General features: G+C 34.6%; 18 protein-coding genes and 1 non-coding gene across 24 annotated transcripts in view; 14 read left to right on the top strand and 5 right to left on the bottom strand.

Moving 5' to 3' along the window:
* The first annotated feature begins 3,067 nt into the window (after positions 1 to 3,067).
* On the top strand, positions 3,068 to 4,126 carry LOC108991127 (pathogenesis-related protein PR-1). Its single transcript, XM_018965272.2, has one exon. It carries the CDS (start codon positions 3,270 to 3,272, stop codon positions 3,855 to 3,857), a length of 588 nt encoding a protein of 195 aa, XP_018820817.2. The 5' UTR covers positions 3,068 to 3,269; the 3' UTR covers positions 3,858 to 4,126.
* Positions 4,127 to 5,613: 1,487 nt separating this feature from the next.
* LOC108991133 (pathogenesis-related protein PR-1-like) lies at positions 5,614 to 6,720 on the bottom strand. The gene has a single exon (XM_018965280.2). It carries the CDS (start codon positions 6,654 to 6,656, stop codon positions 6,081 to 6,083), a length of 576 nt encoding a protein of 191 aa, XP_018820825.1. The 5' UTR covers positions 6,657 to 6,720; the 3' UTR covers positions 5,614 to 6,080.
* Positions 6,721 to 9,761: 3,041 nt separating this feature from the next.
* Positions 9,762 to 9,894, top strand: LOC118349324. The gene has a single exon (XR_004802298.1). It is a non-coding gene; the product is annotated as a small nucleolar RNA snoR80 (small nucleolar RNA).
* Positions 9,895 to 12,218: 2,324 nt separating this feature from the next.
* Positions 12,219 to 14,957, top strand: LOC108991134 (flavonol 3-O-glucosyltransferase F3GT2-like). Its single transcript, XM_018965282.2, has 2 exons — positions 12,219 to 12,945; positions 13,899 to 14,957. The coding sequence occupies exons 1-2, from the start codon at positions 12,321 to 12,323 to the stop codon at positions 14,771 to 14,773; spliced, it is 1,500 nt and encodes a 499-aa protein (XP_018820827.1). The 5' UTR covers positions 12,219 to 12,320; the 3' UTR covers positions 14,774 to 14,957.
* Positions 14,958 to 17,155: 2,198 nt separating this feature from the next.
* LOC108991143 (transcription factor MYB36-like) lies at positions 17,156 to 18,778 on the bottom strand. Its single transcript, XM_018965291.2, has 3 exons — positions 18,609 to 18,778; positions 18,381 to 18,510; positions 17,156 to 18,149 (listed from the first exon to the last, which is right to left on the bottom strand). The coding sequence occupies exons 1-3, from the start codon at positions 18,742 to 18,744 to the stop codon at positions 17,291 to 17,293; spliced, it is 1,125 nt and encodes a 374-aa protein (XP_018820836.1). The 5' UTR covers positions 18,745 to 18,778; the 3' UTR covers positions 17,156 to 17,290.
* An 8,396-nt stretch (positions 18,779 to 27,174) lies between these two features.
* LOC108991145 (calmodulin-binding protein 60 B-like) lies at positions 27,175 to 34,504 on the top strand. Of its 4 annotated transcripts, XM_035693092.1 has the most exons (10): positions 27,175 to 27,276; positions 27,578 to 27,723; positions 28,643 to 28,718; positions 29,898 to 29,956; positions 30,863 to 31,356; positions 31,443 to 31,603; positions 31,682 to 31,885; positions 32,540 to 32,771; positions 33,529 to 34,131; positions 34,215 to 34,504. In XM_035693092.1, exons 2-9 carry the CDS (start codon positions 27,611 to 27,613, stop codon positions 34,110 to 34,112), a joined length of 1,923 nt encoding a protein of 640 aa, XP_035548985.1. In that variant the 5' UTR covers positions 27,175 to 27,276; positions 27,578 to 27,610; the 3' UTR covers positions 34,113 to 34,131; positions 34,215 to 34,504. The 4 variants fall into 4 exon arrangements, with proteins under 4 accessions (XP_035548985.1, XP_018820839.2, XP_018820840.2 ...); XM_018965294.2 differs by having other exon boundaries at positions 27,176 to 27,276; positions 33,529 to 34,504; XM_018965295.2 differs by having other exon boundaries at positions 27,184 to 27,276; positions 27,558 to 27,723; positions 33,529 to 34,504.
* A 2,594-nt stretch (positions 34,505 to 37,098) lies between these two features.
* Positions 37,099 to 39,874, top strand: LOC108991135 (CASP-like protein XL3). The gene is made up of 3 exons (XM_018965284.2): positions 37,099 to 37,362; positions 37,485 to 37,620; positions 39,467 to 39,874. Exons 1-3 carry the CDS (start codon positions 37,196 to 37,198, stop codon positions 39,716 to 39,718), a joined length of 555 nt encoding a protein of 184 aa, XP_018820829.2. The 5' UTR covers positions 37,099 to 37,195; the 3' UTR covers positions 39,719 to 39,874.
* Positions 39,875 to 52,908: 13,034 nt separating this feature from the next.
* LOC108991138 lies at positions 52,909 to 53,538 on the top strand. The gene has a single exon (XM_018965287.2). The coding sequence runs from the start codon at positions 53,016 to 53,018 to the stop codon at positions 53,355 to 53,357; it is 342 nt and encodes a 113-aa protein (XP_018820832.1). The 5' UTR covers positions 52,909 to 53,015; the 3' UTR covers positions 53,358 to 53,538.
* Positions 53,539 to 61,132: 7,594 nt separating this feature from the next.
* Positions 61,133 to 62,110, top strand: LOC108991137 (hydroxyproline O-galactosyltransferase GALT3-like). The gene has a single exon (XM_018965286.2). It carries the CDS (start codon positions 61,133 to 61,135, stop codon positions 62,108 to 62,110), a length of 978 nt encoding a protein of 325 aa, XP_018820831.1.
* Positions 62,111 to 65,536: 3,426 nt separating this feature from the next.
* LOC108991154 (mitochondrial outer membrane protein porin 4) lies at positions 65,537 to 70,905 on the top strand. The gene is made up of 7 exons (XM_018965308.2): positions 65,537 to 65,654; positions 66,082 to 66,160; positions 67,946 to 68,013; positions 68,492 to 68,602; positions 68,767 to 68,853; positions 69,252 to 69,460; positions 70,388 to 70,905. The coding sequence occupies exons 2-7, from the start codon at positions 66,112 to 66,114 to the stop codon at positions 70,692 to 70,694; spliced, it is 831 nt and encodes a 276-aa protein (XP_018820853.1). The 5' UTR covers positions 65,537 to 65,654; positions 66,082 to 66,111; the 3' UTR covers positions 70,695 to 70,905.
* A 535-nt stretch (positions 70,906 to 71,440) lies between these two features.
* On the top strand, positions 71,441 to 75,418 carry LOC108991153 (protein YIPF6 homolog). Its single transcript, XM_018965307.2, has 3 exons — positions 71,441 to 72,067; positions 74,636 to 74,710; positions 74,952 to 75,418. Exons 1-3 carry the CDS (start codon positions 71,582 to 71,584, stop codon positions 75,210 to 75,212), a joined length of 822 nt encoding a protein of 273 aa, XP_018820852.2. The 5' UTR covers positions 71,441 to 71,581; the 3' UTR covers positions 75,213 to 75,418.
* A 9,189-nt stretch (positions 75,419 to 84,607) lies between these two features.
* Positions 84,608 to 87,194, top strand: LOC108991156 (AAA-ATPase At5g57480-like). Its single transcript, XM_018965309.2, has one exon. The coding sequence runs from the start codon at positions 85,397 to 85,399 to the stop codon at positions 86,954 to 86,956; it is 1,560 nt and encodes a 519-aa protein (XP_018820854.2). The 5' UTR covers positions 84,608 to 85,396; the 3' UTR covers positions 86,957 to 87,194.
* Positions 87,195 to 92,025: 4,831 nt separating this feature from the next.
* LOC108991128 lies at positions 92,026 to 96,921 on the top strand. Of its 3 annotated transcripts, none has more exons than XM_035692919.1 (6): positions 92,026 to 92,369; positions 93,623 to 93,737; positions 94,121 to 94,469; positions 94,593 to 94,801; positions 95,151 to 95,262; positions 96,458 to 96,921. In XM_035692919.1, the coding sequence occupies exons 1-6, from the start codon at positions 92,287 to 92,289 to the stop codon at positions 96,490 to 96,492; spliced, it is 903 nt and encodes a 300-aa protein (XP_035548812.1). In that variant the 5' UTR covers positions 92,026 to 92,286; the 3' UTR covers positions 96,493 to 96,921. The 3 variants fall into 3 exon arrangements, with proteins under 3 accessions (XP_035548812.1, XP_018820821.2, XP_018820818.2); XM_018965276.2 differs by adding an exon at positions 95,790 to 95,853 and having other exon boundaries at positions 94,121 to 94,801; positions 96,458 to 96,920; XM_018965273.2 differs by having other exon boundaries at positions 94,121 to 94,801.
* A 684-nt stretch (positions 96,922 to 97,605) lies between these two features.
* Positions 97,606 to 99,401, top strand: LOC108991136 (DNA repair protein XRCC3 homolog). Its single transcript, XM_018965285.2, has one exon. It carries the CDS (start codon positions 97,788 to 97,790, stop codon positions 98,694 to 98,696), a length of 909 nt encoding a protein of 302 aa, XP_018820830.1. The 5' UTR covers positions 97,606 to 97,787; the 3' UTR covers positions 98,697 to 99,401.
* A 2,353-nt stretch (positions 99,402 to 101,754) lies between these two features.
* On the bottom strand, positions 101,755 to 102,630 carry LOC108991142. The gene has a single exon (XM_018965290.2). The coding sequence runs from the start codon at positions 102,628 to 102,630 to the stop codon at positions 101,755 to 101,757; it is 876 nt and encodes a 291-aa protein (XP_018820835.2).
* A 904-nt stretch (positions 102,631 to 103,534) lies between these two features.
* Positions 103,535 to 108,080, top strand: LOC108991129 ((DL)-glycerol-3-phosphatase 2). Its single transcript, XM_018965277.2, has 6 exons — positions 103,535 to 103,805; positions 104,692 to 104,916; positions 106,713 to 106,773; positions 106,941 to 107,088; positions 107,241 to 107,320; positions 107,719 to 108,080. Exons 1-6 carry the CDS (start codon positions 103,727 to 103,729, stop codon positions 107,849 to 107,851), a joined length of 726 nt encoding a protein of 241 aa, XP_018820822.1. The 5' UTR covers positions 103,535 to 103,726; the 3' UTR covers positions 107,852 to 108,080.
* An 8,758-nt stretch (positions 108,081 to 116,838) lies between these two features.
* On the bottom strand, positions 116,839 to 118,344 carry LOC108991144 (auxin-responsive protein IAA33). Its single transcript, XM_018965293.2, has 2 exons — positions 117,450 to 118,344; positions 116,839 to 117,099 (listed from the first exon to the last, which is right to left on the bottom strand). Exons 1-2 carry the CDS (start codon positions 117,848 to 117,850, stop codon positions 117,030 to 117,032), a joined length of 471 nt encoding a protein of 156 aa, XP_018820838.1. The 5' UTR covers positions 117,851 to 118,344; the 3' UTR covers positions 116,839 to 117,029.
* Positions 118,345 to 120,985: 2,641 nt separating this feature from the next.
* On the bottom strand, positions 120,986 to 127,784 carry LOC108991146 (NADPH--cytochrome P450 reductase-like). Its single transcript, XM_018965297.2, has 18 exons — positions 127,241 to 127,784; positions 127,082 to 127,141; positions 126,903 to 126,979; positions 126,753 to 126,810; positions 126,557 to 126,640; positions 126,385 to 126,421; positions 125,614 to 125,683; positions 124,783 to 124,977; positions 124,597 to 124,689; positions 124,108 to 124,333; positions 123,936 to 124,019; positions 123,661 to 123,812; positions 123,120 to 123,216; positions 122,672 to 122,821; positions 122,490 to 122,567; positions 122,194 to 122,316; positions 121,976 to 122,089; positions 120,986 to 121,456 (listed from the first exon to the last, which is right to left on the bottom strand). The coding sequence occupies exons 1-18, from the start codon at positions 127,586 to 127,588 to the stop codon at positions 121,376 to 121,378; spliced, it is 2,127 nt and encodes a 708-aa protein (XP_018820842.2). The 5' UTR covers positions 127,589 to 127,784; the 3' UTR covers positions 120,986 to 121,375.
* Positions 127,785 to 137,953: 10,169 nt separating this feature from the next.
* Positions 137,954 to 141,890, top strand: part of LOC108991131 (afadin- and alpha-actinin-binding protein-like) — a 4,411-nt gene continuing 474 nt past the window's right edge. The window contains exons 1-14 of the mRNA XM_018965278.2: positions 137,954 to 138,107; positions 138,198 to 138,226; positions 138,355 to 138,466; positions 138,560 to 138,657; positions 139,061 to 139,157; positions 139,245 to 139,334; positions 139,434 to 139,496; positions 139,623 to 139,697; positions 139,781 to 139,846; positions 139,918 to 139,995; positions 140,359 to 140,469; positions 140,552 to 140,629; positions 140,727 to 140,846; positions 141,267 to 141,310. Coding sequence (XP_018820823.1) covers positions 138,075 to 138,107; positions 138,198 to 138,226; positions 138,355 to 138,466; positions 138,560 to 138,657; positions 139,061 to 139,157; positions 139,245 to 139,334; positions 139,434 to 139,496; positions 139,623 to 139,697; positions 139,781 to 139,846; positions 139,918 to 139,995; positions 140,359 to 140,469; positions 140,552 to 140,629; positions 140,727 to 140,846; positions 141,267 to 141,310 — 1,094 coding nt within the window. The 5' untranslated portion in view covers positions 137,954 to 138,074. The remainder of the gene's footprint in view (positions 138,108 to 138,197; positions 138,227 to 138,354; positions 138,467 to 138,559; positions 138,658 to 139,060; positions 139,158 to 139,244; positions 139,335 to 139,433; positions 139,497 to 139,622; positions 139,698 to 139,780; positions 139,847 to 139,917; positions 139,996 to 140,358; positions 140,470 to 140,551; positions 140,630 to 140,726; positions 140,847 to 141,266; positions 141,311 to 141,890) is intronic.

Here is a 141,890-nt window from a genome sequence, read left to right as displayed (position 1 = left end):
TTTCATTGGGGAGCTACAATCTTCAGGGACAGCCTTCCATAGCAGATACCAGCCATGTTGAAGATCAGGTTTCATGTCTATCAGACTGTGTCATAAATCCTAATTGAGTTTGGAAGACAAAAAACTTAAACAACACAAGTGAGAGAAAAACCAAATATAAAATTACATCTTTCAACCCCAAAGTTACCACCATTTTTTCAATTTGTCCAAATTGGCAGTTGGCGCCCTAGACTTCTAAATTTTGGTAATTTGTACTCCCAGTTAATATATTATCATTAAGATTGTACAACGTGCCTTATTTTTCCTTGGTCATAACAGCGAGGTCTTAACTCCTAACTGAGGGTGCAAATTTCCAAAATTTGTTAGTTTAAGGTGTCAACTGCTATTTTGGCTGTTTTTGGTATAAATATAAAAAAAAAATAGGTAATTCGCTGAGTACAACAATAGCAACAAAAGACAGGAAAGTTCAAGTAAGTGAAGCAAAATACATAAATTATGCCTAGAACATGTCATGATGTTATTACCAAATACCTCTTCAGCTAGCCTTCTCGCTCATCAATTCAACACCGTCAAATATCAGTCTTGAAGAATTGCATTTACGTCCTGTTTAAAAGATATCATTCTAAAAGCAATTATGTTTTTAGTCACCACAAGCACAGAGAGCCATTGGAAGGCAAAAGGGGAGGTGAGAATTTGTAGACTTCAGAAGGCTTAGTAATGAACTTATTTTACACCAATTCCAAAGCGAAACCAAAAGTAACAGAAGAGCATAAGTATTAGAATTCATATTAACGTTCATGAGAAAAAAAAAAAAAAGGATGAGCAAGTTTTCATTCACGAAGCAGCTAGCCACAAAAATTCCATCCTAGATCCAACTCACTCAGCCTATTCAAGATTTTGGACAGCCTAGATTATTCATTTCTTTTAATATTATTTACCTATTTAAAGTTTTTTCCTACAAAGTTTTCCCCATTTTTTTTCAAACAAACAAGTTTCTGAACCCATCACCAAATGCGAAACCTTTCTTATAAATATTATCGCAATATAAGTATTTCTCTACTGAACTTCCCCCAAAAATTTAGGTACTCCAAGTAACCTCTCCATGTCGCACACACGCACAGGTTCACAAGCACATTCATATTTCATATGCTTCGTTATTCGTTAGCCCAATCAAGCACAAACTTCCATCCAGAAAACCCATTAATGGTTCACACTCAAATCTTCAATACTTTAAATTTAACTGTACAACAAATCAACAACGATTCATATACACATATACCTTCCCATGTGAGGCCATCAATCATGATGACGAGGTGGTCCAGGACCGCCCTCTGCGCTGCATCAAAAATATCCACGCCGCCACTCTCGGCCTCAACCTTAGTTGTTACCAGCTAATATACAAGCTGCCAGGTTGCTCAACACTCAGCCAAATGAATCAGGAAAGTAACAAATAAGCAAGCAGGAGTATATACGGTTATGTAAGGGAATTTATGTATTATCATTCTTGTATAGAATATTCCGTTCCTTCTATAAGTAGACACTGTACAGCATAGCATTTTACACACTTTTACAGAATTAATCAATTGAAGGAATTCTTTCCAACCTCTGTGATGCTCTGTTTTCTTCTTCTTTTCCGTTTAGCGCTAACTCTCTTGCCCCATTTGAACCAACTCTGACATTAGTCACGCCATTGAGCTGGTTGCTCCTGAAGCAGCTGCCGGCCATCTTCCTCAAACACTCCATCCTGCTCGAGCTCAAGGACAGCGCTCCGCAAGGGGCCCCAGTTTCGAAAATCGGAACCCTAACAACAAGAAGGCGGTGAATTCACTCGGATCGGATTATAAATGAGGATGGCGGCGAGAATAAAAATAAGAATGTGGTTCGGATGGTAGGAGCGGCGGAGATCTTGGAACGGAGAAGGAAAGGTGTTGTGAGGAAGAAGGATGAGTAGAAAGGAAAGGAAGACATGTCGGCGATCCCCTCATCCCCAGAAGTAAAGTTTCTTTAGGAATCGCAACAGCTACAGCGATGGAAGAAAAGGAAGCGCCGAGAAGAGAACGTTCTTCTTCTTTCTTTCGGGTTCGACATTGACGGTTAATTTATCGACTGACCGGGTCCTTTTTGGAAATTTGGTGGTCTGCCAACATTGCGTGGCGGAACTCATCACGTTACACGTGTCCCTCGACATAGTAAAGTCACGTGATGCTTCTATCATCAACTCAACTGACATCATCAGATCTCTTGATCGGAAGATTTAGATCCAGTGTGTCCGTGTATACATTAGAAGAAGTATTAAATATTTATTCTTGCTTTCATAAAAATGAAAACACTAGAATATAGACGGAAGCTGCTTCAAATTTGAGTTAATTGGATGAATAATTTCACTTATTATTTTCATACATCACATATTATATTTTTTTTAAAATAAATATATATTATATAAATAATAAATAGAATAATTCAATTAATTTAATAAAGATAATATAAAAAATAATATAAATAAAAAATAATATTAAAAAACGTAAAATATATAGTACAAGATGATGAGTATGATCTCTCTAATTCGATTCCCATAATTCATTTAAAATCAGAGTGAACTAATATTTTTTTTTCTTTTGGGTTTCTTAAATACCCTTTTAACATGTCAAAACTCATTGATTTTCCTTTTTCACATTTTAATTTTGAAACAAAATTCTGAATCTACTCTATCCATCTATGATGTAAAAATTTTAAAAATTTATATAGTTTTAAGATTGTATACATATATATTTTTTAAAAAAGTAAATAAATTTAAAATACACAAGAAAAATTTATTTTTCAATAGTACGTTATATTTTTTCTGAAATGACGTATGTGAGACTTCCCTTCACTGATACCGTATCATACATGATGCACAGAATAAATTGTAACCTTTAACGGCCAATGGCCATGCTAGCTTAACTTCCACGGCTTTGATTTTTTTTTTTAAGCAAATAAAAAAAAAAAAAAAATTGTATCATGTGTATCCGAACAGTTTGTGCAGTGTATAGTACTTATCCCAGAAAATGTCCTTCTGCTGAAATGTGTATGGAATTCTTAGGCCACATATTGAGTTCTAGAATGCACCATGGTGGGCTCTAATGTCCCATAATACAAACAACAAAGAGCTCACGGGCGCAACATAGCTACTTCACGAGAACACCATCGCCAACAGAGTATATATTCCAGGCACTAATGCCATCGTCTTTCACATTCTTCGCCAGAATATCTTCTCGAAAATCGTATAAGAAATGAGACCCTCTTTGATTCTCTCTGTCTTCCTCTTGGTTACAGTCACAAGCCACAACCAGCAGGTCACTTGCCAATCTTCGCCAGCATCCACAACTCCCGTAAAAAGACCAGAAAACGAGACCATATACAAAGTTTCTAAGCAACTATGCTGGGGTTGCGTTGCTGAGTCTCTGCAATTCCTGTTTGCACACAACTTGGTCAGGGCATACAAGTGGGAGGCACCGCTGATGTGGGATTTCCAGCTTGAGAAGTATGCAAGATGGTGGGGTGGACAAAGAAAAGCCGACTGCAAGTTACAACATTCTTTCCCGGAGGGTGAGTTTAAGCTTGGAGAGAATATATATTGGGGTCAAGGCTCGACCTGGACTCCATATGACGCAGTGAATACATGGGCTGGTGAAGAGAAGTACTATACCTATGTGACGAATACTTGCGTGGCTGGTCAAATGTGTGGGCACTACACCCAAATTGTGTGGAGGGATACAAGAAGAATTGGTTGTGCTCGTGTTGTTTGCGACAGTGGAGATGTGTTTATGACATGTAATTATGATCCACCCGGTAATTATATTGGCGAGAGACCATATTGAAGTTAGATTAATACTAGAATAGGATCATCCTATCCATTTCCCAGTTATAATGATATCATCAATATATATTAGAAAAGCTTTGTTATGTCTATACATGTGTCATTATTTGCGTGTGCTCACCTAGCTAGAGGCTAGAGGAGCTAATTAATTAGTTGATGAATAAGTTAGGGGGGAAAAATGGTTTCATCATCATGTAACAACATGCTAGCTTGTCTATATTATATGTGTGTTAAAAATCAAATATGTAAAGTTCGTTCTTGGATTTTCTACCCGTGCGAGCACTATTTAATTACAAGAACAAAGCTTACAATACAATTGGAAACTAAGCCAGCAGCTGGCAACACTTGGAGAAGCTTCTTTGTCTAAGATCAGCAAGCACTTAAAAGAGAAAAAAGCAGAAGTAAAAACAAAAAACCGATGATGCACAGAGCGAAGCAAATGTCAGTTACCTTGATCTCCAATCGATCTAAACACCACAAAACATGATGAACAACGTATTATATATAATGGAAACAGTTTGTACTTTCTGAAAAAATAAAAAAAAAACCATCGATTGGTGTAAGGGGATTTTACCCGGCACATGGTATATCCTAAGCCAGTCATTGGGGAAGAGCCTAAATAAAAGACAAGAGATGAGAGGTCAAGAGGGGATTAAGAAGTAAGAAGTGAGGGTGGGACAAGAGGGGATTTGACATAAAGTAAGGTGTAAGGTGTCCGAAAAGAAAAAGTAGGAAAGTGACTTAAAGAAAGTGGGGGGCAGGCGATAAAAGGTAATGGAAACCTATGGATTCGGGACTCTTAATCTGATCTCTTCGACTCTTGGATTTTAGATCAGCTTGGACACACTCTTTTGGGGGGACGATTTTGACTTCGACTTCGACTTCTTTGGACATGGAGACTTCTTCTTCAGCCCAAAAGCTTCAAAGAGAACTTATTCTCCAGTAAATAGCTATACAACTTTAATTGTACAGTGAGAGATGAGAGATTATGAGAGACTGTAAACAAGTTTATTATAGTGAACTCTCCTATTCCCAAACCCTCGTAAATGTAGGTCTAGTGCAGAACTATGTAAAATCTATGTGTTCATCTTTTTATTTTCTGCATCTAAATACTGTTCATCGTCAAAAATGAACAAATCGACATTATACAGTCCTCTGGACCACTGCCGAGGGTTTACACGCAATATCGATCGAGGCCTAGCTCTGAAGACCCGAGTTGCCGGGACCTAGTCCAAGGGTATGCAAAACACAATATAAATAATTGTTGTTCTCATTTTGAAGCAGAGTATGCATTTCATTTATCTCTTCCAAAAATATAACAACAATAAGCCAATCATCAAAAGAGGCCTAGCTACCTTTCACTTGTCGCCATCAGAATATTTTACCTTTGAATGCCTTGAATCCCAATCCACGGCCGTCATGCATGTGCGTCTATTAATTAAATTGTCTGGCTGATTATCTTCATTAGGCATGCATAAACCACTACTTTTGACTTATTATACCTAACTGACTTGTGATTTCACACCAATGATGAGAAATGTGAGGATTGGGAATGTGAGGTGCTAGCTGGCCGTCGAGCGATCACTCACTCAATGTTGTGTGTGTACCACATTGATATGATCATGGGAAGCTTTAATATTAGTGACCAGTCTTTTTCAGACTGCACTCATGCATGGATGTGGTAAAACATATCTCCCTCTTATTTGTCATTATATTACAAAGGATAACATACCAATGGGCCTTTCTATTCTACTCGCAACCGCTCCAAAATAAATGGGCATTCAATAAATAAACTGATCCAGTAAATATGTTTGAGATATCGGTCTGAAAATTCAAAGCGTTGATCATCAAAGATCAGATTTGCTGATAATTAAAGAAGACCTTTTATTTAGAGCCACATATTAATGGGCCGTCAAGACAGATGTTCGTGGATCATGAGATGCTACAAGTTTTCAAGAACGAACCAAAAAGGTACTAGATAACTCATGAAGGAACTGAAACTTCCAATGACATATATGTTGGATAGCACACATGCAGGAAATTCACAAGCAGGCCAGCGTTGTCAGGACCCAACGCTCACTGTCCATGAAAATCGGCTGCATCTGGCAGCTGCCATGCACAAACGGTATTATTAAAAATTTAAAACAAAGCCTTATGAGCACCCACTCACAGTAGCCGGCCCGCAATATTTTATGCATGCTCGCACAACTGAAAACATCGATGATCAATATGGCCTTTCGCCAATATAATTTCCAGGAGGGTCGTAGTTGCAAGTCATGAACACACCTCTACCACCAGAACAAATCACCCTGGAGCACCCAACTCTCCTTGTTGTCCTCCACACTATCTGAGTAAAATGCCCACACTGCTGTCCACCGGCGCACGAGTTTGACCGGTAATTGTACCACTTTCGCTCCGAAACCCATGCCGTCACTGCCTGAGATGGTGTCCAGCCGTTGCCACTTCCCCAGAAGATGTTCTCGCCATAGGGCCCGTTAGAGTGCCTCAAGGCACAGTCAAAGCGCCTTTGATTGGCGTACCATTGTGCGTAGCGTGCCAGTTTTGGATCCCACATCAATGGCCGCAGTCTAAGGGTAGAGCGAGCAGCATTGTGTGGTGCCAAGAATTGGTTTGCGAGGCTTAGGTACTGGCCTTGCTTTGTGACGGCGTGGGTGCTTGAGATTAGCAGGAGAAAAATAGTGACGGTACTGCACAAATACATGCGCATTTGGAGAAATTCCGAAGGTTTCATTACGATCTTCATGAGGGGTGACTTTAATTTGCATGTACAGATGCACATAGCATTTGCAAATTAAGAACTTGGGAGCAGTTGTGGATTGGGACCGGAGTAATATAAAGTGTGAACTCATGTTGGGGTGTCACCCACGTTCGATATATAAAGGAAGATTGCATCAAGCACAAGTAAACTGAGAAGCTGATTTTTAGCCTAGAATCATGGCTGTCATAATCCTATAAGAGAAATGATACTTGCAGTTGTGAGTGTATAAACGTTGCACAATTACTTTAAAAAAAATGCATAAATACAAAATTCATTCTTTTTTCAAAATGATTACATGATGTTTGCACACTAAACGCTTGCACACTTCTCAACTTTATTATTCTAAGATGGCCCTTCTTTGCATCTTTTTATGCATTTTTTGAGATTTTGTGCTTGGAAATTATTATACCCCACATTTTATTGTGTGTTTTTACATTTGAACATTTCCCATATATTATATTAAAACTACTTTGAAAGCATATATATGGAGCGAATAATCAATGCTTTTCGGTGGGGGCCGGCATGATCGCTAATCCTGAATTGGGAGCATATTGAATGGATGGTCATCATCTAATTGATAGGCCAAAGATTTACTTTGGTATATAAATTTTGAGAAATGCTACTCTTTATTTTATATATTATCATTTTTAATTATACAACTTAATTTTTATGTGATATTATTTAAAGATGAATACTTTAATTACTACAAAGTGATTATATAAAAGTAAGTCTATAAAATAATGTGTCTTTATGTGATACGTTAGGTTATAAAATTACATTTATTATAAGATAGATGTAACAGATCGCATGAAGTCACATAAATTTCTGAGTTTACTTATATATATATATATCTATAATTTACACTTTCTTTTATTTAAATGGTTGTTATTGAAGTGGTTAACACATTAAATATTCTATTAAAATATTTTACAATATTATAAGTGGAAATGAGAATTGCATACTCCATTATTAATGGCGCAATTCGTGGGAGATTAAATATTGCTACCTAAATCAACGGAGAGACGCCTCTACTTTATCAGTGGAGGCTAGAGCGGTGGGATCAACAACGTACGCACTATCACTCTTTTTAGTCTATGGTACTTTATTGAAAAATGATATTTATAATTATAAAATGTGTAATTATTGTTTTTTTTTAAAAAATAAATAAATATAAAATTAATATAAAAAAATTAATTTGTTAATAATAGACTTCATTCATTTAAAAAAAATGTATATCACTTATATAATTTATAACTGTATATAACATTATTCTAATTTATTTCCTATATTAATGGTAAAAACTAGCAGCTTATATATATATATATATATATATATATATATATATATATATATATATACTAAAATTAGTCATGTACATGGTACTAGATCAGCTAGCCTTCACATTAATTAATAACATATACAGTCTATACGTACTTCACATTATTAATATATAACTTATATACTTAGAGTGGGCTACATGGTGATCATGCATGTGTGATGTATCACCATAACTTGTACCAACTTTAACAACGGAATAAATTTTACTTCCACTCGGTAATTAATATTTCAATTTATAAGATTCTATGGTAAATAGAATAGACAGCTTACGTGTCTACTATCTATTAGAGGGTGTATATACAGGCTTTTCACACGTCCGGTTTGTGGGGTCTGCTCGAGCGGATCGCACATTGGCATTGGGTATTGAGCACTGGGCTGTGTTTGTGAATAGTAATAAAGAATAGTAACAAATAATGAATAATAATAAAATATAAATAAATAATAATAAATAATAATAAAATATTTAGAGATATTTTTTAGTACTTAAATGTAATTTGTTGGGTTGCTGCTTTTGGAGTCGGAATGGTTATGGGTGGCTGCTGCTGACATTGAAATGGTTGTGAAATGGGCGGTTGGCTTGAACACACAAGGAGGGTGGCGATAGTTGCAACGAGTATAACAATAAACAAGTAAAAGATGTAAGGTAGGTACTGAGGTTTTGATGTAATGATTCTCGTTACGTTATAGTGTATAAAACTGACGTGTCAAGATTTTATTAGTTGCTAAACTAAAGACTAAAACGATCGTACCGCTCTAGCAGCACTGGCAATGGACTAACTATTGCCAAGTTCAAGTCTAATTTGCATGTGATTTTGAGATAAAATCTCTGGCATTGAACTCGGCAAAGTTATATTTTTCTAACTTTAGTTACAGTAAAATCTCCACGCTCGTTATACTTGGCGAGTAATTGTAGAAGATGTAAACATGTATTTTATTATTTCCGCTCTCTCTTTCCCTCGTGATTTCAATTTCCCTCGTATTTGCCCTCGTCTCTTTCCCTCGTCTCGTCCCCTCGTCTCTTTACCCTCGTCTCTTTGCCCTCGTCTCGCCTTCGCATCTCATCTTTTCCTCTTTCCCTCGCCCTTTTTTTTCTTTTTGCAGCTCCATCGCGGCTTCTCTCTCTCGCTCTTCTCTCCGTTTGCCATTTTCTTTTTCTGAAACTCTTCTCCCTCTTCTCTCTTCCTCAATCGATTTTCTCTCCTTTCGTGGGTCAATCTTTAACGGTTGTGCGATTTCCCCTCTCTCTCTCTCTCTGTCGGCTTGGCTCAAGAACTCGACACTCTCTCTCAGTTTGGGTTGGTAAGACTACCGAAACTTTATTTGTGTAAGCTTTTCATTGTCAATTTTGAGTATGAATTTGTGAATTTATGAAATGGGTATGAATTTGTGGGACATAATATTATTATCGTTGCTGATTTTTCTTTGCTTTTGGTATTACTAATTTGTATTGATGAATTTGTATTGAGTAATTTGTGAATTTGTGAAATGGGTATGAATTTGTGGGACAGAAGGTTATTATCATTGCTGATTTTTCTTTGCTTTTGGTATTGCTGATTTGTATTGATGAATACATATTGAGTAATTTATGAATTTGTGAAATGGGTATGAATTTGTGTATTGAGTATTTTGAGTATGAATTCATGTCCAGCCAAACCTCCTCTCAGATTCTTAGAGCTGAGAGGCCATATTTTTTTTTGAATTTGTGTTTTCGATAACTACAATCTGTTATAGTTATTAGAGTTGGTGTTGTTGTTTTCTGAAGTTGGTTGCTTGGTTTGGTAACTACAATCCGTTGTTTTATGTGTGTATATAGTAGTATATTTATGTGGGTAATGGCTTGGACGCTACATTAACGTTTGTGGCTATCTTGATCGATGGTTGCTTTCAATACCATTTGATCCTGAAAACACCACATATATTATTTGTTACAATTGTTAAGATACTTATAAAAAAAAGCAAGTATATGTATGTGGGTATGTATGCATTTCTTTATGTGCAGAAGTTAAATCCTAATATTTTCTGTATGTATAACATGATTTGTTACTGATCAAAAAGAGATGAGTAGATAATATTGATTTGTGAGCATGCCTATTATTGTTTAGATAATATTGATTTAGATTGAGTAGAACATTAACATCAACACATCCAACCAAAAACAAAGATGAGTTTGTTGTTCTTTGCATAACAGTGAGGAATAAAAGTTGTTTGTTGTTCTTTTTTGCAAACAAGAACACATAGTTTAATGTTGTTGTTTTTCTTTACAAAACAGAACCAGAATTTTATTTCTTTGTTATTTTTCTCATATATCTTTGCTACTTGAATTTGTAAGGAGATGAGAATGAGCCATTGATGCACTTGGGAAGGTGGGTCTCTTGAATTTGTACGGATAGACATTGTTGGAATGCGGTAATGGGACAACATGATTAGTGTGGAGCCTCGAGGATATTCAACTCCTTTTAGGATTTGGACCACATGATATCCACTAATGTCCACTGCTTTTGTTTTATGAATCATACAGCATATACATACATATATATATATATATCTTTATATATATTGACAAAAGACATGAGAATATTAACTAGAAATTATTATTGGTATTTATTCACATTCTTCTCTCCCTCTTTTATGTGCATTCTCTAAAAATAGATACCCCACTAAATAGATGTTTGCTGCTTATGGACAATATATAATATCATATATATTATGGAATTGATGTATTATGTTTTAAAATTTTCAGATTACAAAATAACCCTTGTACCTCTTATTCCTTTGGTTTTCATTATTCAATTTCCTTTGTTTATGCAATATGATGCTGAGATATTTGATGATGCTAAGATACTGCAACATTCCATGAGGAAGTTTGAGGCAAAGATGATGCTACTAGATCTAAGTGGCATGAATGCCATGCAGCAGCAGTAGTATTTCTGATCTGATATGGAATAATTAGTGGACTGTATTGGCTACTTGTGATCTGATATGGAGTAATTAGTGGACTATATATGTACTTGTGATCTGATATGGAGTAATTAGTTGACTGTATTGACTATTTGTGAACTATTTTTGGGATAATTTGTGGACTGTATTGGATATTTGTGATCTGTTTTGGATAATTTATGGACTGTTTTAGCAATTTGTGAACTGTTTTGAGGTAATTAGTGGATCGCTTTGGCAATTTGTGGATTGTTTTGGGTATTTGTGATCTGTTTTGGATAATTTATAGATTGTTCTAGCAATTTGTGAAGTATTTTGAGGTAATTAGTGGACTACTTTGGCAATTTGTGGATTGTTTTGGAATTTTCTAGACTGTTTTGGATAATTTATCAACTGTTTTGGCATGTTTGTTAGATTCAACCATAATTCTAAATGTAAATGTTGGGTAGAAGAAATGTTGGTATGTTTGTATATGTGCTTGTTGGGTAAATGGTTGACAATATATTTATTGAATAATAAAGTTGAGAGAAAAAATAATTGAAAAATAATAATTTTATTTATTAATAAAGTTATTAATTAATATATCAAATGTATTTATAAAATATAAAAAAAAAATTATTATTAAAATATATAATATTTTATTATTATTTAAACTTTAAAATAGTTAGTTTAATGTGAACTAATCTAAGATTGTGTTTGGATGTTGAAGTGAGTTGAGTTGAGTTGAGTTGAGATGATAAAATATTGTTAGAATATTATTTTAAGATTTGAAAAAGTTGAATTGTTTATTATATTTTGTATTGAGATTTGAAAAAGTTGTAATGATGAGTTGAGGTGAGTTTGGTAACCAAACTCACCCTAACTACAAGTCCATATTATAACTAAAATCTAACATTCTACCTGAATTTTAGACTTGCTAATGCTTTAAAGCGGAACTCAAGAACAAAACCACAATAATTGAGGGTAGAAAAGGAAAGGGTAGTGATAGGCTTACTACCTATCTACTACTTGTAGTATTTTTATTTTTTTATCATTTTATTTTAAGTATTTTTTTAACATCCTTAATCATTAAGAAAAAATTAAAAATATATATAAATTTACTAATTATCACTTCCTTAACTATTAAGTAAAATAAAAAATTATAAAAAAAATTAAATATAAAAAAATAATAAATGAGTAGTAAGAGGATACTAACCTATCATTTTCTAAAAGGAAATCACTTAGAAAAAAGTGGTGATGTGGCAGTGCCTTGGCCTTAAAAAGCTGCTAGTGACTCTTGCCAATCTTGTGGTCAGAAACTAAAAAGTCATACGTGAATGACGAACTTGCACTCTTTCATCCTCCCCACTCCAGCCCGTCCATTTCTCTCTCAACAACCTCACACGCCAACAAAAACCTTTCTTCTGTCTATTAATGCATGACTGTCACCGCACATTAATCTGTGCAGAAACTCAAACGAAATCATCGACCCAAATAGCCCTTTGCACCTCTCCATTAAACAAATTACTACCTACAGAAGACAACCACTGCAACAATCCACAATCTATGGAAGACAACAACAACGAAGTGCAAAAACACGTAGCCGTGTTAGCGTTCCCATTCGGCAGCCATGCTGCCCCACTCCTCAGCCTCGTCAATGCAATCGCGGCCACAGCCCCGTTTGTGAAGTTCTCGTTCTTCAGCACGGCTGTATCCAACCACTCCACCTTCTCCTGTTCTGCTAATCAGGTGAATAACATAAAGCCCTACGACGTGCCCGACGGCTTGCCGGAGGGCTACGTGGTTACCGAGAATCCGATTGAGCCAATGGAGCTGTTTCTGAAGGCAACGCCGGGGAACTTTAGGAGCGTTACGGAAGCCGCGGCGGCGGAGGCGGGGAGTAAGATCAGCTGCGTTATGAGCGATGCGTTTTTTGCGTTTGCTGGAAAAATGGCTAAGGAAATGGATGTGCCTTGGGTCCCGTTTTGGACCGCCGGACCTCACTCCCTTCTCTTACACGTTGACACTGAAGTTATCCGGCATACACTAGGATATACAGGTAAGCTGTTCTTGAACGAATGAATCGTGACATAGATATATAGAACTTTGTATTTTTTGTAACGAGGATTCGAGACTCGAGAGTATGCATGCTTTAATATCTGATGAGTATTGCTATGGGTCCCGAATTCGGGACCCAAAGCATTTCTCATATCTGATCTATCATGTTTTTAAGACTTCATATTCCTTAGTGGATTATGAGGCCTGCAATAATATTGTATTGACATCAATATCCAACAGTTTTTTGAAAAATGATTAATCCGCTTTTCTCTTATAATTATTTTACAACTGATCTATACTAAATTAATGATAATTTTATCAAATTGATACATGATGGAAATGGATTTCTTGTTGACGCATTTGATTGAATGGTTTAATTTTGAAGAGTTAGAGATCATGAAGATATTATAGCATGATCAGTAATTAATAAGATCACCTAAATTCTAACATTATGGATTCTTAATTGTATCTAAGGATATCATGGCACCATTAATTAATATTGCAAGCATGGCCTCGAGTACTAGTGACAACGACCATAACGTTTTGCAATTAATTAAAGAGGTAACGAGATTAGAGACATTAAATGAGAAGAAATAAGCACTCGTTGAACAAACAAATTAATGAAAAGCTAGGTAGCTGGCCTGCATTTGTTTTCACAACTCATCTTATCTCATATTATCTAATTATTATAATTTTTTTAAATTTTTACATAAAATAAAATAAATAATTCAATTTTTTAAAATTTTAAAATAATAATAATATTAAAAAAAAATATTCTAATAATATTTTATTTAATTTTTAATTTTAATCTCAATTCAATTCATTTCATTTCATCTAAAATTTAATTCACCAAAAAAGTCATGCATCCTATTTTTTGGTAATTATGATGCGCGCTATCTTTTTCCTGTAGTACATGATCCGAGTATAAAAACAAAATTGTTTTTCCTTTTGCAGTACGGGATTCACATGAAGACAAAATCCTTGATTTCATTCCTGGATTTTCCGCAGTAGGTGTAGCCGATTTGCCTGAAGGAATAGTGTTTGGAAACTTAGAGTCACCCTTTTCGAAAATGTTATACGACATGGGATTAGCACTGCCGCAGGCAACTGCTGTTGCCATAAACTCGTTCGAAGAGTTAGACCCAGTAATAGGGAATGAGCTCAAGTCAAGATTCCAAAAGTTTCTCAATATTGGTCCCTTTCCCCTAACATTGTCTCCACCATTCACTTCTGATGAGCATGGCTGCCTGCATTGGTTGGACATGCACAAAACTGCATCTGTTGCATATATTAGCTTTGGAAGGGTGATAACACTGCCGCCGCATGAGCTCACGGCAATGGCAGAAGCACTGGAGGCAACTGGGATTCCATTCCTTTGGTCATTTAGGGGCAATATAGAGGGAAAACTTCCGGAGGGATTCATGGAAAGGACGAGTAGTTCAAGAGGAAAATTTGTTCCTTGGGCTCCTCAGATGCAAGTCTTAGAACATCGTTCGGTAGGAGTGTTTGTGACACATTGTGGGTGGAACTCGGTTTTGGAGAGTATTGCGGCTAGGGTGCCCATGATATGCAGGCCAGTTTTTGGAGACCAGAAGCTGAACAGGCGGATTGTGGAGTCCGTTTGGGGCATTGGCGTGGGGATTGAGGGTGGGGTTTTCACCAAAGATGGAGCTGTAAAAGCCCTGGAATTAACTTTGTTGAGTGAACAAGGGAAGAAAATGAGAGAAAAAGCTGAAGCCTGCTTCAAACGGCCAGCCTTGAAAGCTGCTGGACCGGATGGTAGCTCTAGAGAAAATTTCAAGACTCTGGTTGAGTTAATCACCAAGTAAAATGGAAATTAGTGATACGAGTCTCGTGCTATATATTAGATCATCGCACTACCATCTTGCCGAGAGAGAGAGAAGAAGCTGCGATACATCATGCATATGGCATCAATATCTCGTTTTAGTAGGTGTTGATCAACATTGGATTGGACTTCAACGGGAAATTTAGTAAAATATATCTTTTTATGCACTTTCAATCCATTAATTATAAGCTTTTAAAATAAATAAATATATTTTTGGCTTTTATAAAATTTCTAGGCTTCTAAAAAATTCGATTGCTTAAATAATATTTGGGGCTAAAATTTGAACTTTAGAAGAAATCTAAATATACGGATTTTTTTAATTTAGAAATGTTTAATATAGAATATTTGGGAGTTAAAATGATTATTTATAAAATTTTGGAGACTAGAAAGCATGTATTATAATATGATCAACTCTCATTCGCTTCTTCAGTCGCGTGCTAACAAAAATCATAATAGTAACTTCACCCCAAGTACTAACGACTTTGCGGTCTATAAATTGCTTGATTTATCTGATACCCCTCGGCCTCAATGGTGCGAAAGCCCATATGTTTGGGCCCTCTGTTGCAGCAACGAAGAGATATCTGCAAGATATGGACTAGAACTGATTATATTGATTCGCAGTGTCCATAAATTTATAAATTGATATAATTTGATATTGACGTTGAATAGAATTTAGATTAATTTTGATAGCTAATTTCAACAAATAATCGAGACAGAGAAGACAAGAGAGTCATCCAAAACACAAAGAAAACAACTCTATTTTCAATTAAAAAATTATCAAAACTTAGAATCCTCCAACCAAACCAATAAGTTGGATTAAAATAACTGTAAATCTGAAAATATCAAAATTTTATCAAAAATAAAAAAAATTCAATAAACACACCAAAAATAAATACGTAAGTAAAGTAATAATTTGTCAAAAATTTAGCCAAAATCAGATTCAAAATCACTTCCTAACCTATAAATGAAATATTACCCATAAAAAGCAAAAAATATCTAAAATTAGAGATTTGAAAGGAAAAATAGCTGATTTTGAACTCGAAAACAATGCACACCAAACATAGTTAGGTGGCCACGTCGTGCACGTCGAAAAGAGTTTTTCGAATTGGAGCCATGTGCGAATCTGATATTCGTAGCTAAAGTTATAACCAAAATACCGACATGTGCTCAAGATTGCCCCAAATAAAGGAAAAATCATTGTTTCTTTCTCTACTTGCATTGATCTGTTGTCTCAAGGTAGTTCAGCGCTATCAACGTACAATCTGACTTGGATCACCTGCATCAGATATGATACGTTAGATTGTAAAGTTATTTTTATTGTAAAATAGATATAATATATTATATGAAATTATATCAATTTGTGAGTCTACTTTTGTAAGATATCTTTATTGTTGTAGCACTTTTCATTCGTATTTTCATGTCTGTGGCAACCTTTTTGTTCCTCTTTTTTTTTTTTTTAATGGTTATCAGGAAACATAATCTGAACTAATTTTAGGAGTACTGTACAATCTTTCGGTTAACCTTTTACAAATCCAGATGATCAAGAGTTTTAAATCTAGAACTTATCAACTCCACCCAATGATCTAGTTTCCTCTCTTCCCATTCAACATTTACAATATTTTTTCCGAATTTTCTGTACACTTCATTCCATGAAGCTAGGCCATCGATTTTTAATGATAATTTATACATTGCATAATGCATATCAATTCTCATGGTAAAATAAAGAAGACTCCTCGTGAATCGGCGAATGCAGAGAAACTAGTGCCACATTTCTTTCTTTTTTTCCTTCTCCTCCGATCCTCTCAACATCGTCCCACCCCTACCCCCACCTAAATGACAACAACACTACATAAAACAAATAAAAAAACCCGAATGTCATGAGAGTTGCTGTGGGTTAGGAATTGCCAGTTTTATAAAACCACATGATTCTCACTGACACGTCTCATGAGAGAATTAAGCATCATCATCATGATCCTTGTTATCTCAGTCATGTTCTGACTTGATAATCCGAGCTGGACACTACTGAGTCCTGAGATCCATCAGGGTCATCATATTCTCTCTCTTTCTCTCTCTCTTGTTTTCAAAAGACATGTCAGCATCAATATTCTTCAGATCATATTCGTGGATTTAGTTCGACCAAATCAACCGATCAATGTTTCAATTTTTAGTCTACTGCAGGCACTTCAATCGAAGTTTCCAAAATCATATTGATATTTACACGATAATCTTAATTATAATTATCAATGCTATCTGATCATTGGGATCGATGATCTGCAGAGCTAATGGAGCTATTATAAGTTGAAGCCTCAGAAGAATATATATATATATATATAGCAAGAGATCATTAATTATCACGCAAACTGTAGAAATAGCAAGCACTTAGGTCATTCACATAATTATTCACAAAAATTTACAGAACGTGTCATCAGATTCTCTCCTTCTTCCCCGTTTGATGCTAATCACAAAATGCCATAACGCCACTCCGGCCCTATGTTTTAAACTAGAGATTGTAACATAGTTCGTAATCTTGAAACATAGGCTGATCAGTCTGAAGAACAGAAGTGGAGTCCCAAGAGTTTGAGGTTGAAGATTTTCTGTCGAAGTCGTTAGACCACCAAATCACGCCGTCCTTTGAACTATTGATTTCTCTGAGACAATCAAATCCAGCCACCTGATCTTCCTGTGGTACGAAAACCATAGTTTTGTTATTAAGAAAGTCATCGAGTTCAGATTGGAAGGCTGAAACTTCTACTCCCAGTACATTAGGTTGTTCCATAACATCTGCTTTAGGATCATAAGTACTACTGGAGTCCATTAGATTATTCCCTGTGACAAAGGCCATTGAATTATCCGAGGATGGAGTAAAATGCAAAGAATTGTCCAATTCATTTGCCTTTGTATTGCTGATTTTTGCAAAACCCTCTGGAATTATAGCACCAGTGGCGCCTGGTTCACAGAAGTTGACCTTTTGTCCTTGCCCAGGCTGAGGACTAGGAAAGTCGTGTTGCCACAGAGGGCTAGGATTTTCATTTAAAGAATATTGCAGGCTTCGGATCATCTTTTCTTGCAGGGGATGCAACTTTGGCCACAGCGCAGGATTGTTGTAGAAATTAGATAAAGGTTTTTGGAGGGTTTGAAGTTGCATATGGAGTTGAAGTCTTTCAAGGGCCGAGCTGCTTAAGGATTGTGAATACGAGTTATCTTCTATGCCATTTGCATCTTTTGCACCCATTGTTGAAAATCGATTCATGTTAGACTCTTTGCGCCTTCCGAGCAACTTCTTCTTCAATCTTGTGTTCCAGTAATTCTTGATGTCATTATCTGTTCTTCCAGGCAGTTGGGCCGCAATAACGGACCACCTAAAGGTAGATGGAAGACAAATTAAAGAGTTAAATCATACCAAAAAACGAGGAAAAAACTGGAAAAGAAATGATTTAAAAGGGAACCTATCGAAGGAGATCTGAATCCAAAACATGGAGTTATTCCATGGCCAAAGCATCATGGACAAAGAAAAGGGACAAGCACTTCGTGTTAAAACTTATGCAGCTGAGAGAGAGGGGAGAGAGAGAGAGAGAGAGAGAGAGAGAGACCTGCTGCCAATACTTATATAGAGGCTGCAGATGATGTTGTCTTCTTCTTCAGAGAACCCACCATGCTTGATGTTGGGCCTTAAGTAATTTAACCATCGGAGTCTGCAACTCTTTCCACATCTCTTAAGCCCTGCATGAATTTAAACCAACCAAAAGGCCAAACTGATGATTCTTTAGAACTTGCTTCTTTCCAAAGACAAACGAAATTCAGACTATGCGAGAATGTACCACTTTTCTGAGGAAGAGCAATCCAGTTGCTTCCAGTTCCATACTGTTCAATATAGCCTTTGAGCTTGGCATCCTCTTCAGGAGACCATGGTCCCTTCTTCACGTTTGCCTTGTCACAGCATGGAGCTCGACCCATCTCTCTCTTAAAGCGAATATCTGAGAACGCTGTTTGAGATTGTTGAGAAAAAAATGGAGAAGGAAGACCAAGATTTATAGGTCGGAAGAGTGGGTCATGTGATGGTTAGGGGGACAAAAAGTCTTGCACCTCACCTTCTCTCCTTCCTCACTATTCAACCCTCTCTCTCTCTCTCAGGGTTCTTGCAATTAAGGTCTCTCTCTCTCTTCCTTTTTGGATTAGTTCTCTCATCCATATATACTATATTAAGCAGCTTGCAACAAGACAAAGTTTAACAAAGTTCTTATTTTCATATATATTCAATTATACCGCTTTTTCTGGTCCACTTTGTTTATAATTTATTGAACCCAATTATGCAGGTAATTGATCAGAAGAAGCGTCCATCCTTTAGTTTGTCATTATTATCCTTTAAATGTTCCAATCCAAGCTAGCCACCCTTCCCCCTCTCTCTCTCTCTCTCTCTCTCTCTCTCTTATGTATATGAAAAATTTAATTGGTAGAAAAATGTATGCTTCCTTCTTTTAATGCCCGCGTCATTGGCTGCTCTTTTCCTATTTGTTTGTTTTCACAACTCATTTTAAGTCATCTTATTTTATCTAATTTAATTATTATAATTTTTTTAAATTTTTACATAAAATAAAATATAAGATTCAATTTTTTTTAATTTCAAATTAAATAAAAATAATATTAAAAAAATATATTTTAATAATATTTGATTTAATTTTTATTTTAACTCATCTTATCTCGTCTGTAAAAACAAACGAGACTAATCAAACAATATTTAGCTTCCTCCTTTTAACAAGGTACGTGAAATTTGAAGAAAAAGAAAAAAAAAATATTGTAGAAGAAGCAAGGCGCATATCTTTGAGATCATATAGCCCAATAATATGCATTTGGGACGTGATCAATTTCAAACCAATGGTTAATTACCATAAGTTTAGTAAAATGATCACATGCATGTTACTCAGAATTAGTAGTTGCTCCCAGTCGGTTGGGTGAAAACCCAGTTTTAACACCGGTGAATAAAATTTTGCCACATTCATAGGTAAGACATGCAACAAATTTTCATCTACATTCACTTGCACTAAATTTCTTCCTTATTTTCTATTTCTTCCTCACTTCTCTCTCTTTCTCCCCCACCTACTGCAACTCTCCCCCCTCTCCCTCTCTCTAAAATACTCTCTCTCTCAAATATATACTCTCCTTGCTCTCGTCTGTAGGCTGCCCAGCTCTCTGTGAAAGCAGTAAAAGTTTGCTACTTTGATTTTTTTTTTTATATATAATTAGCAACAGTTTTTTTTTTAAGATCTAGATTTTCATTGTCATTTTGTTGTTGTGGGTATCTTTTGGGCTGGTTTGACATGTGCAAAGATGATCAATTTAATACGATTATTAATTCATAGGCAATGACTTACAGAGGAGAGTGTATTTTAGAGAGAGAGAGATTTGAGAGAGAGTATTTTAGAGAGAGGGAACGTGGTGGGAGAGATATGGAAAATAAAGAAAAGGAATCTAGTACATCTGAGTGTACGCAGATGGAGATATTTTGCATGTCCTACGTGGCGAAATGCTATTGACCGGTGTTAAAACTAAGTTTGCACCCAACCGATTGTGAGGTTTTTCCTTAATCAAATCAAGTTATGAAAATCTCTGCATGATACATATTAACGTTAATAAATAATCCCTATGTTTAGCAGGTTTCTTTTTCTTCCTTTTTATTAACTGTTAACATATATATATATATATATATATATATAACATGATGTGATAGCTTAGGAAATGATCATGTAGAATTGTAATCAGAAAAACGAGCAAATACTCATGTAGTATATATATTGGTCCATGCTTTTGAGGCATGCAATTGCGTCGACGATGTCAAAATACTTATAAATTAGCCCACAGGGAATATATATATGCATTAATTTTTATGCAAGTGATGATATTAATGGTAATTAAATATAAGTACGCACATTGACTTGTTCCACACCTTTAGAGGAAACTTTTTAATTTGGGGGGTGGCGCCGCTTGCAAGAAATCGATGTCGTTTTGCAGGAATTATAGGCCTCATTATATATATTAGACTATATATAATTAAGCATTTCAGTACTACTCCTCCATTTGAACAAGCAAGCTGCGAAGAGAAATATTTTCTCCACTGGTGCAGAGAAGTCCACTCGCGTCACAAAGAATTTCCAAGTTTCCTAGCTAACAGATCTAGATCCGAAGTATCATTTCAAATCATGCCCTCATGCATGTCATCCAGTACACGTCAGAGATATATAAATTAGACATAATTTCTTGTTTACACATATTAATTAAGCACAATCAATTCAACTCAACTGGGACTAAAAAAAAAAATTCAACCGATCGAGATCACTTGAATATTAGAACAAAAAAAAAAAAATCGATTGATATTCCTAATTTACTCCCGTACTGGTAGTACAATAGTACTGCCACATTGTATCTTTGATTATGTCGAGATAAAATTTGCTGCAATTTCGTGGACGTAGATATGTTGCTGAACCACGTAAAACTTGTGTCGTATCTAATTTGGTTCACTTTTTCTTTTATTCTTTTTCTTATCATTCCTAACAGATCAGCTAGGCTAAATATTATTTAAACAGTAGGGGGAGGCAATATTTAAACAAAAGCTAGATCAGGAAGAAAGAATCGAAACGGAAAAGGCAGTCATGCATGCAAGTTCAAACTGGCCAGGCATTTCGTAGAAGAAGCACACCACCGGCCGTATTGACCTGATCGGCTCCCTAGCTAGCTAATTTAATATTTTCCTAGATGTTTTTCTTGATCCAATTTGAGGGCCAATGAGGTTTGCATGGAACCGCAGATACAGAGAAATAACAAGAGGAAAACCATCAAAATTCAAAAGCACTCACAATACGCTTATTAATTAATTAATGTCCTAATCACCAAGTGGACTCATATCTTTGGGAGGAAGAAACATGCTTCTGCTTGTCTTATTTGAACCCTAGAATCAATGCATTGACAATGCCTTTCATATCCAAGAAAAGGAGGAAAAAGAAATCAAATAAATAAAGTAAAAGGTATCTGCATTATATCATCCTGGAAGACCAACATTAATATTTATAAATTAGATCAGTACTATTGTAATAGAGCTGGTATAAAGGTGATGATCTTGATAAGGGTGGATAAGCATGCATGGATGATCATCACTGTACTTTACTAGAATTATTATGGAATGATTGGTCATAACTCCCAGCTTGCTGGCATATAGATTAATTTCTCGTCCATAAGACCTGCAGGTTGATGATCTATCACGCACTTAAATTTGGACAATGCTAGAAAATTATAACTTAATTAAGAGATCAGAGTCCTATATATATATCTTTCGTATATATACATCTTGATGGTTCTTATTGAGAAAGAGTACGTACTATGTCCCGCTCAATAGACTACTGATCTTAAAATATATATGTCGTATCAACATATCATGTGATCATTGAGAATAAAAAAATTTAATGATGAAGAATAATATTTCTTATCGACAAATTTCAATAATCAATTACCCTATTCTTATAAGAATTAATATCTATAGAGCTCGCGATTTTTATGCCATCGATCTCAGCCCCGGTCGCCGGCATCAATCTCGATTCAGACTTTAACAAAATTAGTTAAGATTATATATATATATTTACTAAGAAATGAACCAGAAAATTTGCAGGAAGGCCAATTAATTAATTGTACGTACATGATGAATCGTCAATATATATGGTTGTTGACAAAGATGCATGCATGCATGCTAACAGCACCGGCGGGACTAGTTAGCCCTGAATTTCTTTGAATGAGACTGTGTGACTAAAAATAGACAAAGACGCTACAAATGGACGCATGCAGTAGCTGAGCGCCCAAAGTGGGTCCCTAGCTACCCCCTTCCACAAGTCATCGACAATTCATGTATGTATGTCAAACCTTTAATATTATTATCATAATTTCCATATATTATATCTTAAAAATGATTATAATTAAATTAATTTTTCAAAACGAATATTCTCATAGTAATTAATTTGATCTATTTGGTAACAAACCCAACTTCGAGAACCGAAGGAGTAGAGCTGTCCAACATTCATACGATCGATTATCTTATCTCCTCGAACTATACGTGAGTTTTTGTTTTCCCAAATTTACCTAATAATTGACCAGATCACAACAAGAGGAAGATGTAGCAGAAGTTGTTGCAAAAGATAATGCACCAGTAGTAGTACTTAGTCCATCTAGTTTAGAACCCACATACAGTTGTTTTCCCCTTATAAGATTCCAAACTAGATGTCCAAAAGAGCCAAGTATAAGCTAAACTGGTTGATTAAGGAACAGTTCAGCATTCATATTAATATATATATATATAGAATGTTATAATTCTTTACAAAAATAAAGGTTGCCTGCCCTAGCTAGCTAGCTCCTCCAGCAACTGCATGCAAAAGGTCAATGGGTACGTACCAACTTAGACTTCTGAAACAAAAAAGTCTTTCCGGTACTGTGTGTTAGGTATGATCACAAATTAAGAAACAGACTAGATCAGGACCTGGAGGCCGGTGAAGATCATGCATTATATATATATATATATATGGTGTCACAGAATTTGACCCAGATATATAATGGATTATAATTTTCCATACCTGCAGAGAGATCAGAGATAGAGGAGACGTTATTGAGTTGGTGATGAGCGCATGCATGCCAAGCTAGCCATGGCACTAGCTCTATGATTCAGAAATGAAAGTTTAATCATTACCAAACCATGCATGCAGTACCTTTTTCTTTTTGTAATCAATCGCAGTACTTAATATATACATATATAGAGGAAAATGTTTTTGATTAGGAATCAAACGAATAAAGTCAACCATGGATGCATTCGATATTCGAATATCTGATGTACTAACTAAATCGTTTAATCAATTAATTAATTAATGAGACATGAGTAGTTAGTGGGTCCTAAAATGAAAGATTTTTAATATTGTTCTTAAATCTCAAAATTTTTTATTTTAGCATTATAAACCCATGTAAGGGTACTAGGCATAATGTGTGAAGTCCGTACGTATTGACTTAATTAATGCATGCCTATATTCTGATAAAGAATGCCATTGCCAAACTGATTCCACGCACACCCAATAAAAAAAACAAAAGAAAATTAAAGGAAGAGGCAGCAAACCCATATATATATATATATATATATATATATATATATATTACAATTGAAGTATAATCATATATGGATACTCCGATAAAATAAAATGGAGGTGAAGAAGTGAATTTTGACGATTTAGTCTTAATGTGAATATATAAGATGAAGTTTGTTAACAATGCAGGACAAGTTTGTGATCTGCTTTGGGAATTTAAGGAAAACCAAGACTGGGCATGAAATGCTTGATCATTAATGCCTTGATCTGATCTTCTCCTTAATGATAATAAAAATGAGTCTTTGTGACAAGTAGTTATTTACGATGAGAATATAATATTCATTTAAAAAAAATTGTCATTTTTATAAGAAATAACTAATCACAAATATTTGATTTTTAAAGGTTAGAAATGTAGAAGTAATATTTGATTTCGAATCCTTTAATATAATTTTTATTTAAAATATCTGAAAATTCAGTTGCTTCACTTCACACCATGCATGTTGGAATTTGTGGACATAAATGTATTGTATACGATTCCATGCACTTGCAAATCAAAATGAAGAAGTTAAGAGTTCGGTAGTTTAATTCATAGCCATTAATACTCGTACTACCAAAAACCATAGTATTAACCCAGTCAATTAAAATTGATATACAGATCATACTTCTCACGTGACCTAATTATATAACTACAAGGTCTCGTTTAGATGTTAAGTTTAGTTGAGATGAATTGAATTCTTTATGAATAACAATGAGTTGAGATGGTGAAGTGAGTTTTGTCGAGCCTACCTAAAATGAGTTTAGATATATTTGGATATTATGATGGATTTAGATATATTTATAAAAAATTGAAAAAGATTATAAAACCCGCATGTAAATAGGTGTTGAATTAAAAATGTTGTGAATAGTTGAGTGATATTTAGTGATTTAAGAATTGAATTTTTAAATATTAGAATAAGTTTAAAATTAGTCGAAATTCAGATGAAGTTTCAAATTGAGTCTAAATTAACATTTTGATGACCACGATTGGTCAAAGTTTTTTATTACCCAAAAGTGGAAAAGAAGCATTTCACCGAAGCCCACTCATAAAAAACAAGCCCAGTCCACAAAGCCCCTCTCTCAAGCGACCCAATCCTCTCTATTATCTAAATAAAATGGATAAGCCGTCAGGCCCCCTCTGACGGGCTGATCAACCGTCCTGAGTGGCGACAGCAAACACAACGACAATTACACAAGTTCAAAGAAATCCGAGGCTACTAAGGATCATACAGAGCCCATGTGCGCCATATTTGGGCACAGTAAGGTTTGGTTTTTTTATTTTATTTTATAGGAAAGTATGGTTTGGTTTTGGTTAATGCTTTTATCTATTTTTGTCACTGACAACAAAAGAGAGAACAAAGAATATAGAAAAAAGTGTATAACATTTGCTTTTTTCTTCTTTTGCGTATACGTGGCAGTGGACAGGTTATAAGATCTCGTGGCTGTTTGACTTCACCATATATCATCATGAAAATGTATTCAACATAAAAGACCATTTATTATTATTAATAATAAAATAAAATCATTTTTATGGTGCATTCGTGACCCAATTTCATTTTTCTTCCATGAATGCCTTTCCTTGAGCCCTAAAACCTTGAACGAGAATTGGATGTGTTGAATGTAATTTATAATATTTTTAATATGTGTATGAATTTTATGAAAAATATTTAATTTGTAGTAAAAACTAAAACATTTATTTTAATGTCAACCTAAAGAAAATTTATTAGCCGAAAAAGCATTTTAGAATTTGGATAATACTATTTAGTAGCGCTATGATTTTGTTCCCTCATTTTAACCACTCGTATATTTTATGTTATTTAATTTTTTTTCCTTAATAGTTAAGAAAATGACTACTAGTAAATTTGTGTATTTAAAATAAAAACATTTAAAAATTATTTGAAAGAAAAAAGAAAAAAATGTGCAATCACACTAATAGTAATTTTGAGGAGGCAAAATCTTGAGACTGAATAGCAGTACTCTTAGAATTTAAAATTTAGATGATGATTTTTTTTTCTAAAAAAATATTTGTTTTCCAAAGATCCTATGATATTAAAAAAAAATGTTAAGTGTACTTAAGAAAAACTTACAAAAAAATTTAATTGTCCAAGTGTTGATACGTTAAAAGGATAATGATAGACTTACTACTTCTTACTACTCATTTACTACTTTATAATGTATTTGAAATTTTTATTTATTTTTTATTATTTTCTTTAAGTATTTTTTTAATATTCTTAATCATTATGAAAAAATTTTAAAAAATATATAATTTTACTAATAATCACTTCTTTAATTATTAAGTAAAAGAAAATAATAATAAATTAAAAAAATAAAGAGAATAGTAAAAGAGTAGTACAAAGAAGTAAACATATCATTATTCATATTAAAAGTTATAAAATTTAAAATTCAAAATTTAAATTTAAAAAAAAAAATCTTATAAGTAAAATTAGAAGTAAAGTTATAAGTACATCTTATTTTAAAAAAAAAACTATATCCACCTAATCTCATAGACTCATTACCATTATAATAAAAGTACTGCTACAGTTCAGAATTTGGAATTCAAAAAATATCTCGAATAGTATAATTTTTTTTATTTTTTTTTAAATTTTTTTCATGTATTTTTTTAATCATTATAAATATTTTTAAAAATAATAAAAAATTTAAAACATCATTAAAAAATATTTTCTTAATTATACAATAAAAAAAAATTCATTCAGAATATTTTTTAGATCCCAAATTTAGAATCCAAATCATTTCTCTTATAATAAATATCCCATGATTGATAGGAATTATGATGCAACAATAAAAAGGGGCGAGAAATTCGGTTTGTTAAACGAGACAATAAAGTGGCGTAGGCAAAAGCAAGCAGGGCGACGTCAGTGAAAACAATACATAAATATCTGAGTGACGTGGCAAGTGCAAACCAGGCTAACAACCAATACTGGGGAATTTAGTAATCGTACGGCTAGAATTTCATGCTATCGTGTCTTTCGGACGGTCCTAAGGGACCGAGCGATGCGGGCAATAGATTTAACACTCAATTACGAGAAATCATCCAATGCTACTCACTGCATGGTACCCCTTTCCTTTTGTTTTTTTAATAAAACGCCAGAAAAACAAAACGATCTAAAAGTCAACAAAAGTTAGCTCGTATTAGTGGAAGTAGTTGAGTCAGAATGTTGAACACTGTGGTCCTGCGTCTTCCTGCGTCGCAGATAATTAAATCACAGTGCATCTAAGAGTCGCCGCCAGCAATGGGTAGACTGGGATATAAAAACTGAGACTTCAGATAACATTTACTTTTGCTTTCGATTTTCTCGCACTCCAAGCAGTCCAAATTTTCTAACAGGTTTCCCCTCTCTATCTCGCTATCTAAGAAAGTTACACAAAAAAAAGGAAGGAATCTATCGGTTAGCTTTTGGTTTTATTTTTCTTTCTTTGGGGAATTAATATCTCTTGATGTGATTTTTCAACTTTATTTTCTGGAAATGAATGAAATTTTGGGGGGGCTTGCGAAATCTGAACCCCATTTGAAGGGATTTTTAGATCTGTGGTGGAAGTTGCGTTTGCGTTTGTGTGTGGAGTGATTTTAGGGTTGTGATCTTGGGATTTCTTTGTTTTTTTTTACAGCGAGTTTGGTGTGGTTCTAGTGTGTTGCAGATCTGGAAAGCGTGTGGGTGTAAATGCAGACTAGGTATATGGAGAGGACCAAATCTATGAGCAGAGGCAAGAGGAGTTTGGAGGGGGGAGGAGGAGAAGACGAGCAGCAGGAGCGTAAGCGGCCTGCTCTCGCTAGGTAAAATTCTCGTGCTTATTTTATTTTGTGATTTTAATTGCTTTCTTTGATTGAGGATTTCGTTTATTATTAACTTTTTTTCAATTTATTATTTAAATTCGCGACTTGTTAAAAATCTAAAATGCGACTTCAGTTAAAGAGTTAAATGTGAGCTCAATTTTGAATAGTCTGTTATGCACAAAGTCATTAGTTATTACATAGGAGCAGCAGAACTTGGTGAAGGGCTACCTTTTCGAAACCATACTATTATCAATCAAGGTTGCGTTGCCTTAGAAGGGAGACTAACATCTGACCTGTAGAAGTGCCGTGTGTCATCACCACATGCGTTGTCTAAGGTGTTATGAGTTGCTTTTAGATACCCATAAAAAAATGAGTTGCTTTTAGATGTTCAAAATAAAATTCTCGAGAATTATACTTGTGTCCAAGCATGTCCAAAATTTGCAGTTTCTAAATATTTTTAATACCATATAAAGAATCTTGAAATTTTATTTGTGTTGTCTAAGCAACTTTATTTGGGACTATAGTCCGGTGGGTCATTTTTTTTCTTGGTCTTATCCCTTGTATTCATCTTGTGTACTTGGGCTATGCCTATTCCTTATTAATAATATCGTTTACTTATTAAAAAAAAACAAATCCTGGATAAGTAATATGAAAATTTTATAGGTGAAAGGAAAGACCCAAGTATATCTTTTGTATACATACTATGGAGTCCCCTAGAATTAGTCACAATCGGATTGAGCTGATAAAATCTACAAAAGAAGGAGAAGAAGCGTTGCCAAAGGCTTCATCATACAATTCAACTTCATTAAAAGTGCAGTTATTGCCAGTTGGTTCTTGGATTTTTACAGTGCTATTCTCTTTATAGAATGTTATTTGGTATGCGTATTCCTTTTTGTTTAAAATCATATCTGCCATGCAGTGTAATTGTTGAAGCTCTGAAAGTGGACAGTCTACAAAAGCTATGCTCGTCTTTGGAACCTATTCTTCGCAGAGTTGTAAGTTTTACGGCTTTTACCACTGCTTTTATATAACTAATTGTCTTCCAATGTGTATGGTTTGGCCATTATTTATGCTTCATCTCTTTGATTTGCCTAGTACAAAATATATGCTTTACATACCCATCAGTGGCCAGTGCGCATATGTAATTTTTTTTATGTTTCCTGTCTAAATTACTATTCTTCTTACTAATGCAGTTTCATGTCTGTAAATATAGTCTTCTATGCTTTGCACGCATGCTTCGATTTAGTTGTACTGGTCTGTTTATTTATTCATATTCATTTTCTTAATTTTTAATTTTGAATGCTTTGATCCATTATTTCTCTTCAATTATGTACTACTTTTCGTTCATGTTCTTTCATTGGTTTTGTAGATTGTTCTGTTTGTTTGTTGATCAGTAAAATCTTAATTTGGTTAAGATCCTCAGTGTCCTCCGCACTGTCACAGTACAATCTCATCATGCAGATCTTCTCATAGACCATATGGAGGCATTTCTTGGTCTCTCGTTAGGTGTTTTCTGATATATATTCCCTTTGGAGTTACAGTGGATTGTCATACCAGGTTATCACTTTCTCACCTGCACTTTTCAAACGGTGACAGTGGTAATAAGATGACAAAAACTAGAGAAGAGCTACTCCATTATATAATGCAGAGCCTTTGGAAGGAGGAAAAAGCAGAGCAAGTGGAGGCTCTGGTCCATATTTATCTTAAATGTGTTTGTTTTGTTGCCTTTCAAATGCTTTTGCTCTTCTCCCTTCTCTTTTGGAGCAGTTTGGATGTGCTAACTTGATACTTTAGTGCTTAGGTTCTTCATTATATTTTGGCTTCATCCCTCTGTGGATTCCTTCAATGGATTTTTATTTGTCAAAGGATAAAAAAGTTGGTTGCCTTTGGTTAAGTTACATGTTTTGATTAATAAATCAGGTTATTTGGTGAAGTTGATAACTTATAATTCCCTTTCTATTGTTTATGTATTTTCTTAATTAGATCATTTGTGTAATGGGCATGGAAGGTAATGTTTTTCTTCCGAAGAAACAATTATATAACACGTTAAAGACAGAATTATAGTCTGTGATTCCTATATTGCTGTGCCATTATGTATGGTCTCTCCTTTTGTTTCTCACTGGTCCAGTATTTTGTTTTGTTTCTCACTGGTCCAGTATTTTTATGCTCAACAGGTCAGTGAAGAAGTGGAGCGTGCCTTGGCAAAGTTAGGCCCTGCTAGACTTACTGGAAGGTCTAAGACATTCTTGATCATCTTTTTGGCAGTTAAACTTCCTTCTTGTCAATATACTTAAAAAAAATTCCTTCATTTCACTATGTCTCCTCCCACATGTATATTGTGATTTTTGATGTGGTTATGTCATTTTTTTACATTTTTCCGAATTGTACAGGTTCCAAGGGTGTAAGAAATTAAGAATGAATGTTTAGCTACAGGGAAAATGATTTTTTGAATTGCTATATGATTTTGTTCTTATAAAAAATAGTATGCTTTTGTACTTGTAAAAAAAAAAATAGTATGCTTTTGTAGGAAAGGTATCAGCTTTTAATTGTTGACTTATGTTGAGAAACATTTTTATATTATGAGAAGAGCATAAACCAGTTCCAATGTGCATAAACAAGCTCATGATTATAACCGTCTTGGACAGTTATCAAGCAAGATATTTCTCTGAAAATCGGGGTGACATGGTTGTTTGTGAATTCATTCAATTTGAAAAATGGTGTGCTAATTTTCACTTGTGGAACAGCTTAAAATGAGGATCAGGGATAATGTCTTCTAGAAGGTCTTGAAAAGCTGAACTAAAATGCCAGGATAGTTTTAGGATGATTTTCTGTTGGCAAATATAAATGGTTACATTCTTGAGATAGTGCTTTATTTATCTGTTCATTTGATGCAAAAGCTCTATCCGCTTTTGTGGTTTAGTTTCACACTCGCTTCTATGTCCAACCGAAGGAATTCAGAGAATGAGGTCTACTTGGGATCGTCTTCAAAATATGGGTTATTTTGGTGAAAACAACCTTTGGTTCAGTCATTTTTTATGACTTACTTCATTGCTTCCTCATCTTGTCATCACTTGGCTTGCATAAACTTTTTGTTTCACATCTGTGTTAGTGTATATTATTCTCACACTCGAGGTTTCAGGTCTTCCCCAAAACGAATTGAAGGTCCAGATGGACGAAACTTGCAGCTGCTCTTTAAGTCCAGATTGTCTCTTCCTCTCTTCACTGGAGGGAAAGTAGAAGGCGAGCAGGGTGCTGCGATCCATGTTATTTTGATTGATGCAGACACTGGTTGTGTTGTTACATCTGGACCTGAAGCCTCAGTCAAACTAGACATTCATGTGCTGGAAGGTGATTTTAACAATGAAGATGATGAAGGCTGGTCCCAAGAAGAATTTGAAAGCCATGTAGTGAAAGAGCGTGAAGGCAAGAGACCCTTGTTAACTGGGGACCTGCAAGTGACACTTAAGGAAGGGGTAGGGACATTGGGGGAGCTTACATTTACGGATAACTCAAGTTGGATAAGGAGCAGGAAGTTCAGGCTTGGCTTGAAGGTTGCCTCTGGATTTTGTGAGGGCATGCGCATACGAGAAGCAAAGACAGAAGCTTTTACTGTTAAAGATCACAGAGGGGAATGTATGCTCATACTTTGTCATTTCAATTCCTCCTTTGCCTCTTTGTCTCGGAATACTGTTGTCGATTCCTCATTTTTCTCTTGTCAGTGTACAAGAAACACTATCCACCTGCATTAGATGATGAAGTATGGAGATTGGAGAAAATTGGCAAGGAAGGGTCATTCCACAAGAGGCTGAACAGCAAAGAAATATTCACAGTTCGAGATTTTCTTCGGCTTGTGGTCAGAGATCAGCAAAAACTTCGAACTGTATGTGTAGGGTTTGTTCTCAAATTAAAGTTGCATGCTTTCTTGCTGTATTCTGAATGTTTATATGTATTTCTGTAGATCCTCGGAAGTGGTATGTCAAATAAGATGTGGGACGCTCTCTTAGAGCATGCAAAGACTTGTGTCACGAGTGGGAAGTTCTACGTTTACTTTTCTGATGATGCAAGAAATATGGGTGCTGTTTTTAACAACATATATGAACTGCGTGGCCTTATTAATGGGGAGCAATACCTTTCTGCTAATTCTCTTTCTGATAGCCAAAAGGTGAGTATCATATATGCAATATGCTTTCATTGACCATTGCATCCTGCCACTACTTGTCACAAGTTTGATAGGATATGGTCTAAAAATATTCCTGTTCTGGCATCCTTATATCTACGCTAAGATATCAATAGCATTTAATTTGACGGGGCGAAAATAGGGGTTCCATTTGTGGAGTCAAAATTAGCAGAAATGCTAGCTGGGTGTCTCACTTGTTATTTTTGTTTGATAAGGTAAAGTGTCTATATTAATGTTAGAATCAAATATAAAAAGTACTTATAAAACAGTCTATGAATGTTAGAATTAAATATCAAAAGTACTTATAAAAGAGTTTATATTAATGTTAGAATCAAATATCAAAAGTAATAAAAAGAAAAGAATCCGAGATCAAAGGTAACTACAAGGATGCATTTTAAACATAACCCCTAGGGGTTGGCTCAAGTGGTAAGGGCCTTGGTCTTGGGATAAGCCATATAAAAACCATAAAAATTTTGTATTTTTTGAAATTTTGCTGGTTCTGCCCTTGTCCGTGTAATGTGGGCGTGTTACAAGGGTTGGTGTTTAACCAGGTAAAATACATGTTGAGTTTGCACAGTCTCGGGGTTCCTCATAAATAAAAAAGACTAATCATCAGAGCTCCTGGTTTTGCGTTTGCAGGTCTATGTGGATATGCTGGTGAAGAAAGCATATGACCATTGGGACCAAGTTGTAGAATATGATGGCAAGGCACCCTTGAGCTTCAAGCAGAATGACAGGCCAAGTGCATCCCGGAATGAACTTAATATGGGCCCAATTGATTACTCTACTGCTTTGGATCATCAGCTGCAAATACCACACCTGCCTGTTCCTTCAGAGCAGCCTCCTATGGATTCTGGCTTACGTGTTGGAGGTAAGCATGCTGGCTATGTTAAACCATGAAGTTTTATTTTTTGGAAATATATGTGTGGTTCTTCCTTTGTTTTTGCATAATTTTTTTTTCTATAGGTAATCAAGAAGTTTTATTCATAGAAGTAGGCAAAGCCGAAGTACACAGCTGCTTTTGCATAATTGAATTTGCTTTGCCTTGGTGAGTGGGTATTGGGAGGATGTGAGGTTCGGATTGTTAACCTGATTATAATGAATAAATGCTACTCAAAAGTCAATCAGCCTGGCAGAGTTTTAATTCCATCTCCATGAGGATTACCTCATGCAAGCGTTGCTTTGGAGGAGGATATATCTTAGTAATATAGATGTGCTGTATAGGTAGTAGCCTACTATTTATGGTTAGTTAATTTGTTTCTTATGCTGGGGAAGTTTTCCATGGAGGAGCTACACACCTCTCTTTTTAATTTCGTGAAACATTGTCTCCCTTTCTTTCTATTAGACACGTAATTCGAGAGATGTGTATGTGAATGATTGATACCCACCTTACAAATAAGCAGCTGCTTGTGCCATTTGTATGTAGGTCCTGGCAGGTGCTTAGATGATCCCTATCTCTCTCTCTCTCTCGCGCACGCACACACACACTCAGACCCTACCTTACAATCTACACCCTGGAATGTGTGCAGTGTTTAACATCCACCACAATTTACATGGTGTTTGACCATTGATCCTTGGTTTAGACGCTGGATTGCTAACTTATGATTTTCCTTTTTCTTGAACTTCAGGGTATAATGATAATCTGGCAACGAGGTATTCAGCCCAGTCACATATTGGAAATTCAATTTCTCGCGTCCAGTTTGACAGCACTTCTTTTGCACAACATGACCATTTGTTAAGCAACTCTCACCAAGACCAAAGTGGAAGAAATGATAACACTGCTGTTGGACTGGCCCTTGGTCTTCCACAATCATCCACGTCAGGATTTGAAACTAGTAACCCTACAGCTCAATCATCTAGTCTTCCTCCTTTCGATGACTGGTCCCAAAACCAAGAGAAGGGAGTTGATGAGTTCTTTTCAGAGGAAGAGATTCACATTAGAAGTCGTGAGATGCTTGAGAATGAAGATATGCAGCATTTGCTCCGACTCTTCAGTATGGGAGGTCATTCCTCAATTAACATGCCAGAGGATGGGTACTCATTCTCATCATACATGCCATCACCAATGCCAACCTTTGAGGAAGATCGTGGCCGATCTGGAAAAGCTGTTGTTGGGTGGCTGAAGATTAAGGCAGCAATGAGGTGGGGTTTCTTTATTAGGAAGAAAGCTGCTGAGAAGCGAGCACAGATTGTTGAGTTAGATGATGAGTAGATGTTGCTATGAGGATGCAGTTAGGTTTTCTCCTCTTAACCTTCATACTGCCTCACTATTCTGCAAATCATACTTCATTCTTGGAACTTTTGTTGTGTCTAGGTATGTTGGCAGCAGAAGCTCTCTTCTTGTACAGTTTGCCAGTATAGTCGTTTCTGTTAATCACCCTTGATTCCATAAATATGCATTCTCACCACAATACCGCTGCATTTGTGAACGGTATATCTATGCGTTTTTCGGGTTGTGTTTATAGGGGTAAATGTGCTTTTCACTTGATAGCCCCTTCTGCGTTGACTGATTAGATGATCGGTTCTTATATCTTCTTTGTGACTTAAATTTGTTGTTTCAATTAATGTAAGAGAGTTGTGGCTTCTAGTATATTTTTGCCTTACCGAATCCTATTCGTTCTTCTGTTTCTATCGGCAAGATATCAGTTATAAATAGAGGTCTGGAGGTCGAAACCCTTCACCCTTCTTCAAATGTATAAAAAAAAAAGTTAGGACGGGGTATAAACTTGACGGTTAGAGTATAATCAAAGGTGCAAATTGCCCAAAAATGTAAGGTTTTGGTAGTCTCAGATGTAAACTTTACATACCCTTCCTTGTATACAATCTCTAATGACAGAAAATAAAACCAAGTCAAATAAAATATCCTAAACGACTCACCCTGTAAACAATGAAGTAAAGGCGTTGGCAATTTTCACATGATTGAGAATATAATTATGAAAAAATGTAGCAGTTGATAAGGTAGTTGGAGTATAGGGACTAGGAACCAAACTTGGGGACAGTGCATTGAAGACTTTTTAATGGAGCATTAATCCAGATGGGTCTGGAGTAGTGGGGGGACACCAAGAAGTGAATATATTGATATTCTACCTGCATGCCTGAGGTTGAAACCTTTCATCACAATGTGGAGTCCCCATATATATTGTACGTACAGATTTTCAAATCTTTTTTACTATGAAGATCATATACTGTTTCACAAATTGATGTGATATTGATAGTGTAATTGCACTCACAGAAATTTCTAAATTGATTTGATATATTTAAAGCTTTAGAAGAAAATTTGGGAAATTTCCTGATCTTACTATTGCATGCAATGAAAATTTTCAAGCCGCGAATGTTGAATTGAGTTGAGATAATAAAATATTGTTAGAATATTATTTATTATTATTATTATTTTAAAATTTAAAAAAATTAAATTATTTATTATATTTTATATTAAAAAAATTATAATAATAAATTAAGATAAAATAAAATAAATTGAAGTTCCAAACGAAACGATCGACGATTATGGGAATCTTTTATAAAATTGCACCCATGAAAAGTTGTAGGCACGTCAGACTCATTTTTAAATTAGAGTGGACCTCCCAAAAGAGGTCGGCCCTATACCATTAAGGTTGTGGACCATGAGAAATTGTTTGTACCCCTCCCATATTTAAAAAATTAAAGGTTGGTAGGCCATGCTATCATTTAAAGATATAAATATTAATTCATTATCGGTTTTATACATAAAAGATATTTGTAATTGTAAATTTTATAATTATTGTATAATCGTTTAAAAATAAAATAAAATATGGGACTCATATAAAAAAAATTAATTTTTTAATAATAAATTTTATTTTTTTTCAAAATGATTACGTGACATTTACGCACTTCACGATTCTATATAGAATTACTTATAATCAAATGACATTGGGGGATGAGTATTTTTTATTCAAAATAATAATAAAACTAGTTTTTTTTTTTACACAATCATGTTAAAAAATACAATGGCGCTTAATATCATTAATGATTATGAAGTAATTATGCAATGGTTTAAGAATATAAAAACTTGTAAATGATTATTGGAATGAGTTTTTTTTCACTTAAGTAAGAAATTTTGTACGAAAAACAATATATTATAAAATTATTTTAGTTAATTAGACTTTTCACCCTCTAAAACAAAATACTGACCATGCACACTATATGTTTTAGTTAATTTAATATAGTTTGTGAATTCATTTATAATTATTTTTTGAAACCTCTTATATATTCCTCAAATTCTATAGAGGCGATAGATAACTCGTGAAAAAAGAAGAAAAGATTGAAAGATTCTGCATGTCAAAATAATCCACATATAAGAATCAACTTTAATGAACTGCCAAATAAGCTGATCATGATGAGGGGTAGCCAGCAAAGAGATTTTTTGCTCATGTTTATCAAATTAAAGGCACGTACGGTTGCACCCGAATACCTGCAGCCTGATTGACATAATCATCAGCTTTTAAAATAGAGATTTGGAATTTAAAACCTCCATCTCCCAACTAAAAATAAAAAGGCACGTATAACAGCAGATATATATATATATATATATATATATATGCACGTACAACATTATATATATGGTACTATTTTTTTTCTTAATTTGTGTGTGTATATATCTATATATATATATATATATCAATATTGATCATCAGTACTTGATTATATATCTTGGCTTTTGTAATTTTCATAATCTTTTGCTTTGATTATAGTGTTTTGGATTTTAATTTCAGATGATAAGTGATCAGGATTTTGGATCGTATGCCAATGATTTGTCTAATAATATTAATTAGATTAGTAATGTTATATATATTGCATATTCTCATCTTATTTTCATCATATTATGTAAGATATGACATATTAATTATTATCATTAGATAATAAAAAATAACCCAATAAAAGATCATCCAATGTATTATCTAATGGTGATAAATATGTCATATCTTATAAATATATATAGTAAGATGAGATTGAGATGGTAATGTGATATATATAATTTTTCTAATATTAAAGGCTCAAAACTGTACGTAATTAATGTTGATGGAGATCGAGTTAGCGATGGATGAGACAAGAATGTAAGCACTCGGCAAGTTGGCAACCCGTGGAAATTTCTTACATATATACCAGCAAATGCATATATATATATATATATATATATATATATATATATATATATATGCATCCCCTACAATAAACGCGCGTCCTGCTAGCGATCGAGGAAGGACGACAGATCACTATATAATGACCAGATTGGATTCGGTTTATTTTCAGTACTGATATATGCGCGCGGGCATGGAGTTGGGGTTATCGGAAATCAGTGTTTTTCTACGGCTTTCTGCAATCTTGTTCTTGGTTTTGACGGCTTGTTTAGTAGGTTTAGATGCTCAATCCAAGCGTATCTTCTACACTGAGAGAAAAGCTACTTTCAAAGATTTGGATGCTCTCATGTAATGATCTCTGATCTCCTTCTCTTAATTCTCCATCTCTGGGTTCTGCATGCCTGCCTGGTCAAAAATGGTAATTAATTCCGATCCTCACTTTTTATGTTCTTTAATTTGATCAAAATTAGGGTTTTAGTGTATGTGGAATCTGCGGCTGCTTGCTATAATCTGCTTCACCTATGCAAACGTTCAATCTCAACGTGGTTTGAAGGATACTCGAAATGGTCTCTATGCGTATCTTGGGTTATTTTGCTGGTGGATCAGGTATATTTATTTATCGAGAAATATTTTAGCTACAAAGAGATCTATTGTATAAAAATAAATTTACAAATTGACGTGACTTTGTGTGGTATATTAGATTGTAAATCTACTTTTATTGTAAAGTAGATGTAACGATTTGTATAAAATCATGTTAGCTTGTGGATTTATCTCTTTTTTTTGTATTGATTTAACGTATCAATTATGACATGCACTCTATTAAGACATATGTATATATATATACATATAAATTAATCTACCCATCAGCCACTATTCACTATCCCACACCCTATGTGGCAAACCGGGTTCACTAACAAGTGAACCGGTTCTTGCCCCAATCCCTCCATCTTAGTCCCGCCCAAAGAAAGCACGATGAGAGAGAGCTTGAGGAGATAGAGAGGCCGAAGAGAGAAAGAGCGCTTGATGAGAGAGGGGGTTCGATGAGAGAGAAAGCTTGAGGAGAGAGAGGTCAGAGAGAGAGAGAGCTTGAGGAGAGAAAAAGGTCGAAGGTGATGTGTCTGACATTTAAAAAAAAAATCTATCAAGTATGAGGTGTTAGAGTGAATAGTAATTGATGTATAACAAAACTATATATATATATATAGATAGACACGCTATCCACTAGCCTATTTTGTAATGAGAAATGATACTTGCAGTCGTAAGTATGCAAGTGTCGTGCAGTCATTTTGAAAAAAGTGAATAAATATGGGATCCACATGAAAATAAATTAATTTTTTTATGAGTGTACCTCACTCTTTTTTAAGACTGCATGGCGTTTGCGCATTCCACAACTGTATGTAACATTATTCTTTTGTAATATTGGCTAATGGACTAGGGAGTACTAGTCTTGACTCTTGACTAGACTGATCCGTAGTGTTTTCTTGGTTGAGCTATATATAATATAAACGAGTCATTTTCTTATGATTAAGTATTTAATTTGGTTAATTATTCATCATAATGATCTTAGGAAAGATTGCGTGCGCCCAAATTAATGGATCGATATATAACTTGAAAACTCAACTAAAAATTAAATCATGTGGTTATCATGCATGATTATTATTATAATTAACTAAAGAAGTGAAGTATAATCATGATTATTGATCATAAAACCATTTCTGGGTTTTCGGTGATCTACCTAGGAATTAAGTAATATAATTAATTTCACATGATCAACGTTCAGGGTTTATTTATTTATTTATTTATTATTATTTTTTTAAATATAGGTCTTATTATATCATCAATTCCCGATGAAATTGATTGTGGAGCCCCTTTCTGTCATAGTCCTAATTTCGATTAGGTGACATGGCCTTGCAAAGGGTTCAAAACATGAAAACCAAACAAAAATAAAAACTTGACATGAAGTGAATCTGGACGGATTATTAATCCAGAAAGCAGGCCAGCCATACTGTTACCATGCATGCACGTTTGTAAGCTAGGTCGGATCATGCTCGTGATGCATGATATCATGTAATTTGTCAATTCGCTGTCAAGGTACGTAGGCAGATCAATCATATCATGAAAAGTCAAACGAATTCACTAAGATTTTTTAGCCCTTTTACTGCATGCATGCAGTATTTGAACTAATTATATATATTTGAAGGTTAGAATTAATATTCATTAAACCGAATTTAATGATCTTGGTGATTAGAAAACCCCAGTACTTACAAATTATCTGAAGATAGATATACATATATATATATATATATATGCATGTATGTATGAGATCGATCGAAGCAGTTTAAATGATATTTAATCATTTATGGAACTTAAATATTTATTAATTAATTTGCGTTGCTAATTAATTATATTGCACGATCATGTGTTGATAAATATTAATTAATTATATATATAGGTGGCAGCTTACATTACGTTTGGGGCAAACTTGGCTGCACTTCAGAGCGCAGTTTTTGCAGTGACTGGTGAAAAAGATTTTCAATGGATGAAGCTTTGCAACAGATACAGCAGATTCTGTATCCAAATTGGTGGGGGTTTGCTCGGTGGCTTTGTGGCATCTCTGCTAATGGCACTCCTATCGTCCATCTCCGCCTTTGATCTGTTTAGGCACTATTCACCAAAACGATTCCTGTTCTTAAAGTCTGCATGATAATATATATATATATATATATATATATTTATATATATATATATATCATATATGCATGCCATCTTCTTGGGCATACTGAATTTCAATATTGATCTACCCCTATACATATATATATAATATGATTCAACTTTCTTTGTATTTTATTGTACAATATCGAATGTGAATGCACCCTTAATTATGATAGCTAGGTACTCATGATGGTAGTTATACTTAATTCATAACCATAACTGATTGATATATAGAGATCAGACTCAATGATCATCACAAGATTAATATATATATATATATATATATATATCTGGCCTATACTTAAAAGCGCCTATAACATCTACAGTAATGAACAGTGACTTCAGTGGATTCAACAACGTCGTCTTCTTCTATCGTTCATTTCCTTCCTATCTTATTTCATTTCAGTCACATTTTTACATCTTAGTTGAACATTAAACATCTGGTTAGCTCTTCTTCGGATAGTCCAAAATATCTAGCCTTGATAAAAGGGATGGAATGCAAGATATTTTCTAGAATCTGCAGACGTTTCATACTCGAGTTGAGGAAGAAATTTTTCTTATCGTGCTGTTTGAGAGTTTTCTTCTTGCCGTTTGGTATGCAAAAATTTCTAATTTCAATTCTGCATGTTGTTTTTCATCTTCTCTTTCTCGCATATTTATTTTCTTTCTACGGCTCAATCGTATTTTCTTTCTTCAGTTCTTTCTTCGGCTCAACAACGTAGGTATATTTCTTCTTCTTCTTCTTCTTCGTTTCCCTTCTTCCCCGTATGATTTATTTCTTCATTTCAGATGTATTTTGGCATCTCTGTTTTGTTTCTTTTGTGTTTGTTTTTGGTTTGATGAGAGGAAGAGAGAGTTGCCGTTTGCGTCTCAATGGTAGTGTGCGACGGAGAGGGAAAGGGAAGTTCGTGGTGGCCGGGTCTGGTAGAGATTGTCGCCGGTGTGAAGTGGTGGAGGTCTGGTGGCCTGGGTGGCCGCCTACGGCGGCGCTGGTTGAGAGAAATGGGAGAAACCCATTTCGGATGGGTTTCCGCAGGGGACATATAGGGCTGCGCGTGGGGGACATCGGTGGTGGCTGGGTTGGTTGCCGACGTGAGGGGGAGTCGCCTGTGGTGGTCGTGACGGTAGGTGGCCGCGTACGAAGGCGCCAGTTGAGAGAAATAGAAAAAACCCATTTCGCATGGGTTTCTGCGGGGGAGACCTAGGGCTGCGCGTGGGGGACATCCATGGTGCCTCGGGTGGTCGTCGACGTGAGAGGGACTCCCCGGTGGTGGCGGTGAGACTGGCCAGCGCACGGCGGCGCCGCGCTGGGCGGAAGCAAAACTGACCGTGAGGAAGAATCGGGCCACAGAGAGACAACGTGAGGAAAAATAAAAAAATAAAAAAAATCATTATAAATTCATTAAAAAAAATAATATATGTTGAAAAATATTTAATTATTTGTGGAGGCGCAGTGATGTGGAGGCGTAGTTATATGGGCTTTACAAGATTGCCACCCAAGGGCCTTGCCATGAACCCTAACCAATGGCATTGAAGCTCTCTGCTCGCACTAAGTGGTAATTATCTACTCTTACAGGTGCCTTATTTAATTATGGTTGCCAAGTTTTCGTTGAATGCCACTACTTTCTACTTTGTAGTATCTACCAAATTCAGAAATCCTTTCTTATAGATGATTGGCACTAGAAAGGGGTTTTTTCCCTTTCCTTTTTGATGCCATACCACCACATTAAGGCCTTCCCTTCCGGTGTATATAGCTTGATCTGTAGTCATCCCAATAGATTTTTGGCCCTTCAATTTGATTGATCTGATTGTGGGGCATATAATGCACTTGATGTCATTTAATTGATGTAGCACTAATTACATTATGCAAGGAATGTTTGGCAACGGCTTTGTAATATGAGTGCGGAGGTAGCAATGGAGAAATACATCGCCCTTCTTTCAAGAAGTTTTCCTAGGTGGATGCAATATGATTTTGTTGTAAGCCTCTCCTTTTGGACCATATGCTACTGATTCTCCTTTGGGTGATTTCATCTATGGACTATTTGGAGTTCATATTGCTCACGTAATTTTATTGGTTCAGAGAGAGATAATAAACAGGTTTTAGAGGAATTCGAAGCATTTAGGAAGCTAGCTTCTGATTTAGAGGAACTACCATCAATCCAATTAGGTGCTGCAACTGAAAGGTAATAAATACCAATATGTCCTTGTGGGTGGTCGGTGGATGGTGTTTAAAATGATCTTTCGTTTACTTAAATTACTACTTATCATTCAAGAGCCGACTTTAAGGCAGTCATTTTTTTCCCCACAGGACAATGGAGATGAAGCCTCATTTTGAGGGTTTTTATGTTACATGATTTGGTGTCCAAAATCCATGATTAGGTATGCACAGATTCTTTGGTTAAGATGTTCATGGCTTTAATTTGTTCAGAGACATGCAAGCTAGAGACATTGTCCATTGATATGGTTGTGTTGCATATAGTCGGTAAACTAAGTGTGTTGTCTATTAATTTAAAAAATGTGCATTGAAAAAAAAATCCTTATGTAATGCTCTGGAATGGTTAGAGTATAAGCATAAATATGACTAGATCTTTCCTTAGATTGTTACAATGGAATATTGGTGCTCTATATGAGAATAACTTGGGAGGTATCCTCGAAGCTATAATCAGTTGGAACAAATATTGAAGATGGCTGGAAATTATGGAATAGATGGATTCGGAATTGCACAAATGTGGCAAACGTGCTTTGCACGTTTACTACTGCTAGTATATATATATTAGCAGTGAATCTACGTGCAATGCACGTTTGCCCTGTATTAGATTATTTCAAAATATAAACATCTAGTGTAGAAGAAGAGAATTTAATGATAAGGTCTATAAAGATAATATAAATAATTGTTTAAGCAAACTATAATTGTTTAAGGTCTCTGATAATAGATTTAAACAAACTATACGTTTAAGCAAGTCTTGAAAGTAAATATTACATAATTGTTTTTTTCGTTACTGAAAGTAGAGTCTAAAACGACTAAATATTACATAATTGTTTCTTTCGTTACTGAAAGTAAAGTCTGAAACGACTAAATATTACATAAGTGTTTCTTTCGTTACTGAAAGTAAAGTTTGCGGGTTATGGATTCAAAGTGGTGTGTTCTCCTCATTCACAGTATTTATGGAAAGAACATTGAAGTTTTTGTGACGTTATTTTTGGAGTTAATCTAAATCTGCACCCAATTGTATGATCTATTTTTTGGTTGAACATAATTTTACAATATTTTGGATATACGGTAAATGTTCCTGTATGGTGAATAAATATAATATAAAAGATATTTTTAATAACTTCCTATTTGAATATCTAAGATTAAATGTTTTTAAAATACAAATTGGAATATGAATAAGTTGGTTACCTCTCCTGTATGTTCCATTAGTTCGATTGCTGTGCAACCTAGAGCTTCTTCTGCAATTTGACCGAACATGATAGCCCCTAGTCGTCCATTACCATCGTTAACGTCGATGTAAGCTCGACAGCTATATAAACAAACTATATTTTTTAGTCTGAATGATTAAGCAATAATCTGAATATAACATAAAATTGATTAAAGAAATATTTACGACGTAAAATATGAATATAACATATATACCGTGGTTGTGCATTACTCATGTATTTGCAATGATAACATTGAAATTTTTCATTTTGTTCATATGCAGTCCCCTTCTTACACCTAATGCAGGACATGTAGAAGAATATTTGATGAAGATCAACCACACAAATAGTTGCTTTAATCCAAAATCTTGCTTTCAGCATTAATTTTGGAACATATATATGTTTTTAATGGTTGTAAATAGTATGTAACCTTAAGATAAGGTTGTATTTATTTTGAAAATGCATGTGTAAAGTTTTTAAAAGGCAATATATATAAAGAAAAAAAGGTTTAAGAAGACCGTAGAAATGTACCGTCATTGGTTGTAATGATTTAAGAAAACCAGCAAGATCATCAAGCTTAATTATGTCTTTCATGTCAACATTTGATGCTGATGCTGATGCCGTTGTGTGATGTAAATTTTTTTCAACGATTTCTTCAAGTAGTGCATGATTTAGCATTGTAGTAAATATTTTTAGAATAATTTAAAATGAATGAGAGAAATCATAGTGGAGAAGATATAAAAGAAAAAACAATTTTAGAGCTAGTGGATGAATATACATTTTGTGTATATATTTTAGAAATTTGTAATATAATATAGAATGTTTAAGTTTTTATAGTTGGTACAGATTATATATATATATATATATATATATAATAAAGTAAGGAAGAATTACCATTGACATAATGGAGTTGCAGCAGGGATAACATGATTTAAGGTAAATACACTTGTTGGTTGAGATGAAAGAGAAATACCTGTATTATAAAGAAAAGAAATTTGTTAGTAGATAATAACATTTTATTTTTTATAAATGCTGATATTATAAGTTGTGTAATATACCATTGTATGAACCGACTTTTATACGTGTTGCGAGTAGAGTTGGCTTAGCTTCAATAATATCAGAGATTGTTCGGCATTCACCATCCACAAATCGACTCCACATAGTTAACCGTATGGGCATTAGGCTGTAGAATTTAGGAGAAAGTATTTAAAAGTGTAGTATGATGAAATAATATTGAAAACAAGTTAATTAAAGAATTTATTAATATCACATACATAGTTGATAAATCTTCTTTACCTCTGGTCGATAACATATATTTCTTGGATTTTTGTTGACCCATGTATTGAGGTAATTTCTCTAGGAGGTTTCATGTATATTGCGATCGCCAGAATAGCTGTCCAATTATGTTAAAAAAGAATTTTTGTGAAAACTGAATAAGAGTATCAAGAAGTACGTTAAATATATTGATGTGATATTTACCTATTTCAGTTCCAGTGTCTTTGTAGTCATGCATATTGGTGAATGGGATAATATCATATTCTGGTAGTTGTAATTCCACTTCGTCATCTGGAATGTATTCGATGATTGTTCTTGAATTTAAGATCCACTGGTATTCATGCACTTCAATTCTATACCTGGGATCTAAAGGCTTAACATAAGTATTACTGATGTAGTAAGACCGGAATATGTGTAACATGTCATTATGTATGTCTATATCTTTGCCGAAAATTATTGTTTGTAGTCGGTTGCCCTGCATAATATTGTATAAATGAATAATTATTTGCATTCAATTAATTATAAAATAGTATTTATTAAATATATATAAAATTTAATTTGGGAATATAGTTAGAATGAATCCATGTTGTAAGGGGAAAACATATTTATTTTGGATATATCATGTGAAAGAATACAATATAAATATTAAGTATGTTTTTGCAAGTATGATAATGATGTTGATGTGTTACCTCAGGGTCTATCAATGTCAGATTTTGATATTTTGTCGGTGAATGTTGTGCAGTACGTTTGAGAGATTTGTCTGACACAATCATTTTGATGCTCCAATTTCTTGTACTTGGAGTAATGTTTTTTATTGATGTATAGACAGTCCGCATGTTGAAGCCTACTTATGAATGAAGAGAAAGAAATATTAGTCTAAACTATTGAATTTAAATAAAATAATTTTAATAAAAGAAAAATTGGAAGTTGTGAAAATTACATAGTGGAAAAACAAATTGTATTTAATTGAGAGGTATATATTGAAATTCGATTACTCACAGAAGTTTATGATGGATATGTTAGTGTTAGTAATTCTTTATAAACAATATTATTTGTTTCAGCTTCTTCACAATCATGAGTTGATACTGGTCTTATAAGAACTTTTATTGAAGCAGAAGTCTTGATTCTTGATAATGCTACATAAAGTTGGCCATGACAAAATACAGGTTGAGGCAAGTATATACCAACAAAATCTAATGTTTGCCCTTGTGCTTTATTTATTATCATTGCAAAACTTAATCTGATAGGAAATTGTGTTCTTTTGAATGGAAAACCACTATTATCGTCTGTATTTGGCAAGAAAGGAATCCTTGGTATGAAAACTCTTTTTCCGGTGTGGTGACCGACTGCAATTTTAGCATCAATGATATTTCGTTCAAAGTTGCGACAAATAAGACGTGTTCCATTGCATAAACCTTCTGAAGGATTGACATTTCTGAGTAACATGATAGGACAATTTTTTTTTAGTAACAATTCATGGGGTGAGAGTCCATTTGGTGTCAATATGTTTAAAAAATCTTTCATAATTCCTTGTTCTGATGTATCAATCGTTTCATCGAAGTTATAGTAATAAAAATATGATTGTATTGATTGATTGAATTAATTTTATTCTATATTTTGCAATAAAAATAAATTCTGAGGTTTTTAATTCAAATATAAATAGCAAAAGGGAAAAAAATTGCTTAGTAACAAAACAATAGTAGAAGAGGTATGATTACAAAATTATAATTTAAAAATGTTTTAATTTTATAATAATTTTTATTCAACTGTTATGTTTCATTTCTTAAAATTTAATAATTACTTAATCGGAAACTACATCTCTATTATTTACAAACTTTATTATTAATATTCATAAAATCTTTATTTCATTTTATTCTTGAAGCATCTTTTAAAATACAAGTTTATGCATACTATTATTTTTATTGAATATGTACTTTATTTTATCAAATTCTTTAATTGAATTTTCAATTTTTAAAAATTTCAACATTTTAATAATTGATTATGTATAATTATATAGGTAAAATTGTAAGTATTGATGTAAGTATTTACATATAGAACTAAATTTGTTGGTAAAATTTTATGAGTAATTTTATAGCAATTTTGTAAAATTTTTTTTGATAAATATGCATATATAACCAATAAGATATAACATTTAACTATGTCGGAATGTTAGTTTATAGTTCATAACTTTAAGAAATCGATATTACTTGATGATAAAAATAAACTCAAAGAGCAAAAGAATGTCAAATTTTATAAAAATAAATTTATTTTTAATTAAATTATATGATTATATTGATTGATTCAATTAATTTTATTCTATATTATGCAATAAGAATAAATTCTGAGGTTTTTAATTGAAATATAAATAGCAAAACGAAAAAAAAATTGCTTAGTAGTAAGATAATAGTAAAAGAGGTATAATTAGAGAATTATAATTTAAAAATATTTTAATTTAATAATATTTTTTATTCAATTGTTATATCTCATTTCTTAAAATCCAATAAGTATTTAATCCAAAATTACATCTCTATTATTCACAAACTTTCTTATTAATATTCACAAAATTTTTATTTCATTTTATTTTTCAAGCATCTTTTAGAGTATAAGTTTATGCAGAATATTAGTTTTAATGAGTATGTACTCTATGTTATTAAATTCTTTAATTCAAATTTCAAATTTTAAAATTTTCAATATTTCAATAATTGATTTCATATAATTATATAAGTAAGATTGTAAATATTGATGTAATTTTTCAAATGGCAAATGCATTTTGTTTATTTTGGAATTATAAAAGAAGCAAATTTATAGTTTAAAGTCAATTAAGACAGGTGGAACTAATTAAATAAAATATTGTTAGTGAATGTTTTAAGCAATTTTATCTCATTAAATAAAATATAGTATTATTTTTATATGATTTATCTTAGCATATGTTTGCATGTAAATGTGAGATGAGATCTTTTTTTTTTTTGGGAAGATAAATGTAGTAGATTCTCTTTTATATAGAAGTTGCTACATTTGCAAAAGACTCTAGATAATCTACAGTGGAAGATTTCAGGAAAAATCTTCTTAAAACGTAGTATTATTTTTAAATTAATTTGAAATTATAATTTAAAATAGCTCAAAGTCTATGCAGAATAAATATTGAATAAATGACATTAAATAATTGACTTAAAAGATTTTAAAATCAGAGAAGCAAAATTGATTATTTCAGTTATTAATTCACAGTATGAAATTAAAAAGTTAAAGAATCCATACTTTTGACACTTTTATAAGTAGCTAGTTGTTGGGATATCTTGTTTCCACTTTCAACTTCACGGAGCTCAACCTATGTAAAAAATTTAACAATGTAATATTCTAGTAAGGACAAAAGCAAAGTTGTAAACAAAAAAAAAAAAAAATTTACTATTATTTAATATTTTTCAAATGGGAAATTCTAAAATATTGGAACATATAAATATTTTTTTAAGTGATTTTGTAGGAAAAAAAATTTTCTTCCTAAATTTTCTCTCTCCTAGGCGATTCTCCCGCACGGCTGGTTCTCCTCCAGCGCAGCCCTGCGCCGCCGAGCCCCGGCCATGATCACAACCACCACCGGCGTGTTCCCCTCACGCCGACGAGCATCCCTGCCACCACCAATGTTCCCCACGCGCAGCCATGGCTCTCCCCCGTGGAAAGAGAACCGAAATGGGTTTCTCCCATTTATGTGATCTTGCGCCGCCGTACGCGGCCACCGAAGCTCACGACCACCACCGAGGAGTCCCCCTCAAGGCGGCGACCAACCCAGCTACCGTCGAAGTCTCCCACGCGCAACCCTCCATCTCCCCCACGGACACCGAACCGAAATGGGTTTCACCCATTTGTGTCATGTTACGCCGCCGTACGAGGCCACCGAACCTCACGACCACCACCGAGGAGTCCCCCTCAAGGCAGCGACCATCCCAGCCACCGTCGAAGTCCCCCACGCGCAGCCTTCCCTCTCCCCCACGGAAACCGAATCGAAATGGGTTTCACCCATTTGTTTCACCGAATCTGCAGCCGTAGGCAGCCACCCAAGCCACCGCACCTCCACCAGTTGACACCGACGACAACCTCTAGCAGATCCAGCCACCACGAGGTTCCGTTTACCTCTTCGTAGCACACTGTGAATCTGAATTGAGCTTGAGATTCACAGAAACCAGAAACCCAGAAACCCATTTGAGGTGTAGAAAGAAAAAAAACATGCGAGAAACAGGAAAAAAAAAAAAAAAAAAAAGATGCAGAAGCTACAGGTGAAATCAGAAGAGAATTGTGTACCAACGGCGAGAAGAAATCTCAACAGCACGGGAATTTTTTTTTCTTCCTCGAGTTGAGTTTGAGAATTATTCTGTAAATCTGATAAGTGTGTAGATCAGATATTTTAAATCCATCTGTTGTATGTAAAGATAAGATATTTTTAAGTGTGTAGATCATGCTAACTGAACGAAGAAGAATAGTAAAATTGTAACTGAATTTTAGAAGGCAACGAGAAAAAAACAAGGTGCTGGATGGAAGAACTATTCATTATTGTAGATGTTATACATGCTTTTAAGTATAGGCAGGATATATATATATATATATAAGATAAATCATGAATCATTGCTTATAATTATTAATTACCAAACGACAGGTAGCTAGAGGTCGGCCAGCTAGCTAGCTAGGGAATTAAGCTGCCGACAAATTTTGCCATCCTGAAGAGTTGAACGCTTATTTTCGCCGATTAATTAACCTAGCTAGCGGCATGGTGAGTTTGGATTTCAAATCCATCTCAACTCTCATCTTATCTAATTATTATAATTTTTAAAATTTTAAAATAAAATAATATTATAACAATATTTTATTTAACTTTCAACTTTTATCTCAACTCAACTCAGTTCAATATCCAAACACAGCCTAAATTTATGTGTGAGACCCATTTCGGGAGAGGAGAGGGGGCTGCGCATGGGGGCTCGAAGGTGGCTGGAGGGTTCCCGGTGTGAGGGGGAGCTAGTGAGGTGGTCGGTAGCGCTGCTGGGTGGCCTTCAGTGGTGAACAGAGGCCGAACGAGATGTGGTTGCTTGGTGAGGGAGGAGTACACGATGTGGCTAATTCCACCGGTACTGACGGTGGGGCTGGAGGCTAACGAAGGCGGCGGGGTTGGGTGAGCTGAGAGAGGGAATTGGGTAGGGGGGAAGGGAACCCATTTTTGAAATACACGTCAGTTTTGCAAGTCTCTTCCTTCTGATCACATGATCACCCCCGTCCCCCGCCCCCAGGATGCGAGGGCAGGGTGTGGGGCAGATTCTCAATCCGTCCTACCTCTTTTCACTTAAAAAAAATACTACATTTATTTTATTTAAAATTATTTATAAGTACAAAAGTAACTAAAAATACATATTTAAATCCAAATTATAAATTTAAATTTCATAAATATGACTATAATTTAAAATTTATGTAATTTTTAAATTTGCTAGTACATATTTTGTATAAATTGTAGTACATTAATTTTTAAACTATGTAGTTTTTAAATTTGTGAACAAGTCTGACAATTGTAATATATATTTATATATACACAATTTGTAAAATATAAATATATATTTATGTTTATATATATGTATATAATATATATATATATATATATAAATGGGGGCAGGGGCGGGGGAAATGCGAGGCGGGGTTGGGCCCTCCCCGTCACCTGCCCTCGCAAGGAGCCCTAGATGCGGGGCGGGGGGCCTCACCCCAGCATGGGCGGAGCGGGGTTGCCAGCCCTGCCATGCGGGGGCAGAGCGGAAGCAGGGTGGGGTAGCGGGGGCGGGACCCCCCTGCCCACCCCTATGATAGACCGAGAACCAAAGCTTTGTTTTTTGATTTCGATTGCTAGAGTTTTTGTTCAAAGGACTGTGTTTTTGGACGAGTCTACAACTATGAGGAGGGGTTTTGGAATGAGGTTGGACATGAAATTTTGAGGTGCACTAGCTTGGTGAGGTTGGCGAACCCAGAAGGCAAAGCTCGAAAATTGTTGCAAGAACGAACCATTTCTCGTGGTGGGTTCAAATCCAATGCTCCCTCCAAACCCATTCTTGGACAAATTAACATATGCCAAGCTTGAAATGGACCAAAACCAACCAGGCACATACCCTTGCAGAGAGTTCCCAGAGATAGAGATATGGGGAAAAGATCTGGCAGGCTTTGCCTTCTAGTGTGAAATTGCAGCGATGCTCAACTACTAGTGTGAAAGCAGTTTGTTTAGATTGCAATGGGAGTGTACTATTGTGATGTTCTTAATGGCGAATCTCATTTGGGATGTTATTCCCTTGCAGTGATGCTCAACCCAGAGATAGTGATGCTCAACTACTACTGTGAAATTGCAGCGAAATGTTTGCAATGCAAAAGCTGGCGGGCTTCTTATCCTCTTCTGCTTCTATATCTCATTTTGTTTTTTTTTTAATCTCACGTGGCGTGAACTACTGCACACCAATTGTATATATCGACTATACGTAGAAGAATTTATAATATAAATATTAATTCTAAGGAGGGATCTGATCAAGATAAACTCTATCTTGTTTAATTGTTCGTGCCATACTGCACATGCATTTATTTCTTGTAATACTACATTTATGCTCCCAAAAATATCATTTTGTTTTCACGTCAAGTATGAGGGAACATGAATTCCTTAGGATAAAGAAGGTATGGACTCCCACATCTGCATGTTATGCATGGATATGGGAGAGACCAAATTTCCAACAAATTGCATAGGTTAAGAGCACTAGTAGACTAGTAGTGAATTCAATTTAGCCAGATTTTGGCCGAAGTTTAACTAGGTTGTACAAAAACTCATTATAATGGACTCAATAGATGAACATTAATTTTAGCCCAAGATTTATTGACTAGCCAAATCTGGCCATCCTCTTGGGTTGTACACGTATTGACACTCCTATAAATCTACAACACATGTACAACTCATCTCGAAGGTTTCTTTACAATCCACTTCTGTCAATGCAAGCATGCAAGTTTTCTTTGTTTTTTTGTTTTTTTGTTTTTTCATAATCCATAGTAGCATGCAAGCCTGCCTAAGAAGATCCATTTGATTTTTAGTCTAACCAGACCAGGATTATAAGCTAATTAACTTAAGCTCAAAAACTCTGAATACAAAGTATAGGTCGCATTGAATTATGGGAAATGTTTAATTACACAAAAATCTCAAAGAAGAAAGTGTACACACTGACATGTTTAATTGGATCCATTAAATTGTAAAATTCTTTTTAGTATAAAGTAGTAGATTTGACTTATTACATTAAGCCATGCACGTTAGTGTATAAACTTTCTTGTATAAGATCATTTATGTGTAGATCTAACACTTCTTGATTGAGTTGTGTAGCTAAAGAAGAAAATTGATACAGACAAAAAGAGATTTCATAAAAGTAAACTGATAAATTGAAGTGGCTTCATGTTAGATTTACTCTACAATAAAAGTAACTTTACAATATGATGAATCATATCAAGTTACATCAATTTATAAAATTATTTTTATAAAATTCTTTTATGACTAAAATATTTCATCTAAATAATAAGTTTACTTGGTTAAGGAATCGAACCAAACCTCATTACCTCACGCAACAATTCATCAATGAACCCAAGTCCACACAAAGGTAACAAGGTAAAGATGAGCCCGGCCACCCCCACTTAAGTTTCGTTTCATCAGTATTCTCAGACACATACGTGCTTAATTATTTGCACCGAATGGTCATAAAAGGCTGCGGCATCTTCCACTGTTTGTACTTATTTTCTAACCGCCACGGCCCACAGTATGACCATCTAAGCTTGCACGTCTTTTTTCTGCCGTAGCCGAAAACTTGGATGCCAAGTTTCAGCATCACCGAATTAGATCACGAGCTAATTTGAGCAGAAGGCTAGGCCCGTGTTTGCCTAGTCAAATCTACAATCATACATGCACGCACCTTGGCCACCAAGCTTTGTTACGCCCAAAGACATCCTCCAATGGCAATGACAGTTGGTTTTGATCATCAGGTAATTACCTACGTACGGAGGGCAGGCTGAATGGCTGTTGGCTAAGGTTGGAGATCACCCAGATATTCAAACTCTCTAAACGGTCAAATCTCAAATGGAACTTAGATCAAGCTTTGTACATCAAGCTTTGTAAAAGTCCATGTCATCTGCGGAGTAGTACTATAACCTTGACAAAACAGGCGGTAATATCAAGAGAACCTGTCAAATTACTTTTTTTTACCTTTCCCAAAATAAAATTCGAAACTTCCAGTTAATCAGCATTAATACGTGGAACATAATACACTTCCATACGCGTCATTCTCCTAGCTAATTGACCACTGACCACTTCCCCCGGCCAGCAACTTCCCTCTTCACGTAACTTTGTATTCGTATATATTAACCTCTTATATCATATATATATATATATATATATATATATATATGTAAACTCCTCTATAAACCCTACCTTATAAAAAAGTTCACCAATTTTAAACTTCGCTATGGTACACTATCATTTGAGAGAAATCTACCTGTATTATTATAGCTTTGTAAACTCTTACTTTTAGTCGCTCATACAATATTTCTGATCAGACATCATGGGCGTGAACAAGTGGTCGGTGCTGACTTGCCTTAGGAGGGCAGTGAGGAAGGTGAGGTTTTTGTTGGATTTTAGTAACCACCAACTAAGTTTCAATGATCGGCCAGGCTTGAGAGCGTACACCAACGATAGCTTTGATTTAGATTCTGAGGATTCAGGGTCTTCAAGTAGGCCGGGGCTAGCACTACAGAAGATGATGAGTTATCCTTCCGAAGATGATGTTGATAAGAGAGCTGAGATGTTTATTGCTAATTTCTATCACCAACTTCGGATAGAGAGGCAAATTTCGCTAGAACTTCAATATTGTCGAGGAAATAGCTTCAAGGCAATCTCTCCATGACAGCTTTTTTTTCACCCTTGGTTCTGATGTTATTTTCGTTTTTGTCCGAATTAAGGAGGCATTGATTTTTATTAAAAGGTCTCAAAACTCATGTTATGGGGATTTTGATTTTGAAGAATTAATCCTGCATGCGTTTGGTGGTCACATGATATAGGGAAAGCTAGGCACGAGATTAGAACTTCGCAACGTTAATCATCGACATGTTCGAGTTTGAATTCAGGCCGTGTGGCCTGCATGCATGGTTGGGGGATTAATCCCACTCTGTGTTCTTTCTTTCCTGATGTAAATTATGCCGTCGCACCGTTAAGGAGCCTAATTTCTTTGATATTTAATTATGTAAATTAATTCCAATTTAATCTGTGATTTGGTTAAATTGGTTTCCTTTTTCTTTTTGTTTTTTGCTCTTTCCTAATTAGGAAACCTTCAGTAAATTATGTTCGATGCATAAGTTTTTGCCAACAGCTTGGATTTGTTTTCTCCAATAAGGCATTTATAATTATTCTATTATAAGTCTTTGTTAACAGCATTATATATTTAAAATAAACATTATACCATCCACTTTGACTTTTAGAATATTCTCCTTTTTTTTTTAAGGAAAACTGTCATTACTCATTCATTAAAAAAATTTACATCCATGACCAGATACATTCTGGGATGTCTCCATATCAAACATGACATCATAAATTAAAATAATGTATTTGGAGCTCCACTAGTGCACTATTTCATTTTGTAACCGGTCTAGTCTTCACTATTACTGATATTTTCTACATATAAATGTCCAAGATAAAACACTCTCTGTTTAAACAGATACTCAACCTCACTCTTTATAGAAAGAAATGACTTAACCTCTACGGACAAACGTTCGAGAGATGAACTCTTTTTTGTTTAATTAACAAAAATGAAACCAAAAATGAAAGTAGTAAGATAAAAGTGAAAAATGACGGATTACAGTTTGGACCAATTCCGGAAGATTTCAGAATCTGTGACGACTCGTGAAGGCAACACACTTATCTCTTTTCAACCACAAAGGTTATATCTGAAAGGTCTGGTAGTGGCAAGTATGATGATCTGGCGCATGTGTTGAGAAGAGTTGCTAGAAGGAGTGGTGCGTGAGGACCATGCACGTGCAGATGTGGGCAACGCGTGAGAACCATATGCGGTGATTTTCACAAAACATCACTTTCCTTCGAGCAATTTTTGACCTATGAATTTGCTTGTGCCGCGTGTATCTCTTGAGAATTGCCGAAAAGTTATAGATATGTCTTTTTTGACTTTGAAGAAAGCAAAATAAAATTAAACAAAATAAACCTTGATAAATAAGGTGGATAATGTTAAGATATAAAATAAATAATAAAAATTTACCTCTTCCCATCGGCTTAAATTTTTGGGACAAATGATGATTTCACATGGTATTAGAGCAGAGGTCCTGAGTTCGAACCCTAACTCTATACTCTATCTCATTTAATTAAACATTTCATGTATTGGGCTCCCATTGAGGGAAAGTCTGGCCTACACGTGAGGGAGAATGTTAAAATATAAAATAAATAATAAAAATTTACATATTCCTATTAGCTTAAGTTTTTGGGACAAATAGTAATTTCACAAAGTGAATAGAGGAATGAGGGAATGAGAGGAAGGAGGAGGAAGCCTAGGTCTCCTCCCCTTTTAGCAAAAGTCAGATTTAAAGCCATTGATTTTTTACGAGAGAGAGAGAGGGAAGGAGGCGCCTAGGGTTTTTAATGTTGTTAATCTCTTTTAGAATATTCTCTTGCATGAAAGCCCTAAGTTATAAAATTATTGGCCATCAAATAAAAAAATCACGTTATCCTTTCAATTAGGCTTCAAACTCCATATCTGCCATAATTAGATCATCAACTTGTGATTATATACAATATATATTCAGCAACATGGCATGTGATGTGCATGATCAGCTCCAATGGGGAGGAGATTGATTTCAATTAGGGGTGCTACCCGCCTCCTACGGAGCGGGGTAGCCCCCACCCCGCCCCCGCATGGGCGGGGGGTCATACGAGTAATCCACCCCCCGCCCCCAGAGTGCGGGGGCGGGGGACCCCGTCCCGGATGACGGGGTGCGGGTGGAGGGGGTCCTCCGTCCGCACCTCACACTCTTACTGGGCCAAAGGCCCAGAAACCGCTGTAATGGGCCTAAAATGGCCCAGAAGCTGTCTAGGCTATTTTAGGCCCATAAAAATAGAATTTTGTGTTTTTTTTTTTTAAAAAAAAGTTTCATGAATGAAAATAATATATACATACACAATTTTATATAATTAAGACTAATGAAGTACTACTATAGAATATAGACTACAAGTCTACTACTTAATAAACTAATAAATAATAATAATAACTAAACTATTACAAAAATAAAATGGAAAGTCTAAACAATTACAAAATTACAAAAAAAAAATGTCAAAGGGACATTGTATCAACATTACAAAATTACAAATAAAATACATAATACATACATCTGATAGACTGATTCAAAATTCAAAAATCTAAGAAATTAATAATCTAAAAAAATATGCGAGCGGTTTGGGTCTTTGACTGTGACATTTGAGGCAGCCGGATGAATAGTCTTTGACTCTTTTGAGGCTTGAGCACATGTTCATATAGCAGTGGAGGTAGACATCGTCTGAGTAGTCTCATGTATTGCTACAACAATCAACACTAAAATTAATACTGATGAAATTGAAATGAATATAAATAAATCAAAATAATAAAATAAAATTAATAATTACCATATGGTCCAGATCCAGACTGATCACCACCCTCTTCGTCGGTCTCTTTAAAATCTAAAACATTCGGAACATAAATATCATTTCCCATCGTCCAACTCTGTGTGCATATCAATGCCTCCACAGTTGTAGGAGACAATGAATTACGGAAATGATCTAATATGCGCCATCCGGTACTAAAGGCAGACTCCGAGGCAACGGTGCTAATAAGGATGACCAATATACAACGGGCAATTTCAGAAAAGATGAGATATTTCTTTGATGCTACCTTCCACCATCCTAAAATGTCAAAATCATAATCTCCTTGAATAAGATCCATTGACAAATAATTGTCTAACTCTGAAACCACCTCCATAGATTGATGGACTAGTGTGAGATTATGTGCGAGGGTCTTCGTCCATGCCAATCTACGCTTCTTTGTTGCCCCGGTGTCTGGAGGAGGTGTTGGGATATGTGTAGGTGTAGTAGATGCAGTACCACCCTTAATTGCATTAAACTCATCATAAAATCTATAAAAGGGTATCGCGGGTCATCTCACCAATAAGATCAGTACATGCCTGATCATACGCAAGTTTCAAACCATATAACATGCTTGAAATTTTTAGACGGGGATCAAGAATAGTAGCCACATATAACAAAATATTGAGTCTAGTCAAATCTCCCCAATACTTGTCAAATTTGACCCTCATGGTCAATGTCATCCCCTTCATCCTTAGATTGGAACCCTTACACATGTCGTCTAATTCTTCTTTCACCCTACATATTTGTTGACAAAATTCATAGCATGTAGGGTTAGGGCTGATATCGGTCCGGTCTTGGGCCATAATGTGGACCGGACCGGACCTATTCGGTCTACATTTTCTCCACCCTGGACCGGACCGACTCACATATAGGTCCGGTCCGGTCCGGTCCATTTCGGTCCGGTCCGGTCCAGGGTCGGTCCAGTCGGTCTGGACATGCCTAAAATGGGCCATTCAGCCCATCTAAATGTGATTTTTTTTTTTGTCCAATTTCAATTATTTTCGGCCCATTTCAAATTTGGTATATTTTTTTAACTAAAACTATTTAAAAAACTTGATTTTGAAAAATACAATGATAAAAAAAAAGTTAAAAGTTAAAACTAATCTATATAAAATAAAAAAAACCCAAAAAAAAAATAATAATAATACAGATTTTGCCAAGGATTGCTACCCACTGATTTTGTATGTTAATATATATGGAGTATCAACAAAAAATAATAATAATACAGATTTTGCCAAGGATTACTATACTAATACTATATATTATATAATAATACATTAGTAATTTAGTACTAGACTATTAGAAGTAGACTATTAGTATATTTTTTTCTAATACCATATTAGAGTCTATTACTATACTAATAGTATATATTATATAATAATACATTAGTAATTTAGTACTAGAAGTAGACTATTAGTATATTTTTTTCTAATACCATATTAGAGTCTATTACTATACTAATAATATATATTATATAATAATACATTAGTAATTTAGTACTAGAAGTAGACTATTAGTATATTTTTTTCTAATACCATATTAGAGTCTATTACTATACTAATACTATATATTATATTATATAATAATACATTAATACTATAAACTTATAGTGATTAGTTATTATCAATCATGATCAATATAAGTTATAACTTATAACTATATAATAGATTAATAGTATTAGTATTGGACTATTAGTAATATAGTATAGGCTATAGCTATATGTTAGTAATATACTAATATTAGTTATAGTGATTTAGTATAAGTTATAACTATATTACTATAACTATAAGTCTATAAGTCTATAACTATTAACTATTGTCTTAGACTCTTACTCTATGTTAGACTATTACTAATTTACTAATATACTATTAGTATATATTTTTATTAATACCATATTAGATTTTAGAGTCTAGAAGTAGACTCTAGACTATTAATATAATACTTGTATTAGTATAAATATTAATAATTTAGTATTACTATAAAATTATAAATATTACTATTAGTATAAACTTATAAATGTGTATTAGTTAATAATTACTTAATGATGAATTAGTGATAGGATTAGGTTAATTAGTCAAATGAAAATTATATACTTAATATATATAAATTATTAAATTATATATATATTTAATTCGGTCCGGTCCGGTCCGGTCCGGTCCGAAAACCAGCCGGACCGTGGACCGGACCGAATTAATTCGGTCCTCTTATTTTTGGACCGGACCGGAACAACTCTCGAATTGTCCGGACCGGTCGGTTTTCCCGGTCCGGACCGCCCGATTATCACCCCTATGTAGGGTGCAAAAAAGCATATAACTTCAACGTGACATCATAAAACAGCCCAAGAAAATCAACAAATATAGCAACTATCTCCCAATCATCATCATTAGGCAATCCTAAATCCCCGTGCTCATCAAAGTATTTGACATATTGAATGTCTTCATCACCCGATAATTGAAAGGCTTTTTTATATTCTTGAGCCGCCACCAACATCAAGAAGGTTGAGTTCCATCTGGTAGGAACATCAGTACAAAGACCCCTCTTTGATGTTATGCCCACACTCTTTGCAGCAATCTTGAATTTCTCTAATCTAGAAGGAGAAGACCTCACAAATTTCACAGCCAGTCTAACTCGTGCAATCGAGTTATCAACATCTTTTAACCCCTCAATCACAATTAGATTCAAGATATGTGCAGAACATCTAACATGCAAATATTCACCCCCCAAGAATGTCTTATTTGCTTCTTTAAGATAAGTCTTCAGATATCCCAATGCGACATCATTAGATGAGGTATTGTCAACCGAAACTGTCAAAACCCGTGTCAACCCCCACTCCTTTATTGAAGCCTCTAAGGCCTTCCCAATTGTCTCACCCTTGTGATAAGTTATTTGACAAAATTTGATAATCTTTTTATGAAGAATCCAGTCAGAATCAAAGAAATTGATAGTCAAAGACATATAATTAAAATTTTGGATAGAAGTCCAAGTATCGATAGTGAGGTAAACAACCAAACCCACCAATTGGCCCCTCAAAACATCTTTATCTTTTTAGTACATCTTTTTAATATCCTTTGCTACAGTGTGGCGAGAATGAAGCATAAATCTAGATTCCAATTCTTGGACAAATTCTTGGAACCCTCTCCCATCCACAAACTGAAAAGGTAGCTCGTCTATGACAACCATACGAGCTAACTTCCTTATACACTCATCAACATTATACTTTGTGAACCCCTTCAATGTTGGACCTCCACTACTCCCATCCGCCATTTTTTTCAGTCCAATTTCTAGTCTTAATTGACCATTCTCCAGTAAGGATCTTAATGTTGGACTCTTCTTGCATTGTTCCTCTAAATAGACCTTTAACTGGGATGTACCATGTTTCCTATAGTGACATCCATATATTTTTCCACAATAATTACATTTAGCTTGTGGGTTATTGGGGTCACCACCCTCTAGTTTGGTAAAATGAGACCAAACTACGGAAACAGGTTTCTTACTTTGTGTGGGTTTAGGGGCGGGGCAAGGTGTATTCCCACTCCCAGGGGTTGGAGTAGGGTTAGATTCTGGGGCAGAGGTACTGGTAGGGGTGGAAGAGCTATCAGTGAAATCTCTTTGAGAAGACATTCTTGATTCCACAACACAATAAAAACTAAAAAAATCAATCAACATACGACATAATTTCAAACATGCACTTATCAATCACATTATTATTTCCATTAATATTAGACCTTTAAATAGTAAAATAATTATATAAAACATAACTTGAAACCCCTAAATTGAAAAACATAATTTGAGGGGGTTCAATCCGAAATCCACAAATTTTAGGGGTTTCGATTGAAACCCCTAAGTTGAAAATTAAGGGGTTTCAAATTTTCAATCCGAAACTCCAAAATTGAAAATTAAGGGGTTTCAATTGAAACCCCTAACTCAATTTAGGGTTTCGGATTGACGAAGTGATTAACGAAGTGATTTTAAATATATTCATTTTGTTTTATTTTTTTAAAGTACTTAAATATATTTAAAAAATGTGAAAAGAAAAATCAAATAAAAAAAAATCCAAAAATCTAAGCCGATAAAGTTGAAGTCAAAACCAATAAATTTCGGTGCCGAATCAGGAAGATTTTCATTCAACTCGTGTTTCCGGTGCCCCTATTCTGGCCGGGGTAGAAGTACCAGCATGCATCAGCTTCTTGGATAGATACATAGCCCGTTTTCAGGGTAAATGGCATTGCTTTCTATTCAAGTACTGTGAGCAGTAAGCAAGCTAGCTGAAGATATTGAAGCCACCGGCCATGTTCATGCAAAGATGCCTAATTAAGCAAAGTAAACCGAATCAGTACTTCGGCAATGTGCTAGCAAGACCAAAGTAGCTAATAATAATTCATGACTGTCCTTTTCGAGGCTTGGATTTTTTTGGATCATTGAGATTTTTTAGAGTTTTTATACCCATTTTAAGATCAAGCATGAGACTGATCAATTAGATACATAAAATGAGTCTCATAATATTTATCAATCTTTGTATAAATCTTTATATATGTCATATAAAAAGTAAAAACTTCTTAAGCAAATCAATATAAGTACAACTATATATATATATATATATATATATATTTATATGAGACAACTCAAAGGTTAGCTAGCTCTGTGATCGATGCTGCCGTCTACCATAATATAGATAGAACACATGATGGCATATGTCGACGTATCATATTATAAGTAAATTCATTGATCAGTCCATTCCTTTTTCCCCTCCATGATCACCTCGATCCCTTACTTTAATGAAAGTCAAAATGCATCGTAGCTAGTCTAATTAGCACGAAATTGACAACTAATGCATGCGTTTCATCTAAGAAATTTACGAACGGTCTGATCAATAAGGCCCTGCATTCAAAACCTATTCACACAAACACACACATGACACGTATATATAATATACACGCACAGTACCTCTCACTGCTTAAACCATATCAGTTCTGGGTTCAGTTGTCAAATAGAGTCATAGAAATGAAGAGAGCAAGGCTTGACCCGAGACGTTTTGTAGTTTCTGCTTTCTTCTTGATCATCTTGTTCCTTTGCATCTTAGGGTCAATCAATGAAGTCCGATTTATTAGCCTGTTGAATTTTTGTGCTCTAGCCAAGTACATGCCCTCACAATCCTATTATAAGTACTCATTATCATCGGAAGACTTGTTAGCCACAAATGCTAATTCCTCGGATGATATTCGAATACTCATTGGCATTCTAACACTTGCGGACAAATACCACCGCCGTCACCTCCTCCGTCTCGTCTACGGCACACAGCAATCTCCGGTGGGTGCCAAAGTTGACATCAAGTTCGTGTTCTGCAACCTAACAAAGGAGGACCAAAAGGTGCTTGTTGCACTAGAGATAATGCGTTACGACGATATCATAATCCTCGATTGCAAAGAGAACATGAAGCAGGGTAAGACTTATACCTACTTTTCAAGCTTGCCAGAAATGCTAACCGACAGTACTACAAATGTTGATCCTTACCCACCATATCATTATGTCATGAAAGCCGATGACGATTCCTATTTCAGGGTGAACAATTTGGTGGATTCTTTGAGACCATTGCCTAGAGAAGACTTGTACTATGGTTATGTTATTCCATGTCCGAGCATGGATCCCTTTGTGCATTACATGTCGGGGATGGGCTATTTGGTTTCCTGGGATATAGTTGAGTGGATTAAGGAATCTGATATTCCTAAGAACCATACGATAGGATCTGAGGACAAGACTTTTGGGGACTGGATGCGAGAAGGGAATCGTGCTAAGAACAGGCACAATGCTAAGTGGTCTATGTACAATTTTCCAGATCCGCCCACGAGATGCACGCACGAGCTTTGGCCAGGCACGATCGCGGTTCATTTGTTAAAGGACCAGGAGAAGTGGATCCGGACATTGAAGTATTTCAATGTCACTGCTAGTTTGAAACCATCTAAGTTGTATCATATCCCTTAGAGCATCAATTCCTGATCACTAGCTATTTTTGTTTTATTATTTTCATTGGAGGTTTCTATTCATTGAATCAGGTTCTAGTTATGGGCTTTTGTACGTTGTCGGAATTTAGTGATTGGTTCAAGGGGTCCAAATCTAAAATTTCTTAGGCAAGTTTCTGGGTCTCATAAAAACCATATGAATGCACAGTGTTGTATAATATGGTTGATTTATGGGACGACATGAAATTATGATAAAAGTTCATTTTATCCTTATTTTCAATAAGTTACGTAGCTTGCAGTGTGATACATCATATAGTAAAGTTATTTTATTATATATAAAATAAATCTAACGAATCATATAAAATCACGTCATTTTGTAAATTTATTTTTGTATAATCTCTTTGTATGTGTACGTAGCATGCACACTTTTCTTTTATATATAATTATGATTTTATAATTTTTTAGGTGATATTTGGGCCTAGGGAATGAGATGAAATGAGAAATCTGTAAATAATAGAAAAATAATTTGAGTTATGATATTTTATAGAATTTTGGTAAAAAAGAGAGAAAAAGTTGAATAAAAATATTATAAAATTAAAATATTGTTAGAATATAATTTTTAATATTATTTTTATTTTGAGATTTGAAAATTTTGAATTAGTTTTTGTATTTTGTTTGAAAGTTTGTGAAAGTTGTACTGATTAGTTTGAAAGTGTTTATATTTAAATGATGTTTAGAAATTAGTAAATGAGATGAGATTAGACAAGATGAAAAATATTTTCAAACATCTTCTAATCTAATTTTATTTTATATAAATGTGTGACAAGGTAGAAAAGATTGATAAAAAAAAATTGTTGGGTTCCACAATTATTTTAACGAGCCTATAACCCATGTAATGCGCGGATTGTCATAAAATAGAAAAGTGATTGTAAAATATATCCGAATCTGTATATATCTGAATATGTAGGTTATAAAATGGGATTTAATATATATATGAATACAAAATTATTTCTAACCAAAACATTGCAGAGCCGATCCACTGTCCACAACTTCTGTCCTCCACCATCTCCTGCGTGACTTGAGTTTACTTAAGCATACGCATCCATCTAATACTGAAACTTTGTACAGCCCACAAAAGATAGACATTAAAGCCAGCAAACCTACCAACCAAATCAAGAAGTAAAACAAAACAATCAATCAAATACTTGCATATTCACTACTTTCAGTTGCCCAAATTTAACCATTTTCTTCTCTTGGTGTGCGAGGGTTGCACCTTCTAGGCTCTCTAACAATTTATTCAACTACGATGGAGATCATAAAGTCTTAATTAAAATAATAAATTCATTAATAATGGGGTACTTAAAAAAAAGTGCCTAACAATTTATCTCAGGCGTCATCTTCTCAACGGTAGGCTTCTCCAATAAGCAGCCACCTTTCCCAAGCCCAGTGGCCGATACTGTCATCAAAATAATCCGATTTTTGCATTGCTTGCAAACGGTGTACTTATCCCATGCAATAATCCGATTTAAACTTCAATTTTAAAATATAAAAATGAATGTAAAATAGAAAATAATATTTAGAGGATTTTTTTATTAGTTTAAACCTGAAACAAATTAAAAGTGTTTCGTTAAAAAGAAATAAAAACAGAGAGAGAGCAGAAAAAAAATGGCAATATTTGTTTTAATTTTACCTCGAGAGAGCGTGGGACGAACATGGAAGGTAAAGAATATTAGCGTTGTTTCACATGGGCAACCAACCATGGATGAAGAAGAACTAAATGCCCCTGTTTTAACCCCACAAAAAGGAGCACCGCAGCAACTAAGCACGACGGACGGTAGCTCCTCATGATGTCACCCTCACTGCCTTCCTCAACCATAGATATGCCAAATCCAAGTTGTGCACAACCACCCTCACCCAACACAAAACCAGTGCAGGTGAAGTTTCCGAACATGGCAACGTCGTGAAAAACTCGCTCTCTCCCTAAGTCTCTCTCTCTCTGTCTCTCATTTTCATGTCCTGCCGCTTCAGACAGCCGCCTTCGCTCACCCACTCCAGAGAAACAGCAGAAGAAGCCGTCGATGAAGTCACTGGAGAAATGGACGGAGAAAGAGACTTCGTTGGTGGCGTCGACGTCGTTGGCAGCGTCGACGTCGTTAGCTTCTGGGAAGGAGCATGCGCATTTTCTGCTTGCACCATGCTAGAGCTTGAGACACAGAACAAACATATAAAGTATAAGAAGCCTATGCATCTTCAGAAATTGAAGCATAAAAATAATCACGTGCTTGCATGTTGTGTTTATGTATGATTGTCTTGTGATGAATATGCGAAGGTTTCTAAGAGCAAGTTACTTCATTCCCTACTCCATTTATGGAGATTCCCATAAAAGTGAATGCAACATGTTTTGTTTGGATTGCATAGGAAATGCTCTATGTTCTTACTATTTGATCGATCACATAGATCATCGTATTGTTCAAGTTTTTTTATTCTTATTTTTGTTTCTCTGATTCTTGTTTCTCTGTATGGGAGTGCTTGGCCATTTGTTTTTAACTAACTCGACGAACTTTGCAAATAAACTAAAGAGCACGTTAACAATTGCACTGCTTGACCCTTTGTAAATATGTTGAATCATTGCACCTCTCGACTCTTTGCAAATAAACGAAATTATGCCGAACTGTAGTCCTCAAAATTAGATTCATCTAAGTGGTGCTCTTATTTTTTTTACACCGATTGACGTCTAAGCAGTGCTCTAAATATTTTTCACCAATTGACGTTTGGTTCTTCAAAGTCTGGCGCCGTGAGGTGGCTTGGTTGTGGCTCACGGTGGGGAAAGGTTACTCTGTTTCGATGGTGCAAAATAGAGTGTTTGGCCATTTGTTTTTAACTATCTCGACGAACTTTGCAAATAAACTATAGAGCACGTTGACAATCGCACCGCTTGAACTTTTGTAAATATGTTGAATCATTGCATCTCTTGAATTTTTGCAAATAAACGATTTGCAACTTTGCTAGCTCATTGCACCGCTTGAAACTTTACAAATAAACGATATGCTAATTTGTAAGGTGTGCTGATAATTTATGGATTGTTAAGTCGATTTATGCGAACTAAATGCCAAGTTAGGTTAAAGAGTAATACTAGATACAAGTTTTAAATAGATAAGCCTCATACAAACTTTTTGTAAAATAATGGATCCCACTAATAAAGAATAGTTTTTTTTATATTTTTTTAAGATGGGGTCTACTTTTTTACAAGAGTTTGTATGAGACTTGTCTATTTGAAACTTGTACAAATCATTTCTCTAGAAGAAAAACTTAGGGTTAAAAGAGTTGTGAAAATCTGAAGTAGTACGCGTGGTGACTTAGCAGTCTCACCGACCAATCAACGCTTACTGTAATTACCGTTATCCAATCAACGCTCACGTACTCGCTCGCTCTTGGGCGATTTAAATAAATAGATAAATAAATAGACGGCTGTCGCCTGAAGCGGGGTCGCCTAAGCCGCATCAGGGTTTCTTTGTCGGCGTTCACCTCCAACTCTGTTCTTACAGAAATTACGCCGACTTCTCCCTGTATGTATTCATCTCCCTCTCTGGGGCGTGTGATCCTATTGTGTGAAGCTGCTTTCGAAGTGAATAGATTTGAAATTTTGAGACTAATAGTTTGGAGCTTGCTCTGTTGCTACTTCTTCTACGATTATATGTGGTTTTGCTGATTGATTAAAATCGGGGTTCCTTGTATGGCTTTAGAATTCTCCAAATCAAATGTCAGCCACCATTTTCACATCCAAAAAACTGATTTCTTGATTATCTGATTTGCTTTCCTTGCGATGCACCCGCCGTTTTAATACGTCCTTTGCAAAACATTTTTATGAGTATGTTACATCGCGCCCAGTCCATCTTAGTTCATTACTTTACCCTCCGCTACATTCTTATGGAAGGAAGTGCCATTTGCGCTAATGCTACAACTTACGGTATATTGTCACATTTTTTGGCACAGGGTGTGGAACTATTCTCGTTCTAATTGAATATGGCCAGTTGTCCAGCGTCATTTTCAGACATAGGCAAAAAGGCAAAAGGTATCCCCTATATGAAACCGTCCTACAGGTTGTTTTGTTGTATGTGTTTTTGGGCTTCAGGTTTGGTTGATATGGGCTGTAGAGCCCTTATCATTGAATTATTACAAGATCTCTTTTGTTTCATTTCCTTGCAATTTTGCCCACAGTTTAGAAGATCTATAGTGCAAGGCACATGCAAACATTTTTTTTTTTGAAGTTGCATTGTTTATCATGTTCTATAAGTGTTGAGCTTGTGGCATGAGTAGCATTCTTGAATTTTGTTTAAAAAAATTGGCACTAAGTTGCAACAATGCAAAAGTCACATGTCGTAACAGTGATAGATTCGGCTGCATATTTTGTATATTCTATCAGGATTCAGGAGGATGGAACCTGTATATAATTTTGGAGGTTTTAATTTTAGGGTTACCATGGACAGAATCTCTTTCCCTTTTTTCTCTTTTCTGGAAGGCAGGGTAGGGGAGGTATTGTAAATGTTAAGGTAATTTAGCTGAATAAACCTTCCAGAATGTGTCGATGAGACTGCATTTGCCATGTTTCTTATGATTGTAAGGCTGAGGCGGACATTGGGATGGAGTAGAAGGTAAAGTAAACAGGCGTTAATAACCCTGATCTAACAACCCTGTAAATGGTAACAGTAATTACAAATGGCTGATGTTTCTAGGAAAGAGAAAGAAGTTGCCAGTAGCCCGCCAAGTGTTTGAGTAAATTCAACAGCTAGCTCCTGTCTTAATTCACAGATCATTCTACCGATATAATATTTCTCAAATCAGGCCTAATCCAATTTGTCGAATTTTCTGTTTGTTGCATCTGATGAGCCGTCTCTGAAAAATATATTTATGAGTTCTGACTGGCAAGAGTTGACCTGTTAAAACTAAGCAAATCTGCAAGGTTTTGAACTTTTGACAAATGTGAGTACACATCCTTTTTTTTATAGGTAGTACACATCCTTGAAATGGAGCATATACAATATTGAGCCTATGCAAAGTAATGTACTAGATGATTGGAATGTAAGTCATGGTTGTAGAATATTATATATCTGATTAATTTTCTGTGGGCAGGAACCTTTGATGGACAGAAGGTACTTGAAATAATTTTTAAAAAAGGAGAGTCAATAATAAATGTATATATAAATATATTAACTAAATTTATATGGCAAGGTTTGAGCCCAAGCAAATGTGCAATTCTGATTTTGAAAATAAATGGCACAAAGATGGTAAATTACATATTTGAAAAGCCTATCATTATCATTGTGTTAATGAAGTAATGAGAGTCGTTGCTCTATGTTGTGAACCATTATCAAATAGACTCTTATATATTCTATTATGCGTCAACCTGGAGACCCAGACCCCTGAAGGTTGGCTCAAGTGGTAAAGGCCTTGGTCTTGGACGTATGCTCCCTCTAGGTCTAAGGTTTGAATCCCACTAGGTGCAAACAAGCTTTAAGGGACATTGGACTGAGGAAAAATCCCCTTAAATTACTCCAGATGCACTTGTGGGAAAATACTTGCGCATCCCCGGGATTAGTTGGGACGTTGTTCTTGGACACCAGGTGCCAAAAAAAAAACATGGGGACTATACGAAGGAACCGATCCCATGCATAATTTTAATCCTCTTTGATATCGCATACACTATGAAGAGCCTTACATCTACATCCTTGGCTCTGTGCTCCCATGAAATTCATTCCTTTGTTGCTTTGTGCCATCATGGATTATTTTAGAGTATTCAAACTGTGCATTATCTTGCTTTGACAATTTTAATTGTGTTTAAATTTGCACCTCTATGCAGACCTATTGACCAAGGATTACAACTTCGACCACAAGTTTACCCTGTCATTGTTGAGCTCTACTGGGCTGGTATTGTGTGATCCTATTTTCTGGTTTTAGGTTCCTTATTTTCCAGAACTTATGTTTTTTGGTTAGAGTGGTTGACTTGTTTGCTAGAATGATCCGGATTATTTGTTTTTCAACTCGAAAGTTCTCACATGTCTTGAGGATCCAAGTCAATATTCTGGATGTGTATTATTGTACACATTATATCCAAATATGTTTTTCAAAAAATATTTGGGATTTGTTTGTAGATATTTTATATTCTGAGTTTTGGTCACCAAAGCCAATTATTTTGAACAATGACGTTTGTTTTTCTCTTATTCTTTTCCTGAGCATGAAGAATGACGTTTCAATTGGTCATTCCTCATGTTGTGGGGACTCAATGCGAAAAATACTGCTCTCTCATTTCTGTTATCTTTTGCAAGAACAGTTTTTTAGTCTTCCTCCTTCTTGCATATGATGTTGTGTACCTTACCTGTTTTCATACTTGACTTTTGTATGGCAGGGACTTACAGCTACAGGCTTGAAGAGGGATCAATTTTTTTTGGGTGACATAAGTACCCTGTACAAGAGTGGAAACACTACTGTGGATGTGAAAGTTGATACTTATTCTAATGTAAGAGGCGAAAAACCAGTCTTACAACAACTTTTTTTATTTTTCTTTTTTACTATCGTTGTGAGGGTACTAGGTGTGCCTATTATTGGCCCTTATGTTGTATTACCAACATCTGTTGTCTACTCCCAACAGCTTTAATGTATTTCTAATTTACCTATTCGCAGGTGTCTACAAAAGTGACTGTGAGTGATATCTTGCCAAGCACCAAAGCAGCAATTAGCTTCAAAATTCCTGATCACAAGTCTGGCAAGGTCAGTAACATACAATTTAAAATGATTTGATCGTATTGGAACCAGAGGGTTAGTTTATTCATAGATTTATTACTTGTAGGTGGTTGGATAATATATGAATGTATAGGTAGTTTTTTCCGTATTTTTCCTTCCCTTACCTGTCCCATGGTCTTCAATATGTCATTTTATGTTATAAAAGGTTTTGTTTTAGAAACCTGTAGGAGCTTTTAGAAGCCCATTTATTTTGGCTCATATTAGCTATTGTTTTGGAAAGTCTTAAACTGGGGATATGGATTTTTATATAGATGATTTTAATGGTAAGTATAAAATTAATTATCAAAAAAATAAATGGTTAAGTATAAAATTCGGTTCCAAGCTACTCTGGAAATATTTGACATTTTCTCTGCATTGTACCTCAGCTGGATGTTCAGTATCTTCATCCTCATGCAGCAATTGATTCCAGTATTGGATTGAACCCAACTCCTCTTTTGGAGCTTTCAGCTGCAATTGGCAGCAAGGATCTCAGTTTGGGTGGTGAAGTTGGATTTGATACAGCTTCTGCTTCCTTCACCAAGTTCAATGCCGGGATTGGCTTGAATAAAGTAGATTACTCTGCAGCACTTTTACTGTAAGTGTAGAAGAGTTCTTATTTTCTTTGCTTTAAGTGTGTTTTTCCCCACGTTTTTATGTTGTGTGCGTGTGTACTGTTGTGTTTCAACAAAGATATTCTCTGGTTTCCGGCTTACATTTGAGAGAACTTAAAATTTGGTTGGTTTTAGTCAGATCCAAAAACCTGCCAAGAAACTGTCTCGGGGTTACCTGGAACTCTTCTGATTTGTTTTGGAAATTTCTGAACTGGTTGAAATCTGGTTGTTGAATGTTAATATATGCCAATTCAGCACTTCAAATTAATTATTCATGTGTACATGTGGCTTATGACGATTGACAAACACCCAGTCAAGGAGATATGAATTAACACCTAACCAGTGAGCTGAAAGTGGGAAGAAATTCCACTCCGTTGACAGGATTTTGCATGTCCATAGTACTTATAAAACCAATTGATCAGTACGGCTCTTTGGAAGTCCAAGCTGGTTAATTTGGTCCACTTAGGTGTCCATAGAGAGTTACAGAAAATGAATTTTATGTTGTATTGTCAGAAAGGTCCCATTGATGGGTGGGGCAAAATTCAATATAAAAATAAAGGAAATAAAATGTTTTTTTGGTCTAGGTAATGCTTTCTTGGGGCCATATAGCCTAGGTAACCAGAGAGAGTGAAAATGAAGTGTTGCGTAAGATCTATGACTAGAGGATTATGTGGATAATTTCTTTGTCGCAAACTGCTTACTTTGTCGCATCCTTTTGCTCAGGCGAAGTGGGAAAAACGCCTTACCTAATTAGGATTCTGTGCATTTGTTGAATGATCACCAAAAACTGGCGGTCATGTAACTTTGATTTCTATTATTTTCCCAAACAACAGTCCTTGGGAGCATATCATTTTATTTGAAAAGGCTTGCTTAGTATTGTTTATGAACCAGAACCTCTCATGTTTATGCAGGACGGACAAAGGACAGGCATTGAAAGCATCTTATATTCATTTGGTGAATCCTGTCAATGGAACAGCAGTTGCCGCCGAAATGACTCACAGGTTTTCCACCAAAGAAAACAGTTTTACCATTGGAAGCTCGCATGCACTTGATCCGCTAACAGTTGTAAAAACACGCTTCTCCGACAATGGGAAAGTCGCCATGCTCTGCCAGCGAGAATGGAGGCCGAAGTCACTCATTACTTTCTCAGCCGAGTACGACTCAAAGGCCAATAACGTGGCCCCTAAGTTGGGTCTTGCCCTTGCCCTGAAGCCTTGAGATGGGCAACTGTTTTGGATCTTTGTAATTCCTATCTATTTCTTTCCCAAATTCCATGAGGGTATTCTGTGTTACCCTGATTATATTTTGAAACCAAAGAATTAGTTGGTGTAACGTTGAAATGATTTGAAGCAGTGACGGGGAAAGTGGACCCATTTTTAGAGGAGAAAAAAAGGAAATTATAATTATAATGATTTATTTTTCGGCCCCATTTTTCACAGTGCATAAATTGTGTTGGAGTTGGGAATAGGTGTTTTTCCTTAGAGTTGAGCTTTGAAGATGTGTAGTATTTTTACTCTTTTTTTTCTCTCTTTTACTTCCTTGATAGAGTGATATTTGAGCTGGCTTAGTTGCAATTTAAAATGTATTTAGTTTTAATCAGAGGAGTTATGATCTCTTAAGCTCTTGTTTATTTTTATAGATGAGATGAGTTTAGATAAAAATTAAATAAAATATTATTAGAATATATATTTTTAATATTATTTTTATTTTTAGATTTTAAAATATTAAATTTTTATTTATTTTGTGTAAAAATTTTAAAAAATTATAATGATTAGATAAGATGAAATGAGAATGGTTATAAAAACAAACGATAACTTAATAAGCCTTATTATTTCATCAAATTTAATAATTTGTTGTTATATATTTTATTTTTAAAATGATGATAATTTAAATATATAAATATTATAACTCGAGTTTAGTCTTACATTTTATAAAATGATGGTAATTCTAACACTTAATAATTCAGTAAGAAAACGACCAGTCCTCTCCCTCCCGGTTCTCTCTCGCTAGATCCGCAACAACCCCCCCCCCCCCAAAACCCAAAAAACTCCTCAGATCCGGCCGCGTTCCTTCACTTTCCCGAGAAAATCACAGCAGAAAAAAAGATGTCCCATAGCGACACCGTACCCCTTCACCCTTCCTCCCAATCAGACATCGACGAGATCGAGAACCTCATCCACGCCAGCGTCCAATCCGCCCCCGCGACAGTGCTTCCTGCCCGACCGCCCAGCCCGCCGCGCGCCTCTATCCCCGTTGTCTCTTCCTCACCATTCTTACAGTCCAATCTCCCTCCACCACCGCCACCCTCTTCCAACCAGAAGGTGCCATCTGTCCCCGAACCTCCTCCTCCGCCATCCTCTAGTATCGCTGCGAGTGGGTTCGGTTCGGCCCCGAACACGCTTACGGAGCCGGTATGGGACACGGTAAAGCGCGATCTGTCGAGAATCGTCAGCAATCTAAAGCTCGTGGTGTTCCCGAACCCTTATAGGGAGGATCCCGGTAAGGCGTTGCGTGATTGGGATCTCTGGGGCCCCTTTTTCTTCATTGTCTTCTTGGGTCTAGCACTCTCCTGGTCTGCTTCCGTAAAGAAGGTCTGCCTGTTTTTTCTTGTTTCTTTTTCGGTTTAATCAGTCTTCCAGCATAATTTAGCTGCCACTGATTCAATAATGATATATGACTGACATGGTTTAGTTTTTTTAAATTAGTTCATTGGTCAAGGAAACCGAGGTGAGACGATTAATTTTAAAGATGGATTTGGTTTTTATATGAGGTTCTGAGCTTAGCGATCAATTATGGTGAGGTAAATGAATGTTACCTGGGAATGAGGCATTGTCATTCATTTGTAATGGCAGTTTAGGTTTGCGTAGGCTGTAAACGAACTGAGCGAACAGCTCGAGCTCAAATGCTATAAACTTTAGCTCTAGATCCGTTCGTTTATTAAAACTCATATTAACTTAATTAAATAAATTTTATGATGTTTTTTAAATTTTATAATAAAAACATGCTAAGTATTTAAAACTTTGAGAAGAAAGCATCTTCCTTATGCGGTATGCATCTTCCTAATATAATTTATTACACATTATATACATACGCATATCTATATACTATAAACATTTTTCTATTGTAACCTCTAGTTAGGTGTTCCCTATGTATACTTCCTGTGAACTTGGGTTTTGCCTATTTCTATTAATAAAACTTCTTGATTACCTATCAAAAAAAATATATATACTATAAACATTTTACGTAGAAAAAAATGGGATTGTCAAAATTAAGAACAATCTCATGAACACTCAGAACCGAGGGGAGGGGATTGCAAGTTACATCCTCTATCATGTAAATGCTCAAGAACAACAGAGTTAACATGCAAGGTTGATTAGCATCATCCGCTAAATTACCTATTGCTGCTATGTAATGATCTCCATCGTAACATTTTGTGTGAGTGGAGGTAGCTGCTATAGTAGTAGGTTGAAGTCCATACTGGACCAGTTTTTTTTTTTTTTAAGTTAATTTATTCACAATAATTAGTATACTTTTGTCGTTCGACTTTGTAAGGCCCTTCTCCTTTGTGATTGAGGTTATGTAGGCATAAATGGATATTTTCATGAGCTTTTTAATGCATTCAATTCGGTTTCAAAAGAAATAAACTGTGGGGTAACCCTGTTCTTTGGTTTAAAGCCTAAATAATGACCAAGTATTTTTCAAGTGTTACTAAAATGTATTTTTCAAGTGTCTTTCTTAGTAGCTTATATATTAATTATTAAGGCCCTGTTTGGTTTTGTAGATGGTCTCAACCCATCTCATCCCCTGTCATCTCATCTCAACATCTAAACCCCATTAAAAACAAACATTTTTCAATTTCAAATTCTTAAACTTTTCTACTTTTTCATCTAATCATTACAACTTTCTCAAATTTCCAAACAAAACACAAAAACAATTCAATTTTTTCAAATCCCAAAACAAAAATAATATTCTAATAATATTTTAACTTTATAATATTTTTATTCAATCTTTTCTCTCATTTTCCAAAATCCTATAAAACATCTTAATTCAAATCATTTCATTACTATTGACAAACTATCTTAATACTATTCATAGATTTCTTATATCATCTCATCTGTATAACCAAACGAGGCCTGAGTGATGGTTGCTTTACTATTTTGTTTATTTCATCACGTTTTCTTCTTTTATTACAAATGCTATGTGCTAAGAAAATAAATTAGTAAGCATTTGCAAGTATACTAATCTTGCTTATACGTGCTATTTGTAAAGCTTTCCATTAGATATTTGAGTCGGGTTGACCAAGAGAATGTATTTTACACTATTTTCGAAATTAGAGGCTTTCTTCCAAGAACTAATACCATTACTTATTGGGTTAATGTCTTGCCATCTTGCTCTTTGGTATTGCAAGATACCTATGTAGAACCAGAAATGATTGCATGAGATGATGTAGATGATGGTCAGGATAGTACTTTCTTTTTCCTTTTATTTTTGAATATTTGAGGAGATAAACAATGATACTAATAAGTATTTATGGGGTTTTAGGTTCGGTGTACTGCAGTGACGAAATGTAGAAAAGAAATTTTCATGGTTTTTTTTTTTTTTTTTTCATGGTGTATGCAGAATTTTTATTGGTCTCAATGTTAGCATAATTTTTTTCCTTACAAGATGCAATGGTGATTCTTGCACAAAATGTGTTTTTCTTTGAATATTCATTTTTGAATATGTGAGGAGATAAACAATGATACTAATAAGTATTTATGGGATTTTAGATTCGGTGTGCTGCAGTGACAAAATTTAGAAATGAAATTTCATTGTTTATTTCTTTTTATGGTGTATGCAGAATGGTTATAGGTAATTAAGAGGGGTTTTTTTTTTTTTTTTCTTTTATAGGTAAAAAGATGTAGAAAATGACTCTCAGATTTTGTATATATGCCAATTAAGAGTCTTTTTTTTCTTTTATAGGTATAAAGAGGTAGAAAATGACTCAGATTATGTATCTATGCCAAATAAGAGGCATGTCTTCTTTTTTTTTTTTAGGCTCTCTGCTCCTTTACTTATTGTATATCCTTTCATTTATTTAAAGTTAAATCCAATTCATAGTAGTTTGCTAACTGACTCATTAAAAAAATTGTTAGCTCACTTTCTTCTATATTCTCCAGTCTGAGGTTTTTGCGGTTGCATTTGCGCTACTTGCTGCTGGTGCTGTAATTCTGACATTGAATGTACTGCTATTGGTAACTCTCTCTCTCATATCCTGGCGTTAACTTTTGGTTTAGTTACACCTCTCCTTCCTGCTAGACATAAAAAATCTTGAAATTTGGTGATCTGGTCTCTGATTCTGTATACAAGAAGATTATGAAAAATACCCAGATGTCTACTTCCAAAGTCTGAGGTTCACATGCTTGCCTACTTTCCTTCAGTAAATAATAAAAAAAATGGACACTTTGACCGAGGTTCTTACGTTCTTTTATTCAGGGTGGACATATAATCTTCTTCCAAAGTCTGAGTTTGCTGGGTTATTGCCTGTTCCCTCTTGACGTTGGAGCCCTAGTCTGTCTGTTGAAGGACAATGTGATACTGAAAGTGATTGTGGTAAGTGTGTCGTTGGCGTGGAGCTCCTGGGCTGCTTATCCTTTCATGAGTTCAGCAGTCAACCCCAGGAGAAAGGCCCTTGCCCTCTATCCTGTTTTTCTCATGTATGTATCTGTCGGTTTTCTCATCATTGCCATTGATTAGTACATCAGCTTTGCCCACTAGACAGATTCGCATGAGCATCATAAATTCAATTTGGGTTATAGAAAAATTCATGTAATGAACTGTTTTCTTTTCTTTTCATATTACTGTATTTTTTTTTTTTTTTGTACTTCTGAGTCGACATGTTTGGAGGCAATTCTGTGAATATTCCGAACTAGCTATATGAAACAGTATACAAGTTGCTTTAACCTACTCTGTCACGCTTTTAAAAGGGGAGATCTGAAAGGGGTCTATCTCAATATTTTTACGTTGGTGTGGTGTTTCGGTCTGGGTACCTAAGAGTGCTCAAGATTTTGGGTGTGCTTCTGGGGTATGGGCAAGCAAATACTGGAGAGTTTGTTTATCCTCTGAAGTTTCGGCCCCAATAATGTAGTGTAGTTCATGGAGTTTCTGGCCTCATTAAGATGCATGACCTTGCAAGGCATTCGTCAATGCTAACAAAGCCATATAAATTAATGAATATACGTCCCGAAAAGATGTAGGCAAGACTGGAAGTAAGAAACTAACTCGAGAGCACGTGCTTATGGGAACAAGTGCAATTTTGGCATGTTAGATAAATCTTTTGCTAATTAGACCAAAGATATTATAGTTCCTATTTTCTTCTTTAGACCAAAGGAGGGAAAAAAAACAGAGAAGAGTCGAAGAGGGAAGAGGGGCGAGCCAGATTTATGAAAGGAGGACTGAACCTTTGTGGTTTTCTTGGAGAAGATGGACGTAGCCTGTAACAGATTTTGAGAAAAGCAGAGAAAATGAGCAAAAAGTTGTTTGTGTATTAGTTTCTGTGTATTTACAATACATCAAGGTATGTCTATATATAGCAATGTACAATCACGTGGGAATGAGGGAATCAAATTCTAACATATTGAGACAAATATTTAGACAAAATTACATATCAGGCATTTGGATTTATTCTAGAGGATTCTGCATATTCTGAATTGAGTTGGAGAAATGTTGATGAGCTGTGATAACTCGTGGCACTAGCATCAGAATTGTGTTTCTTTGTTGGCAAACTTTGTACAGATTTTAAACCCCCCCCCCCCCCCCTCCCCTCCCCTCCTCAAAAACAAGATGGAGAGTGGATGTCAAGAACTCTCATCTTGAGCAGAAGAGAAGACAATAATGGAGATGGAAGAGCTTTGGTAAGCAGGTCAGCCAACTGAGAGCTGGATGGAGCATATGCAGTAGAGATTGTTCCTTCTTGTATTTTGTCACGAATTAGATGACAATCTAATTCAATATGTTTAGTGCGTTCGTGAAAAATGGGGTTGGCGCTGCAATGTGCAAGGCAGCTTGGTTGTCGCAGTACAAGGTAACAAGCTTTAAGTGTGGAACTTTGAGATCAGCAAGGAGATACTTCAACCATACAATTTCACAAGAGGCAGCTGCCATTGATCGGTATTTAGCTTCAGCAGAGCTTCTGGAAATGGTTGTTTGCTTCTTGGATTTCCATGAGATGAGAGATTGACCAAGAAACACACAATAACCAGTGGTGGATCTTCTGGTATTAGGGTAAGAAGCTCAGTCTGAATCACAATAAGCAGTGAGGTGACAAGTGGAAGAAGAAGAAGGAAAGAACAAACCTTGAGCTGGAGAGTTTTTGACATATTTCAACACCTTATATGCTGCTTGAAGGTGAGGGAGCCGAGGTGCTACCATGAATTGACTGAGCAAGTGAGTAGAATAATTCAAATCAGGTCAAGTAATTGTTAAATATAGAAGTATGCCAATAAGTCTTCTAAACAAAGTTGGATCTTGTAGAAGTGTGCCTTCATCTTTTGAGAATTTGAGGTTAGAATCCATTGGAGTGGAGCTTGGTTTACAACCAAGCAAACCAGAATCATGCAAGATATCTAGTGCGTATTTACGCTGACAGACTTGAATATCAGTAGGATTACGAGCTATCTCCAAACCCAAAAAAGACTTGAGTGACCCAAGGTCTTTGATCTTAAACTTAGTATCCAAAAATTGCTTAAGGTCTGAAACAGCTTGTGAATCATTAGAGGCCACTACTATATCATCGACATATACAAGTAAGGCAATAAAAGAGAGGCCAGATTGTTTGGTGAAGAGACTATAATCTAATCTTGATTGAATGAAACCAAAGATAATTAAGGAGGATAAGAATTTGGCATATCATTGTCGAGAAGCTTGTTTAAGGCCATATAAACTTCTCTTCAGTTGGCAAACTTTGTCTTTCTCTTTAATCAAATAACTAGGAGGAATTTTCATGTAGACCTCATCTTCCAATTCACCATTTAAGAAGGCGTTGTTCATGTCAAATTGGTGGAGAATCCAGCCTTTGATAGCAACGAGTGCCAAAAGTGTTTTGACAGTGACAAGCTTGGCAACGGATGAAAAAGTTTCATGACAGTCCAGCCCCTCTTGTTTTGTGTATCCTTTAGCAACCAATTGTGCCTTGTGTCTTTCGATTGTGCCATCTGTGCTGTACTTAATTTTGTAAACCCATTTTGAACCAATAGCTACTTTGCCTGGAGGAAGATCAACAATGTCCTAAGTGTTGTTCAATTCTAAAGCTACAATTTCACCATCCATAGATTTACGCCACTCATAAAATTGTATTGTTTGTTTATAGGAGGTTGGCTCAGATTCTTTAAGGATGGAAGTGGAAAAAACAGCATGTTGAGGAGATAATTGTGCATGAGATAGAACAGATGATAAGGGTTAAGGATGAGCATTATGTGAAGTACCTTTTCCTTTGGAGTTGGACAATGAAGAAGGAGGCCTAGCAGCTTGTTGACAGTAGTAATCCTGCAGATAAACTGGAGGTTTCTTGGGTCGATCAGATTTTTGAGGAGCTGGTTGATGAGTTGTTGAAGTAATGGTTGGTGAGGAGGAGGGTGGAGGTGATGGAGGGGTTGGTGAGTGAGATGATGATTCATAATCTGATGGAGATGTAATGTCTAAGTCGAGTGGTGGAATAGGAGTGGAAGAGGGAAGATTGGAAGTGGAATTGGTAATGTTTGCCTTAAAAGGAAAGGTTTGTTCATAAAATATGACATCACGGGAGATGAAGACAGATTTATTGTCTAAGTCCAATAATTTATATCCTTTCACCCAAAGGGATATTCTAGGAGAATGCATTTTCTAGCACGAGAATCAATTTTTTGACAATTATGTGTCAATGTAGAGGCATAGCATAGGCATCCAAAAATTCTTAAGTGATTGTAGGTTGGTATGGTCTAATAAAGTAGTTGATATGGTGATTGATTTTGAAGGCTGGGGGAAGGGGTTCAGTTTATTAAATAGGTGGTAGCCATAACACATTCTTTCCAACAAGAAATGGGAATGCCTGATTGAAATCTTAATGCTCGAGCCACATTCAATATGTGTTGATGTTTGCGTTCTACAATCACATTTTGTTGGGGGGTTGCAACGCAACTTCTTTGGTGAATGATACCTTTTGTCATATAGAAATTAGTCATGGCAAATTCAATACCATTATCTGAACAAATGGTTTTAATTTTAGTTTGAAATTGAGTTTCAACAAGAGAGCAAAAAAAATTGAAGGATTGGTCTGGTTTGTGATTTGTTATTCATTAGATAAAGCCATGTGGATCTTATGAAGTCATCAACAATAGTAAGAAAGTATTTAGTACCATCATGTGCCATATGAGAACAAGGTCCCCATATGTCACAATGAATGATATCAAATGGGTGTTGTGCTCGATTTTGACTAATTGGAAATGGAAGTCTATGATGTTTAGATAAATGACAAGTATTGCAAGGAGGAATTTCATTCATAAACTTGTGATCTGATAATTGTTTTTGTAACAATGAGAGTCGAGAATTAGAGAGATGTCCCATTTTACAATGCCATAAACTATGCTCAGATTGAGTGCAGGAAACAGAGTTAGAAAAGGAATGTGAAATGCAAGGAAAAGCAGATAAAGTGGCAGCAAGGGCTATAGGAGATATTGCTGTCAACTTGAAATGGTATAAGCCATTGTGAGTCTCACCCTTCCCAATCGTGCTCCAAGAGGAAAGGTCCTGCACAAAACATTCATTAGTAAAGAAAATGAGACATCAATTAATGTCTTGAGTTAGTTTTCTTGCTGAAATGAGGTTAAAATTAAAAGAGGGAATGCTGAGAGCATTCTTCTTAAGGGTAACATAATTAGTATGTTGGACTGTGCCTTGATGTGTGACTTCGGCTTGGTTACCATTTGGCATTTTAACATGGAAAGAAACTTTGGTAGGTTTTGAGGTGTAAAGGGGGGTATAACAGATCATATGATCTGTTGTACTCGTGTCTATTATCCATGGAATTTTTGAGTTTGAAAATTTTCTATTAAAAACTAAGAGACATAATGAAATACCAGCCATGGCAGAAGAGGATGGTTGAGAATTTGTGGTAGGACTCTGCACTTGGTTAACAGAAGGTGGTGAAGTCTGAGATTGCAGCAAAGCTATAAGATGGTGATATTGTTCTTTAGTTAAAACAGTCTTTGAGTCCTCAGTGAGCTGCTCTCGGTCAGGTAGACTGATTTGGTTAGCAAAAGAGTCATTGCCTTTGTCCCAATTGTAAAACTTATGGCCTGGAGGATAGCCATGAAGCTTGTAACATGGTTGCAAAGGCAAGAGAATCAATGTTGATGGTGGGGTTGGAAATCTGTTTTCGTTTTTCTTCTTGCTGAACAAGGGCATAAACCTCACTCAGACTTGGTGGTGGTTTAATCAAAATGACTTGGGCTTTAATGTTGCTAAAAGAATCATGAAGTCCCATGAGGAACTTCATCATCCATTCACGTTGCTGGTTTGCTATGACAGTTTACATGGCACCACAGGTGCAAGAGGGTATGGTTTCAAAATTCACAAATTCATCGAGGAAGCTTTTCAGTTTTGAAAAATATAGGTTAACAGAATCATCTCCTTGAGAAAGAGAGTGAATGGACTATTTAACTCATAAATTCAAGATCCATTGTTTTGTACAAATCGTTGCTCCAACTCAAGCCAAAGGGCATGAGCAGTTTCAACATACACAATACTATTTTTGATTTCTATGGACATAGCATTTTGCAGCCAAGTTACAACCATGTCATTGCATTCAAGCCATGGTTCTAACAAAGTACTGGAATCAGCAGGTTGACAAATGGTTCCATCGATGAAAATTAGCTTCTTTTTTATGTGAAGAGATCTTCGAACTGTACGGGCCCAAGAATGATAGTTATTGACAGTGAGGGGATGATTTGTGAGCAAGGCTCCAGGACCATCGTTAGGGTTGAGAAAATAGGGGCTGTAATGATCTTTTGGATTTTTGTTGATAGTGACCATTACTGCTCTGGTACCATAACAGATTTTGAGAAAAGCAGATAAAATGAGCAAAAAGCTGTCAGTGTATTAGTCTCTGTGTATTTACAGTACAACAAGGTATGTCTATATATAGCAATGTACAATCATGTGGGATTGAGGAAATCAAATTCTAATAGATTGAGACAAATATTTAAACAAAATTACATATCAGCCATTTGGATTTATTCTAGAGGATTCTGCATATTCTGAATTGAGTTGAGGAAATGTTGATGAGCTGTGATGACCCGTGGCACTAGCATCGGAATTGTGTTGCCTTGTTGGCAAACTTTGTACAGATTTTAACAGCCTGATCATGCTTTGACTGCAGTAGAATGAAATAATTTTCCGCCAAGATAAAGATTATAGAATGGGAAAATGCTATTATGATTAACAATTAACAAATGTGACCCGAATGGATTTTTTTTCAATTTTATGAGTACAATATTATTTTTATAACTGGTTTTTCAAAAAACAAAATTTTAGAAAGTGAATCAAAATTGAGAAAAAAAAAAAAAAATTGATATCGGTCACATCTTCGATCAATATTTTGAGTCCCTGTAGCAGCAGTGTACTATGGAATATAGCAATTGCATGTTATATCCCAATTAGGAAGATGGAGGCAAGGTTTGGATATAAGAAGTGTTTATTTTATTTTATCTAATTATTTTAATTATTTTAAATTTTTATATAAAATATAATAAATAATTTAATTTTTTCAAATCTTAAAATATAATAATATTAAAAAATAATAGATATTTTATTCAATTTTTAATTTTCATCTCAACTCATTATCCAAACTGCATTATAATCTCTATTTCCCCTTCTATTTTCTGTTAACATTGAATAGATGGTCTTTCCGAGAGGTTTGGAGAGTGAAATGATATGAGAATTTGTAAATAGTAGTAAGATTGTTTGTAAATAGTAGTAAGATAGTTTTAATTGAATATTTTTTTAGTTTTGGAAAATGAGAGAGAAAAATTTGAAAAAAAAATATTATAAAGTTAAAATATTGTAAGAATATAATTTTATAATATTATTTTGTTTGGAGTTTGAAAAAAGTTAGAATTATTTTTTATTTTTTATTTGAAAATTTAAAAAAATTATAATGATTAGTTTAAAATTTTTGTATTTGAATTATATTTAGGAATAAGATAGGATGAAATAAAATGAGATTAAACGAGAATTTTATATCTCATCACATGCCCCAAACATGCCCTTGCCGTTGGAGGAGAATAAAGCGGCCAAAAACAAGTTTATGATGATAAATTTGGCTTTCGTCTAGACATTAGGTTTTCTATAAAAATACATATATATTTTTATGCGTAAGTCTCGCATATTTCTTTTAAAAAAAATGAGATTTATTATTAAAAAATAATTTATTTATTTTCATATGTGTATTATATTTATTCATTTTTTTCAAATGAAACACGCGGGACTAGAACTATAAATATCATTTCTCATATTTTTCAAATGAAAGGACTTGTTTGTATTCCTTTCATCACTCCCGACAATTAATTATTGTTTGCCTTCGTAAAAAAAGTCAAAAATATACATTTTCAACATTCAAAGTTTTCAGCATTCTAATTTTCCTTCTTTACCAAAGAATTAAAACAATTCTTAGATGTTGTGTGGATTATAAAAAGACGGCAAAAGAGTCAAAGTAGGAGAAATATTCGTATATATATATATATTTATATATAGCTTGAAAATTATGCAAAGATGACCATATAGATTATCGATCTAGTTTTCTACGTCCCAATGCAAATGCCTTCGCCTCCATGAGCATAGACTTAAATATATATATATATATATATATATATATATATATTATCCTTACGTTTCATTATCAACCATCTCACCATCAGTTTGTATTATGACAGCATTAAGAGAAATTTAAACATATATCTACCAATGATGCATGTAAAAGTAAGCAGTCAAAGTTTCCAACTCCAAGCAATTATCTAATGGATGTTAATCTGGGGTTACCAGATAAATTTATGGAAGCCTGGATTATCATATCTTTGAATGTGTCAATGTAAATCTGAAAGATAAGTGTTACATTAATTATAAAAGAATTTTATAAAAATAAACTCACAAATTAACATAGTTAATATGTTATATCTATTTTATAATAAAAATAACTTAATAATTTAACATATCATGTCAAATCACGTTAGTTTATAAATTTATTTTTATAAAATATTTTTATAGCTAAATATGAAAATCAACGCTCAATCACAAATATGGAAATCAAACTATTTGATGGTCGATTTTCTGAGAGATGTGAAATAAATACAAGAAATATTGGTGATTGATACGCACCAATCTGTGATTCATGTTGGGGTGGGGTGGGGTGGGGTGCGGGGCGGGCGGGTATGCTGACATACGATGATGAAAAGAAATCTTTCTTTCGGGAAGAGTAATATAGAGCAGTACTTGTCGTTTGACAGATGAATCGTAAGGATTTAAAAATCGTTCGACGATGAAAGAAGCAAAACGTTGAGATTGAAAGGATAAACTAAAAGGAAAAAGATTCTCTTGGGTTGATGTCCGAATTCGATGATCAAAGCTTATATATATATATATGATCCGTAAATACAGATTTCATACGCTACACAGTGACTGCAGTAGTAGACGAGACGCATGCAGGACAAAAGGAGCAAGTGTTCAGGTCTGGTCTGGTCTGGTGCAACGCATGATCGATCAATGACACAGTTTTAACGTAACTAATGTTTTTGGTTTTACATGGACAGGGAGATGTACGGTCAATCGTCTGTGATTTTTTTTTTTTTTTAAATTCTTTTACCGCATGTCTGTCTGGCTGGCTGGCTGGGACGAATAATATTGTGGCTTACTTACGTGTGGGTGAAGGCTGTAACTTGTACGGCCATACTGAAAGAAAACAGAGAGGCAGGGTTGCCAGGAAACTGATCAAAGGCCTGCTTTCGCGTATTGGTTGAGTCTCTCGCCAGCCCGCTCGGCTGTACATGCGGTTTACCAAAAGGGCCGTGCTAGCGTGCCACAAATCTCTCCTTTTTATTATTATTATTTATTTATTTATTTATTTTTATTTTAGATATTTTTAAAAAATAAAAAAAATATACCAATATAGTAAAAATCATTTATTTAATTATTAAATAAAAATAAATAAATACATGAACGATCAAAATGAGTGGACAAAGTCAAGCGATATATTAATATTTTTCTTACCAAAATTCAAAATTATGCAAAAATAATTCAAGATAATACACACTTTTTTTATCAATTAATGTCATTGTCTCATTTTATTAAAAATACTAAATTTTTTGTTTAAAAGATTTTGTAGATATGAAAAATGTAATTAATTTTTAAATTTATTGTAAGTATGAAAATAATGAAAATGAAGGTCATGAAGAACACGATTGATCCTAAACAAAAAACCTTCAAAATGGGATTGACATCTGTTTACTACTCTTTACCTGTTGGCCAAAAGAAATCGAATTGGAGCAAGCTGTTTTGTTGAAGGAGCCACCATTAATAAAACGCTGTAAATCATTTATAAAAAAAATTTGGAGATGGACACTCTTCCTCTAAATTCATCCTCAATCATATGAAAAAATAAATCTTAAAATCATACTTTTTAGATTGATCCTAAAAGAAAGACCTTCGATCTTAAATAAAACCTGAGGCTCTGTCTCCGACCATTTATTTACAACGCGTGGGTCTACCATCTTCATTATCTACTCTTTTTATTTTTAGTATTTATGGCAATGCTGTCGTTGTTGCAAGTTGCAACTATGTATTCATTATCATAAAGATAATTAATAGTGAAAAAAATAAGATAAGAACAGAACATCTGTAAAAATCTTTTGGCAAAGCTATTGGATCCAAAGCTTTAGGCCTCGAAGAAAGGGCATTTCATGTTGATTGGTATAACAGCAATCTCATTTTCTCGAAATAGTCAAGCAATCCGGCTATGTAAGAGGTTCAATACTTCAAATTCTGACTGAAGAAAGCTTTGAAATTGTAGAAACCGTGTTTTGCAGGTAAGCCAAGCCAAAACATTAAAATGGGGCTCAAGAGATAATAGTCCATCACTGGTGCAAGTTTCACATGACAAACAATTATCATTAAAAAGAGGACGGAGGTTCTTAGATTGTGGACACTGTTTTTATGCATATATCCAGTACTCAAGTGGTTTTTGTTGGAGTGTATATTGTTTTGCAGGTCTGCAGCTCAGCAGTAATCCTCTTTTCTATCCCACATTCATTGTCCCTTTCCAAGATCTTGAAATATATAAAAGTCTCTCATTTCACAGCCCTCGTCCTTCATATCAGCAAGAAACTTATTCAAACCCTCCATTATAGTGTACAGGAAAAACTCGATAAAGGACCAACAAAAACCTCTGTACATCACTTAACTCCAACCCCAAGCCAATAGGACCCCCCATCTCTGATCTCTTCCCAACTCAAAAAAACTACTCCAGAAACCCTTTTTGTTTTTTTTTCACTCTTCCTTCCTTTGCTGTCCTCCTTGTACTTGATATCACTCCAATATTGGCCAGCTAATCCTCCAAAAGCCCTTGGCTCTTTTTAAAGGTTTAACCTTTGCTTTATTCCCCCCCTCCTTCTCTCTGTCCACGAATCTCCCAGTTCCTGCAGGCCCCTCAGAGGAATTCCAAAACCCACTCACATAGTTTCTCAACTTTTCTCTATAAATTGAGCAAAACCCATTATCTTCCTCAAACCTAAAAAGAATCTCAGGCTTTCTCCTCAACATACCACACTTACCCTGTTTACCCCATCTCTTTAAGCATATTTTTTACAAGAACCTTTCTTCCTTTACACCAACCCAAGACTATACCGTAAAAGTTAAGAATGAAAGAGTATTGGACCCCTTTTGCATCTCTTCTAGGCGTTTTGGCCTTCTGCCAAAGCCTAATCCAAGTAGTCTTTCCACCTGAACTCCGCTTCGCCATTGTCAAGCTCTTTAACCGGATCTTCCACGGGTTCTCCTCCTACTGCTACTTCGACATCACCGAGATCGACGGCGTCAACACCAACGAGCTCTACAACGCCGTCCAGCTCTACCTCAGCTCCTCCGTCTCCATCACCGGCAGCCGCCTCAGCCTCACCCGCGCCCTAAACTCCAGCTCCACCACCTTCGGCCTCTCCAACAATGACTGCATGGTCGACACCTACAACGGTGTCACCGTCCTCTGGGAACACGTCGTCACGCAAAGGCAAGCTCAAACTTTCTCGTGGCGTCCTTTACCAGAAGAAAAACGAGGCTTCACTCTCCGAATCAAGAAACGCGACAAAACGCTGATTCTTGATTCGTACTTGGATTACATAATGGAAAAGGCAAACGACATACGTAGAAAGAACCAGGACCGTCTTTTGTACACAAACTCGAAAGGTGGATCCTTGGACTCGAGGGGACACCCGTGGGAGTCTGTCCCGTTTAAGCATCCAAGCACATTCGAAACCTTAGCCATGGACCCGGTAAAGAAGCAGGAGATCATGGAGGATCTTATGGGCTTCGCCAACGGTCAAGGATTCTACCAAAAGACTGGACGGGCCTGGAAAAGAGGGTACCTGCTTTATGGACCGCCGGGGACAGGGAAATCAAGCATGATCGCAGCCATGGCAAACTATCTGGGTTACGATATTTACGACTTGGAGCTGACCGAGGTGCATACCAACTCGGACCTGAGGAAGCTGCTGATGAAGACGAGCTCTAAGTCCATAATTGTCATCGAAGACATCGATTGTTCTCTAAATTTGACGAACAGAAAGAAGGCTAATAGTACTAGTTCGCACGCGAGAAGCGCTTACTATGATATGGGTGAAATGCGAGGTGGGGGTGGCTCGGGTGAAGATGGTGGTAACAATACGATGACGCTGTCGGGATTGTTGAATTTCACGGACGGATTATGGTCGTGCTGTGGGAGCGAGAGGATTTTCGTGTTCACCACAAACCACATCGAGAAGCTTGACCCGGCATTGTTGAGGAGTGGGAGGATGGATATGCACATATTTATGAGCTACTGTTCATTCCCAGCGTTGAAGTTACTGTTGAAGAATTACTTGGGGCTGAATGAGGTTGATTTGGAGGTTGCGGTCTTGGAAGAATTGGAAGGTGTCGTTGACCGGGCGGAGATGACTCCGGCGGATGTTAGCGAGGTCTTGATCAAGAACCGGAGTAATAAGGAGAAAGCGGTGAGGGAATTGTTGGCGGCGTTAAAGGTGAGGGCGGAGACGAATGCGAAGACAGGTGGGCCAAGGGAGAGGGACGCGGAGAATGTGGAAGAGGACGAGGAGCAGGAGAAGAGGGCCTTGGAAACTCCCAAACAAGGGTGTGATGAGTTTGAAGAGGAGAGTTGCAAGCAAAGAAAAGGAAATGATGAGAAAGATGATGATATAATAAAGAAATGAAGCTTTCATTTTTCTACTTTATTTTTCCCCTGTTTTGTTTTCTTGTGGTGCGGAAAGTTAAGGGATAAATGGCATACTGCTCCATATTAAGAGCTTGAATTTTTTTTTTTGGGTGTGGGAACCAGAGAAAGAAAGGAGAGGCGGGTGGAAATTATGAAGGGAAATCTTTTCTCCAGTTTAAAACATGTCATGTATATCCTTATTGTCTTGTTTGAATAATGAATAGATTTGATATGTTCCATGATAGGACTACTTCTCTCTTATGTTGCTTTGGGATCTAAAACCACATGCATAGATCCCTCCATATATATTGATGAAAGTGTTACAAGAAGACAGCTTGACATACATTGTAAACTTGCTAGCTATCTGAGCTTTTTGTGACCAGCTGGAAGCACATGGGCATTATCAATGATGTGTCTTGATGGGAGGTGATTGTTTATGATCAGGGAATGAAGTTTTGAAACTGGGTAAAATTCCTTCAAGGATTTACATTGCCTTTTGAGAAGAGCAGAGTCATCTTGAAATGAATAGGGATGGATCTCATCTCAGCATGTATTTGAAATGAGCAACTTGTGGAAGTTTTCTCAAAGTTATGAGTGGTTGCCCTTTCCACGAACTTTCTACTCTTAGAAAAAAGAGATATATAGTAATGCTAATCTTGGAGGAGACTTTGTGAATGGATAGGATTAGAGAAGTGAACAGAAATAAGACGAAAAGGGAGGAACAACAGGACAAACAAAGATTTTGTGTTCGGAAAAAGGAGGATTGAGTTGCAAAAGCAGCTGGAAAGTCCTCACTTCAAATGAGAAAAAGTTGACATTTTGGTGTTGATCATCAAGTTGTCAAGCCCGATCTCCACAGACATGGTGGGGGCATATGACCAACACGTAGAGCACCCAGTCGATTTTTTGATAATATCCTTTAAAATTTATTTTTTTCTATTTTACATATTAATTTTTATAATATATTATACATCAGCTTATCTATTCTTTCTTTATATCATTTAAATATTATACTTTTTAATATTTTTATTCATTTCAAATAAAGTAAAAAGTATAAAATAGATAAAAAAAATAATAAAAAGTAAAAAATAGAGATAAAATGAATTAAATATTTATATAAGTGTAAATAGTGTTTCATAAATTTAGAGAAGATACTGTAGCAAATTGGATATTAGTTGTAAAATACATAATCCATCGGAAGGGTTATATTAAACTATTTCCTTCAAATTTTACAAAAACATAAATTTTACATAATCCATTAAGAATGTTCAACACAACCTTTAATAACTCTTTAATTTGCAGAGAAAACATGTAATTTTTCAAATGAATGCTAACCAACCCTTCATTTGTTATATAGCTCAAGTGTTATATTTTTATTTGTTTTACTAATTTTATTTTTCCTTTTTTCTTATTGGTTTTGGATAAAATAAATCAATACATATAATTTGCCTAGTCTTTTTGTTTTGGGTTGAAGTAACCTTTCAGTTTATTCAGACGCGTTCTTGTCCCTCAGAAAAGAGAACTAAAGACATGGGTGGGTAAGAGTTTCTTGATTCCATAAGATTTTTATTTGAAAAAATCTACACAGCTTCCCATCCTCCACACATCACATATTTTTTAAATTTTATTATTTTTTTCTTTCATCAAATTTTTAAGATATGAATAATGAATAGAAAAATAAAATTATTTTAAAAAGAATAAACTCAAAAAAAAATTTAAAAAATATATTAAAAAATATAAAAATTTAAAAAAAAAAGTGGTGTGTAAAAGTTGGAAAGGTTGTATAGCATTACTCTTTTTATTTTCGTTCTATCCCTATCGATTTGCAATTTCCAAGATGCTTTTTTTTTTTTAATAGTACAAACAGTTCGCGTGTCAAAACTTGATTCCATGATTGAACTCTTAAAAATGCCATGTTCGTTTGAATGGGGAAGTTGAAAGAGATTGATTTTTGAAAGAAAGCAACCATGCTGAGAACTTGAATAAAGAATTGACTATCTCCATTGAAGTATTGTAAAATGCAAGCCATTTTAATATATTCTACACGTAGGCTTAGGCGGAATTAAAAATATCTCAATTCATCTCATTTAATTATTACTTTCAAGTTTTCAAATAAAATATAATAAACAATTCAAAATTTTCAAATATCAAAATAAAAATTATATTATAACAATATTTCATTCAACTTTAAACTCTCATCTCTCATCTCATCTATCTCAACTCAATTCACTATCCAAACTTCGTCTTAATGGTACGACTAATTCTCTATAATCTTCACATGGTTACTCTGCCTTTCTATATGTTTAGTCATCGATACGACTTTGTGTGACTAGGCCTCATTTGTTTTTATAATTTCTTTTAACTCATCTTATTTAATTTAATTATTATAATTTTTTTAAATTTTTACATAAAATAAAATAAATAATTTAATTTTTTTAAATTTTAAAATAAAAATAATATTAAAAATATATATTCTAACAATATTTTATTTAATTTTTAATTTTAATCTCAATTCATCTTATCTCATCACATTTGTCAAAACAATCGTGACAAAATATAAGAGTTTCGAACTGTCCGATTTATACAACTCGCTCGAAGACCACTGCTCCACCTTTCAGAGTTCGATGTTCTTTGAATTTTAACTTTGCTTGATCCATTGTCTTTGTACATCCCACTACATCACATCACATGGTCTTACTCAATTTTGGGTGTCATTGAACCTAAATTTTTTTGTTTTCCGAGTGGTAGGAAACTCAAAAATGCAAGAGAGAGGAAAAAAAAAATTATATTTCAATCCTTGTAGGATGAATCGGATGATAGACATAAAGGGAAGTACATTTAATTATTTTGGGGAATAAGAGGTAAGTAGTCCAAGTCAAAATGAGTAACCCAATCATGCACATCACCATCCATACTAACCAACAAACGCCACGATCCCTTTTTTCGGATCAAATGCAAAGATTTTTATTCCGACGGTTCGCCACTGAGGTTTACCGTGTCCCACAAAACATAAACAGCCTTGTCTTTGAAAGCTCAAGCTCTTCCAAGTTCCAACAGTTCTTACTCCAAAAGGGCCGTACTCTCACTTATAAATTGAGGACGACAATTTCAATGCTGGCAGTGCCAGCTTTCTTGCAGTTCTTCTATCTTTCAGTATTTCACTACAAAATGTAGAAAATAACTGAGAATCCAATCTCTCTCTGGTTCCATCTTTTAGCCATAGAAAAAAGAGTATAAAAACTACTGACTCTTTGCTTCAATGAGTGAGAGAAATTCTTGGAAAGCATATAGCATGGATAAAGGCTGCCATTGAAGGAGATTGATCACTATTTTATCAAAATCTAAAGAAAGGTCAGAATCTTAGACCAAAAAGCTGGTTTAAAGACCAAGTGATGCCTCCATTTTTCATCACTCAATTCTCTCCAGTCAAAGATTGGATTCTTAGACCAACTAACAAAAGTGAGCATATATGTATATATCCTAATCAAATTATTATTTATTTTTTTTATTTTTGCATGAGTTGTGTTGCAATCCTAAGCATATTTTCGAGCACGTACGCTTTAAGCAAGAATTTTTCTCATGGGAAGACATTTCGTTGCAAACCCAATATCAACAGGGCCATATTTAGACAAATCTGAACCGTCAAAACCATGTCAAATGAAAAATGATCGAAGAGAATAACCATCTATTTTGTTAAATTAAATCTCTATAATTATCTCTCAGTGCATGTCTCAAAGTATTTTTTTTTTTTTTTTTTATGTAATGTCTTGCCTCATCTGATATCCTCACCTTAGGCTTGATTGAAAAAGATAGGCCCAACAAGCAAAGCCTAGAGCAGAGAAAAAGCCCAATACGCAGAGTCTATCAGGTTGTTCACTGTTCAGGCCTGCCCAAGCACCAGCCCATTTCATAACCCCCATGAAACTCCTACTCTCTAATCTATAGTCTCTAGTACTCTCGGCTCTCAAGCAAACCAAAAAAAAAATTTGAAAAACTCTGAGCCCTATGTTCTGTCGGTTTTTGGACTGTAATTTCAATTCCAACTTGTTGCTTTCTTTGATGCTCTGATTGGTTGCCGGGAAATTGTCTGGAAGTCGGTGAAAATACCTAATTTTATTTTCTGAAATCTTTCCTTAAATTTGTTGAGAATTAAGGAGATGGGAACACCATTTGATTTCTCTATAGTATTATTATTATTGTTTCTTTCACCGAACAAATTCCATTCCTAAAAAAAAAATGATTTGTTTTATTTTACTTTTTTAAAGTTGTGAATGAGAAGCGTGCCAACAAAAAACCAACCCGTGAAAAACAACAAACAAATGATCAAACGTTACACGGCTAATTATTAACAAACTCAACAGGTCCGACAGCTCGTTTCTTAAGAATCCCATAATTGGATCGGACTGATTTGTTTTAATGAAAAATTTTAATAAAATATTATTATAATATTTTTTTATTTTAAGAGTGAAAAAAGTTAAATTATTTATTTTATTTTATGTAAAAATTTAAAAAAATTATAATAATTAAATGAGATAAATTGAGAAGAGTTGTGAAAATAAACGAAACATTAATGCAATCTATTTTTTTAAATATTTTTAAAAAAATACATCAATTCATTAATAATAATTTTTTAAAAACATTTAAAAATAATACAATAACGACTAAATCCAAAGACAAACTCAAGAGTAGCATTTTCTTAAAAATAATATGTTCTATTGTTCTTAAAAACATAGGACATAATATAAAAAATTGTAATACTACGTGTATATCCTATTAATTTTAGAACAGTTAAAAAAAGGGAGATGTAATAAAATAAGAGTTGAGCTACTCAGTCGCTTAGAGCAGTTCGTTTTATTTGATTGATTGTGTTTTTTTATTTTTTTATTTTCTTTTTCATATTTTTTAATATATTTAAATATTTTAAAAAATAAATAAAAAATCTCAATACATTTAAAATTATTTTTTTAATCATTAAATAAAAAAAAAAAATCTGTCAAGCGGTATAGGAGCTGTACATTAGGAGGCAAAATAGTTTTATTCATAAAATAAAGAAGTGGGAGGGAGAAAACGGAATCGCTTCTCTCCCTTCCCCTCTCATTGTGAGCTTTCTTTCTCTCTCCACCTTCTTTGCTTCAACTTCGCACAGAAGAGAGAGAACTATGAAGTAAGACGCATGTCCAATCTATCTGTTCGGCCACCATATATTCATGTTAGCAGTTTGTGAACCTCTCTTTTCCTTTGTGCACGGGCGGGTTTGAGTTTACTCCCATAATTTTTGTTGCTATTTTTTTTTTTTTTTGGTCGTTGGTGGTGCCGTTGTTGTTGAAGATGATGGTTGCAAACATCTTCGATATGTGGCAAAAGGACGCCTTCTTTTCTGCCGCCGAGGAGGTTCAAGAATCTGCCGATGTGTATGTTTCTCCCTTCATTGAAAGTCCGCTACCTAAATTCCAAGGAATTTTGTGTCAAATTCTTCACTTTGTGGGTTTTGGTGATGTGAGAGTTTGATCATTTGTCTGTTAAATTTTTAATTTTGAAAGGTTCGGTGATATAAGAATTGAACTTCGCAATAAGCGTTTGAAGGATTTGTATTTGAGTTCTCCGTAGTATGGAGTTCGGTGATTCCAATGTGGATTACTGTGGGTTTTATTGCAAGGCTTGGAATGATTTCATTGCAAATAGTGTTTCAGAAATTGCATAAATTTATTGTAGCTTTTTCATTGATTTTGATGTTGTTTCTGTATTAGTTAGTTGGAGGGTGGTGGACCTGGTGGTCTCGGGTTATCTACGTCCATTTATTTCTCTTTTTGGTTTTGCTCACGCGGTATGGTCCGTTTCTGTATGAGTTTCCTTTCATATTTCTCGAATGGCGAGGTTGCCTTTGTAACTAATATTTTCATGTTATAGTTAGTTTTATCCATTTGCATTTTGTATAATAGTTTTGATCTAGTATGCTTTAGGACGAAGCACCTTGTTGGGATTGGAATAACGATTGAATATTAGTAGTTGCAATAAAATTTGCACGACATGGTTTCCCATTGTTCATTGTTCACTCAAAGTCTGGAAAGGAAGACAGTTGCAAGCTGTCATGATATATCAAGAGGTTCAGAAATACTTTTCAATACTCTTCGGACCGTCGAGTTTCCAAATCACCTAAAAACATAGTTCTTTACGGCATTCGATATCGCACCTTGCATGCCTGTTTTTAGAGCTATTGTAGGGAGCGGTATTGTGGACACACCCCAACAGTCCCTCCTTCATGATGACGTTCCCGCGACTCGAGCCTATAACCTTTGGCTCTAACACCACTTGTTGGACGGTTGAGTTGCCAATCCACCTAAAACCAATTGGTGTTAGGGAAGGTTCATTCAAGTATTTTATGACATTCAATATGCACCTCACAAGACTGTTTTTAGAGCAGTCGCAGGGAGCAGTATTGTAAACACTTCCCAACAAATAAAATATTATCTTCCTTCACCATAAAATTCATTATTAAGTGGGTTCTTTAGCACCATTGGCCTTATTAACTTTCCTAATGATGAAGAGGTGCCTAATCCTTTCAGTGGAATGTATTGCAGTTAGTGTGTTTGTTTGATTTATATAGTTTTGGTTGTACAGTTGACATTTGGTTATATACATATTTTTCCCTTGTTCGTATTTCCAGAATGGAATCAGCATACAGGACATGGGTAAGAGAGAAGCGAGAAATGCTATCACCAGAGGATTCGGATAAACTCTATACAGAGTTGCAAACTGCTTTAGGTACTTCCAAATGGCAGGTACATTACTTTTCTTGTTTCTCTAATTTCTGCATCCCACTTATTCCCTTCCCTTTAATTTACTTTCTTTTTGTTAGTTCAATAGGTGTGCAAAGTACAATGTAATTCTTGTATTACCTGTAGTATGGTTTCTGGAGGATAAAGGATCACCCAACTTAAGCCAATGTTGGCTCTTTTATTTTCTAAGATCAGTTTTATGCTTTCATGGGTTTCAATCATCATCAATTTGTGATACTTATCATTCAAAACACGTCTGGTTTCTTATTCTACTTGTTCTTACAAATCGAGTTGCATTTAGAAACCTAGTTTTGGTGTTTGCCTCTGAATCCCTTAAGGTGGTCATTCCTTGATCCTGCACTATTGGATTTCCCTTTTTGTATTAGTTGGAAGAATTTGAGAGGGCTGTCAGGTTGAGCTATGGGCTTGGTGGTGATGACAATACAACAGCGAGACATAAACAATTTATTGCTGCCATCCAAGACCAAATATCACGTGTTGAAGCATCATTAAAGGAATATTTTATTGAGGAAGGAAAGAAACCCCTTCAATGGGTGAATCTGGATGAAAATGAACGTGATGAGTTAGCCACATTTCTCTCCGGCACCTCCCAAAGCTTGCAAAGCGCAATTGATGAATGTCTACAGTACAAACCTTCAATGGAAAGCTCTCTTTTGGAGAACCATGCTCAGAGAAAAGATGCAGACCTTAATATGAATGCTTCCTGTAACAGAGGTTTTTCTGATAGAGGGAAAGGTTCTAGAGATGTTAGAAGTATTAGTAAGGATGGAAATCATGTCATAAAGATAGAAGCAAATCAAATTCATGGAAGGACCGACGATACCATTTTTCATGCAGATAGAACAACTAATAATGCAAGGAGGACATGGAGTTTGCCAAATTTTGGTGAATTGAAGATCATAATTCCTGATGAAGAAGAACCGATGAACAAACTAATGCCGAGCATTGAGGACACACCTAAAGTAAAACGCTCCAGATCTGTCTTTTGGAAGCAAAGCGGTAGGAAGTTTCCTCCGGGGCAGGGAGCGGTTAATTTTTTCAGTCAGGTCAGTTGTTAATCATGGATTTGAAAAAGCAAAATGGTAATTTTTTTTAATGAAAAAAATATTTGAAAAGAAGAGCAACGCTTCTCTTTATTTTAAATTCTGTCATCTTCAATCATTCTTATTAATGTCACTTTTAAGTGGTTTCATGTGTCAGTTATTAAAATAGAATGAAACAATGCTTGAGAGAAAAAGAAAGAAAATCAGGGAATATCATACTCTCCTTTTTTGTGCTTACTGTCAGAATAACTGCATTTTCTTTTTTCTTGTTCTGATATATGCATGGTGATGGTTAAACATGATTTAGTTTGGCTGAATTCTCGTGAAAATTTATAACTTCAATATGTTTCAGCTCTTTGGTTGGGTTGGTGGGCTCCAGAGACAAATGCAAAGTCCACTGTACTTATCGCTCCGTTCTTCTGTTCAAGTTACACTTGTTTTGATGCTGACTATTTTTTTTATTGGTAAGCTCTTGATTTGCTTTAAATCTAGTTTTTTTTTTTTATCAGTATCTAGGTTTTCTTAATCACACTACCACATGCTCAATAAGAATTATATTGTTTTTGTATATGATATTTTATTCACTCCCTTACCCTACAAAGGATATTTTATCCACTTCACGCTCCAGTTTCCCCCCTGTATATCATCCTAATGGAAGTGTAAATATGAACTCGGGGATTAGAATACCATGCAGTAGATAGAATTTTTTCCGAGTACCCAACTTATCCCAAGCATGTGTGAGGGTGCCGGTGTAGAAATATGTTTTTAAGGCTTTTAGGATGGAAGTAAGACATTCGATCTCTCTCTCTCTCTCACACACACACACACATGCAAATTGGATTTTATCTATCTATTTATATATTTTGTGAAACTGAAACATACGTTAAGTTTAAAGAGTTTATATGTATAAATTTTTTTTAGGATCAATGTTGCTATTTCTTATTTGGAAGCCACCTAAAAACCCATGTTTTGTTATCGTTTTCTCCTGCAGTACCTTTTGTATTTTATTCAGCTTGATCGAGTGGGATTTTTATGACACGCCATCAAGACAATAGGTATTTCTATTGCCTTCTTTTTTATTACAATCCTTTTAGAGGGAGTGGAGCACTAAGGTGCAATTATCTAGCATGGATACCTATATGCTTGAAGAAGTGCTACAACCACAGAAATTTACAAGAGTAAACTCACAAACTCGCGTGGTTTCATGTGATACATTAAATCTACTTTACAATAAAAATAATTTTACAATCTAACATACCACATTAAGTCATGTCAAGTTCTGAATTTACTTTTGTGAAATCTTTTTGTGGCTAAAATATTTCTCATATAATTATTGGCTCTATGTTGGCTTGTACCTTACAGATGCTACCTGGTACCTACTACCTATCTGATACTTGTTAACTGCATTCAAATCTTGGAAATGCATTACTAAACATGTGTCGGGCACCTCAATCCCTTCAAATCCCATTTAAAACCTTTCCAGTTGAAACATTTCTCGATAGCTTTTGTTTTGAATGAAGGGGCACGCTTCAAGTTTCTTGTTGAACAGTACCTTAACATAAGCATACAGAGACGTAATTTACCACAATTCTCTATTTCTCAAGAATGAAATAGAGCTAAGGTCACTGTTAATATGTACTGCTGTGTGTTTATCTGCAGGCATTGAAGCTGTTAATAAAGCAAGGGAAGTTTGAAAGGCCGGGCTCCGTTTGGATTGAGAGATGAGATAAGATGAGTTGAGATGATTTGTGAATAATAGTAAGATTTGTAAGTTGAAGTTTGTGAATAGTAATAAATAATAGTGAGAACTCATCTCTCAATCCAAACCGGCTCTAGACAACTCAAAATGTAAATACACTCATCTAAATTCTAAAACATCATCCCAACTCAAAATGTATATCATAATGGAGTGAGCAAAACCACCGCGTTGAAGTGCAAGAAGCAAAACAGGCAACAGGAATTGGGCACCTATTTATATTTGTAGACAACTCAAAATGTAAATACACTTATGTTGTCTTCAAATGGAAGCTACCGAGAATATATGCAGCATAGACAATCGATTCGGAATAAGCTCTCGACTTTAAACATGGCTGCTTGTCAAGAACTCATCCTTATACGTAGTTGCATTGAATGTTTTCTCATCTCTTCAATTACTTGTCAACACTGAAAATTTTAACCATCACCAAATTTTTTTTCTTTTTTTTGGTTCAGATTGATTTTGGCCATCCCAAAATCGCGTACAGATAATTTAGAACCATGCCAAGAAGAGCAATGCTTCTCTTTATTTAAATTCTATCTATCATTCTTATTAATGTGTTACTTTTAAAAAAAATTAAATGTCAGTAATTGTGATATAATAATTAATTAGAAATAATTTAAAATATGTTATATAATAAGTATGATTAGAGACAAGAAAGTTTTGGAAGAAAGAATAAGGCTGCATTTGATTTTCAAATTCAGCTAAGTTCAGTTGAGTTCAGAATTTTAAATTAAGTCTAACATCCAAATACTCAACTCTCAAATTATTAAACTCGTTTCAATTCAAAACCTTCTTACATGTGAGACTCACAATTTTTTTCAATTTAAAACATTTTTATACTTGGGATCCAAAATCTTTTTCAATTTCTCATAAAAAGTATTAAACTCATCTTAATATTCAAACACATTTTAAATTCAGTTTAGATGAGTCTCATATAATTTCTTTCACTACTCAATTTATTACTATTTATAAAAAACTCAGCTCAATTCAATAATTAAATACAGTCTAATATTTCTAAAAAATACGAGTGGAATATGGTAGTTCAAGCTCAAGCGAGCAACCCACTAAACAGGGTTTGTTACATAAGCCTAGGCGCCTAGCCAAGCTCAACAGCGTTCGAATTTGAAGTTTTGAACCCATTTGGCGCCTTCTCCCCATTTGTACAGCCGCTACAGTGGCACGTCTCTGAGTTTCGAGTCGTTCTCCCCAAGTCCATCGTCCCAAATTAACATGACCCCAGAGAATCTCCTCCTCCGTCCTCTCATCACCCAGAAATGTACACTCGGCTGCCCCGACCTCGACCGCTGTCTCGGTGGCGGCATTCCCTGCAATTCAATAACCGAGCTCGTCGCCGAGAGCGGTTGCGGCAAGACCCAGCTATGCCTCCAGTTGGCTCTCACCGCCCAGCTCCCGATCCCCCTTGGCGGTCTCTCTGCCTCCTCTATCTACATCCACACCGAATTCCCTTTCCCCTCTCGCCGCCTGCACCAACTCTCTCTCGCCTTCCACTCTTCCCACCCTCCGATTTTCGGCGGTGATCCCTGTGATTATATATTTGTTCAGGGCGTGCATTCTGCGGACCAAATGCTCGGTATAATGACAAAGATGGAACAGTTTGTTGAGAACTCGAGAACCCAGTTGCCGGTTAGGCTTATTGTGATCGACTCCATAGCTGCGCTCTTTCGTTCCGAGTTTGATAACACCCCGGTTGAGCTTAAGCGGAGGTCGTCGCTTTTTTTCAAGATTTCCGGGAAATTGAAGTCCTTGGCGAAGAGGTTTGGCTTGGCGGTCGTGGTGACGAACCAAGTGGTGGATCTGGTAGGGTCCGAGGGGATTAATGGGTTGAGGATTGGGAATCTGGCATCTTTGTGTTCGTCGGGAAGACGAGTATGTCCCGCTTTGGGACTAGCGTGGGCGAACTGTGTGAATTCAAGGTTGTTCTTGGCGAGACATGAGGAGGTCGATAAAGAAGAGAATGAGTTGGGGGATGTGAATCTGCAGAGCACACGATCAAGACGGCGACTTCACGTTGTTTTCGCTCCTCATTTACCCGAGTCATGTTGTGAGTTTGTGATAACAAGGAAAGGAATTTTTGGAGTTGAGAGGGAGCAAAATGCTGCAAAGAGGAACGAGGCTTAGGTCTAGTTTTTAGTTTTGGGGTCCTCTCATTTTTTGGTGCAGCAGTAGCAGAAATTCGAGTGGCCGGGAATTAGAGCGACTTTTCATCATCTCATTTCCTTCAGAATATCCCAGATCCAGTAGCCCAACCGCAGACTCAACATATCTCACATTCGCATGAACAGGATAATCAGAATCGCTTTGGGTCCTTCTTCACAATATTCTGATCAGCCCTCTCCCTCCAACCTACCAACGGATTCAACATTTTGCTCCAGACCCTTGAGTGGTTCCCACCCGCTCGTGCCCTCATTGCCTTCGCCGCCTCCCAACACAACAGCCATCCCTCCGCTGCTTCATCCTTCAATGCATATGTCAAATCAGTACCCGCCTCTCCCTGCAACAACCCCCTTGAGCACTCAAGTGTTACTACTGCTTTCTTAGAAGATGTGAAAGGAGTGATATATTTAGTTATAAGCACTTTGTGTTATGAAGATGATGAGACAATTTTATTTGATTGTGAGCATCTGAAGGAGCGAGACTTTGGTTTGACATGCAAGGTTGTGCATTATTGTTCACTTATGTGCAGGTCTAGAAATTGTCTGCATAATTCTACTACTGCTTTCTTTTCTTTTTATGGGATTGAAGAATTGGATAAGCAACGCCATATTCAATTTGGGGTTGGTGCAAAATTGCAAATTGGAAATGGGGATGGTTGGATTTAATTCATTTCTATGGGAACGTTTGTTGCAAGTTGTTCAACTTTATCTAGAACCAAAATTGTCGGAGTTGGTAATCCATGCATGACTACTAAACCGGAAATTCACTGCAAATAGAGTTGTGGTCAGTCATTTATCAGCGAACAGGCATGTAATTGTGTCATTAATTAGTACCAGAACGGTCACTAAAAATATGAAATGAACACCAAAATTAAAACGATAACAGTTAAGGTTCAAGGGGCAGTAGTACTGCACAGTTCCATTCGCTTTCATGTTGTATTTTGCTTCAACACGATCTGTTCTTTCCACAAATACATGCATGACCACTGTAGATTGCCAGCACTATCGTCGGTGACAGCATAATGTCGATCTAAATGATTAAATACATACAGCAGCACTGATTATTTTTTGCTTCGTACGCCATAATGTATGGGATTGGCATTGATGCCACAAAACTTTTAGTTGAAAAAAGGCCCAAAAACTATCATAATTTGGCTTTTGTCATGCTCAAGAAAGCTGCAAACAAGGAATGATAAAAGAGTAGACAATACACCCACCCGATTGTAAAAGTTCTATATATGTGTGCATTGAATACAAAATATATAGCGAGTGTTACATAATTACACATAACCATGCATGCTACATAGGTGCTTCCAAAACAGTGGCTCCGCACTCAAGATAGTCACTGACAATAACTCCCGGCCCCTCATCATAGTCGAAATTGAGTAAAGGGATGAAAAAGAAGTAGCCTGCGCATCACTCATCTTCCGTGACAGATGAATATATGATCACAATGGTCGTAGTTTCTTTACCACTAGGCCCTCATTTTCTTTTCTTTTTTTGTCTTTTGTTTTTTCAGAAATGCTTTGGTTCTGAATTTGTGTTCCGAATGGTTTTTTTTTACTTAATGGTTAAGTAAGTATTTTTTATTGATGTTGTGAATTTTTTATTTTTTTTAAAAAAATATTTATAATAATTAAAAAAATACATAAAAGAAAAGAAAATTAATAAAACTACTTTTTACCTTTTCGGTGGATTCTCGGACTACGCAGTACTCTTGTTTTTCTGTCTTGATCTTGTAGCATATGTGGACTTTGAGCAGTTGTTTAATTTCCAAATGTGTCCCATATATGTGGAATGGTTATTGGGATAAGTCTTTGAAAGGGATAAATTGATATTTTAGCAGTCGATCGAAATACATCATTTATATCTTTGCTTGTCCAAATCTTAAGTTTACTCAAACATTACAAGTATTCCTTTTAAATTGGAAATATTTCCAATTTAAAATATTTCCATTCACGTGGTCGGTCATGTCACACAAATTTATCATACATTTTAGTCACATGAATGTTAGATACAGTCTCAGTACAAGTTTTGAATATTCTTTTTGAAAGAAAATAGTGTCTATTATTAAAAAATAATTTTTTCATATAGATTTCATATTTATCTATTTTTTTAAGTGAAATATACGAAATCCACATTTTAAAACTACAAATATTATTTTTCTTGCTAAAAAATGTATATAGCGAATGGTTATTCCCATCAAGAGTTCTTCAACGCAAGTTGTGGCATACTAACACTCTTTTGTAAACCTAGAAAAGAATATGCAACAATATAGCGATCCTATTCTTATTTCGACTTACGGTACGTTTGGATCATAAATTTATTTCAATTTAATTCATCTTAATTTATCATTATAATTTTTTTAAATTCTAACATAAAATATAATAAATAATTTAACTTTTTTAAAATTTTAAATAATAATAATAATAAAAAATAATATTCTAACAATATTTTATTATCTTAACTCAACTCAATTCAATTCAACATCTAAATCCAGCCTAATTATTGGTGCAGAATCATCACTTCTTTCACACGTCACTCCATAGGTGAGTATTAATCAAAATAACTTGTAAAAGTGATTTAAATAAGGTGTATTTTTGTAAAATAATTTATAAAAGTAACATTATTTTACATAAATATCTTTATTATTTTAAAATATGATGGTAAAATATGTTGTAAAAAGAATTGTACTTAATCTTATTTAAATATATAATTAAAGAAAAATTTGAGACCTAATATTTAAAATTTAAATGGATCACAAAATAAATGAAGAAGAATATGATTTTTGTTTTCATAATGTCAGGGTCGGGATTCTCGTGATATTCATTCATTTCTATGCCCCACCACCAAACAACAATGGTCCGGCATTGTACAAGATTGTTCCTTCTACGTGAAGTCATAATTGTAGTAGAGAGTAGAGACAATTCCAACTTTTCTATTTTACCAAAATACCTACACATCACATCCGTGGCAAACCGATAAGCTGTATCTAGCAAGGGTAAACTTGTCACGAACGAAGATCACACATGTGGAAAGCAAAACGACGCCGTTACCGCCACACTGGAATGGTCCTTGCAGCTCAATGCTCTGAGCAACCTCCAGAACCCCTTACTGGAGCTCCGGCGCACCGGCAGCTTCCCGTGAACATCACGCGGCGCAGGAAAAAGCGTCGAAGGACGATTCCTCCGAACCTGCCGGTTCTTCATATCACCAAGCTCCATCTCAGGCGGAAACTTCACCATTCCAAACATCAAGAAGTACCACCGAGGCTTTGCCGCCGTTTTAAGAGCCGTATCGGACCTTCCCAGGCTCTTTACCGATATATTCCGTTCTACTTCAGGTGTCGGAGATATCATGGAGTGTGATCTTCGGTGGAGCTTCCTATAATCCAAAGCGTGACTGTTCCTCGTCATGAGTTTACTAGTGCTACTACTGCTGTTGGAACGAGTTATGGGGCTATGTAGCTTGGACAATGGCTGGCAATATCGTCGGCGGAAATGGGTTTGTTTTATATAGTTTCTTTCGGTGGTTGATATTTTGGGGGTTTGACGAGTAGTGGGAGGAGACTGTTCTTTGAAGGGTATGAGTTTCCCGCAGAAGAAGATGTCGTCGGCTGGACACATGTCGGAGTTGAGGTCGCTGAAAAACTCGAAGAAATCGGCCGGGGGCTCAGAGTGCGATCGTGGAGAGTGGTTGGACAAGCGTTTGGAATCATTTTCGGTGTTGTTGTCGTCGCCCCTGCCGTTTTTGGGATCGAGTGGAAGGTCGCAAAGAGAGAGCCTCAGATCTTCTGTTGCTGCTGCTGCTTCTTCTTCTTCTTCTTGTGGGTTCGGACGGTAAGGATTTCGAGGATTCTCTCTCATATTATGATGAGAGGGAGCATCAGATGGAACCATAGATCAAGAATATCGTAGGGGAGCCAGCCTTCTAGTCTCGACACTGGAAACGGATCATTATGTGTGTATATATAACTCAATACACGAGAGGGAGGGAGAGAGAGAGGTCTGTCGTATTGGTCATATACGTAATTCACTTGGAGAATGTTATTTGTATGTATACACTACCATCTTATCTCCATGTACTGATATACATAACCTTTCAAATATTTTATAAAAAATTCTTTTTAAAATAGATGAATAGTAGTTATAAAAAATTCACAAATATTTTGATGATTATTGATACAATTCTTACATACCAATCAATATTTTATAAGTTAGGTTAGGACGCAAAGATGCCACGAGAAAGCGAAGAAGACCTTAAATTGCAGCCACCCAGATTCAGCTGGCTAAAATCTGAAACCTTCTGGGCATTTAACTGCTCGTTTTGATCACTAACATAATTTTATATCGGTGGAATAAAATATTATTATTTTAAAATTTTAAATTATTTATTATATTTTATATAAAAATTTTAAAAAATTATAATAATAAAATAAAATGAGATGATTTTTAAATTCAAATCAAACTTTTTCATTTTTTACTGTAATGAGTATTTTCTTTGACTTATTTATTAAGAATAATGTTTGATTTATATAAAGATATTATAAAAATAAAATTTATAAAATATCATAATATTATTATTATAAACTATTAAAATTCTTTTTTTAAAGATATAAGATTAAGGGTGAGTTTGGTTACATCTCAATTCATCATTACAATTTTTTTAAGTTTCAATATAAAATATAATAAACAATTTAACTTTTTCAAATCTCAAAATAATAATAATATTAAAAAATAATATTCTAATAATATTTTATCAACTCAACTCACTTTTAACATCCAAACACAACCTAAATCTAACGGTTTTCATCAACCCAAATTAACCTTTTCCATTTCTTCGAAGATTTCGGTCCGAGTACAGCCGTTAACACTGCGCAACAACTAAATTCGCCAGATCCTACAATCACAGGATGTTTCCAGCATAACATTCAGCAGATTTATCCAAACCCATCGATCCCCTGCGCAAACCCCATAAACCCAGACACATTTCTCAATGGCCAATCCCTCTGGAAGTGTTCCAGGCAAAGGACCCATCACTCATGTCATCTTCGACATGGACGGTCTCCTTCTCGGTAATTTATCAAACCTTTATACTTTATTTCTCTCTTCCTTCTAAATTGTATACCTTTCTCTCATTATTTTCTCCCCCTCCTCTTTGAGTGGTTGAGTTCATATTTTAGATCTATGTTAGCCAATATTTTTTACCGACACAGCTAGATTCGAGTGGTCGTTCTCTGTTTGCCAAACTAGAATTAGTAGGGCTATCCAAATATTTTTTTTTTTTCTTTCCTTCTTTTTTAGTTCTATTCCAAATGAGTGAAATTTCATGCAGGACGGAATCTGCCTTAGCATGTCACATAAATGTCTTCTCCTAAATCCGGTAGTTATTGGCACTGTTTGTTGCTTATAAATAGTGTTCATTTTTAAGATTGTGGGTCTTACTCAGAGGTGCTGGAGCCTGTAATCCTTGTTAACGATGTGAATAAGGCGACTAGCTGCCATTTTGGTCCTACCCTGAGTTGTCTTGTCCTGAATATGCAGAAGATCCATATATAGCTCAAACTTATCATATGTTTGAATTGAGAATTATGTATACCACTTTTTGTCACGTTCTTTAACGTTTACTGAAGAGACATCGGACTTGCACCTAAGGAGCTTTTGCACAGTGGATGTTTGCTGAGATTGACCAGATTCTTTCAAATATGAACCTAATGTGTTCCTTGTTTTTCTATGTTTGGCCCGAAATTGTCCTTGTGAGTTGAACTATTATGTTAGTGAAACTCGAATATTTGAGAGCCAACCTCGAACTAGAATTTTGACATTCTTGCGATAGTAATTTATCTTTTGTTGTTTTCATTGTTGTTTGTATGATTGAAATGAAATCGATGGGTTGGTGCCTAATATTTGATGCCAAATTTATGAGAAAGAAACTGACATTTGATTTGTATATTGCCGCAGACACTGAGAAGTATTATACTGAAGTTCAGGAAATTATACTTGCTAGATATAATAAATCTTTTGACTGGTCCCTGAAGGCAAAGATGATGGGAAAGAAAGCAATAGAAGCTGCTCGGGTCTTTGTTGAAGAGACTGGGATCAGTGATTCTCTTACTGCTGAGGATTTTCTTGTAGAAAGAGAGGCCATGCTGCAGAAGTTGTTTCCAAATAGCGAGATCATGCCAGGTATTAATCTTTAGAGTATAATAATCTTTAAGCGGTTAGAGAAAAAGATTTACATGTTACTTTGGAGTCTCTCGCTTTTCTGTGACTTTTTTTCTAAAAATATTGCACGAGAGCTTTATGAGCAGAGTCTAATGAAAGATTACCATTATTTCCCTTGTGATTCAATCATTTAGGGAACAAAGACAAGAAATTACTAAACAACACTCTGTTGTCTGAACCTATTAATCATTGGGGATATTAATGTGCTATACAAACTTCGAAAATAATAATGCAGGTAACTTTTTCTCAAACCTTTTTTAAGACAGACTTATCTGAAAAATATTAGTTAGGACTTGTTCTCAGCCAACTACTAGGCCCTAGCCAATGGGAGTATCATGCATTTTAGGTGGTTTTATTGCATTCCATATTTTGAGATACACCGTTTATAAAAGGCCAACCAGATCATCCTTCCTTGAGACCAGTTGTTCTTGTTGTTAGAACAGCTTCCTAGTAGGACTGAGCATGATCCCTTTGGGTTGGTTTCCAATGCTTTTGACAGTCTAACCCTCGGTGTCAACTACTGGAAACCATCCTTTGAAGTAAACTGTAACACACCTGTAGTCCCCTATTAGGTGGGTGTAGTATGATAAAGGTAAATGAGTATTATAAGATGCATTGAAGGTTACCCACATTGATTCCTTAGTAGGTGAAACTGAGCTTTGTAAGGATTTCAAGGAAATCCAATTGCAATATTGACTAGTTCTTTTGGATTATAAGTCCATATGTGACTTGGATTTTCATTGGGTCATAACAAATGATATCAAAGTTGAGCTGGTAACACTTTGACGTTGCGACACTCAGTGCAATGTGAGCCATGATGAGGAAATTAGAAAATTAAGTGAAGTGGGAGATGTTAATACCCCGCAAAATCTCGGTTGAAATATGATAGAGATGAATTGATACCATATTGAGTGGGTGAGTCATAATAGTGAGAGAGATTGCAATGCAAGCCCATATTGGGTCATCACAAATTGTATAAAAAAAATTCTGGCCAAGAGTGTGGGGCTTGAGTAGGGGAAATTGTAACACTGTACAAAGGGAAAAGTTTTTGGTTGTTATAATGATTTCAAAGAGCTCTAGTTGTAATCTTGACTAGTTCTTTTGGAGTACAAGTCCCTATGTGAGTTGAGCTTTCCTTACGTCTTCACAAGAACCAATTGGTTCTCGACAACTACACTACATCAGCATTGATGACTGTTGATTGTCTGGGCAGATTGATTTGGCTCTGTCCATTTGTGCCCATTGTGTTTCTAGTTAAAAATATTTTTTTGAGCCCATCTATCATAAATATTTTTAACTAGAAACACAATATACCTGGAAAAAAAATCAACATGGTTCTCCCAATTTCCCCTAGAATCCTTCTCGTCCTTGAATGCCCACATCATGGCTTTGATGCCACCACTTACCGTGAGCGCTTTGAACAAGAAGGAAGTGGGTATCAATCTGGCTGTTATGTTTAACTTAAAAATTTCAGGACTACTTACTTATCAGAATTATCATAAAAATAATAATAATGACTGCCTGTATGATTTGAGTAGTTAGCTTTAGGTTGCAGCATTGACTAGCATCTTTGAACCACTTTTTTCTGTGGGTAAATTTAATACGACCAGCTAAAACAGAACTTCTTAGCCATGAACGTACTATCTATTTCTCTGGTATATTCTTCCTCAGGTAATTTTCATTCACTTTTAGTCTGAAATCATTGGATATAATACAATTATCTTAGTGCTTTTCCTTTCTTTTTTACTCATATATAGGGGCCAGCCGCTTGATCAGACATCTTCATGCAAAAGGAATACCAATTTGCTTGGCAACGGGGTACAGTATACTCTTCTTTCTCAAACTTAATGTTTTTATTGGTTTTTTTTTCTTCTTTCAAAATGAGATCTGGACCAGTTCTTTTTGTGGCACATTTTCAATTTATTTGTAGAGTTGACACATCTGGAGTTTCAATAGCATCACTTATTTGAAGATGTGCCTTACAGTTCTCACAGGCGGCATTTTGAATTGAAAACACAAAGACATGGTGAACTTTTTTCATTGATGCATCATGTCGTTCTTGGTGATGACCCAGAAGTTAAACAAGGCAAGCCATCACCAGATATATTCCTTGCTGCTGCCAAGAGATTTGAGGTATACCCATCTTTCAATTTTTATTTTCTGATTTTGATTGTCTACCAGAAATTTTTGTTTGTTTCTGTTTGTTGCTTCCGGTCGTCATAATTTTTCAATTTCTGATGTAAGAATGACACAATCATGGCTCATGACAATTTGTGGTTCCACAGGGTGGCTCAGTAGATCCACAAAAAATTCTGGTGTTTGAAGATGCGCCATCTGGAGTTAATGCAGCCAAGAATGCTGGGATGTAAGTGCATTTATCGTATCTTCTTTTCGCTTGTAAAAAAAATTGATAATAATATTATAGATATTTCATTTTGTACATAACTTGTGCCAAAGTTGAGGAACATCTTTGAATTTGATTGTTGTTTTAAATTCTCATCGATAAATAAAGGTTTGAAAATGAAATAAACTGCACAATTATTGACTAGGAAACATGGATACTTCAAAAGGGATGAGTTATCCATATCTGACTTATACCGATTAAAGGTGTATTAGACTACAACCCCTTGCTGCTGTGATTTTAAAAAACTGCGTATCATAAAATTTATGTTCCAAAAATCAGAAACACAGGTTTTAATTCAACTGCATAGTTTCTTCTTGTTCAATATTGCTAATTTTTCATAACATTCTATGTATATACAGGTCTGTGGTTATGGTTCCAGATCCAAGGCTGGATAGTTCATTTCATGATGCTGCAGACCAGGTTTTGAGCTCGCTACTGGATTTCAGCCCAAATGACTGGGGTTTGCCTCCATTTGAGGTTACTGCAAGCTAAAACTTGGATGTCCATCGACATATATATTGCGCATTTCCGGCAATGATTGCCCGCCCTATCTTCAAAACCTTAGGCACACCTTGATTCATATTTTGTGAGAATTTCAATCAACACATAATTTATCATGGGTTGATGATATTCTAAGTAATATTTAAAGTGGTTTTGATGCTTTGAGATTGATGAAGTACTGTTAGATTATGGTGGTGCATTAGACCGTCATTCCTTGAAAGTACCACTGAAAGCCAAGCGTTTCCAAAATTTTTTGGAAAAACAAGAATTCATTCAAAAATCTGATGTGAGGGATCTCTTGATCTGACAAGTCAAAACAGAGCATTGATTTGGATGATACGAAAGTCAAATATGTGGCGCAACTATTAATTATATCTATCAACTAATTGCCATTAAAAATCATTAATGCACATTAGGAACGTCATAAAATGGGAAGTTGGCGAAAGTACTACTGGTTACTCAAAACTACTGTGCATGCAGTGTACGAAGGGTTATTGGCTTATTGCTAAGATGCCGTTGTCTTGTTCAAACTGTATCCAAATAGGAAAAATATATGCATCTGCCCCACACCGGCACACACTCAACCTATTGAGTGTAAAAAAAAAAAAAAAAGTGATGTGAAGTGTGTGCCGGTGTGGGGCAGATGCATAGCATTTCCCATCCAAATAATATGCTATATATTCGTTGCATTATATCAAAAACAGCACACCTCTTCCAGCTTGTCTTCTTTAACTGCATGCCCTTCTAAAGTGTACATGCTATTTCTTTACCTAAATAATAAGTCCTGAATGTATTTGAACTGAAATATCTATCTACATCATGTTTTCTCTCTACAAACAAATTTCCTGATTTTAATTTCATTTCATGCAGTAAAAAACTTGAGAATTATAGCTGCGCGCACATATACTTACATAATTACTTAGACCATGTTTGGTTGTCAAAATGATGTTAATTCATCTCAAACCAATTATTGATGTAACTCATTAGTTTTTCAATTTTCTATAAAAAAGTTAAACTCATGATCTCAACATACTTCATACATTCAAACATATATCTCAACTTATTTACATTCAAACACATCTCAATGAGACCTATAAAACACTACTATTCACAGATCAGCTCAGCATCCAAATGCAGCTTAATCTGTTAGTTTGGAAACTATTGATGTCTCTCTACTAGGATTGTTCATCTGACTTGACCCAATAAACAGTATTTCCGACCCGACCCGATAAGCCCTCATTTTGTTTAGTCGCTTACACAGTTAAACGATTACCCGACCCGACCCGATAAACTAAAAAAAAATGGATATTCCGACCCAGAACAGAAAACATTACCTTTAAGTTTCATTGTTCTTTCGTTCGATTTTCTAGACATCCAAACAATGTTACAAACATATAATCTGGGAGATATAACTATATACACTCGTTTTTAGGGTTCTCTTTTGTGAAGCCCAGAACAGAAAACATTACCTTTAAGTTTCATTGTTCTTTCGTTCGATTTTTTGGTCATCCAAACAGTGTTACAAAAATATAATCTGGGAGATACAACTCTATACACTCGTTTTTAGGGTTCTTTTTTGTTACACAGCCTTTATTGTACTTTCTTTAGTATTTTGTAGGGATTCACAGCAGCACAAAGTTACGGTGACAAAAAATGTCACAGTTGAGACCCTAATTAAGAAGCTGGTTAAAACAGGGAAATGCGCTAAGATTTGGCCAGAAAATACGATCGGGAAAGAGAAGAAGTAGGGGTGCTACCTGCCCCCTACAGGGCGGGGCCACCACTTCCCTGCACCCCGCCCCATGAATGCAGGGGTAGGGCGGATTCTCAATCCGTCCCGCCTCCATCTACTTAAAAAAAATATATATTATATTTTACTTTATTTAAAAATTATTTCTAAGTGTAAAAGTAATTAAAAATACATTTTTAGACCAAAATTATAAATTTAAATTTTGTAAATATGACTATAATTTAAAAACTATGTAATTTTTAAATTTGCTAGTGTATATTTTGTGTAAATTATAGTGTATTAGCTTTTAAACTATGTAATTTTTAAATTTGTTAATGCATATTTTGTAAACAAGTCTAATAAATTGTTATATATATTTATATATACACAATTTATAAAATATAAATATATATTTATGTTTATATATATATAAATGCAGGCGGGGGCAGGACGGGAAAATGCTGGGGGTGGTTGGGCCCTCCCCTCCACCCGCTCCCACTAAGGGCCCTAGATGCGGGGTGGGGCGGGGCAAACGGGGGCAAGACAGCGGGGTGCGGGGCCTCGCTGCCCACCCCTAAGAAGAAGTAGAGAGCAAATAACACCCATGAATAACCAACCGACAAAGCAACGTCCTAAATCATGCAAAGAATAAAAACTCTGATTTTGAATCCTAGATCCAAACCAAATAGCAATATTTTGTTCTAATAACCAAACAACAAACCCACTAACCTTGATTCTGAGTTACGATGAAGAGAGTGAGAGCTATAAGAGTTAGCTGGGATGGAGAGAATGAGCAGCGAGGGAGAGAGTGAGGTTGTAAGGAGGAGAGCGACTGATGTGAACCTGCGACTCTGCGAGGGAGAGAATGTCAAGCGGGAGAAAGGAGATGAGGGTTGAGAGTCTCAAATGTGATTCAGTGAAAGGAAAAAACGACTATGTTTTAGACTAAATCGAATAAACGGGTATTACTCATTTAAAAAAGAATCAGATAACGGGTATTCTGTTTCTATTTCAGAGCACAAATGGGTCTGGCAATTCGGGTCAAGCCAGCAATTCAGTTGGGTCGGATCAGATCGGATCGTCGGCTTTTTTGTTCACCCTTACTCTTTACAGCTAGTTCTAATATTGATCGAAGTGAGAAAGCCATTGAATAGAAAGATTTAGGGTGGGTTTGGATGTTGAAGTGAGTTGAGTTGAGTTGAGATGATAAAATATTATTATAATATTATTGTTTATTATTATTATTATTTTGAGATTTGAAAAAGTTGAATTTTTTATTATATTTTATGTTGAGATTTGAAAAAGTTGTAATGATGAGTTGAGATAAGTTCAACTTCCAAACGAAGTCTTAAGGACTGGATCAAAACTCTCAATCGAAAAGAGATGTAACCATCGAGTTTTTCTCCAAAAAAAAACAAATGATGATCATTTCGAAACATTAAAAAAAAAATTGAAGAATTAATACTCCTACAAAAATTACATTCTGGTAAAAATCACGGCGACTAAAAGAGTCACAGAATGTCACAGATCTAATTAAACACTTTTTTTTTTTCTTTTAAGAACACTTTTTCGAATCTTCATTACATATTTAAGGTGAGTTTTGATGTTGAAGTGAGTTGAGTTGAGTTGAGATGATAAAATATTATTATAATATTATTTTTTAATATTATTATTATTTTGAGATTTGAAAAAGTTAAATTATTTATTATATTTTGTGTTAGGATTTGAAAAAATTGTAATGATGAGTTAAGATGAGTTGAGAGTAGTTTATATTCCAAACGCACCCTTAATGAACAAAGTCGTCGCCTTTGTTGCTTGAAGGACTTTAATTAATTATAAGCTTATGCACACTAGCCTTAATTGGCTACAAATGAATTAAAACATCTTAATAGCAGTACCCTGAACTAATCACTTATTATATGTTATATCGGCCTTTTGGTTAAATTAGGCTTCGTATGGATTTTAAATTCATCTCAACTCATCATTACAATTTTTTTAAATCTCAATATAAAATATAATAAACAATTCAACTTTTTCAAATTCTAAAATAATAATAATATTAAAAAATAATATTCTAACAATATTTTATCATCTCAACTCAACTTAACTCAACTCACTTCAACATCCAAATACAACCTTAAGCACTAAAACTTATAAATTAAGGGTCATATTACAGCCCCCGTTGGGAGCTTCTGTTGGGATGTAGTATTATTTTACATGTATTTTTTTAAGTTATTTTTTATATAAATTTTTTAATATTTGAAAAAAATAAAATAAATTTACAACATTATTAAGAAAACATTTTCTTAATCAAGAAGTTAAAAAAAATAATAAAAAATACTTGTAAAATAAAAAATTATAAAGAAAAATTATGATTTTTTATTTTACTTTGTAATTAAGAAAATATTTTTTAATAATATTATGATTTTTTTATTTTTTTAATATTTAAAATTATTAAAAAAATTTATATATAAAAAATACAAGATTTGTTAGATCCAACGAGAGCTCCAGTTGCAGATCTAGCATTTTCCATAAATTAAAGTGAAATGCAATTATAGCTAGCTGGCTAGCTAGGGGGCGTACGTTGAAGTTGTACGTACGTTAGACGTAGGTTGCGTTTGGATGTTGAAATGAGTTGAGTTGAGATAATAAAATATTGTTAGAATATTATTTATTATTATTATTATTATTTTAAGATTTGAAAAAATTGAATTATTTATTATATTTTGTATTGGGATTTAAAAAAGTTGTAATTATGAGTTGAGATGAGTTAAGAGGAGTTTTAATTCCAAACGTACCCGTAGTTAATTTATTCCTAAAGTATCTTAATTGGCAGGAAAATGATAGTTGTACTCAAGTGTTGTTTAATTATTTAAAAATAAATAAATACGAGATTTATATAAAAAAATTAATTTTTTAATAATAAATTTTATTTTTTTTAAAATAATTTTATAATACTTATACACTTTATGATTATATGTAATATTATTCTAATAAATTTATAAACTAACTTTTCTAAAACTCAATGAGGTTGGGTTATAAATTTGTTAATATCATGACCATGATATATTCAGGCATGCATGTACGTAGGGCTGCAACCTGACCAATCCGAGCTGAGTTTGGGACCGACCCGACCCCCCGACAACAAGCAACGGTAACCTAGCACCGAACATTTGGGGTCGAGTCAACCCGAGTTCCCCCCTGAGACACTAGAGGACCTGGTCAACGCTAGAGGACCAATTTTATGGTGCCCACTGCTTTCTCTCACTTCAACCCGCAACACACCCATACCCATACTCATTCATAGCTCCACCACTCCCTCTTCGACCCACGCACCTACCCACCCAGCATGTCTTCGTACGCACCACCACAACTCCTCTCCCTCGATCCCATTACTAGTGCTGCCAAAAACAAAGGAGGTGGGTACCTTGTAGTCCCCAAGAGCGAAGAGATTTCTAGGCCCGTGGACTTTGTCTCCAGACTGGGGCTCAACCTGGGTGGCCGCACGTACTTCTCCTCGGTCGAGGACGAATTCCTGAACCAGCTCTACCGCAGGGCCAGGTCGGCAGAGCCCAAGGCCGCCATGGCCAGATGGAGAGACAACGTTGAAGAAGAATCCATAGAGGGAAAGAAAGAGATTTTCTGATGTGTTTGATTCTCAATCAGAGTTGATGAAAGGTAAATTTCAGAGAACGGGGATGGGAGGCAATGGTGAAGACGAAGAGAATGCAGATTACAGAGGGCAAGTTGGCTAGGGTTTATAAACGTGTTACTTGTTAGTTGGGTTGAAACCGATTTTTAGCGGGTTCGACCCGAAATGTAATCCAAATCAATTTTAACGGACGGGTCTATTCGGGTTCTTCGGGTGGGACGGGTCTTCGGGCCATTTGCATATGCCTACATGTACGGGGTGGTTCATAAGGAAAAATCTAATTATAATCGATTATGTCCATTAATACGTGCATTCATTCAATATAATTAGTCAGAAAATAAATTTTATTAAAAATAGTACTAATTTAAATTTAGAATATGAAGACAATAATATTAGTATACAGATTGGTATGCAAACTTGTTTGTATATAACAAAACTCATATATAAAATAGTTGAATTTGGATATAAAATCAAGGATAAAATTGGAAAGAATTCAGGAGTAAAAATACGCACAGAACATAATTTAAGAATACAAGTAAGGGCAAAATTGGAAATAAAAATATTAGACTAAAATATTGTTCCTCTAATAGTCGCATTTATATATATAATAGATATATATATATTTACAAAAAAGAGATTGATCACAAATTGACGTGACTTTATAAATTATAAAAAGATTTTATAAAAATAAATTTATAAATTGACACAGTTTCATGATCTACTTTATAATAAAGAAGTAACGTTACAATTTGACGTATCACATGAATTTACATCAATTTATAAATTTATTTTTATAAAATCTCTTTACCAAATCATTTCTCTATATATATATAGCAAAATTAGTACTAAATCATCTAAAATAGGTCGAGCATGTAAGTACGTGATATTGGCAGCTTCAGAATATATATCATATCTTATATAAAATTTTGCTACACATAAGTCAATATATTAATACACCATTAAATATATATATATATATTAGAATTCATTACAATTTGATAAAAATCAAAATACTAATTATTTTTTAATATAACTGATGTGAAAAGTTTTCACGCTAATAATGTGTTGGGTGTATATAAAATAAGGCATATATAAATTTTTTCTTATATATAATATGAGAAAGTTACGGTCATAAAAAAGAATTTATAAAAATAAATTTAAAAATTGATATAATTTTATATAATGTATTAAAGCTAACATATTTTATCAAATCACCTCGCATTATGAATTTACTTTTATAAAAATTCTATTAAATTAAACATTTCTCATCTAATATTGCTGGCCATGATGTATGAGGAGGAGGAGGAGGAGGAGGAGGATGATCTAGATTGCTCAAGAACCATTTAAATTCCTGCGCTGTTCGGTGGGGGCCCCTTTATAGGCCTTTCGAGCTGTCTAATTAATTAGTTATATTGAATTTAAAGCTGATTCTGTTGTGCGTCATTCGTCTTAATTACCGTGTGCACCAAAAAAGGACGAACATTAACAAGGCAGACATATAGAGATCGAAAAAAAAAAAGAAAAAGAGATTTCCTGTTTATCATTTCTGTACATCATATATTAAATTTATTTTTATTTTTTAAAAAATCTTTTTAATTTTATTCTTTTTAATTAATTAAATTCTTCTATCTATCATTCATATATTACATATTTGATAAAAAAAATTATATATAAAATAAAAATGATGAATAAATTTTTTAAAAAATATATATATAAAAAAAAATTCAATACATCTCACTGCTATCATACTATACAAAATGACACATTTATCAAAATATAGCAACTTCCGATAAAGCTTCCTCCTTTTCAGCATAAACATGCATGAATCAATAGAATGATGACACCAGGAAATTATATATTTAATATATGATGACTCTTTATTGATTTTTTTAGAAGTGCAGTTATCCCTATAAAAATATTTTATAAAAATAAATTTATGATCTGATGTGCTTTTATGTAATATATTTATATATTTATTTTATAATAAAAATAATTATATAATTTGACATATTATATCTAACTATGTCAACCTATAGTTTATTTTTATAAATTCGTAAGTGACTGAATATTTCTCTTAATATTTACAAGTACTATGCATGGTAGCTATAATTTGATAATATCTTTAAGGTCTATAAATATATGAGTTACCATATGTCTGAATAATACTAGTAAAAAAACAAAAATCCATATACGGATGTATGTGTATTATATATGTATATGATATGTTTTCTGATTAGTAGTACTGGATTATATATATATATGTAGTACTGGATTATATATATATATATATGGAAAATGTTACTTTTTGTCTACTCTATTTACCTCCTCATTTTAACACCTCATGTAATTTAATTTTTTTAATTTTTTTATTTAATAGTTAAGGAAATGACTATTAGTGTATTGATATTTTTTTATATTTTAAAAAATATTTTAAAATGATAAAATAAATATAAATAAAATAAATAAATTTTTATTTGTAGAGTAGCACCGCTCATATATAAATATATATATATATATATATATATATATATATATATATATATAAAGCGGCATAAAACAGAGACTGGACTTTTTGAAGTGTTGTGGTAGGACATTTAAAAAGTATATAAATAGATTTAAAATTGTTTTAATAGAAAATTTAAGTTGTTTAAATGTTACGTATTAAAATATTTTTAATATCAAATAAGATAAAAATTAAGTTTGAAAAAAATTATATTTTCTTCAAATGCACTTTTTCAAGTAATCTAGAATGTAGTTTAAATTTTAAAAAGACTGTCAATAAGCAAAAATACATATACAATTTTCAGATAATTACAACTCTTAAACTTTTAAGGATATGATTATAATCTTCAAAAAAATCAAATTATCATCATTTCTACTCCAAAAAATATTTTTTCAAACAAATGCTCTACATGGTTGAAAATATTTTAATTTGAATATATGGTTATCAAATAGAAAATAACTTTTCATTAATAGAACTTCTTACTTAAACTACAAGTTATTAAGTCCTAATTAAACTATAAACTATATTTTTTACTGCAATCTCAAATATGTAATTAATTGCATAAAATCCATCTTGATTAATTATCCATCAAAAGCCCTTTTAATTAAATATTTTTTAAATAAAACAAAATATGAGTCTTTATTTTCCTTCTTTTAGGTTCGGTTCAAATATTTGATTTCCTTCAAACGATCAGAAGACAGATGCTTAATTAATTTCATGCTTAAGTGAAAAAAATGAGAAGACAGATATTTTCGAGTAAAGCCAGAAAAGATTCTTGGAAAGTTTGAAGGTCACAAACTCTCCCTCTTTTTAACAATTCAAATTTTTCATACAAAATATAATAAATAAGACAATCTCTTTCTTAATATAGTTTTGGTCTAAAATACAAGACAAAATATAAAATTATCATCTCATCATTATACATTTTACAAATCATCATATAAAATATAATAAACAATTTCAAATCTCAAAATAATAATAATATTAAAATATAATATTTTAAATTTTCAAATAAAACACAAAATTCTCATCTCTACTCCAAATCTGCCAAAGTCATGAGATCGAAGAGATCAAAATCTGGGAATTAAGAAGATCACTTTTATTCATGATACTCGGAAATTATAAGGAGCATTACATGTGGAAATATATATATATATATATAAATATAGTTCATGATATGCTTTCAAGGACTAATGAGTCAATGACAATGACATTCCATGTAATTCCCAAATTAAGTTTTCGATTTAACATCGTCCACAAAACGCTAGATCACAACAGCAAATTGCTATATTCCCTTCCTTGAATTTGACTTCACCGGCAGTATTCGAATTCTCTTCGCCACACGTACGAAGTCCCTGTTAATTTACACATTACAGAGAGATCATGGAGAGAGTGATGATCATGGTACTCAGGGAAGACTATGTTTTTCCGGAAAACTAGTTTTAGCATTTCTTACAACATGACTTTATTAAGGATGGTTTCGATAAAGTACTGTCTTTTAGAAAAACAAATTAAAATTAGCCTTCATTGTCGACAGTACAAAACTCGTTCTTCACAACCTATATATATATATAAATGCGTAAAACGTCAAGGAAAATAGTTTTTGATCTGTTCTCCTTTCTTTCTCCCGTCATCGTAAATCAATTTGAGGTTAAAGTACTTTTAATGATAAATTAAGGAAAAAAGAAGGCAATAAATAACGTACTTCCAACTGAGGTCGCCGGCGAGAAGAAGATCATTTTCTATGTCTTCATAAGCGATGAGATGCCCGGGAATGGCATTAGACAGATCAAGCTCATTCTCCGAAGTGAGTCCAGCATCTGCACCATCCACAAACATCTGCCTCAGGGCCTTAGCTAGGCTATGGTAACTTGCATGCTTATGAAGACTAATGCGGTGGCAGATCGAACGACCTTCGAGCACAATTGTCACCGGCGGGACTACATTGGAGACAAGGTCATCATCAAGTCCGAGGAAGCTGCCTTGAGGATTGTTTTTAGGGTTTCCCACGTCAGCTCCAGAAGAAGTTGGAGTTGAACTGACAATTCTCATTTCTAGCCATCTCCTTTTCAAGGAATCTTGTCTTTGAGAATCAAAACTATTCATTCTCAACCCCTTTATATATATATATATATATATATATATATATATTGATAGGATAAGTTATATATGGATGAGAAATAGTTGCGTGCTCGCTGGCCTGTTCGAGGATATATAACCGAGATGCTGAAAAGGGTTTGGTACTCGGAGGATTTGCTTTAGAAAGAGAAGGAATTCATAAAGAAAACGAGAGAGAGAGAGAGAGAGTATGGCAAAACTTGGGTGGGGACTAGATCCCACTAGGGTGGTGGGTGTACTATACTCTCTGTAAGTGTAATTTTGGTTAAAAATATATAAATGAGGGCAGTGCATGTGTGCATGAGAGACAACGCACACAAATGTCGGAAGGGTTCAGGTGAGGAGGTTCTGAAACCACCCTAAAATTGTGCTGTCCTTCTCCTTTTTCAAGGCCATGCATCTGATGGTCTCTAGTCCTGAGACGAGATTCCTTGTTCTTCAGTTCACTCCCTGACGAAATATGGATCTTTGAGCTCTTCCTATCTGTACGTCTTCGATCCCATTCACAAGGAACACAAACATCATGAAGTGTGTGTATATATATATATATATATATGAAAATAAGAGAGCAAAAAAATATAGATATATTATATATAAATGCTATATATTAATTATATGCAGGGGAAATTAGAAAGAAGCTCGTGGGGGATGTTTGCTTGTGATTGCAAAAGAAAGTGTGCTTATAAGGGTATTGCTAGCTGTTTTATAATATTATTGTTTTCTGCATTATGTAGGGTAGGTACTGCTGCGAATAACTATTTTTTTAATTTATGGTACTGATGCTGGTGATAACAAGCTAGCTAACGTGGAGAAAAGGCAAGCTGAAAAGATCGGAACATCGATCATTAATAATTATACAAAATATAAAATACACATGCATTCTTGTAAATTGAACTGCATCATGCATGGGCTAAACCAAGGAGACGACCGCGCTGCGGTCGCCGAACGGCTCGCTACTTTGACTCTCAGATGGTCGGAACCCCACGTACGTACTTCTTTTGCTCTTAAGAAATTAGAGAATATTGATGCAGCTAGCTGTGTGCGGGCACTTCCATAATTATTGATAGTGACCGGAGCTATCTATCACAATATCTCGAAAAAGACAATTGATCTATAAGCATATGTTTTCCCTAATCCGTGCTGTCGGGATATTTCTGCAGAACTTCAACCGATCTACCTTGTGCACACTGTAAGAGGCCTGACCAATTAATCACCCAATTTTCTTTCCTTGAATTCAAGAGTGTGTCATAATCATGTTGTTTTGCAGGAATGAATATGTTTTCTTCTGGTCAGTAGCGATACTAATTTATATCTGGCCCTACAAAAATCTGTCCACCGAGCAAAGTTAATGTCCTACTATTCTAGTATACAACGAACAGTCCCTATCTACAGCATATCGAGTGATCTCATTGCATGCTTATATGGTAATTATTAACATTATTATTATTGATGCAACAATGTAATATTGTCAGCTTGGCTGAGGTCAGACAATGTTCATGATCAACTGTCTTTGCATGGGTATTGGAGGAGATCAATTAATGCGGTTCCAGCAAAGAAAAAAGAGAAACGAAATAATCTTTGTGATGTTCCAAGATATGAAACTAACTAGCCAAGCCAGTCAGTCCGACAGCCAAAATGGTGACGGAGAATTAATGGAGAAATCAAAGGAGGAATTAACTCTCTCTGGCTTCTCTGTTTTCTCTCAATTTTTGTCTGGTCTTTTTATGCACACGTAGTTTGAATGTCTGATTCAACAGATAACTGCACTTTTATCTTTCCCGGCCGCGATATTTGTTGAGGATATATAAACGTACCTCTTATATTAATGGTCGATTAATGGAGGAGGCCAAGTGGATATCTCATGCCTTGCATGCACGCCTCTTTGCCCAACACTATTGAGTAAGAATTTTTTAAGGGTGTTGAACATTAATTTAGCCCCAGGATCGTAACAAAAAGTCGCGATGTTCAACATGGTGCATGATGATCAGTTCGCTCAGCTATGTCGCCGAGTTACGTACGTTGTTTAACTCGGAGTACGACATGAAGACAAGCTGTAAAAATAAAAGAGAGAGGAAAAAAGGCTCCTCAAAACCAGAGAGCACAAAAAAGTTGAAAAGCAGAAGCTTTAAATGTGGTGTGTAGATCGAGCTTTCTCATCTCAACGTCTTAAATAAGGAAATTAAAGTCTTCGATGTAAGCGAGGCGATTGAGTTTATCTTAAGTTTGGGTCCTTGGGATTAGAGGTCTAAACTCTAAAGCCTGTGGGATTCGGTTTCATTTGTCCCTCTGTCCCCAAACTCGGGGGAGTTTGGCAAAGCAAACCACTTCTCATCAGACCTGAAAACAAAAACTCTATCCAAAATGTGTTAGTACGTTCTCCCAATGTATAACGTTGGGAGGTGCTTCGGTTGTTTTGCTTGTGGATTTTATTTTTTCAAAGAAAATCTTATTTTGTTTTCTATTATATGCATCTAAAGAAAATCATTTAGAGAAGTGTATAATTACAATAAGATCCTGCAAAATAATTTTATATATTGATATAGTTTTATAGGAAATGTTTGATCTATTTTATCACATCAAATCTCACATTAATTTATAAATAAATTTTTATAAAATCTCTTTTGAGGTTAAAAAATTCTTCAACTAACTAATTACTTAACAAACCATGTCATGATAAGTTATACAAAACATACTTGTCAACTCACCGCATCAAATTAGATTTTCGTGGCGACATGTTAGTTGCCGCAAAAAGACTCTCGTCGAAGTTATCTTGCCATAAGTAGATTTTTTGCCGCGACTTTGTTATCCTTGTGCGAAAGCAGCAAAAGTCAACTTTTGCGGCTAAAACTTTTCGCCCGTTTCTTTCTTATTATCATTATTTTGGTAAATTGTCAGTTCCAATTTTTATTTAATTGGTAGATAGTAGGGAAGATGGTGAAAGGCCATTAACTTCTTGTGGACATGATCAACCAAAACCTACCATTATTGAACTCCAGAACATTCCTGAATATCTCATTTTAGAGGAATTCTAGTAAATATATATATCTTCGTGGTTAAAAAATTGCAGGAAATCAGAATATATTGGATTGATGGGCTAAATCATATTTGAAATGACCTGGTAACTTATATCCTATCAAAAATAAATTTGTTTATTTCAGATACCAAATATAAATAAATCCATGCAATGTAAATTAATATAAATTACATAGAAGAAGAACGTAAGCTTTCTGTTATTTGAACCTTCTTGCTGCAGGTTCATACAAGAGACCCCATAATCTGTACCTAATTAAGTATATTATGTATTATTGATTACATTAAACAAAACAAAAAATCCTTCATATGGAAAAGGTCAAAAGAATCAAGATACCAATTTCTCTACGGAGACAACGCAAATGGTAATTGAAGACATCACATTAAACCCTTGCGCCCATATTTCCTTTACTCCACCCCATTAATCGTTTCTCTTTTGCACACTTTCGATAGGAGGTTTGTTCGTCCTAATCCAAATGATCATCACCATACATCACGCAGATACCTGCCACTCATTTGCAGATTCTTCACCATGCTCTCAGCTTTGGAACTGTCCAGAGATCCCTGAAATTTTATAAATCAATGAGCTTGATTAGTCATATGGTGCAAATGTTTTTTATGCCCATTAATCTGTTAAATACCAGAAACCCAAGTTAACGTCTTTAAGAAGAAAATAGCATTAACACGAGGGTATTAGATAGCAGTGAGTGAAAGACAGACGATGTGGGGCAGGATGGGGCAGCGGTTTTATGCAGCACAAATCCAGTATTTGGACCTTGAAACGGAGGCAAAAGGTGGAAGATTTAAATGGCTCGAGTGCTCTTGTTAAAAGATTCTCAAAATAGTATATTGTTCGGTAAAATAGATGTTTACATAGGAAACATCTCAATCACAAAGAAGCTATGGTGGGGCTCCTGGTTTAAAAGCAAACCAATTCTCCAATTTTACTCTCTCTCTCTCTCTCCAAACATAAAAAAAGTATCACCATGACTAGTTATAATTGTAAGGTCAGATTTCTGTTATAGTGGGTAGGTATGCAATTAGTAATTTCATGTTCAGAATTCTTTCGTGTACTGGACATACCTGTTCTTGCACAATGGTATGGAGGGTTCGGTGGACATCCCTAGCCATGCCTTTGGCATCACCACATACATAAATGTAACCACCCTGAGAAATCATGTTCCAAATATCTGCAGCCTGCATGCAAAGCAAGCACAAGATTCATATTTCTATCAATCGATTCAATTACATGTGAAAATTTGACTCCCGAAAAGTGGTGGTAGATGGAGTAGGTCCTCTACCTTCTCGGTCATTCTATGCTGCACATACAGCTTGGTGGGTCCCTCACGTGAGAAGGCAACAACTAACTCAGAAAGAGCACCAGTTTCGATGAAGCTGTTCAGCTCATCTTCATAAATGAAATCCTGAATCGAACATAGTTCATGTGATTAATAACTTACACACCATCACCTAGGACTCAGACCAGTGAGCATCATACAACAGGTTAAGGGCATGAAGATTTTCAATCTTTTTATTGGTAAAAACTCGGATCTTTTTTTTTTTTTCCAAACAAGTAACTGATAGGGGCCTTACTTACCATCTTACAATTCCTGCATCCAAAAAATAAGACTGAGGGTCCCAGCTCCACTCCAGCTTCTTTGAGAGCTAGTCTTTCCTGAAAACGTAAATACATAATTGCTTGCAGTTAGCTCGGCTACTTTGGTGCTATATGAAGAATAACAAGGAAAAAGACAGAGCATCAAGTTGACAAGTTAAAACCTGAAGGAAACCCCTGAAAGGAGCCAATCCAGTGCCAGGGCCAATCAAGATGATAGGCACTTTAGCATCTACAGGGAGTTTAAAGTTTGACTGCCTGACAAAAATCGGAGCCCAACTGCAATCATGGCTTTTCTCCAGGGGCACAGCATTCTGGAAAACAACACCGAACAACGAATTCATCAATGTAATAATTGAATGGATACATTTACAGCCACACAAATTAAAACGCTACCTGAGAAAGTCATCATTCTAAAGACAATGACTAAAAGGTATAACTACAAATAAAAAGACACATGTAAACAGACTAAATCCCCAACAAATACATTCTGACACAAACAACCAATCAGCATAGCCCATAAAAGACAACATGTCCTTCCATATTTTCTAGTTCTTCAAGCTTTTCCTTTGCCAGCTAAAAATGAAAAGATAATACAAATTGATAAAGTACCTTCATCCAAGTAGAACACACTCCTTTGTGAATCCGCCCTGTTGGTGTTTTCTCATAAACCAATGCACAAGTAACATGAATCCTAGATGGAGCCATCCTGCAGAACAAACACATATTAGGAGTAGAACAAGCATGAGTCCTACCTTGTTTTCCCACATTGAAATATCCTTAGCAACTAGTAAAGCTCCCTCCCTCGTTAAAATATCCTCCAGGTCTCCCTCGTTAAAATTCAATCTTTTTGTATCAGTTGAGCCAATACTTAAAAATCTTATTTTGCCCAAATTCAGAGCATTCAGTAGTCATTAATACCAGAAAACCTTGAAATGGGTAATAGATTTGATTTTTCATACAATGCATATAATCATATCAGGCATTTGTGAGGGCAATTATTTTAGCACTTAATGACAGCAATGGCTCTTCATTTTACTGCAAAATATCTCAGGTAACCATTTTTCTCTGAAAACCATGGTTGAAGTCTGACACTTGTCAATTTTCCTATGGAAAAGAGAAAACAGAAAAAGAAAAGAACATTTATACATACTTTGGGGATGAAGAGATTGAATAGTATCTCGGCTGCAAGCGTGGGGCAACTGCTGCGAAGAAGACACCGAGTGGTGGCCTTGCTGATGAAAATTCAGCCATTATTTCAAGGAGGCTTCTCTGACTAGCAACCACCCATTGTGCATATTCATCCTGCACCCGTTTACAGCAAAAGTTACTCCCAAAGACAAATAAGAAGCTCAGTAAAGGACTAGTTTCATATTACTTATATATATATATATAAAAGGAATACTTTCATATCAAACTGCTCACGACCTTTCCAGCAGGTGATGCAAGTTGTCTTAAACGGTCAGCTTCAGTCGGATCAGAAGCATGAGCAGCTAAAGCGAGTAGGGCAGACTGGAATATATGCACTGGGGTTGTTAACTATTCAAAGTAACAAAAATTTTATAAAAAAAAAAATAAGACACGTTGACCCAAAACAAACCTTTTTGGGTGAACTCAAAAGATCAGCATATCGAGTGAGTGCTGTTCTTAAAGTGCAGGGTGGGAAAGGAGGGGGCAAGGAGCTTCCACTAATTGGTGTGCCATCCTCCTTATCAGTGTGGACGGAGAAATAAGTATCTGGTGACAAACCCAATAAGCTCACTGCCTCCTCTACAACTTCACTTTGATTCTCACAGCAAACACCAACATGATCCCCAGTTTCATATCTGAGAAAGAAAAGAAGTACGATCACATAAGGAAATATTTAAACATTAACTTTTTTTATTGGTATTATTTAAACATTAACCACATACAAGTATTTCTCTCTGTTTTTTGTTAATCTTCAAGTTGCAGAAATTTCAATAAACAATAAATATATGATAAATCAACAGGAAAAATTTCGTTACAACATGTAACAGAATATTCACACATGCATAGAATCAAAAGCACTCAGCCAAATAAAAGGAGGTGACAATCATATGCAACTTACGAAAGCCCAGTGCCAGAAATGTCAAACTCCAGGTGAATGCAAGAACGATCAGATTCAGATGTGTGAAGTTCCTTCCTCACAGCAACATTAGCCCTTCAGGCAGTAATCAACTTATATAGCTTAAATAATAAAGAAAAATAGAATCAAAAGTTGCAAACTTAAAAAACATATTTTCTGGGCTCATACCTGCATGGATGTTGAACATCGTAAACAGTGTTACCATTAGCACTACCCCAACTCTTGTCGTCCACCAATACATTTGCACTATCATGGAACACAACTCGATACTCCAATATGGCGGCAGTGTAAGGGGTGGTAGCTGTTGTTGGATCATCTTCATCTCGAAGCAGCTGGTCCAATTCAGGCCACAGCATTTCCCTCCTAGACATAGTAACGGTCAAATAAGATAAAGTGGGCTGTAGGACTGTCAAGACCTTGTAGAAGGATTGATAATTTAAGAAAGCGGGGTATGATGGTCACGGAGTGGTGCTACGTGTAAAAAGAGTGGGGAATCGATAGATCACTTGCTCTTACATTGTGAGGTGGCTGGGGAGCTATGGGCTGGTATTCTTAGTAGAGCTGGGCTGAGTTGGGCTATGCCCAAGAGTGGTGGATCTATTAGCATGCTGGAGAAGATCTCATAGTAGTGTCCAACTAGCAGCCGTGTGGCGGATGATTCCTTTATGCTTAATGTGGTGTTTATGGTCGGAAAGGAATGACAGGTGCTTTAATAACAAGGAGCGCGCGGCTGGGAAAATCTGGAATTTTTTTGTATTCTCTATTTTCCAGTGGTTTTCTGCTATCGTATTGAAGGGAGGGAATGTTCATGAGTTTTAATCTTCTTTCTAGCCTACTAGAATGTAATTAGGTGTCTCACTTTGCATCGCCTAGTTTCATTCACATCAATAAATATTATTACTTATCAAAAAAATAAGATAAAATGTTAGGGATTAAAAGACAAATGGTGCAAGGGAAGTTTGTGCTATCAATCAACATAGCAATTCAACTACCCAATACCATGCAGTGAAGTCATCCTCAATGCATTGATCATCATCTCCAAGACCCACTGGTACAAGGCACTTCCCACCTAAGAAAGCAAAAAACAGATCATGTTACTTAAGAATCTCAAATGCAAGGACCCATTGCCTAGAGGAATAGCATCCATCCCCAAGTATCTGGGTTATCTTTCTACCCTTCGGCAGATACAAGATTTACTAAGTAGTGCTAGGTTATCATATCATTCCACTTCTACAAAGTCTGTCTCCTTCAATATTTTATACCCAGAACTACTTGCTATATGAACAAAGAAGGGGCATACACTATTTTGCTAGCTGTTAATCCATAGAAAGGCATATGAGTGTACAATGTACATCTGCTGCATTTGTCTACTGCAGACCACAAAGAAGGTAGGTGTACAATGCAATCAGAAGCCAAGAAGGATCGGATGAGGGTTTCAATTTAGATAAGCAGTACATGCTTCACAGACTAGCAATACATTATAGAGAGAATGAAACCAAAATAGCACTTGATATCAACCGTTAGTGGTAATTTCAAAGGAAGGGGCAGGTGCTGGTAAAGGATATTATCTAAAAAGTCAAAATAGCATTGAGTTGGAAACTATATATGTTAAGAAAAAACCTAAATTAATCCGTTTAAACAATATATTTTAAGAAATAACCTAACTTAATCCGTTTAAAAATCCTGATTATATCAGAGTAAACCATGTCATAATCCAGACATTCCTAAAAATTTTCATCATCAACGAATAAAGGAAATATAAAAGTATACCCTGCTCAGCGAGGATCTCATCCACCTCCTTTGCAACCTGTTTCCCAGTAAAAGTAAACATGAATCAAATGTTAACCAACAGAAGCAACCAGGAAAACTTATAATTCCAAAGTCAGCAGCTATAAACTGCAGGTATCTGGATTGAACATTAAATACGAATCCGAATGAATACCTTATTGAAATGCTCGTACTGCCGATTGCCAAGGCCAAACACTCCGTACTGAAGCTTCTGAAGCCACTCCCCTCTCTCTTTCCCCTAAAACCACAATAATACAGTGAGAAATATTAATCAAATTTTTGCTTTTAATAACCCAAATACCAAATCCAATCAAATTACCAACAAAAGATTAAAAGAAAAAACAGTTTACCTCCGTAAACCATTTATAGAATCTCGCCGCATTGTCCGTCGGCTCACCATCTCCATATCTACCCATCCCAATCAAACAAAGTGTATTACCACATCAAAAAAGTTGAAATTAAACCAAAGAAAAAGAACCTTAGATAGCGTAGAAACTCACGTGGCCAAGAAGAAGAAAGCCAAAGTCTCTTTTTTCAGCTTTTCCTCGTACTCTTCGTCATCGGCCGCATAATCGTCCTACAAAGCCCCTTCCGACTTCAAAATCGAATCTTCGATGCCACAGGAGAAAAATTCAAGTCCAAAAAGCTCAATCACAAAAAGTCAACCATACATACATACCATATCAACTACTTTAAACGTGGCCTTTTCGTATCGAGCTTTGGCCTCGTCAGCTAACGCCTAAATTTTTCCCAGTCAAAAAGTAGAAATCATGAGCTGAAAACTTCATGCATACATACATAAATATCTACATGCGAATACAAGCATGCATGGACACACCTTTGCGAATCCTTCGGCGGTACCGGTCTGTGTGCCGAAGAAGATAGTGACCTTCTTTTTGCCATCGTCGACTTCCACCTCCGGCCCCTTCACGATCAACGGCCTGGGCGGCTCGACGGTTTTGGGTTTCGAACCGTTGGATCTCCGCCAAATCAAAACGACAACGCATCCGATCAGGACCGCGATAGAAGTGGTCAAAATCATAAAAATCACGCGGTTGTCGAGAATAAGGGAAGCGACCTCGTTTAAGGAGTCGGAAGAGACGCTGGAGGGGTCTACTTTGCCCTTGATGATGGCCGACATTAGATCCAACGGAGAAATCTTCATGGAAGTGGACGAAGATTGCATACCTCGGAAGACGGAGGGGATAGTGTCCCAGGAACTGGGTGGAACCGGATGCAGGCGAGGAAATGTGCAACGAGTGGAAATTTCTGTAGGGAGGGAAATGGAGAGAGTCTCTCACTAATGGTGGTTGGTGGGTGCGGAGTAGTTGAGGAGAGAGGAGGGAGAGAGAGACTCTGACAGAGAGATTGGAGAGGCAGGAGGGGAGGGCGGAGTTATATTGCCGCGGGGGTGGAGCAGCCAAAGTCAAACCCACCTAACACTGGATTTAACCATGGTTTACTAAGAATAATAATAATAATATGGATACTTTATTACTATTCATCCACTATTTTTTATATTTAATTTTTTATTTTACTTAATCATTAAAAAAGATATAATTAATATAATTATTTTTTTTATTTTTTTTAATAATTAAAAATTTTAAAATAATATTTAAAATAAAATAATAAAATAATAAAAAAAAACTTGAAATATATTTAAATAATAAATGAATAGTCCTATCATTACCATGTTTACCAATTCAGGCAATGGTTGAAAGCTTAATTTCCTTAATAAAAGATATTTATATATATAAATAAATAAATAGAAAAGAAAAAAAGAAATTCTGAAAATGCCATTTTCTGCTTTTTTTTTTTTTTTTTTTTTTTTAACCAGAAGAACAGAATGCCCTCTCCTTGTGTGTATCGCTTCTTATACATTCCCCATGTTTAAACTTTTGTAGTTATACCTTGCTCCAAAACCAAAATATTATTTTTATTATAAAATTTAAAAAAGTTTAATTGTATTTTATTTGTAAGTTTAAAAAAATTATAATAATTAGATGAGTTGAGATAGTTTCACAATCCAAACCAGATCTAGATCAATGCTATAATTTTTACGTCAATGAAATTAGTATTTGATAATTTTATAATTTTTGAATTAATGATAGGATATTTAATTATTAGTATCAGAATAAGCACCATATCACGAGTTAAAATCACCATAAAAATTAAATAAATAAAAAAAAAAGGAAACGGCTAGCCTTGAGTCAATGTTAAAAGTGTGTTGCCGTGAATATTGTAATCTTAAAATTTTTAAATCAATAATTAGATCTTTAATAATTAGAATAAGAATAGGCATTTTGAGAGTTCAAATTATCCTGAAAATTGATAGAATAAAAATAAAAAGTTACCATCAAGTCAGTGTATAATAGGACGCCGAAAATGTTAAATTTGAAAGCGTAATAAAATGTTATGATCATGAGAGTTAAAATTCGAAATCAATAATCCAGCATTCATGAAACTCTTAGACCGTCTATATTATGTCATCTTTTTTAAATAAATTTTTGTTCATTTAAACAACATATCAGTCAGTGTAATTGATTAAAAAAATGTGACAAAGAATGACATTATTTCTGCATTTAAATTCCAACGCGAGAAAATGTCGAAATTGAGACAAGTGTTTGATGAGATTATTGGAGACGTGGAGGAAATCCAATCACAGTAATCTACCTACAAATCCTGCGTATCAAATAGGCGATTTGTGGCGCAAGACAGGCTTCAGTATCTTTAATTTTTTTTTTTAGGGGTCATGGTCTAAGAAATTAGAAAAGAGTCTCTAGGAGGGAATATTGGAGCACCTAATTTACTCTTTAATACGGTATCCATGATCATTAAATTTTGCGAATTAAATATTCTTTTATTATTATTATTATTATTATAAGATATTATATAATTGTGAATTAAAAGTAAAAAATTAATATTTCTCTTTATTATTATTAACTACATGTAGTTTTAAAACAAGATAAATAATTTTTTTTTATCTATGTATAGAATTATACATGATAAATAGTATTAAGAAATGATAAGATGTAATTTTGGGATGCAAAAGCTGAAAACGGGGGTGTGTTTGTAGAGTTGACATTAGGATATATATTAAAAAAAGTCTATGTGATTTGTTTTCACAATCATTATCATCTTATTTAATCATTACAATTTTTTTAAATTCTCATATAAAATAAAATAAACAATTCAATTTTTTCAAATTTTAAAATAAAAATAATATTAAAAATAAATATTTTTTTAATATTTTTTTAATTTTTAATTTTTATCTCAATTCATTTCATCTATAAAAATAAATTAGACACTTTCGGTGAGTTCCACTGTCGTATCAAACTTTGAAAAAACAAAAAGAAGTCCTGTGGGTATTGAATATACCACCTTAAGGTAGTGCATAAATGCTCATATCTGCTACACTATTCAAACCTTGTTACGTGCCTCAACTACATGATTTCGGCTACCTAATTAAGGTGGCTTATAAATGTTCCACAGAGTTTTTGTTACAATTAGAGAAGAAGAAAAACTTTGTATTTCTAGTAAATTTGTTCAACTAATTACAGAGAAGAAATGAGCTTTGCTATTTATAGATTCCAGGCTTTACAAAGAAAACTAAGATGGAGTATTAATATATGTGTGTTGACATGTGTTTATTTCTAATTGTCCCCTTCAAGATGGAGTATATAGATCATATATACCCATTTTGGAAAGCAAAGAAGTTAACAAAGATGAGCCTAAAAGCTTGGTGAGAATGTCAGCAATCTGATTTTGCGAAAATACATGTAAAGTGCTAATAAACTAGATTGAATTTTTTCCTGAATCAAATGACAATCCAACTCAATAAGTTTAGTATGCTCATGAAACACTGGATTAGCTGCAATGTGTAAGGCAATTTAGTTATCACAAAATAATATGGCAACATGAGAATGATCCTGATGTAACTATTTAAGCAAAGACAAAACCCAAGTAATTTCACATATAACAGCATCCATTGACCTATACTCTGCCTCTATTGGAGATCGAGAATTTGTTTGTTACTTTTTGGACTTCCATGAAATTAAAGAATTAGTAATGGATACACAATACTTAAAAATTGATCTTCTGAAATCTGGACATTTTGCCCAATTAAAATTAACAAAGGCTTTAATATGTAATGAAGAATCAACTGAAAGAAAAATGCCTTAACCGTGAGCTTTTTATATATACCTCAAAATTCGATGTGTTGCTTGCATATGAGGAATTCGAGGAGATGCCAAAAACTCAGATAAAACTGAAAAAGCAATGTCAGGCCCGATATGGGTTAAATACAACAAACGACCTGTCAATCTTCTATATGGAGTAGGGTCTGATAATAACTCTCTATTTCTATAAAGTTTGGAATGATAATCTATGGGAAAATTTACTGGTTTGGCAGCCAATAATCCTGCATCTGAAAGCAATTCCAATGTATATTTTCTTTGACTTGAACAAATGCCTTTCTTACATCTAGCTATTTTCAGCCCTACAAAATATTTGACAACACACAAATCCTTCAACTTAAATTGGCTATGCAAAAATTCTTTAAGAGCATAAACAGATGATTCATCATTACTTGCAATTAAAATGTCATCGACATATACAAGTAATGTTATGAAAGAAGAATATTGCTTCTTGTGAACAAAGAATAATAAGATTTTGACTGCATAAATCCGTGAGCAATAAGTGCAGCAATTAATTTAAAATTCTATTGCCGTGAAGCTTGCTTCAAACCATATAATGACTTTTGCAACTTACAAACATTGTTATCTCCATTTGCAAGATAACTAGGAGGTGCTGACATATAAACTTCTTATTCTAGATCCATTTAAAAAAACAATATTGACATCTAGTCGAGACAATGACCAACCATGCATAGCAGCCAAAGAAATAACATATCTAATAGTAACCATATTGGCTACAGGAGAAAATATTTCAAAGTAATCTAAACCCTCACGTTGAGTATAACCCTTAGTAACTAATCTAGCCTTATACATTTCTAAAGAACCATCAGTTTTATATTTTATCTTATAAATTCACTTACAACCTATAGGAACTTTGTTTGGTGGAAGAGTGGTAAGAGACCAAGTATGGTTTTCTTTTAAGGCAGATAATTCAGCACTCATAGCATCTTTCTAACGAGAATGCTTGATTGCTTGATGATAAAATTTTCGTCCTGTTTGGAAAGATATGGCTAAGCTGAAAGCACGATGAGAAGCATAAAGCTTTGAATAAGAAAGAGCATTAGAAAGAGTGTCTTATACCTGGTTGTAGTTGAGTGGAACTTGTAAATTGAATGTTGGTGGAATTTGATGCAGCATAATTTAGTAAATTATGCGATGGTAATTAGGCCATTAGAGAATAATAAAAATTATGTATGTTTTATTATTGGGCCATTTAAAACTCATTGCTCATATGGTCCTCTTGACACATGGTGCCACATAGTTTATTATAAAATAATAAAAAATATATATTAAAAAACAAAAGGGCGTCCGAAAACAAAATAATAATATTGAAATATTAGGTTCCCTCAACTATTTTGTGTTTATGTTTTTTTTTTTAAATAAATTATGTGGTGGTGCCATATCAAAAAGATTATCTTAACGGTAAGATTGAAATAGCTCGGTAGCATTATTGATGTGTGTGTATATAGATATATATATATATACATAAATATCGGTAGCATCATATAATTTTCTTATATTTGATTAGAAATGAGGAGCGGTGGATTTGATTTCTGGTATGGATATTGTCGTGACTGATATGTACTTATACCATTGTTTTAAATATCGTATTGTATCGATCACTGGCCCGGTACAGATATTCCCTTCATTTCATACGGGTCAAAATATCGGCCGATATTTTAGCCTGTATTTTAGTCCGTACCAGTTGATATTTTGGCATTTAATTTTATTTTTTCATTTTTTCAAACTACAAGTTCATTTTTTGACCCCTAATTCAGATTAGGCTATTTATAATTTATATATATGTATTTATTCATATATAGACTATCTCGAAACAGCACACGAAATGATATCGGTATTAAAATATTTCGTTTTAGTATCTTGACCGGTATGACATCCGATACAGTATTCAAAACATTGATTTATACACCATTATTCCTCTATATTTAGATAATTATATGTATAATTAATAAAATGTTATTTTCCATCTACTTATAAACTAATAAGTTATGCATCAATAATTGTGACTGAAATTAAAAAATATTTTTTTAATTTTTTATTTATAAAACTTAAAAATGTCATGATATGGGATGTTTATAGTGAGAATCTATATTGTATTGAATAGAGATAAAATTGTATTTAGCTTTATAAAAATTGAATTTATAAAAAATGAACAGCGGTATTCCACAATCGACCAACTTGCATCCAAGGTGACGACACGCTGTCAAAATTGATGGGCGATAAGACTCGCAACACCATGGCATGTGCGTCCTTTTTAAGTATTAAAAATGAGAAAATGCCAACTAGCCTCCCATTTTGTCCTTTTATGTTCCTTTTAAGATAAAATAAATTTTCTGAAGTCAATTTAAGATAAATTTAAATGTATTTAAATATTAAAATAAATTTATATATATTTATAAAAAATTAAAAAAAAATTATGCGTCTCGTATGTAAAGAGGATTGAGTTGAAAAATATTGTGAGTCTTACGTATAACGAGATTTTGAGTTATAATGAATTTAATGATTTGAGAGTTGAGTGTTTAGATGTCAAACTCAATTTAAAATTAAACTGAACTAAGTTGATCTCTATTCAATCAATTTGATGGTATGTTTTAATTCTATTTTTTTAATAATTCAGAAAGTAATTACTAATAAATATGTATATTTTTTTCAAAATGTTTAAATATATCTAAAATAAAAAATAAAAATAAAAATGCATGCCCAACCGTATATGCTTCCTTCAAAGTTGACATTTTAGAGTCCCGATGATAACGTGCCTACTTCGAAACATACATAAGTTCCGCCTACCATAAAATATATAAATGGTAAGAAAACAACTCAGAGCTGTTATTTTTATGCCATTTAAATTTTATCCTCCATCTATTAATTCGATTGCTTATTGCACGAGATAATATTTAATGACTTCCATGAATATACAAAGATGGTTAGGCACGTTTATTTTAAAAAATAAAAATTATATTTATAAATCAATTTGACAACACATAATAAAGTGTTTTTAACATTTAAGATATTTTTTTAACAACAAAAATAATTATTTTGCTATTTGTGTGTTTGTAGCAAAATTATTGGAAACTATTCTCTATTATGTTTTGTTAAAAATATAAATTTACGAACTGACGTAATTTAACGTAATACGTTATGTTATAAAATAAATATAACATATAATATAAAATCATATCAATTTATAAATTTACTTTTATAAAATCTTTTTTTTAGATATAACTATCTTCCAAATAACGTAAACTCTTCTCCAATATAAGTGATCACCAGAGTTCCACGCTTGAATTTATCAGCAAACTATAATGTTGTTAATTCTAGTTAAGATGAGACGTCCGATCTTATGTTTTCTTCTATGTATATTTATTGCAAATATCTCTGTCAAATCATCAGCTATTCCATGTTCTTCTTTTTTTTTTTTTTTAGAGAAATGTCATTATTCATTCATTCATCAAGTGAAATTTATATTGATGATCGGATACATGCAAGAATATCACTATATCAACCATTTGGAGCTCAACCAGTACATTACTGGATTGGTCTGTACTTTACAGCTGTTGATACTCTCTACAGTCAAACATCTAAGAGACAGCACTTTGCCTAAACAAAGACTCAACCTCACCCTTCATAGAAAGGGAAGACTCAAGCCTCATTTGTTTTCACAACTCCTCTCAATTTATCTCATCTAATTATTACAACTTTTCTAAATTTTCATACAAAATAAAATAAACAATTCCATTTTTTTTAATCTCAAAATAAAAATAATATTAAAAAAATATATTCTAATAATATTTTATTTAACTTTTAATTTTAATATCAATTTATCTTATCTTATATCATCTACGACAACAAACGAGGCTTTAACCTTTATGGATAAACCGTCCAAGAGACAAACTCATTTATTTTTATTTTTTTACTATACAATAAGGACAACAAGAAAGAAAAATGATAGATTATAGTTTGGACCAACTCTGATAAACTTTGATGGCTTGTAAAGGCAGCAAGTTTGTTTCTTTTTAGCCATAAAAGTCAGATTTGAGATACCTGGTGGTGGCGATTCCGGTAATCTAACGCATGTGGTGATAAGAGTTGTCATAAGGGATGGTGCGTGAGAACTACATGCTGTAATTTCTACAAAATCGCCACTATCATTTGAATGATTTGCAACCTGAGAGTCTTTTTGTACTGCACGTATCTCTCGAGAATTGTAGGAAAATTGTAAATTTTATTTTTTTTATCTTGAAGAAAGAAAAATAAATTATGAAATTAGAGGGTTTCTTTCCATAGGTATTTTCTATAGTTGATGTAGAGATTAATAGAGGAAAAAATTAAGCTATTCCAATATTTATTGAGAAAGCTAGAGGAAAATCAGCACGTTAGATTGTGTTTCAGAGTTGCAGGTTGACTTTATTTCATTTGAAAGGACAAGTCCCTGATTTACAAGAAAGTTAAAGGAGTCGCTTGCTGTATTTTAGAGTCTGATATGTGGATTATAAGGAATATATAGCTGTCTTTTTTGTAAATTTATCTTTCTCAACATGTTGTACAGATTCGGTCTACTGTCATATCTTTGTATATATATTAGATGAAGACACTTTGTAATAGAATTCAATCAATACGAATGCATTGGTTCCTACACAAAATATCTTATTGTTACTAACGTGCTGATTTTCCTCTAGCTTTCTCAATAATATTTAAATGGATAGAAACAATATATTTAATTTATATTATGATGTTTACCTTCGCTTGGGTGTACTATGGAATCAAAGGTCAAAGACGAGTTTTTTTAATACGAATCGGTTATTTTAAAATACAATTTAATTATTAATTTTATATTTTAATAATTTATACACGTAAAGTCCAAACACGGTACAACAATACATCAGAGAATGTGTCGTGGCTTGTAATACAAGCGACTTAAGTGCATCTTACTCGGGCCTTTCTTCATCTGATATCATACGTAAAATCCGAGCCGTCAAATTTAGGGGGGGGGTTTTACCAAATATTGGAGCAGTCGATCATGTTTGAAATTTGGTGCGGTCAAAGGCTGGGCAGCAGATGCTTTTGGGAACGAACCCAGGGTCGGCCAGCCGGCCAGGGAGGAAGTCAATTTCCGTGTCGACCATCTGCTTGTGCTTGAAATTGACCGTATCGATACGACTACACTATTTCTAACCCACGTGATGCATGCATTCAGGATTTTGGGTTTGGGTTTTGATACAAAGACGGGGAAGAGATTACTTAAAACTGTTTGTGAACAGTACAAACTAAAATGTATCAGGCTTACCCCGTGTGAATCCATGTCTCCTCCCGTAGCCCAGTAGTCATCTTGCCTTGAGTCATGCAGGTAAAGGAAGTCATTTGGAAAAATTAAAAAAAAAAAAGAAAAAAAAAAGGAAAAAGGAAGTCTTGCGTCTTGATTTGAAAACTTGTACACTGATGTTATTTTTAATTTTTATGTTTGATTTATTTTATAGTAAAAATATTTTTATAATTTAATATATACGTTAACTCACGATTAATTCGTAAGTTTATTTTTATAACATTCTTTTATGACTAAATCATCTTTCTAACATTTAATGAGGAGATTGGTTTCTTCCTCTGTGTCTTCGCTCTTATTTCGAGTCTCACACACACTGTCGTACATATGTAAATATATATATATATACAAACTATTACAAATATAAAAAAATTATGTAAAATAAATTTATAAATTGATGTGATTTTATAAAATTTATTAGATCTATTTTATAATAAAAGTAATTTTATAATTTGATATATCACATCAAATTATATGAATTTGTGAATTTATTTTAATGTAATCTCTTTATAATTAAAATATTTTTCTATATATATATGAATTGGTTCATCTTTATTTGCATACACGGATCATGTGTTGATCGGTTATGAACAAGTAGAAGCCCCCCTTCCGTGGGTTAATATACTCGTGACCACGTGATGCGATAAACTTTACCTTATTTCCTCTCTTATCTACATTTGTTTTAATGTTTAATTGTGAATTAGACCATTATTTTAAATACCATACCGTATCAATCTACACTAATCTGGTACAGATATTTCCTTCATTTTGTATTGGTCTAAATATTGGTTGATATTTCGGCTTTTAATTTTTTTTTATTTTTTTAAATTACAAACTCATTTTTGACTTTCAATTCAGACTAGATTATTTATAATATATATATGTATTTATATATAATTTATTCATATATAGATTATTATTTTATAATATAATTTATATATATAATTTATTCATATATCGACTATCTCGAAATAATATACGAAACGATACTGGTATCAAAATATTTTATTCTAATGTCTAGACCGATACGACGTCTGATACGGTATTCAAAATATTGTATTAGACACACAAACATACACACACATATATACTCTTGAAAGGCAGTACATTACTAGAAAGGGAGGTCTACTTTCTTGTCTTTGACGGCGTAATGCTCTAAGGAAAACTTTAACTATATATGTATTCTGATATTATTTGTAACATTTAAGAGAGTGCCTAAGACACCTGATTTTGCTCTAAAAAGATTAATTAATAATATAATTAAAGTTATATTAAAATCATTGTAAAGAATAATAACTTCTCTTCCCAGTAACGTAAAATTTCATTAGCTTTCTATACACATTTGGCATATTAGAGATATAATGGATTTGATGGTCGACTCTGATATAAAATCATTAGACAATCACAAGATATAGTCGATATTGTATTTCCATCTTATTATAAAATGTAAAAACTAATTTTAACAACACTTAATAATGTGATATTACGAGAGTACCGTATATATATGTATTCTCATCACACTAGACAGAGAGGACTACCTCTCTACGCGATGACAAGATGTGTCCATGGCATCTCTTCTCTGTAAAGTGATCTTCCTCAATTTTATTTTTTAATATTGGTTAGATGTTATTTGATAGTGAGTTAAAATAATATGAAACGAGATAATTTTATATGAATTGAATAAAATATTATTATTATTTTAAAATTTTAAAAAAATTAAATTATTTATTATATTTTATATAAAAATTTTAAAAAATTATAATAATAAAATTAGTCGAGATCACTTTTGAATCCAAATTAGATTTAGTCGCTATTAAATTATAGTTTTAAAAAAACAGTTATTTCATTTTTTTAGTTATTTTTTAATTTAACATTCCATCAACTAATTTTAATACTATAATTTAAAATCGCACATAGAACATCTTACCTAGGGATCCAAAAGGACCAAAACTCCAAATTTAACTACCACCCGTCCCTCCAAATCCAAACGACTTCTTTTTAGAATTTATTTATTTTTAACAAAAATATTCTCAATGTTTAAATTTCGCCACCGCTCAGACCAATCCGAGGGAGACTCCGGATGAGCCGGCTAGAAGTTCCAACTTCCAAAACACAGTCTGTCTACTCAGCTCTCGACAATGCCAGAGACCGACGCGGACTTCGATCTCAGAGTACGATCCCTCTGAACCCAAAACTGCGCTTCGAATTCTCTCTCAGTTCCTCTCTCTAACTCTCTCTCTCTCTCTCTCTCTCACTCGCAGCCATCCCCTCAGTCCGCCTTCACAATCGGGTGAGCTTCTCAACAGTTTAGGGTTTCTTTTTGCTCAGCATACATTTACCATGCTACATATCCACATTATATGTATAGGCATGTAGCTTATTGAGGGATGATGTTTATGGTTTTGATTTGTGCTCCAGAGAGTACGCATTTGCCGATGTGGGAAATTTGGAACACTGCGCTAAGTACTTGAACCGGACGCTTATTACGTACGGATTCCCGGCTTCTCTCGATCTGTTCGCCAATGATCCGGTCCGTTTTGATGTTGATCGTTGTTTTTGTTTCGCTCGGATTTGTATACGATATCATTTATTTACTTTAACCCGTGTTTTCCGTTCTTCGCAGGTTTCTGTTGCGAGAACTTGCAATTGTCTATACTCGTTGCTTCAACAGAGGCAGCGGGATGTTGAATTTAGAGACTCTGCTAGTGAGCAGAGACAGAGGCAAGTGCTTTGGCCTCAATCTCTGTCCTATTTGATTGTGTTAACGTCTCTGATTACCTCTAGTTCCGTTTATCACTTTTTGTTCAATGTTGCATTGTTGACATGTCCAATTCAGTTTATCAATATCGTTTATACGGTGCATTGATGAAAGATTATCTACCCTGGAATTTTATTTTTTTGGAGTTGATGTCTCTAAGTTTATGTCATTCACATAAATGTAACTTACCGTGTGTGCTCATCATTCGTGTATTTTTTCATTTTGTACTGGCATATCCGACCTAATTTCTTTTGGAATGATGTGGTTGGTGTAGGTCTTACATTCAAATTTGACTGTGTAGAATTATGAACTTTTGAATTGCAGTATATGAAAGAATGCTTATATTTTCTTCATTTCATGTTGTAGGCTACTATCGGACATATCGAGATTAGAAGCAAAAGTTGAGAGGCTTGAGGCACAATTACAAGCCAAGGATAGGGAGATAGCAACCATTACGCGAACGGTTAGAAAATTATAGTTTTATCGAAGTGATATTCCTTTATAAGTTCAATCCTTTTGTTAATGTCCCTTGTTTGTTTTGTGTGACTAGGAAGCTAAAGCTACGGCAGCCTTTAAGGCCCAAATCGAAAAGCTTCGGCAGGAGCGAGATGAGTTTCAAAGAATGGTCCTTGGTAATCAGGTTAGTATTTTGAAATTTATTGGAGTTCTTTTGCTAGATACTATATGAAATCAAACAGATACTGACAACTATCAATGCCATATTCTGATGTTCCAAAAGCAAGCAAAAACTCAACAAATACATGAGATGAAGAAAAAAGAAAAAGAGTACGTCAAATTGCAGGTAGAATATTTTCTAAATTTTTACTCCTGGGAGTGGGCTATGTGATAGAGTAGGATTTTAATAAAGGAAGGTTTATCAAGATTACAGATACTGGAATGTGGGAATGTTTTTTTGTTTAACTTCCAGGAAAGGCTAAACCAAGTCTCAATGGAAAAAAAGAAGGAATCTAGATCGGGCATGGAGATAATGAATTTGCTTCAGGTATTTTACCGGCCGATATTTGTAATATGACTGGTTGATACCAATTTAATCCACCTAATGACTTCTCTAAATGTGTAAACCAGAAAGAAGGGCGGCAGCGCGGAACATGGAATGTGAAAAAGGCCGACAATGATTTCTACAAAAAGATTGTATGTCACCTGATTAACTTATTTATACTCTTAGGGTAACTAGTAACTTGTAGTTCACATAAACTTTGCAGGTAGATGCTTATGAGGCAAAAAATCAAGGGTTGATGGCGGAGAATGCTGATTTAAGGGCATTATTACGGTCAATGCAGGTATATGTTTTTGCTTAATTTTGTTTTTGTGGTTCCATACTCCAGATTTCACTTGAGTATGATGGGATTGTTCGAATGCATTTTATTAAGAAAGGGATTCAAATGTTTCTACCCTTTTTTATTTGCCCAAGAAAAAAAGATACAAAGAAAAGCTTTGTTATGTTTCCTAGAAGTCGTGCAGTTGCACATGTGCCTATAAGAGTTGTCATATTTAAAATCAGTTAGCACATTTGGATTTCACTTCAAATGCCCCTAGCTCCTCTCCCTTGCCCCTTCCTGATCCGATCCCCCCATCTATGAAGCTTTCATTTCTATTGGTCGGAGCAATGGGTTCTAACTCCTGCAGGCATTATGGGCTTGCAGATGGACATGCGTGACTTTTTAAATGCTCCTAATGGGTTGTCCAAGCAATCTGTGGCTGTCAACGAAGGAGTTGAAACTGACCCTTCAAAGTCCCCATTGGGAGGGAGAACGGTACTGACAACTTCCCATAGGATTAAAGTGTGTTCTTTTGCATTAGTTATGGCGCTATATGTTAAGAGTTCAATACATGCAGGATGTCTTTGACCTGCCCTTTCACATGGCTAGAGGTCAAATAGAGGAAAGTCTCCGAAATAAGATGACTTCCATAAAGGTATTTTTTGTTTGGCTTTTTCTACCAGTTCATCTCATGATTCCTATGGACAGTAAGATGTTAATTTATTTTCTTGTTTATGCTTTGACATTTGAAGGAGCGTATGGTTCAATTGCAAGATGCACAGAAAGGTTCTGAAGTTACTTCTGAATCAACTGAGAGGGAGCTTGAACTTGAAGCTCAACTTGTTGAGGCCAGGAGCATAATCCAAGAGCAGGTACTATACTCTTCTAATGTGAATTGGAGATTGAATGCAATGCATTTTTCTTTTGGTTTCTAGATTAGATGAATTTTTTATCATATGCTCCATAATATGATGGTGCATTTTTTTTTTTTTTTTTTTATGATATGGATTACCTTCCAAGCAAAACTATATGTTATTAAGTTGAATGTTGAATAACTTGTTTTATGTCAATCCTCCAATTTAACCGTAGATTGCTTTCCTTATTTTATCATTCTGCATCCACTATTCTATTTGGATTACCTTATAATTCATGCTTTACATGAAGTTTTTAATTATATCTGAGATTCTGAACACTTAATGCAATAGGAGGGATTTGGCATTTTTTTTCTCTTTTACACAATTTTTTTTCTTAGTTGAAGATTAATGAAAAATACATTGATTGGTTGATTGCAGGCATCCGAAATGTCTAAGCATCTTTCTAAGTCTGAGAGGCCAAGGTATTTCCATGTCCCTTCGTTCCCTTATTTTATGCATAATGGAGACTAAGTGGCCATACCTAATTTGACCGGGATTCTATTAATTCATCACCAGTTGAGGTTTAGTTCATTCTTATTTGTTTCAGTTTGACTGCAGCAATGAATCTGTAAAATTAATGTTATTGAAATTTTCGTGTTGTAATTAGTTGTTGGTTCTGTTTGGAGCTTATGAGATTGGGCTTAAATGAAATAAAAGAAGTAGCATATTTAAAATAGAGAAATGCTTTAGCCACAAAGAGATCCTACAAAAGTAAGCCCACAAACTGACGTGGTTTGATGTAGTACGTTAGATTGTAAAGTTGCTTTTACTTATAAAAAAAAGATTGTAAAGTTACTTTTATTGTAAATATCATATGAAGCCATGTTAGTTTGTGGATTTACTTTTGTGGGGTCTCTTTGTGTTTGTAGCACTTCTCTTTAAAATAACATGATGCTATTTATCAAAAAAATAATGTGATGATAGGATAGTCTTATTTGTGAATCGATGATACTGTGGAAATCCGAAGTCCAGTGCTTGATGTATGTTGACCATTTCTTCATG

The sequence above is a fragment of the Juglans regia genome, chromosome 8 (assembly GCF_001411555.2).
Source record: "Juglans regia cultivar Chandler chromosome 8, Walnut 2.0, whole genome shotgun sequence".
Classification (NCBI taxonomy): Eukaryota; Viridiplantae; Streptophyta; class Magnoliopsida; order Fagales; family Juglandaceae; genus Juglans; species Juglans regia.
Note: the sequence above shows the minus strand (reverse complement) of the source record. Positions and strands in the feature narration are given on the sequence as shown.

Coding starts and splice junctions, on each gene's coding strand:
- LOC108991138 (XM_018965287.2), top strand. CDS start 53,016: ATGGGCGTGAACAAGTGGTCGGTGCTGACTTGCCTTAGGAGGGCAGTG.
- LOC108991129 (XM_018965277.2), top strand. CDS start 103,727: ATGGCCAATCCCTCTGGAAGTGTTCCAGGCAAAGGACCCATCACTCAT. Junction 104,917..106,712: donor AAATAGCGAGATCATGCCAG/GTATTAATCTTT, acceptor ACTCATATATAG/GGGCCAGCCGCTTGATCAGA. Junction 106,774..106,940: donor CCAATTTGCTTGGCAACGGG/GTACAGTATACT, acceptor TGTGCCTTACAG/TTCTCACAGGCGGCATTTTG.
- LOC108991156 (XM_018965309.2), top strand. CDS start 85,397: ATGAAAGAGTATTGGACCCCTTTTGCATCTCTTCTAGGCGTTTTGGCC.
- LOC108991144 (XM_018965293.2), bottom strand. CDS start 117,850: ATGAATAGTTTTGATTCTCAAAGACAAGATTCCTTGAAAAGGAGATGG. Junction 117,100..117,449: donor GCCGGCGACCTCAGTTGGAA/GTACGTTATTTA, acceptor GTAAATTAACAG/GGACTTCGTACGTGTGGCGA.
- LOC108991127 (XM_018965272.2), top strand. CDS start 3,270: ATGAGACCCTCTTTGATTCTCTCTGTCTTCCTCTTGGTTACAGTCACA.
- LOC108991128 (XM_018965273.2), top strand. CDS start 92,287: ATGATGGTTGCAAACATCTTCGATATGTGGCAAAAGGACGCCTTCTTT. Junction 93,738..94,120: donor TAGGTACTTCCAAATGGCAG/GTACATTACTTT, acceptor TTTTTGTATTAG/TTGGAAGAATTTGAGAGGGC. Junction 94,802..95,150: donor CGGTTAATTTTTTCAGTCAG/GTCAGTTGTTAA, acceptor AATATGTTTCAG/CTCTTTGGTTGGGTTGGTGG.
- LOC108991143 (XM_018965291.2), bottom strand. CDS start 18,744: ATGGGTCGAGCTCCATGCTGTGACAAGGCAAACGTGAAGAAGGGACCA. Junction 18,511..18,608: donor TGCTCTTCCTCAGAAAAGTG/GTACATTCTCGC, acceptor AAATTCATGCAG/GGCTTAAGAGATGTGGAAAG. Junction 18,150..18,380: donor TATATAAGTATTGGCAGCAG/GTCTCTCTCTCT, acceptor ATCTACCTTTAG/GTGGTCCGTTATTGCGGCCC.
- LOC108991154 (XM_018965308.2), top strand. CDS start 66,112: ATGGCCAGTTGTCCAGCGTCATTTTCAGACATAGGCAAAAAGGCAAAA. Junction 68,014..68,491: donor TGTTGAGCTCTACTGGGCTG/GTATTGTGTGAT, acceptor TTTGTATGGCAG/GGACTTACAGCTACAGGCTT. Junction 68,854..69,251: donor CTGATCACAAGTCTGGCAAG/GTCAGTAACATA, acceptor ATTGTACCTCAG/CTGGATGTTCAGTATCTTCA.
- LOC108991136 (XM_018965285.2), top strand. CDS start 97,788: ATGACCCCAGAGAATCTCCTCCTCCGTCCTCTCATCACCCAGAAATGT.
- LOC108991137 (XM_018965286.2), top strand. CDS start 61,133: ATGAAGAGAGCAAGGCTTGACCCGAGACGTTTTGTAGTTTCTGCTTTC.
- LOC108991135 (XM_018965284.2), top strand. CDS start 37,196: ATGCGCGCGGGCATGGAGTTGGGGTTATCGGAAATCAGTGTTTTTCTA. Junction 37,363..37,484: donor AAAGATTTGGATGCTCTCAT/GTAATGATCTCT, acceptor GATCAAAATTAG/GGTTTTAGTGTATGTGGAAT. Junction 37,621..39,466: donor TTATTTTGCTGGTGGATCAG/GTATATTTATTT, acceptor TTATATATATAG/GTGGCAGCTTACATTACGTT.
- LOC108991134 (XM_018965282.2), top strand. CDS start 12,321: ATGCATGACTGTCACCGCACATTAATCTGTGCAGAAACTCAAACGAAA. Junction 12,946..13,898: donor GCATACACTAGGATATACAG/GTAAGCTGTTCT, acceptor TTCCTTTTGCAG/TACGGGATTCACATGAAGAC.
- LOC108991153 (XM_018965307.2), top strand. CDS start 71,582: ATGTCCCATAGCGACACCGTACCCCTTCACCCTTCCTCCCAATCAGAC. Junction 72,068..74,635: donor GGTCTGCTTCCGTAAAGAAG/GTCTGCCTGTTT, acceptor TATATTCTCCAG/TCTGAGGTTTTTGCGGTTGC. Junction 74,711..74,951: donor CATTGAATGTACTGCTATTG/GTAACTCTCTCT, acceptor TCTTTTATTCAG/GGTGGACATATAATCTTCTT.
- LOC108991133 (XM_018965280.2), bottom strand. CDS start 6,656: ATGTGCATCTGTACATGCAAATTAAAGTCACCCCTCATGAAGATCGTA.
- LOC108991146 (XM_018965297.2), bottom strand. CDS start 127,588: ATGCAATCTTCGTCCACTTCCATGAAGATTTCTCCGTTGGATCTAATG. Junction 122,822..123,119: donor TGTGTTCTACTTGGATGAAG/GTACTTTATCAA, acceptor GTTGTTTTCCAG/AATGCTGTGCCCCTGGAGAA. Junction 122,568..122,671: donor CTTTCAGGGGTTTCCTTCAG/GTTTTAACTTGT, acceptor TTACGTTTTCAG/GAAAGACTAGCTCTCAAAGA.
- LOC108991145 (XM_035693092.1), top strand. CDS start 27,611: ATGCAGACTAGGTATATGGAGAGGACCAAATCTATGAGCAGAGGCAAG. Junction 27,724..28,642: donor AAGCGGCCTGCTCTCGCTAG/GTAAAATTCTCG, acceptor TCTGCCATGCAG/TGTAATTGTTGAAGCTCTGA. Junction 31,604..31,681: donor ATCAGCAAAAACTTCGAACT/GTATGTGTAGGG, acceptor GTATTTCTGTAG/ATCCTCGGAAGTGGTATGTC.
- LOC108991142 (XM_018965290.2), bottom strand. CDS start 102,630: ATGGTTCCATCTGATGCTCCCTCTCATCATAATATGAGAGAGAATCCT.